The 144179-nt window shown below is 38.4% G+C and overlaps 1 protein-coding gene across 2 annotated transcripts; it reads left to right on the top strand.

Annotated features, from left to right (window-relative positions):
* Positions 1-47343: 47343 nt before the first annotated feature.
* Positions 47344-115516, top strand: MAP3K7 (mitogen-activated protein kinase kinase kinase 7). 2 transcript variants are annotated; one of them, XM_082668565.1, is made up of 17 exons: positions 47344-47636; positions 60429-60539; positions 63433-63498; positions 63988-64033; positions 65208-65346; positions 73596-73720; positions 76002-76130; positions 78365-78495; positions 80075-80156; positions 82836-82966; positions 83630-83759; positions 86350-86430; positions 97030-97094; positions 104651-104756; positions 108982-109043; positions 109744-109859; positions 112414-115516. In XM_082668565.1, the coding sequence occupies exons 1-17, from the start codon at positions 47517-47519 to the stop codon at positions 112592-112594; spliced, it is 1821 nt and encodes a 606-aa protein (XP_082524691.1). In that variant the 5' UTR covers positions 47344-47516; the 3' UTR covers positions 112595-115516. The 2 variants fall into 2 exon arrangements, with proteins under 2 accessions (XP_082524691.1, XP_082524692.1); XM_082668566.1 differs by lacking the exon at positions 86350-86430.
* The last annotated feature ends 28663 nt before the right edge of the window (positions 115517-144179 follow it).

The raw sequence follows: 144179 nt of genomic DNA, 5'->3' as shown, positions 1-144179 counted from the left end.
TACAAAACCAAAGAAAAAATATAAATAAGGATATAGAAGATAGAAACAATATAATTATTCGATGTCTCTTTAAAAAATATATATGAACTACAACACTAACCTTGAAAATAAAAAATATATTCTTTCAGAGTACACATGAAAAATTCACCAAAATTCTTAATGTTACGTGACAAAGAAAACATCATAAAGTTGCATAAAGTAGAAACACTGCAAACAATACACACTGACCAGAATACAATAAAATTAGAAATGAAAAGTGCAATTAAATATAAAAATCGCCTTCCAACCTAGAAAAAACTTTTAAACTTTATTAAACTCATTGAAAAAGTGAAGAAAATATAAACAGAAATTATCAAACTTCTGAATAATGTAAAAATGAAAAAACTCTATGTGACAGAGTCCGTTGGATATATTTAAGGCAGTGATCAAAAGAAAATTCATACCCTTGAATACCTACATTAATTAAAATAAAAGAATAAAAATAAATGAATTTACAATTTAAAAACGTACAGAAAGAGTGACTGATTAAACCAGAAGAAAGCACTAAAAAGGAAGATAAAGATAAAAGTAGAAATTAAAGATGCAGTGAATTGGAAAAAAAAAAGATCAAAATTTAAAAATCAAAGTTCTGGTTCTCTGGTAGAAATTGACAAATTAGACAAATCACTACTTAAATTAAAAAAGGAAAATCAAGGGTTTTTTTTTTGCTGTGGAGTTGCATAAGTTCTTTATAATGGTTCTTTATAATGATTTTTCATCATTAGTGTACAGGAATGCAAGAGATTTCTCTGCATTAATTTTGTTTCCAGCCACTTTACCAAACACAGTGGTTAGCTCTAGTAGTTTTCTGGTAGCATCTTTAGGATTCTCTATGTATAGTATCATGTCATCTACAAACAGTGACAGCTTTACTTCTTCGTTTCCGATTTGGATTCCTTTTATTTCTTTTTCTTCTCTGATTGCTGTGGCTAAAACTCCAAAACTATGTTGAGTAATAGTGGCGAGAGTGAGCAACCTTGTCTTGCTCCTGATCATAGTGGAATAGGTTTCATTTTTTCACCATTGAGAACGATGTTGGCTGTGGGTTTGTCATATATGACCTATATTATATTAAGGTAAGTTCCCTCTGTGCCTACTTTCTGGAGAGTTTTTATCATAAATGGGTGTTGAATTTTGTCGAAAGCTTTTTCTGCATCTATTGAGATAATCACATGGTTTTTCACCTTCAATTTGTTAATGTGGTGTACCACATTGATTGATTTGTGTACATTGAAAAATCCCTGCATTCCTGGGATAAACCCCACTTGATCATGGTGTATGATCCTTTTAATGTGCTTTTGGATTCTGTTCGCTAGTATTTTGTTGAGGATTTTTGCATCTATGTTCATCAGTGATATTGGCTTGTAGTTTTCTTTCTTTGTGACATTTTTGTCTGGTTTTGGTATCAGGGTGATGGTGGCCTCGGAGAATGAGTTTGGGAGTGTTCCTCCCTCTGCTATATTTTGGAAGAGTTTGAGAAGGGTAGGTGTTAGCTCTTCTCTAAATGATTGATAGAATTTGCCTGTGAAGCCATCTGGTTCTGGGCTTTTGTTTGTTAGACGATTTTTAATCACAGTCTCAAATTCAGTGCTTGTGATTGGTCTGTTTATATTTTCTGTTTCTTCCTGGTTCAGCCTTGGAAGGTTGTGCTTTTCTAAGAATTTGTCCATTTCTTCCAGGTTGTCCATTTTGTTGGCATATAGTTGCTTGTAGTAATCTCTCATGATCCTTTGTACCTCTGCAGTGTCAGTTGTTACTTCTCCTTTTTCATTTCTAATTCTGTTGATATGAGACTTCTCCCTTTGTTTCTTGATGAGTCTGGCTAATGATTTATCAATTTTGTTTATCTTCTCAAAGAACCGGCTTTTAGTTTTATCGATCTTTGCTATAATTTCCTTCATTTCATTTTCATTTATTTCTGATCTGATCTTTATGATTTCTTTCCTTCTGCTAACTTTGGGGGTTTTTTGTTCTTCTTTCTCCAATTGCTTTAGGTGTAAGGTTGGATTGTTTATTTGAGATGTTTCTTGTTTCTTGGGGTAGGATTACATTGCTATAAACTTCCCTCTTAGAACTACTTTTGCTGCATCCTATAGGTTCTGGGTCATCGTGTTTTCATTGTCATTTGTTTCTAGGTATTTTTTTATTTCCGCTTTGATTTCTTCAGTAATCTCTTGGCTATTTAGTAGTGTACTGTTTAGCCTCCATGTATTTGTATTTTTTACAGATTTTTTTTCCTGTAATTAATATCTAGTCTCAGCATTGTGGTAGGAAAAGATATTTGATACGATTTCAACTTTCTTAAATTTACCAAGCCTTGATTTGTGACCCAAGATATGATCTATCCTGGAGAATGTTCCATGAGCACTTGAGAAGAAACTGTATTCTGTTGTTTTTGGATGGAATGTCCTATAAATATCAATTAAGTCCATCTTGCTTAATGTGTCATTTAAAGCTTCTGTTTCCTTATTTATTTTCATTTTGTATGATCTGTCATTGGTGAAAGTGGGGTGTTAAAGCTCCCTACTCTTATTGTGTTACTGTTAATTTCACCTTTTATGGCTGTGAGCATATGCCTTATGTATTGAGGTGTTCCTAGGTTGGGTTCATAAATACTTACAATTGTTATATTCTCTTCTTGGACTGATCCCTTGATCATTATGTAGTGTCCTTCTTTGCCCCTTGTAATAGTCTTTATTTTAAAATCTATTTTGTCTGATATGAGAATTGCTACTCCAGCTTTCTTCTCATTTCCATTTGCATGGAATATCTTTTTCCATCCCCTCACTTTCAGTCTGTATGTGTCCCTAGGTCTAAACTAGGTCTCTTAGACAGCATATATATAGGTCTTCTTTTTGTATCCATTCAGCCAGTCTATGTCTTTTGGTTGCAGCATTTAATCCATTTACATTTAAGGTAGTTACCGATATGTATGTTCCTATTACAATTTTCGTAATTGTTTTGGGTTTGTAGGTGTTTTACTTTGGGTTTGGGTTTGTAGGTGTTTTACTTCTCCTGTGATTCCTGCCTAGAGAAGTTCCTTTAGCATTTGTTGTAAAGCTGGTTTGGTGGTGCTGAATTTTCTTAGCTTTTGCTTGTCTACAAAGATTTTCATTTCTCCGTCGAATCTGAATGAGATCCTTGCTGGGGAATCTTGGTTGTAGGTTTTTGCCTTTCATCACTTTGAATATGTCCTGCCACTCCCTTCTGGCTTGCAAAGTTTCTGATGAAAGATCAGCTGTTAACCTTATGGGGATTCCCTTGTATGTTATTTGTTGGTTTTCACTTGCTGCTTTTAATATTTTTTCTTTGTATTTAATTTTTGATAGTTTGATTAATATGTGTCTTGGCATGTTTCTCCTTGGATTTATCTTGTATGGGACTCTCTGCACTTCCTGGACTTGACTATTTCCTTTCCCGTATTAGGGAAGTTTTCACCTGTAATCTCTTCAAATATTTTCTCAGTCCCTTTCTTTTTCTCTTCTTTTTCTGGGACCCCTATAATTCGAAAGCATTTAATGTTGCCCCAGAGGTCTCTGAGACGGTCCTCAACTCTTTTCACTCGGTTTTCTTTATTTGCTCTGCATTAGTTATTTCCAGTATTTTATCTTCCAGGACACTTATCCATTCTTCTGCCTCAGTTATTGAGGTATTAATTCCTTCTATAGAATTTTTAATTTTATTTATTGTGTTGTTCATCATTATTTGTTGGCTCACTAGCTCTTCTAGGTCCTTGCTAAACATTTTGTGTATTTTCTCTATTTTATTTCCAAGATTTTGGATCATCTTTACTATCATTACTATGAATTCTTTTTCAGGTAGACTGCCTATTTCCTCTTAATTTGTTTGGTCTGGTGGGTTTTTAACTTGCTCCTTCATCTGTTGCGTATTTCTCTGTCTTCTCATTTTGCTTAACTTACTGTGTTTGGGGTCTCCTTTTCGCAGGCTGCAGGTTCGTAATTCCCATTGATTTTGGTGTCTGCCCTCAGTAGGTAAGGTTGGTTCAGTGGGTTGTGTAGGCTTCCTGGTGGAGGGGACTGGTGCCTGTGTTCTGGTGGATGAGGCTAGATCTTGTCTTTCTGGTGGGCAGGACCGCATTCAGTGGTATGTTTTGGGGTGTCTGTGACCTTATTATTATTTTAGGCAGTCTCTCTGCTAATGGTTCGGGTTGTGTTCCTGTCTTGCTAGTTGTTGGAAATGGGGTGTCCTGCACTGGAGCTTGCTGGTCCTTGAGTGGAGCTGGGTCTTAGCGCTGAAAGGGAGATCTCTGGGAGAGCGCTCGCCAATTGATGTTACATGGGGCCAGGAGGTCTCTGGTGGTCCAACGTCCTGAACTCGGCTCTCAGAGGCTCAGGCCTGACAGCCGGCCTGAGCACCAAGACCGTGTCAGCCACGTGGCTCAGTAGAAAAGGGAGGGGAAAAAAAGAAAGAAAGAAAACTAAATAAAATAAAGTTATTAAAATAAGAAATTTAAAAATATATTATTAAAATAAAAAAATTTTTTTAAGTAATACAAGAAAAAAAAAAGAGAGAGAGCAACCAAAGCAATAAACAAATCCACCAATGATAAGAAGCGCTAAAAACTAAACTAAGGAGCGGAGACCTTCAAAATGGCAGAGGAGTAAGATGTGGAGATCACCTTCCTCACCACAAGTACATCACAAATACATCTACATGTGGAACAACTCCTACAGAACACCTACTGAATGCTGGCAGAAGACCTCAGACTTCCCAAAACGCAAGAAACTCTCCACATACCAGGCCATGTAGCTGACAGGGTCTTCGTGCTCCGGGCGGGTTTCAGGCCTGAGCCTGTGAGGTGGGAGAGCCGAGTTCAGGACATTGGTCCACCAGAGACCTCCCGGCTCCACATAATATCGAACAGTGAAAAGGGAAGAGTGATGCAAGATAAAGGTGGAGATAGCACTGACATATACACACTACCAAATGTAAAATAGATAGCTAGTGGGAAGCAGCTGCATAGCACAGGGAGATCAGCTCGGTGCTTTGTGACCACCTACAGGGGTGGGATAGGGAGGGTGGGAGGGAGACGCAAGAAGGAGGGGATATGGGGATGTAAGTATACATACAGCTGATTCACTTTGTTATACAGCAGAATCTAACACAACAATGTAAAGCAATTATACTCCAATAAAGTTGTTAAAAAAAAAAAAGATAATATTGGGGGTAAGCTTGTAGACATCATTTTTTTGGCAATGGCTTTTTTGGATTTAGCACCAAAAGCAACAAAAGCAAAAATAAATAAGTGAGATTATATCAATTTAAAAATTTTCTTCACAGCATAGGAAACCATCAACAAAATGAAAAGGCAATCTCTGGAATGGGAATAAATATTTGCAAATCACATACCTGATAATAGATTAATACCTAACATATATAAAGAACTCATACAACTCAACAGCAAAAAAAAAAAAAAAAAAAACCCTTGATTTTCCTTTATTAATTTAACTAGTAGTTTGTCTAATTTGTCAATTTCTACCAAAGAACCAGAACTTTGATTTTTCAATTTTGATCTTTTTTTTCCCCAATTCACTGCATCTTTAATTTATACTTTTATCTTTATCTTCCTTTTTAGTGCTTACTTCTGGTTTATTCATCACTCTTTCTGTACCTTTTTAAATTGTAGATTCATTTATTTTTATTCTTTTATTTTAATCAATATAGGTATTCAAGGGTATGAATTTTCTTTTGATCACTGCCTTAAATATATCCAACAGACTGTCACATGTAGATTTTTCATTTTTACATTATTCAGAAGTTTGATAATTTCTGTTTATATTTTCTTTCACTTTTTCAATGAGTTGTTTAATAAAATTTAAAAATTGTTTCTAGGTTGGAAGGCCTTCATTTTTAGTTGCATTTTTCATTTCTAATTTTATTGCATTCTGGTCAGTGTGTGTTGTTTGCAATGTTTCTACTTTATGCAACTTTACGATGTCTTCTTTGTCACCTAACACAGCATTGTAAAGCAATTATACTCTAATAAATATGTTTAAAAATAAAAACTAAACTAAGATGAACATAAAAATCAGAAACTGGTCAGTTGCATACAGCAAACCCCAAGTCTATAATTGCTCCCAAAGTCCATCGCCTCAATTTTGGGATGATTCCTTGTCTATTCAGGTATTCCACAGATGCAGGGTACCTCAAATTGATTGTGGAGATTTAATCCGCTGCTCCTGACGCTACACGGAGAAATTTCCCTTTCTCTTCTTCGTTCGCTCGGCTCCTGCGTTTCAGCTTTGGCCCCGCCTCTGCATGGAGGTCGCCCTCTGGCATCTGTTCTTTGCCCAGACAGGAGGTGGTTAAAGGAGCAGCTGCTTCGGCGGTCTGGCTCACTCAGGCCGGGGTGAGGGAGGGGCACGGAGTGCAGGGCGAGCCTGCAGCGGCAGAGGCCGGCGTGACGTTGCACCAGCCTGAGGCATTCCGTGTATTCTCCAGGGGAAGTTGTCCCTGGATCACAGAACCCTGGCAGTGGCAGTCTGCAGAGGCTCCCGGGAGGGGAGGTGTGGATAGTGACCTGGGCTTGCACACAGGCTTCTTGGTGGCTGCAGCAGCAGCCTTAGCATCTCATGCCCGCACTAGTAGCCACGGCTCGCACCTGTTTCTGGAGCTCGTTTAGGTGGTGCTCTGAATCCCCTCTCCTAGCACACCCCAAAACAATGGTCTCTTGCCTCTTAGGCAGGTCCAGACCTTTTCCCGGACTCCCTCCTAGCTAGCTGTGGCACACTAGCCCCCTTCAGGCTGTGTTCACGCAGCCAACCCAGTCCTCTCCCTGGGATCTGACCTCCGAAGCCCGAGCCTCAGCTCCCAGACCCCGCCAGCCCCAGCAGGTGAGCAGACAAGCCTCTAGGGCTGGTAAGTACTGGTCGGCACCAATCCTCTGTGCGGGGATCTCTCTGCTTTGCCCTCCACACCCCTGTTGCTGTGCTCTCCTCCGTGGCTCTGAAGCTTCCCCCCCACCCCCACCGTCTCCGCCAGTGAAGGGCCTTCCTAGTGTGTGGAAACTTTTCCTCCTTCACAGGTATCTCCCCGAGGTACAGGTCCCATCCCTATTCTTTTGTCTCTGTTTTTTCTTTTTTCTTTTACCCTACCCAGGTACGTGGGGGGTTTCTTGCCTTTTGGGAAGTCTGAGGTCTTCTGCCAGCATTTAGTAGGTGTTCCGTAGGAGTTGTTCCACATGTAGATGTATTTTTGATGTATTTGTGGGGAGGAAGGTGATCTGCACGTCTTACTCCTCCACCATCTTGAAGGTCTGTCCTCCCTATGTCTTCTTCTAGGATTTTGTGGCTTCAGGTTTATGTTCAAGTCTTTAATCCATTTTTTGTTGATTTTTGTATATGGTGTAAGATAGGGATCCAGTTTCATTCTTTTACATGTGGCTGTCCAGTCTTCCAAGCACTATTAATTGAAAAGACTATCCTTTCTCTATTGTGTGTTCTTGGCACCATTGTCAAAAATTAGTTTACCATATATTCATGGGTTTATGTCTGAGCTCTATTCTGTTCCACTGATCTATGTGTCTGTTTTTATTCCAAAGCCATACTGATTTGATTATTATAGCTTTGTAATATAGTTTGAACCCCTTAATAAATTTTTCAGTTCAATTACTGTATTCAGCTCTGTAATTTCTGTTTGGTATTTTCTTACATTTTCTACCTCTGTTGAAATTCTCACTTTGTCTATGCATTCTTCTGCTCTCAGTGAGCATTTTTAAGACCATCATTTTGAATTCTGTATCAGGGAAATTACTTATCTTCTTTTCATTAAGGCCTGTCTCTGGAGTTTTATCTTATTTTTTTGTTTGGAACATATTCGACTGTTTCTTCCTTTTCCCTGACTCTCTGTGTTGGTTTCTGTTCATTCGATAAAATAGCCACCTCTCCATCTTGACGCAGTGGTCTTATGTAGGAGATGAAACTTATAACCCGGCCCTAGCTCTTGTTTGTCTCTCGAACCTTTGTGATTGTCCAAGTTGCCTCCTTTGTTCTTAGAACTCCCAGAAGTTGAAGCTGGGCCAAGACCTGTCAGTGTCCCAAAGGGGAGGATATCAGTCAGCACCTGATGGGAAGCCAGACATTTAGGCAGCAGCTGTTAAAGAAAGACTGGGGGCTGGGCATTTTTGTCTCTTCTCTCTGCACTGAGCCTTGGGGGGATAGCCAGTTAAGAACTTTTTCTTTGTTTGCTATAGTCCTGTGGGGTCCATGACCGCAAGCCATACTGGCTACCAGAGATGCACTATCAAGTGTTTCATGATCTGATCTGAAGCCATAAAAGCTAGGTCACCAGAGGTGTGCACAAGCTCCTTCCAGGGAGACACCAATGACCTGGAGCAGGCCAGAGGGAGAATGTGGAGACAGTGCTCACCAGCCTCCCAGGTCTCAGGGGAGGATCATAAGCATTTATAATAATTATTATTTATTTACTTGTCATTTACAATAATAATCCAGTGTGCTAATTAAAGCCTGACCCTCAGGCAGCAGCTTTTAAAGTGTGTAAATAGGCCTCTTTCAGGGGCAGACTGGAAGATAGGTGATTCTGTCTGCTCCTTCTGTGCTGAGCCCTGGGGGAATAGCCATACAGAGTCCTTGTGTTCCCATTAATAACTGTTTATTTCTTTGCTATAGTCTTGTGGGTCTCATGGAAGTAAGCCCTGTTGGGTTTCAGAGCTAGATGTTTGGGGGGCCTGTCCCTCAGGTAGAAGTCTTCAACATTGGGATGCTAGATGTTGGGTCCAAACCCTTCACTCCTCAGGGAGAAGCTGGGAGTTGTAAGTTCCCTCCTGATTGTTTGTTCCTGTGCCAGGTGTAGGGTTTGTGGCATAAGTTTGTCTTAGCCTTTCATATCCATCCTAATGTAAATATCTTCTTGTTTACCCCATATGTAGGAGTCACTCAACCAGTTTCTGGATTTCTTTCAGAGGAAATTGCTCCATATATAGCTGTAGACTTGGTGTGCCAGCAAAAAGGTGAGTTCAGGAGCCTCCTGTGTTGCCATCTTGAACTGGAACTCACAGAGGACTTTTTAATATACCTACACAGCTCTAAGGAATCAATGACAAAACTATCTCACAAAATTAAAGAATTAATCAAGGTAGGAATATATAGAATTAACATGCAAAAATCAGCAACCTCCTTATACACAATAATAAACAGAAGATATGATAGAAAAGAAAACCCCATTTACAACAGCAACAAAAAAGACAAAATACTTGAGAACAAACTTAGCAAGAAATGTTCAAAACCTATATGAATAAAACTACAAAGCACTCCTAAGTGGAAAGACATTCCTTGCTCTGGTTAGGACATTTCAACATCATCAAGATGTCAGTTCTCCCCTAATTTATGAATTTAATGCAATCCCAATAAAAATACCTACAAATTCTCTCCTAGAGCTAAACAAGGGACTCCTAAAGTTCATGTGGAAAAATAAACATGCAAGAATACTTGGAAAACACTGAAAAAGAAAAGCTGTGAGAGGGTACTAACCCTACGAGATATTAAAACATACTGTAGAAGAGTGTACTACTGATGTGTGGACAGACCAATTAAGTAGAATAAAAAGTGCAGCAACAAGCCCAACTACATATGGAAATTTAGTATATGATAAAGGTGGTATCTCAAATTACTGGGGTGATGAAAAGATAAAATTAAATCCATTCCCGAAGCATACATTAAAACAAAATGAAACAACACAAGCACTAGAAGAAAACACACAAATTCCCCTATAATCTTGCTATAGGGGAAAAATTAACTAATAATAACTCAAAACCCAGATGCAATAAAGAAAAATTGATATTTTTACTACATGAAAAGTTAAAAAAAACATTTGCTTGACTTGAATATCACAAACAAAATCAAAAGACAAATGACAAATTGGGAAGAAAATCGGGAACATATATCACAGGTAAAGGGCTGATATCTCTGATATAAAAAGAAATGAGGAAAATAATGAACAAAAATTCTACAGAAAAGTAGGCAAGAGACATGAACAGTCAATTCACCAAAAAAATAAAGATTGTAAAATGACTCTAAACATATGAAAAGATGTTCAACTTTACTCATTAAATAAATGAAAATTAAAATTACACTGAGCTACCATTTTACCATCAAATTGGCAAAAATTCAAAAGCTTGACAATATACTCTGTTCACGAAGTTATGGAAGAAAAGCACTCTCATACAACACCAGAGTAATGCAAAATGATACAACCCTTATGGAGAGGAATTTAACAGTATCTAACAAAAGTGCAAACACATTTACCTTTCAATCCAATGATCCCATTTCTACTATTTTTACCAAGAAGTTATACATCAACAATATGAGGTTATTCATTGCCACATTATTTGCAACTGAAAAATCCAAGAGCCCAAACATAAGAGATTGAATGAATTAACTATGGTACAAAAATGCATTGAAATATCATGCAGCAGTGAAAAGGAATAAGGAGAATATCTATGAACTGATATGCAGTGGTTTTCATATCAGTGCAAAAATGTGTATACAGTATACTTCCTTTGTCTAAGAAAGAAGGGAAAGCAGGAAACGTATAAGAATATGCTTGTTTTTGGAAAAACTATAGAAAAGATAATATAGAAAAGAATGAAATTAGTTACCTACAAAGAGGTTGGGGCAATAAAATGAAAGGAATAGAGGAGGGATTGAGTATACATGATTATACCTTTTTAGATACTTTTGGAAACATGTTAATGTTCTATATAGCCAAAAAAATAAAAGTTAATCAACACAGATGAGGAAAACCACAAAATTAAATGCAAACAGAAACAAGTGATCCAAAAAGTATTTTAAACAATATAAGCATACTGTGGGAGAATTAAAGAACTAACCAAAGTTACTTTTGAACACCAGTCATGGAGTAAAAGAACAGCAAACAAATCTGGACCTCATCTTAGTAGGTTTGTTTTTGTGGTGGCAAAGGTGTATGAATTCTTAAACTATTTTATGTGCGTTGAAGGGATAAGCAAATGAGAAAATGCGTTGATGTTGCCAGAAGCCAGAGTTCTCAGTGCAGAAGAGACAGGTAAATACGGAATGAAGAAAGGCAAGTAAAAAGCCTTGTGAATTTGGATTAAAAGCAGAGGTCTCAGCAAGAGCTCATGGTTTCTAATACGCAAATATACACAAGTTCTGCACGAGCTCCTTGAAGAAATACCGATTCCAGGTCTGGGGCAGGAAGAATTTAAGATCAGCCTTAAACATCTTTTTTATGCCAGAAAGTAAGAAAGCACTCAAAAAAATGATGGAAGCATGTCAAAAAAAACACAAGAGCCAGCTTGAAGGGCCTCCCACTGACCCAATCTGGGCCAATTTGAGATGGAAATAATTACAGTAAGAATTATAATCTATTGAATAAAATAGGAATCCATGAGTCCATACTGATACTAGATGACAGTGATAATGATGATGATGACACATACATACCTAAATACATAAACTTTTGTAACGTATCTTGTTTCAATATTAATTTCTTTGATTATTAATAACAATGGATTTTAGATCCCTCTGTTTCTTCTTTGAAATATAAGCCCATGTCCTTTCCCCATATTCTGATCATCATAGTACATCTATGATGGCAAAACTTTATATTTATTGCAGCTAAATTTGCAACTTGTCGTGTTCCTTTTAACAAAACTTTATCATATTTACTGTAACTATTTTTCCTAGTTTGTCATTTTTCTTTTAGTAAACAGGAATATTTCATTTTTAAAAACTCCTTCTGACAGTATACGTACATTAAGAAAAATACTTACTGTGTTACATTCCTTAACACTTCCTCAGGAAGAGAAAATAAAATGTCCCCCCAAATCCCTAGAAGGCACCACTGCTGCTGAAATGGAAGAGGAAAGAGACAGAAAAGAGGGAGCCAAACTGTGAGGGTTAATGAGAGAGGAGTCCTATTCCCTGTGTCGTGCCTTAAACCATTCAATTGCAGTAAAGAAGGACATCAGAAGAGAAAAATGTGATCCTTTTCCACAGAGAAATTAATTACTTTCTTAGATTTGAAACCTTTCCAGTGAAAAATTTCCTGTTGCCCAGAAGCACCTTTCTAATTAATGATATCCTTTAGTTTCTCAGGTAAGCTCACGCTGCACAAATCCCTTCTCAGCTTAGGAAGAGGCTTTTAAGGCGTGAACTGCAGGCTGAAAGAACAGGAAAGTTACACAGAGGAAATGAACTGACAGCTGAAGTCCCGGCCTCCCGCTCTTAACTCTTGGAGCCAAGGAGGGGCTACAAGAATCTTTGCCCCTGGGCTCAGTGGTGAGGAGTGTGTGCTGACTCAAGGCTCTAGCGCATTCTTGAAAACTCACTGCACAGTTAACTTCTAAATTACTGAGAACAATTGTAGAGATCAATAGAAAACACCAACCTCTAAAGAAATTTCCTACAGCATAATTTGAAGAAGTGGAATACAGGAAGCAGTGAGCCACAGAAAATCAGGTCTTAGCACTAATTAGAAAATTTTCTAAGCTTTCTCTCTCAAGAAAATCAGTTCGTCAGTTACAGGACCAATTTGAAACATGGTTTACAAATTTTCATTTGGGCTGAAAAAATTACAGCCAGATATTTGAACCAACATTCTAAATAAAATTGTGAGACTGATTAATTACTTACTGTTAATAAAATTGTGACAGAAAATTGATTATTCACTAGTAGTTAAAAGCTGTTTTCCACATGTCAGAATGAAGACTGGCTATGAAGCAGAAAAAATAAAACCCCACTAGAGTATCTCGTTTAATCAGAAAGGGAAGAAAGGAGCTTACTACTGTGTCTCCAGAAACATAACTTCTTCCCTTAAACTGTGATTTTATAACATTTACTTCCAACAACTTATTAAATGCTCACCTTGTGATTAGCTATTAATCCCAACTAGCAAAGCAATCTTTTTTCTGTTATAGCTTGATTTTGTTTGACCTAGAGTACAGATGCCCCAGAGCACTATGATATATATGTATATCTGGCAGCCTGTGTTTCTTCTCAACTAAATAATTTAGAGGCTAATTCTGCTCTTCCTATTGCTGGAAATTCCTGCTTAACCTCCACGCAAATCCACCCATCTCACTTGAGTTTTGTATGAGTGATCCGACTGTTCACACTAATGTGAACAGTGCCCCTGAAAATACACCTGCCAAAAGCTACTCTTCTTTTAAATAGAAATCAGAAAATAAATTCTCCTTGAGCAGAAAAATTGGACCATGTTTCCTCCTCACTCAAAGGGATACAGCCTTATAGAAATAGGCAGCCAGCATGTTAGCTGACCCATCATCTTTCTTTAAAGGAAAGTCACACTTTCTGTCCTGAGTGATTGGTTTGACCAACCACTACCTATAGGTCTATCATCCTCCTCATGTGCAGACTCAAAATGTGGTAAAATGTGGATCTATCTCCTTGCCTTTCATTCTTTCTGAATGTTAGTTAAAGTTTTAATACTTGTAAAATATGTAAATACAAGAACAGGATAAATGAATAAATAGGAATTGTAAATATATGTTAGGACCAACTAAATATCTGCAAGAGTACACAGTTGTATTCTAAAGTCATATGAAGGTTTTCCTGCTAAACATTAGGTAGACTGGAATAGTAACATATTCTAATGATATGCCTAACAAAAATGAAAATCTTCCATAACCCCAGTGCCTGAAATGACCACTGTTAACATTCGGCATATATCCTTTCTGATTTTTCCATTCTTATATATCTTGTTTTTTTTTTTTTTTTTACAGTAGTGGGTCTCATACTATATAGCCTGTTTTGTACTGTGTTTTCTATACCAGTAAACATACATCTAAAACATCATTCTTTATGGATGGTTTTTATGAATTTTATGAATGCCCTAATTTGGTTACCCAAACTTTAAAAGATTTTTAGATGTTATACCTGGATCTATTTTTTTCCATATAATTTTGACTTCGTGATTGCTTTATGATAATTAATGCATACCAGGCTCCACTTAAAGCCTAGTATTGTATCAAAACATTAGCAATAATGTTTAGCTTTTAGAGGAATCTATGCAACATAATGTGAAATCCAGCTAAATACTTTTTTTTATTGAACGACAACATTTAGTTCCTCAGGTTCATGTGCTATCAATTAGGGTGATAAGCAGTCACTCAAAAGCTAGTTTTTCAATTATGTTTTCTACCTTTCAAACGAAATGTTCCTGTCATTGCATATCGTGTAGTAATTTTGAAAAGGCTTCATCTTAGCAACCAAGAGATAACTTTCAAATCAAGAATCTAAACCAATTAATTCCTAACATTAATTATTTCTTTTAAAACAAAAGGCACTTTAAAGTAAGTGACTGCAAATATACTTTTTATCCCACTAACAGTCCTTATCTCTTTTTCCCCCAGCTCACAATTCTGTTGACAACTCATGCTCAGACTCAAATCATCATTCAAATCATAATTAAAGCATAATTCTGAGCTCTCTTTGTACATGCTAATTCCACAACCACCAGATGTAAAAGCCACACAGAAATTCCTATAGAATATTATTAGCTTGCAAGGAGCAGAATTAAGATGCATAGAAGTATCTTCTATAGAAAGTAAATATTTTGGTTTTAATTACATTATTACCTTGTTTTATGCTACTAATTACTACAATTTATTGTATAACTGACTCTCAGAAAAAAATATTATCAGAGAAGTTCTGCAGTCTTAAATTGAAGATAGTATATACTAGATTTTGCCTAACCCCTCTGTTTCCTTAAAAATACAATGTAAAATATTTTTATAATAGGTTTGATAAATCTTTCCTATTTCCCCACTAATATATAAAGTTATCATATGCTACAGTTATTTGTTGATTTATTTGTCATAAATCACAGGGCAATAAAAAAAAAAGTATATTTTCAAGTCCGGGACAATGTATTAAGCTGTCTTTATTCCCTAGAACACAGGCCAGGACATGAAAGTTAGTAGGTGCTCAATTAATTTTACTAACTAAATTAATGAATTAATCATGTAAAGCATTCATTTCACTTAACATAATATAAGCATTATTGTTAAATACTAGCTAGTATCTATTTCAGCCTCTATAGATTAAAAACCTGCAGCCTTAGAGCAAAAGACTGAACATTAGAAATAATAACAGTTTGCTGTAGACTGAAAACAAATGAACTCATTCTGAGACTCCGAAGTCATTCATAAGCCACTTGAGGGGCCTGCCCTCTTGCAGTTTATGACCCCAGTCAAGGCTTTCTAGTGAAATAAAGCCCTGTGTTCACTCTGGGGCCATCTATTGTTCTCTCTGTAATTTGTACCAAATTGTAAAGGTTATAAATACTTGCCGGTTAAGTTGCATTCATTCACACTTAGGTGTCTTTCTTTTTTTAATAACTACGAGACCAGGGAGTAGCATTTACTTACTTCATAATAACCTAATCGTACATACCTTTGAACTCAGGATGTTCTTCAAATGTCATGATTTATTATGTCCTTCTTGGTCACATAACAGTCAACCTCGTCAAATTCAACTAGGCCAACGTCATTCTTCTAGAAGTAGTAGCTAGCAATAAAAAGTGAAGAGTTATTATGTGAAACTGTATGCATTTAAATTCTTTTCAGATTTAAAAAACTAATAAATTATGTTGCAAATGACAATAAAATGAGTGAAAATAAGCATAGTTAAACACATAAATTTTCTCTGCCTACTACTTCTAAGCCTATTTTCTTCTTGTTGCTGTGCTTTTTGTTTAATTTTTCTTGAACTAATGTGCCCTCTAATGGTTGAAATAAAAATATAATCAGAACCATAAAAGAAGTGTCAACTTACTAACTGCCAGGAATATTTATTTCTATTCAATAAATACTTCTTTGACTTGAACCTATGCCTTCAAGATTAAAATGGATATGTCTTTAATAAATAACAAGAAAAATACGCATTTTGTTTATTCTGTACGATAGATAATGCAAACGAGGTACAGCAAACAGACCTTGTCAAATAGATTTAAGTGTCAGTTCCTATGAAAAAAAAAATCAAATATTTTAAATGATATCTATAATTAAGTCTTGCATCTGCTGAAGTTGAAATACAGATTGGGGTTATACCTATTCTAATACTATAATTTAAGCATTTAATTTAAAAACTCTGTTAGTTCAAAATAGATTATTTTGGTTCTTCATTTTTACTTCTCTAACCTTAAATGAAAGTCTGCCCCTAACCTCTAAAAAATATAAATGTATGTACACAGAAAAAGTTAAATACAGTGCTATTTTTTCACAGTTTACCCTCAGTGTACATGCTCTCTTACTTTTGGTTCAGCTGTCATAACAGAAAGTAATGGAAATGTAGTAATTACCCAGTTAATGTGACCAATGGCAATAGTCCACTGAGCTAAGGAGATTCAGGGAGAAACTGCTTGAATAATTTAGCTTCGCCTACTAAATTCAGGAAAGTTTATTGTAGTTTTACAACACAATTTATTTCTAACAAGAATTTGGTCAAGACAGAAAAACATATATACAGAAAATTTATTTAATTCTGTCTATCCAGAAGAACAGAATTGAAATCAAAGGCATAAACAGAGACTACAATGTTTAAAAATTTTCTGCCTTGTTTAACCATTATTGTTAGTACTTTAGATAATTTGCTTCTTATCAAAACGTGGTAGCATGCTCATAACATGGAATTTGCAAGTCCCTTCCAACTGTTAATGCATTAAAAAAAAAAAAAAAAAAAGGGCAGCCTTTTCCCTGCCTCAGAAAGTAAAGACATTATTTTTCCTATTATAACCATGGGGTAACTGTCATTGAGGTGAACTGACCTACCAAATACTGCACAAAGACAGTGACAGAAGCAAGATTAGAATTTAGAATTATTTATGCAGTTTGCTGATTTTGGCTGGTACTTTGTGTGCATAACAGGAATGTGTTATTTTGTTAGAGAAAAAAATACATCTTCCTGAATTATATTTCTGCTTTTATCTTTCAGCGCTAGTTTTATAGGGAACATTCTGTATTCGATATATGTTATTTAGTTTTTCTTATTTTAAGTGAATACAAAACTATTAAAAGGGCTGCAGTTTGAGGGACAGGAAACCTGGGTTCCAGTTCTGTTTGTGTTCCCAAGGAACTTACACAAGACATGAAAGAGGCTGATCCTTGATTGCTCACCCTATAAAGAAGGGGATTGAATTAGATAACCTCTGATCTCCCTTCTAATTTAAAACTGGAGGGTTCTTTTTTATTTTAATAGCAAGATGGAAAAATTATATTTTTGCAAAATGGTCAAGTACAGTGATAAAATCTAAAAGAAAAAAAAGTTTATTATCTTAAAAAAGCTAAATAACATCTTGCAATTTTAGATTATATTTACAAAATGCTTGTTCAAGACCTGCCTCCACAACCATGGATGCTGGATGTATGAGAGGCAGAATAAGGTGATGACTGAGACGTGGACTCCGGAGCTAAAATACTTGGGTTTGAATCCCAGCTCTCTTGGTTACTAGTTTTTTGACTTTGGACAAGTAATACTCCAGATCTTAGTTTCCTCTTCTATAAAATAGGGAAGAGAGTAGCAACCTCATGGAGTTACTGTGAGGATTCATCATATTTTTATAAATAAAATGCTCAGAATAATTCTAAATACATAATAAATGATCAAAAAATGTTAGCTATTTTTAGAATGGCCTATTTAACTTTTTCCCTCAGTCATAATGGCAGAACACTAAAAAGGCAGTTAAAACTAATTTTAATGAGTCAACCACCTGGCAATCTTAGTCTCTATTTTTTATAATCAAGGTGCTCATAAATCCTAGTTTCCCAGTTTATACCTGTCGCCCTGGGGGATTATGAATAGCAACCTCTTTTACTCTCAGTGTCCAGATTTAGACAATAAAGTACGTAATCACTCTAATTATAATATGGATTATTCAGCAGTTCTCCTGTACAATTAGGAAAATAAATTAGATGGCTTTTGAGGTCACATAAAACATGAGGAGTTTTGTTAAAATATATTGGTTATAAATGGAAAGAAATATTTGAATGTTCTGTAAATAAAGTCTAAAATATTATAAAGAGCTACTAGTTTTGGTCAAGATGACACAATTTGATGGCTTTTTTATTTTTAAATGAACAGTTTGAACTTACATGTGGAGAGCTACTTTTATTTCACTTGTTCAAACGCATGACAATCTCTCTGGAACTGGGCCCTCATTCTCTTTCGGTTCTTCCTCTCTTCTTCCCTACATGCTTTCACTCCCTCTTCTCTCCACTAGATGTGAGGCAGTGTGGGGAGTGGGCAAGAATAAAGAGCTTCTCCCCTTTCCTTAAACTCAACCATTAAATTAAGGTTCCCCAAAAAGCTGACCAGTCTCCAAACCTAGCCTCGTGAGCAATCACTCCTAAACAAATATTAACTGAACTTCTTAAATATGGGGAAGAAAAATAGATTTGGAAGAGTCCTATGTCATTGCATGATAACTACAGAATAACAATACCAAACCCGAGAAGTAATAACATCTTCATTTAGCACATTACTAACATTTTAAAGTATTTATCCAACAGCATGCCCACGCTGCACCTCTACCTTATTATAATTATATTTAACATTAAAAGGAACACCACCTTAAACCACAAGTAGAATTTATTTACTAAGTCCTCAAAATAAAGCTAGCCTTTGGTGCCAGCCCATTTATCAGAAATAGTATAAAGAAGGATGCATTCCCTGTTTAAAAGATTTGTCTAAAAGAACCCTTGTGTTAAACAGGCCTTTGGTCCTGGTTAAGGCTGATGTTCTCAAAGATATCTGCCCCAAAAGAAATGCCAGTTAAAGAGGATGGCAGCTTGAGAAATGAGAGTTTCATGTCCCTGGTTTAACCAACCAAAAAAGGGGGGAGCTTAATAATATAATACTGTAAAGAGGGAAGAAAGGAGGGTGAAAATGTACCTCTCACGATTAAAAGGGGAGATCAAGAATTATATGACCTAAAACTCTTGGAAGATTAAATTTGAGGAAGGGAAACATTCATCTCAGGCTAATTTCAATGATCCGTTCCACTTGATTTTCCTGTAAAGAAGTCTCAGATATAATATGAAAACATCCTCTTTAATGCATGCCATAGAAAAGAAGGTTTATTTGACATCCGTGAAGTGCCATTTGATCAGTAACACCAACACAGAAAGTGTAGAATGTATTATTAGAGACAACAATATCTAAAAAGCAACATACTTATTCACAAAATGAACTTCCCAATCATGATATTACCTCAAGTAACCTGGTGGTTTTTTGTTTTGTTTTGTTTTGTTTTGTTTTTGCAGTACGCGGGCCTCTCACTGTTGTGGCCTCTCCCATTGCGGAGCACAGGCTCCGGACGCGCAGGCCCAGCGGCCACGGCTCACGGGCCCAGCCGCTCCGCAGCATGTGGGATCTTCCCGGACCGGGGCACGAACCCGTGTCCCCCGCATGGGCAGGCGGACTGTCAACCACTGCGCCACCAGGGAAGCCCTAACCTGGTGTTTTGACTGGTTTCACTAAGACTATTTCTGCTTTTCCTGGATGATCTGTGCTTATATAAAACCATTTGGAAGGAAGCAAATGCAGTTCTGGGCAGTGAGGTCCCAGTCCTGGTTCCCACTTATGAAGTCCCTGCAGGGAAGGAGTCCTTCTGTCCCTAAGACAGTTCCTCCTGCAGCTGGCCCCGAACAAAGGTATGTTACAATTTTAGAGACATTGAAAGGCTCCAAAAATACCTCCCATGAAATCCAATACTAATAAATTCTCAGTTTTATGGCTTTTCCTGTACCTCAAATGATTGATTTCAGAACGCCCTTATTAAAATACAAATATTTACTGGAAGAACTAACATTTTATCATCGACTATGATAGCAACACCAACTTTGTAATTTCATAAGCTCTTTGTTGGAAAAGGCATTGAATAAATGAGGTTAGTTTTCATTCATTCAAACATATATTGTCAGTCTACCAGAGTGAGACTAATTGTTGGAAATCTCAAAATAAATAAAACAGTGTCTGGTGGAGAAGATGGACATATGCACAATCATTTTATCTAGTACATGATGACTCTTAATGGGGTGTCATTTGATAACAAGGAACAGAAACTCAGTTGCTCAAGTTAAATAAAGAAGGTATTAGCATAAAGAGTTAAAAGTGTCTAAAAAGCAATTGCAGCCTCAAGAGGGACTCCAATAGGAATTGACAAGCCAACGAGAACCAAGACAGCTCACCACTCATTCCCTATTTTTTGCACATCACTTATACATGCTTTTCCCTGCAATTTGCCCATTTTACTACCTTTCCTTACAGATCAGCTCTCTTGGCTTACACGTATGACCACATCAACTCTTGAGCCCATAAGACCTTACTCATCCAACACCCACAGCCAACTAATTCACTCTCTCTTTCCAACCCCATATCAATTCCTTAGACAGAAAATCTGACCTAATCCTACCCTAATCCTAGAATAGATTCTCTTTTTCTAAAAATGTATGGATGATGAGGAAATAATCGCCATCTCTAATACAATAAGGTAATTTCAAGGTGAGTCTTGAAGGAAAGGTAGGCATCTTCCAAAGAAACAAAGGGAAAAATGCAATCCAAGCAGACAGACTGTCATGTTCAAAGGTATAGATAAAGTAAAGCAGCCCATATAAAGATGCATGTATAAGGATCCATGGGCGGGAAGTTTTGATGATGCTGGGAAGATAACCAGGAACTAGATGACAAAGTACTTTTTATGCTTTGCCGAGGAATATGATTTTTATCCAATAGCTGAAGGAGGTGTGGTGTCAAAATTTTTAACTGGAGGAGAAACTAAAGCAGACCTGTGTTTTAGGATGAAGACAAAAACAAAACAAAAAACCCTCTAACAGCAGGGCAAACGATGGACTACAGGAAGACCAGGCTGAATGCACCACTCCAGAAGCTATTTCAGTAATTCAAACAAGAGATGGTGTAGTTTCAAAATTGGACCATGGCAAAGAGAATATAGAGGAGAGGAACGATTCAAGAATATTACGAAAGCAGAATATAAAATGAAGTAGAGTCAATTCAGAAAAGCAAAGAATCACAAGCTTTGATACGGGGAGAAGGAAAGTCTAAACCAAACCCGAGGCTGGTGCTAAGCAATGCACCAGACATAGAAAAGAACACACTGGAAGAAGGGATGGTAGGCATGGAAGACACACTTTGCATTCTTTCTGAGCTATCCTTAGGGTAGCCTTTCCTATGGTCTCTAAGTATCTTAACCCACATAAATAAAGGCAGACTCCAAATCTTCAGGATGTGAGCACAAAGGGCATCAAAATCATCGGTAATTCAAGCGTTAATCAAAGGCATACTCGAGTTATCCTGTCATTTTATTAAAATGTCTGTCGATTCAGCCTATCACATAAAAGGACAAGAATTCATTCCTGGTGAAGTCAACTTGCCAGTGCCGGGCCTCGTTTCATTATGTATTTAACTAGAAGTTTTCATGGTGCTGTTTTCCTTTCAATTCCAAGAATAAGAAGTGAAAAATGAGAAACGCAAACTTCTCAGATGATCCTATGACTTTGAAGCCACATATCTGAGTATAGGATCGCTTGCTTCTGCATTTAGAAGCCCTGGGAAGCAACATTATCAGACTGATTATGAATGCGTATATTTTCATAAGAATATGCAATCTTGGCCAGCTCAGGGCAGGACACTGAAGTGACTAAGTATCAAATTAAAGATTATTCTTTTTTGTGTGGAATTCACTCCAGCAAGAAATTAAACAAGGGGATTTAAAATCCAAAAACATTGGGACCACCTCCTGAGACATTATTAATTATTAGTGGGCCCCAGTTTTCCAGTTTCTTATCTCCCTATACACCCAATGCTCCCATTGCTTTAAATTATTATCATTATTTGTTAAATGCTTTCAATGTGCTTGGTACCCTGGCAGGCACAGAAAAAAGTTACCATACCTGCCCAGGGGCTTTCTACCTAAATTGCACAGTTATAAATTAAGTTTGAAAATGGGTTGTAGTTGTCAGTTGCAGTCTTTTCTAAAGGCTTAGAAGCAATAGAACAAAACTAAAAGTATATAAGTTCAAACACCTCCTTTCTCTCCCGCCTTGGGTCTTCTTTATATTCCACAGCCTGGTCTACTAACCCAGAAAACGATAGCACAGAAATATGCCAAACGTCGGTAATGAGAGGCCATCAAGAGCTCAGAGAAAATGATCAACACTTAGAAACAATCTTGCGTGTCTGACTTCTCACCCTGCTCCCTGCTGTCCCGGGAAGGGAGCCTGTGGTTCAAAAGAAATAGCAAGTGAGGAGAGTTGAGTGGAGGGAAAAGCCCCGGAGCTGGCTTCCCCTTCCCTGTCGCTACCTCACGCAGTCTAAGCTGTGACATCGCCGGCAGTGCCCTCACCCCGTCCAAATTCTCACTATCCTCTCAGAAGCCCGTTCTTCCCAGACACCTACTCCAACTCCCGTGACAAATGTCTAGAGAAGTGGAGTCTGAAACTTAGCCTCTGACTCAGGTCCTTCTATATTTATATATCTTTGTTTCCCTAAAAATCTACGTGTATAAAAGAAAAGAAAAATGGGGGTATCCTTTCACCTCTATTTGTGCCCTCCACTCCCATTATTACTAATAGAAACAATCCTTTTTAAAAACCAAAAATGCTTTGCTTGCCTCGAGGTCAGATGGGAGATGGGGCAAAAGCAGTGAATAAGGGCTCTATTCCACCATCAGATGAAGAAAACCCAGACAAAAAGCACTTGAGACAGACATGGAACAGGAAAACAGGCAGACCAACCCTTAGGCCAGTGAAGAAAGTAACTGTAGAGGGTTGGTGGAGGGGAGAGGGTATTAGGAAATGTCCTGAGACTACAGAGAATGACATGGGGTTTGCTCTACCACAAAGTTCCCCACACTGTAACCCCACTGCCATTGCAGCCACCAACAAACCAACAACACCCCCCAGATCCCAGCCAAGCCTCTACCAGTGGCCTTGGGATCCACCACCAACAGTTCATCATAGGGCATTCCTTGCTTGCCCCATCCAGCAGAGAAGAGAGGGAGGAGCTCTTCTAGACCACACAGAGGGGAACCATGAGGTACACTCAGAAGTTCCATCACTGAAAGTCATTTCCTGACACAACATCATTCATTCCACATAGTGAGTTATCTAACTTTGCACACATACATTTTTCCTTTGACATACATATTCCTTGAAGGCAAAGCTTTTATCTGAGCATGAATACAGTGAACAGTGCATATGAATACATTTCCAAGGGATAAGTACTCATATATCCACTTCATTATTGTCTCCTGGCTTTACCCTCTGCCTTGATCCCCACAGAGCCAGCTCCTCGGTCATTGCAACCCAGCAAAGTACCACCAACTATGCCCACTTCTACAACTAACAAAGTCCAACTCTGCCATCTCCGGCCTTCTCTTCTGTTTCCTATCTGTATTCATCCAGTCCTGCATTCCCTCCCCCATGCAGGTGTTGCGTACACATTCATTACTGATGTAAAGATTATTTACTGAGTGCCTACTGTGTACAAGACATTGTGCTGAGTACAAGGCATTGTTAAGTTTGGAGTCCCTGGAGTTTCAGCATTCCATTCAGGTCTGCCCTAACCCACCAATTTCTAAAATGTCAACTAGGTCTTAATCCACTAATGCAATATGAACCTAAGTTCTTATTCCTCACACTCCTGGCATTTGTCTGGAGATTCTTGAATGCATGCATAGTTCTTTTCTTACTGATCCTTTGCAGTCTTATTGTTTGGACCACCAAAACCCTGGCCTATTTTCTCTGAATGAACCTCAGTTGTTCAATCATTCAAATAAATGAAATTGCCTTCAATAAAAAACTCAGTGAAACTGTGTTTTACAGGAATTGTATGAAAGTAACTTTAAAATCTTTATGTCCAGAGATAACTCTGAGGAGGTTAAGGGAGCAAAAGGAAATGAAAACTGTAATAAAAGTAGAATAAAAATAACTAAAATCCTGAGAGTAAGAGGTACAACTGTGCCACACTTACTTGAAAACACAGATTTTCAGGAAAAAAAATATTGAAGCAGAGGTGAGTTTTCACTTGACAAAAAGATTTACAGTATCACTTTGCAGTATGAAAAAAAGTATGGTTCAATTAGTTAAAAACAGGATATTCGTAATTCTTTTCTGGTATATATGGATATAGCAAATCTGTAGTATTTGTACACTAATCACTTAATATAAGTTTGTTAAATGATGGACGCCCATTTCTCAATTTTTAGCTCCCATTTCATCTTAAAAACCCTGCCAAATCTCTATGAAAATAAGAATAACCAGGTGGGAAGCATACTTTAAGAACAGGTTAAATGATTTAAGATTGGATCAGTCCTCTGCTTTCTCTTAGTCGCCCAGACAAAGGCTAATATACGATTGTCAGATCTGGAATCCATAAATGTCATAAGCACAAAGCTGGATAATCTATATCAATGTGCAGGAGGCGGGGGGCGAGTACAGAAGACAGGGGAGCGACAGGCAGAGAGATTACATTGAAAGAAAACACTTTATAATCATAGTTTCTAAATGTTGGTTAAAAGAATGTTTTAATCTTACTGTAATGTATTTTTTCCTAGTTTTTGTACTGCCTATATTCTTCCTATCCAAATTACTGCTTAGATGTTATTCTTCTTTACCAGTAAATTCCCTTTTTTTCTTCCATTTCTTCTACAGATCTTTTACTCTATTAAGGTTTTCTCATCCTTGCCTCTTCTCCCCTTTTATTAGTCTATGTAATCTACTCTTCAACCATTTTATTTTTTTCTAATTTTTTCTTATCTTAAATCGCATTTGTATACAATCAGGTCCATAGACAACTGTAGAAGCTAATATAGGATGCTAAAAACAAGTATAAGAACAATCATCATCCTACTTTTAAATTTTTTTTCTTAAATCAGCTTTTTGTTTTACTCAGGGAGGAGTCTACCTTTCTTTCTTATTGTTATAACCATCTTTACTCAGTTTAAGGTAAAAATGTGAATCAACACTTCCAACAAGAGCCCAAACCCTAAGCTAGAAAGCCCAGAGAATTCAGGGTCTGAGAAAACTCGCGGGTGACTCCACTTTTGATGAGAATAGATTTGGGTCTGGATGAAGTCACCGATGTGCCTCTGAAGAAACAAATGTCAGCGCGACCTATTAAAGTCAACCCTGAGCTAGGTAGCAACAATGAGCTGGGGATTAGCATTGACAGCTCCCTTAATGTGATTCTTTTGGACAGGGATTAATTTAATGTGTTGCTGTCAAATGAAACAAAAAACGAGATGGATTTACTAATGACTCTATACCACACACTTTTCCACCCCTGATCTATGTCAGAATGAATCTGACAGCAAAAGAAAATAATTTTTAAAATTTAAAGAAGACATTGCCTTCTCCAGACACTCGAGAAGGAAGTTTTTACTGGGCTCCCAGGAAGGGGGATGAGCGTAGGGTGCGGGGCCAAGTGAAGCGATGCCACGGGAGCCGTCAGGCCACCACTCCGACTGAAAAGGGGAGCTCCAGGGCGGGGCGTGGGGTCCGGCCCCCAGCTATGGCACAAACTTACAAGATGGCCTTAATTTCTTCAGGCCTCGCCTACCTTCCGTGTGAAAGTAAAAGGCTGTATTATGAGGCTTCTAAATGTCCTCTTAACTTTAAATTGCGAATCTCTAAAGGGGGGCGGGCGCAAACCTGCCGGAGCATTAGCCTTGTTCCAGAGACAGCTCTGCTGTGAGGCTGTGACAGAGAGGGGGCGAGTCAAAGAGCGAAGGTTGATCTCTAGCAAAACGGTTTGCCAAGTCAAATGTTAAGCCTCCTTAAAATAATTTGGATTCTTCTTTGTTCTCTCTAACAAAGAAACTTTAATTCGCAGTTCTCTGCGAAGGAAGACAATGCAGACAAGCCATTTTCAGGTGAAAGGTGTCTCGTCAATTAATAATCATTGAATAATCACTAAGGATTGGCAGGAGCTTTTCATCGAAAAGGGTGCTCAGAACATGAAACTGCATCCATTTACAGTGCAGACCGTTTGGGTATTATTCTTCCTTGTGACTGTTTTGTTTCTACCCCCTATGAGGTACATACGTCCCTAGTCTTATGTATCTGTGTATATGCCCGTAAATTGCCGTTAGGTTGGTAAATACCCGCGACCTCCTCGGGTCTGAGTCAAGCCTCATTGACAGGGCCGCCCCACCGCGGAGCTTGAGCCCCGGCGCTGGGAACCGTCGTCCGCGCCGGGTTCCTGAGCCCTGAGGCGTGTGGTTAACTCAGCACTCACCCCGTGCACCCCAGCCCGCAGCCCTCGTTGCTGCAGGCCGCGAGAGGGGGTCACCCCGCGATGGCGTGGCTAGGGGACCTTGAGTGCGATGCACGAAGAGCCTTTGCGCAACGGGGAGCCAAGGGATGGGACGCCTCTCACCTCGCCGGGGTCTGGGGCCGCTCTCTTCTCACGCCTCTGCCCAGACTCGGGCTAGGAGAGGCCCCGGACCGCGCACGTGAGAAGCGCTCTTGCTTGGGGAGGTAATGACCGCTCTCCGCCCGGCCACCTCCGCGGCGCGCTCCTGGCGCGGCGGCTCAAGCCCGGCCCGGGGCCGCGCGTCACCAGCCTTGCTAGTCCTTTTTCCCGGGCGGCCGGCGCGATCCGGCCAAAGCCCAGATCCCGGTCGAGGAGCGGTGAGAATCCTGGTTCTGCCACTTAGCGCGGTGACCTTGAGCGGTTACCCAACCTTTTAAGGTCGATGTTTTCCCACCCATTAAGCGGGACCGAAGATGCTGTTTCCGCGGGCTCCCTGTGGGATGAAATGAAAGGATGGATGCCCAGCCTCGAGCTCCTAGTGCCCTGCCCCGTCTTCGTCTGATTCCGCTTCTTCTTTTCTGTGTTCTGCCTTATTTTTTCTCTGGCTTTTACTATCATTTTTCATCGTGTGTTTTCCCTTGGTTTTGTCTCCCCAATTTCTCGAAGAATCCTCTTTCTTTTCTCCCTTTCCTCGCAGACTCATTATTGTAGTCAACAAATTCATCAAAGATTTGTTTCCACTTCCTACACCCTGGGCTCCCCAAGACAAATGCCCATAATCTCCATCGGCCCCCTCCCGGGGCCACCCCAAATAATCGGGCAGTCAAGGAAGGACTCGGCTTACTGTGTAAACACGGTCTCAAGAAACAAGTCCCCTCGCCCTACTTCCCACCATTAAATTTCTCCTCTGCGGGACTCCTGAGACCACCGCTGCCCAGAGGGCAGGGGCCGCGGTGGCTTCTTTGTCACTGTGTCCTCGACGACGGGCCCAGAAATCTATTCAAGGGCTCAGCAACCGTCCCCAAACGACCCGCGAACGGAACCTGGAAGCTGAAACGGGAACCCAGTCTTGAATTACTCGTCTTGAATTTTTACTAAAAGACAAGCAAATTCATACATGATGTTCCATACTTACATGTAAACATATTTTTTAATCTTCAAATACGCTGAAAGATACAGCGTAAAAAGAGCACAAGATACACTCAAGTGTTTTTTTTAAAGCATGTTCTCTAATTTTTACCTATAAAACCACGATTTAAATCAAGTTCTTACTTATTGAGTGGTTAGAAGAGAGAGGAAACTGAATTGCCTAAAACTTGAATTGCCTAAAAATGAGCTGCATTTATGCTCATTTATTGAAACATTTTAAAGATGCCTGAAAATACATTATTTCTTTATAACAAAAAACCACTCTAGACTATCATAGTATATATAGTATAAAGAGTATAAATAAAATACCATAAACTATAACCAAAATTTGTATAAGAATTTTTTAAAAAGAAGAAAAAAGCTAAAGCTAAATAGAGAATTTTTGATTACTTGCCAGTTACCTCAAACCGAAAAGTATCAAGTTTCCTTTGAAATTATTTCTCATTTTTATTAAAATCTAATTGAAGATCACTCGTAAAATGTTGGGGGAAGGAAAACAAGTAGAGAAATATCAATTCTATGCTTAGATTTTTGAAAGAGTAAAAGAACCACAGTACCACCTTGTGGGGACGTGAGATTTTTTTTTTTTTTCATCTTCTCTATTATGGTTTTTATTTCCCTCTACTATATAGACACTCACACAGATTTTAAATAAAAATAAATAAAGCCATTAACAAAAACTTGGGTCTATGTGAATAAAATGTGATAATATGCTTTCTCTATTATTTTAAACACACTAGCATGTTTATATGAAAATAACTTTTAAGTTTTATTAACAAGTTATACATAATATATGTATGATATTAAGAAATTGTGCTTCTAGTACTACAAATAACTCCAGAAATCAAATGTTCGGCAGAAAATAGTAAATATAAAATTATGTGCACATCCTAAAAGAAGAATAATTCTTTAAAAAATTGGTTTAAATGTCACTATTAAATACTATTCATGGGTTTTTAAAATGTAGTTCTTTGTTCACTTGCTTGGACCCGGAAAAGCCACATTCTTAGATAAATACAAAGTAATGTTTTATTATTTTAAGTTATTTGTCTCATTACATTGAAGATTGGCAGAGCAGCCAGACATTTATAGAACCCATATTTGTTGGTTTAACAAAACTGTTCTAGTCACCTTCAGAATATACAAAGGGCATAGATCATAGGGCCTGGAATTTAAGTAAGATTATAAGACTCCAAAGCCAAGAAATGCAAAATAAAAAATGTTTCTCTTCTATTGTACATCTGGAAATATCTTACATGACACAAATGTTTCCTGCTCAAAACGTGTTTTCTGTAAAGCAAGAGAGAATTCCGGGGTTACCTGTAGGCATTCTTTATTCTCTGTGCTTTAGAATCACAGAGCTGGTATATCCCTCTGACCTTCAGGAAGGACTAAATCAAAAGCATCCCGGGAAGAGACCAGTGTATTTTAAACTGTGTTCAGCAGAGCCCTAGGGGCTGTCAAAAGATTATAAGGGGAGGGGAACACCAAGAGAAGCCCCTCACTCCCAGCTTCTACCAACTGACTCTGCTTTCATCGTTTTCACATACAGGAATTCTGCCTATGATTGAGCTTAAACAACAGACTCCATGTCTCTAGAAATATTGGAAAACCACTAATCTAATCTTACCTATTTTGTATAAGTCTAGTAAAGAATTGCCATAAGAAATGTTCCGATGCTTCCTGCACGTTTGTTAACAAATGCACTTTAAGAGCAGCCCACCATGCTTCCACATACCGCATTCTCTTTTTTCTTTAGAAAATAGTTCATTACAAAATGTATACAGGTTGTTAAAAAAAAATAATAATAAAACTGAGGTATCGATATATTAAATTAAAAATCTCTATATCTCAACCCCAAACCACTCACTTCCCAGGAATAACACAGTTAACATTTTGGTTTGTACCCTCCCAGACACTTTTTCTCTGTGGACACACATACAAGCTTGTGTGGGCAAACACACACCCACACTGAGTGTTTGTTTCAAGAAAACAGGATCATATCACCTGTGTTTTGTCCCTCAATAATATAATATCTTTCTATGTCAGTACCTACAGCACTCATTATCCAAAGTATGGATGTATACAAGTTATCTAATCTCATCTCTATTGTTGAATATTTGGATTTTTGCTTTTATATTGTATATTTGCAGTTGCTCTTCCTTCTATCTAAAATACATTTCCTACTCTCCACCTGGCCAACATCTCTGTTATCCCAGAGTAACAACACTACCAACCTATAAGAAGCCACAATTTCAAAATTTTAAAACACAATTTCTCAATACAATATAATTCTCTACCCCAACATTTTAAACACAATAGAATGGGGCTTTCTTTTTTTTTTTTTTTTAGCCAATTAATTTCTTCACAAGAAAACAAACCTATATCCTTTTCAGATTTTCCCAATGCCTCAAGAATGGAATCTATGCTTTTTGGAGAGCAATTTGATTGTGTCTATCAATATTTAAAATGTGCCTATCTTTCAGTCCAAAACCAGAGTAGTTTTCTATAGGCATATTTACACAAATTCACTAATTCATTCAACACAATTATTGAACCCATCTAAGTGTTAGTCATTTTGCTAGGTTCTTATGGAAATGTGGTTAAAAGAAAGAAAAAAATAAAAAAACCTCAGGGAGATTATAGTGTACTGGGATAAATCTACACTGGATAAATAATCACATAGTATGTTTATCATTTATAAATTGTGATAAATAGTAGCAGGAAAATTACAATATAATAAACTACTTTAACAGAGTTTTCTTCTCAAAGAGCTACAAAATGTTATAAAATCTCTCATTATATTTACCTTTTTGACCTAATCTTTGATGGTATCTTTCTAAAGCATCCCAATATGTCCTTTCTTTTTTAAAAAATATACCTCAACATATAGACTAGCCACTTAGGTCTAATGAACCTCTGAGATTGACAAATCACTGCTTTCAGCTCATTTAATAATTTTAATCTTTGTCCCAAATGTGTTATTAAGATACTTAGGCCTTTGTTTCTTACCAGCCCTTTCATTTTTCTATTGTGAATTCATTTTTCAAATAAGGATAAAATATAATAGGATATTCAAATATTAAATAAATACTGCTGCTTGGATTAGGCCAAGAAAATAGGTGAAGCTAAATTTTTGGCTGACAGTTAGTGCCAACCCTGCATTATTCAAAATCATTGCTGATAAGATGGTTTAGAAGAGTCCAAATTCAGTGTACAGAAGGTAGTGTGGGTGTGTCAATGTTTAAGGTATGGAAGTCTGTACTTTAATACATGAAAAGGAATGTATAAAATCTAAAGGCCAACATAAAAAATAAAGTGTTTCCCATTGTATTGGAGGAGTAAAGGCTAGAAAAAAGGTATGGCCCTTACCAATGGTTTAGTTTTGAAGGATGTCATTTGTGGTAGTAGCAACAGATACCAAGATGAAGCTGAGCCATGAATCCACAGAAAATTTAGACATGTCTAAGTATATCTACAGGACAAGTGAGATTTGGCCACCAATGTTCTCTTTATGAAAGAGCCCAAGGGTGCTCCTGGAAAATAATTTATCTTTAGGTTAGCAGAGACTTTAGGAGTACCAGTTTGACACAAGTAAGTGTAACAAGCTAGTGTCAACACAGAGGGATGATTGGGTCGTGTTAGGAAACCTATGTGAGGCATGTTTGGAGACTTCCTGAAAGCACTGGTAAGAATTTAAAAGGCCAGAATGACCTCAGAATGGACCGGGGAGAATGGAGGGGAGGTGATAACCAGAGAAATACTGTATTGTTTCTGTTAGTGTGACCTTGTGACCTCTGACCCTATTTTTATTCTGTGCCTCCTGCACCCTGAGGAAACATGGATTAGATGGCATAACACTAGGCCTAACTAAAGTCATTACAAAGCTGGCGCTGTGCCAGATTCTTTTTTTTTTTTTTTTCCAGTTTTGGTTGATTTCAAATTTTGGAAGCAGAGTTCTTTCCTATTTGAATCATGAGAAGAACAGGTAACAACTGAAGAAAGATTATTTGAGGCTCATTAATGATACTAACTGGTACAAATCAACATCTTGAAACTATGATTTTAAAAAACAAAACAGAACAGCCCTGGCCTCTAGGGGTTGGGGCAGGAATTGACTGGGAAAGGGCATGAGGGAACTTACTGGGATGATGGTAATGTTTTGTATCTCAATAGGGTTTAGATTATATAGATGTATTCATTTGTCAAAACTCAACAAATGTACACTAAAGATCTGTGCATTTGTCATATGTAAAATTTACCTCAAGAGGAAAAAAATGTAAAAAATACTGAACTCTTGTTAATGAGTGCTGAAGTATTTATGAGAAACTGTACCAATGTCTGCAATATACTTTCATCAATAAATACATCAAAAATTGAGATGTACTAATGGGTGGATAAAAGACTAAATGCATGGACAGAGATGTGATAAAACAATAAAAAAATGTTGATACAATCTAGGTGGTAAATACATAGGTGTTCACAATAAAATTATTTCAAGTGTGCTGTATGTTTGAGATTTTTCACAATAAAATGGTGGGGAGAAAAATTAATTCCTTGCATCTAAGAAGGTTTGAAGTCTAAAAGGGACCAGAGAAGGCTAAGACAGTAAGCGTCTATGCCACATTTAAAACCAACAAAGAACCAGAACGGGATAGGAATAGGCGAGATCAGTATGTCAGCTCATATTTTCCCTGCCTCTGACTCCCCAAGCATCCCGCAGCACCCCAGGTTACAGTGATTCTCTAACCTCTTCCTGCTTATCCAGATATTCCATATGTTAGGCAGTCAGTATGAAAACAGATACAGTTGTCCAGTATACAACCTCCCACCACCGCTGCCAACTCATACACACATCATACTACAAAACATAAGCTTAGAAGCTGACACACTTGCCCATATTCCCAGTCTCATCACTGGCTTCCAGGTTGCTGCCTGAGCCTCTTCTGCCCACAGTCAGGCTTGGGATTGGTGCCCCTGTGATGACCAATGGGCTTCTGGGATTACCCAGCCCCTTTCAATTTCAACTCTGGGAAGTTCTAATTATAAGGGTGGAGTTTCTGCTTTGGCTTCTGTGATCACTCTCCCAGTTTGGTGCCTGAGGCCCAGGCTATCACATAAATAGATGATGACTGCTATACCAGAATGACCCCTAGAATAGATAGCTAAAGGAGAGGGCACAAAGGGTCCCTGACTTGGAAGGCATGAGGCTCAAAAAAGGGTTAAGACAGTAGAAGCTACATCTCAAGAGCCTGGGTCAAGCCACATAGTTATGCAACAAATATATTTAAGTCCCTACGATGCGCTAGACACTATGCCAGGTACTGAGTAATCCAGTGGTGAACAAAACAAATATAGTCTCTGACCTCACAGAGCTTACAGTGGTGGGAGAGTTAGTAAATAAACACTAAAAAACAAATACCTATACATATATCTATTAGAATTTATTACAAATACTATGAAAAATAGGGTTCTTTGATAGAATATTAAGGAGATCTACTTTAAACTAAGTGGGGAGAAAATGTCTGTCTGAGGAAATGTCATTTAAGTTGTGACCACATGAAGTATCAGGGAGCAGAGATAGTCAAGACAGAGAGGAGAAGATGTGAAAGTTTCTGAGACAGAGTAATCTTAGAGGAAAGGGAAGAAAGCCTGTTTAAACTGGAGCAGCATAAGTAAGGAGGTATAAGCTCTTAGATAAGGTTTCAGACAAGTGAGCATGAACCAGATCCGTGCACTCCTGATAAATGTGTCAAGGCCTTTGGATTTTATTGAAGTACAACGGGAAACCCTGGGTTCAAGGCAGAGATTCAAATGAAGTCTTCCTGAGTGCCACGTGCCCCAGATATGGCTCCAACTCTGGGTACCAAGTCTTCTGGGATAAGACAAGAATGTCAGCTCCAAGAAGTCAGGGATTTTTATCTGTATTGCTCACTGCTCTATTCCTATGCCTAAAATAGCAGAAACTTGGTAAACATTTGTTGAATCAACAGTGTGTCTCTAAGAACAACAGGACTTCTATATGATTGCAGATTTTATTTCAATGGCTCTGCTCTCCTTTAAGCAACCATAGTTTCATCATCACAGGCACTTCTTACTGCTTCATAGCAAAGAAAAGCTTAACTTTCTAGCACATACCCCAAGAGTCAAAAGGTTTTTAAAATAGAAGTCAATTTATTTGGTGTTTTGATTACAAAAGTCTTGTTGAGGGAGGGAGAAAAATGGTTTCATATAGTCTATATAGCAAGTATTAGGAAACTTACAGTTGCAAGTGAGAAAAAAAAGCAAACTGTGAAGGAGTGGCAGGAGAGTGGAACAGTTGGAACACAATGGTTCATGTAAGTAACAGTTCAAGGGTAGATCTCCAGGCATCACTGAACCCAGATGCTCTGGATTGTCCTTAGGATTCTGTCTCTCTCCATCCACACTCCAATTCCCTTTACAGGCTTTGTTCTCAAACAAGCTCTTCCTAAGTGGTCACAAAGATAGCTACTAGTAGCTTCAGGTATACAGACTATGAGTCTAGCAATCCAGCAGAAGGAGAATGCCTCTTTCCCATGGTTCTAGCCAAAGTCTATTGGCTCTGATTGACCTGACTTGGTTTACACATCCATTCCTGAACCAATCACTGTGGCCAAAGGGATATACAACTCTTCATGGCCATGCCTAGATGATGTGCCTACCACTGAATGGAGGAGTAGTCAACCTCACCTGAAACCCAAGTACAGAGAGTGGTCACTCTTCAAAGGAAAACCAAGATGCTAACGCCAGAAGAATGTTAGGGAGACAATTAAAAGGCAATGCAACTACAGAGCGTTAAGAATCACTTCTACATGCAGAGAAAATTAAAGGCAGAGAATGACTAGAATTTGGTGTTTTTTTAAAGGAACGCACATATTTATATGAGTACAAACCTTCAAATAACAGACAACGCACATAAGCTTTCTGTAATGTTTCCTCAAGTTTTGGCTGAGTGCAAGTTTCAGATGAACACTCCAAGCAATGCATGCACATGAAAAAAACATATCTTTTAATTTATATATGTTTACCCTGACATGTAACAGGAAGGCAGTAACCATTTAGAAGAATTTTATGCATGTCTAAGAAAGTTTTAACTTAATATATTTTTAAATTACGTTGAAAACTGCCACAATGTGGAAAGCTTATTTCAAACTGATAATATACTATTCAGTATAGTATTAAGAATTATTTGTTTTGGACCACTTATTGACTTAATCAAAAATGTATTCAGTTTTGAGCATTTTTATACTTAATAAAAGACTTTAAAAATCTTAAGTAAAATATGGCTGAACCAAATATGAGAATACTGAAAAATGTTAACCTTAATGAGATTAGTGTAATAATAAAATATACCTTGAAACAAACAAAATTCTACATTAATGAAAAGTCATTCTTGAAAGAGAATTCTTGAAAGAGAATGAATGAAACTGAAGAGGGAAAAAAAGAACTAATTAAGTAGACCAATGAGATATGCAAAATCAGTAAGCAGCAATCAATATAGAAAAGTATGACAGAAGAAACGTATTACAACTCTGAGTCTTGCAATGCAAGAACTAGGAGAAAAAGTTAAACACACTGTGTAAAACCAATAACCTTCTATTAACAACTATTAAGATTTGCAAGAACAGGGACCTCCCTGGTGGTCCAGTGGTTAAGAATCCGCCTTCCAATGCCCGGGACGCAGGTTCAGTACTTGGTCGGGGAACTAAGATCCCACATGCCGCGGGGCAACTAAGCCCGTGCACTGCAACTATTGAGCCCGCGCACTACAACTACTGAGCTCGCACACAACTACAGAGCCCACGCACTCTGGAGCCCATGTGCCACAACTAGAGAGAAGCCTGCGTGCCGCAACAAAAGATCCTGAGTGCCGCAACTAAGACCCAACGCAGCCAAAACTAAAAAAAAAAAAAAAAAAAAAAGATTTGCAAGAACAGCACACATTTGCAGAACAGCATCTAAATATAGCTGGAAACAATAAAATAAGCTCAACTTCAAGCTTTCATGAGGGCAGACAGGTAAGACTAAGTAATCATTAGTCTTATTCACTGCTATATCTCTAAAGCCTGGAATAGTGCCTGGCACATAGTAGATATTCAATAAATTTTGTTCAGTTGAAGAACGACATACATAATCACTCTATCCAGTTATTTCCATTATTTAAAGTGAACAGTTTGGTGGATCATTTTGTGATCTCAAAATGAAACCAGTTAATCCAATATGTATTTATGTGAATGTGAATCTACAATCATATATACCCAGAAAGATTCTGCCAGTCATATGTTGGGGTATACAGTTTTCAGGCCTGAAAAAGATACAAAAATCCTACTCATTATTTGTATTTTGTAGACTTGCACTGCCACAACCAAGATTCTACCTGGATTGTTAGAATAACAAGTTCTTCGTTGGGTTTCCCCTAGAAGCAAATCCTGAAACAGGGATTGAATGCAACATAGCTTATTTAGAACAGTGACCCTAACAGGGAAATGGGAAGATGACATAGAAAATGAAAGGAAGTCAATACACAGTGTATTATTAAGCCAACTACCCCAGTGGATACTACAGAGAAGCTCTAGAATTATTCCAGCAAAGGGGTGAAGAGCCTGGGAATTTATACGTTTACACCACAGGTCCACTGGGTTAAGGGCCTTCAGCTGAGGGACATTAATTCCCATTCACTTTCAGCCTACCCAAGCATGTGGACAAAATGGATTTTGGCAACCCAAGGCTAGCCCCCCAACAGAGATGTAGTTGCTGGCCCCTGGAAGTCAAGCTGGCTTGTATGGAAGTAGTAATAGAATCTGAGGGGATAAGTTGGAGCACTCACAGCGTCTGCTACACCAGGCAAGTAACAGCAATTGGTATGTAAGCAGAAGAGGCCCTAGAATACAGAGAGGATATGAAAGTAAAATATAACTGTAACTTCTTAGCACTAGGCTAAATAGCCTTTAAAGGCACTATAGTATAGCGGTCACTATATAGCGGCCACTACTGTCTACGCTCAATAAATCACTGTTGTTGATGAGGGAGTGAATAAACGATTTAGGACTCAACTATTCAGAAACAGATACACCAGAATACCACACACAGCCATAAGAGCCCAGTTACACTGAGCTTTGAATATTAATTTATTTTCTAAATTTCATTTTTGACAACCTAGCTAAGAGGGGAGAGCTTTTATGCAGAACTTTTTCTTCCATAAGAGATAGTCACATACTCTGTTTTAGCCATAAAGTATCAAGAATAAAAGAACAGATTAAACCTTACCGATTTTGCCTAATATGAACACAATTATACAGTCAATAAAAAATCTAAAGTAAAAAAGCATCTTGAAAGAAATAAAGTCATTTAACTTCTTGTTCTCCACATATCCTAAATCACCCACATTCATTCTCAAGATCTAATGGCATTTAAAGGCTAAATTTTTAATCCAGATTTCACATCTTATTATGGTCCTACAGCTAAATTTTGTTGCTTTCAGAAATCATTTGCATGCCAGTTCAACATGCTTCAACTGGAGGTGAATTATCAATTCTGATGATATCTTTTTTAAATAAATTAAGCTAGAGACACAGGAAATAACACATTCTTTGTTTTCCCAAGGGGATCAATCTGACATTTATTAAAGTTGATATGAGTCCTTTAGAAAAAGGTAGAAATCAATTCTGAGCAGGAAAGTTAAGGTAAGCAATATTATATGAAATTGAAACCAAAGATGACTCTATTTTTGTTAGTTTAATAACCACCATATGTCAATTCAAATATGCTATTGTTTGTCTTTTAATGAAGATGGTTTATATTGATTAATAAATTTTTGAATTGTATGCATATATGAGGAGGTGTAAAACTTACTCTCACTTATTGATCAAGAATTGCTTAATTTGATCTCGGAATAAAATTGCCCTTCAGGCAGTGAATTGCATCCAGTTTGGATCAGGATAATGACATACTAACCTTAAGCAATTGCCATTTATCGAGGTAACTGGTAGTATTCACTAGAAAAGTTAAAGAAATTTAGAGATTTAAAACTCTAACATAAACTGAATGACAATATTTGCTGTTTTTCATCCTCCCAAAATTACCAATTTCTATTTAATGGCGTACAGTATAACAATATTACATTCGATGCATTCATTATAGTATGACCACATTCCTAAACATCCTTGAGGATTCATTCCTGAGGATTAACTAACCTTTCACTCTTTAAAATATTTCACTCTCCTTAAATTTCAACTTCAATTTCTTCTCTCTGAAACCAAAGAATCTCACCACACCAGCCCCAAATTTAAGCATAATTGGCCTTAAATCAGTAGTAAATGATCAGATAAGAAAAGAAAAGAATACTATTAGGAAAATCATTGTGATGCAATCCTAAAGTATAATTATCTCATTAAATAAATGAATAGAAAAGACTTCTTCTTCCAGGGAAAGCCCATATTCTTCAGACAAATAAGATTACAATTAATCATTTGTCTTAAGGGGCCCCATTATGCCCCAAAGAAATCTAATTATCTGATAGCTCAACAAAAGCCTAGAACTGCATTGTCCAGCAGCTACAATGAGTAATATAGAATCTAGCTCAAGAGCACAATAGAAGCCTAGAATTAGTAATCTAACTCTATGCTTTCAGGCAAATAGGCTTTGGTGATTCTACAAAGACCCTCGAGGACCCATTAAAATAAGATGCCTTGGGCTTCTCTGGTGGCGCAGTGGTTGGGAGTCCGCCTGCCGATGCAGGGGGCGCGGGTTCATGCCCCGGGCCGGGAGGGTCCCGCGTGCCGCGGAGCGGCTGGGCCCGTGAGCCATGGCCGCTGAGCCTGCGCGTCCGGAGCCTGTGCTCCGCCACGGGAGAGGCCACAACAGTGAGAGGCCCGCGTACCGCAAAAAAAAAAAAAAAAAAAAAAAAAGATGCCTTCCTATCGTTACAAAGCTAGTTGTTGTCTTTTTAAATAGTGCTCAGGTTGATAAAATGATATTATAGGACACTAGTGAGTTCATCACAACAAGACCAGTTTCTTTAAATACATCACCCCTCTCAAGCCTCCTTTTGTTAATCTACTGTAATTGTCCCCCGCTTGACTAGACTCCCTTTCTCCAGCCCCTTCCTCGGAAGGACTAGCATACATTACTGGCTTTTTAGTTCATATGGTCACTAGTGGTTTTGGCTAGGAGGAATCAAAAGCCTAATCATCCCTTGAGTGAATCACTAAAACCGAGTCACTGAATTTGCAAAACCAGAGATTACGTAATAGTCAAGATCAAGGTATCCTCACCAAGGTGAATTTTTGTCCCATGGACCCTAACTGGAAACAGTCTTCAACTTTAGTTAAAAGAAATGTACTAGAAATCAGAACAGAATCACTACCATTAACTTTCTTCTTTTAAACAACAGGGAAATAGGCCCAAGATTAAAATGTTATCAATAATTTTTAGTTCAAAATGAATTATTAAAATTATTTATTAAAATATATGCTGCTGCCTGTAAGTGACCTTAACGGCTCTCAACTCCTACTGGGCTGTGAAATAGAAACTCGGGCTGCCTCAGCCACATCTTAGACCTACTGGATCAGAATCTCCAGAAGTAAACTCATTGACTGATCTGGAGGCTGTGACTAACTTTTATTGTCACAACATGTCATCTTTTTCTATGCCTTTATACAATATTTCATTCATATTAACATTTTTGAACACCACATATTTTCTAGGCACTGTACTATATAGTTTCACACACCATTTAGAATACATTAAGATTTAGAGATGGAATGACATTTTATATTTAACAACATCGATATGATTCACATCCCTATTAACAACAGAAACAAAGTATTTTAATATTGATAGGAATACAGCATAACTCATTTAACTCAATACTGACAGTACGGCTAGTCAGACTTCAAATATTAAAGACTTACCAGATTACTTCTTTATTTAACAATTCAAGCTAACACTACCAGCATGGGTTTAATAATCCATGCAAAAATTTCTGCACTTCAGGTAGATTCCATTAAAGAACAGTTGTCAAAATTCCACTTCCTGAATGTCTTCTAATACTTCTAATATTTCTTCAAATATCTGAGCACTAAATACTGAAGATCAAACTAAAACACCTTTGGGGTATGATATTCTGTTTAGACTACTTCCCTTACCTTTCTGAATGCCTCTGGGCATAACTGAAATACCCTGTTACTTTTCCTGTACCATGTGTTAAAGTTTAAGTGCATTACATAATTGAATTAACAATTTTTAGAAGATTAATTAGCATCCAGAACAGATGGCAAACAGAACTTTTCATTAATACTTTAATCTTGATAGTACCAGTTTCCCCCTCAGAACACTCTGAATTCCCAGAAATGGCTTCTAAATACGGAGGCTCTATTTACTTAATGGAGCTTTGCACCCCTGAAAGGAGCTCTGTAGGGTGCTGGGGAACTCAGGAAAATGTGAAACGGGCTGCTTATGAATAAGAATGCAAACTAGGCCCTCTCAGCCTTGCAGGTTTCAAGCGCTATATATTCCTTACCCTGATAGCAACTTCAGCAGAGTGGAGTGGTTTGTTTGTTGAAATAATGAATAGTAGATGGCATCCACTTTAGTGGAAAGTTTTAATTTGTGATTCCCTGAGGCTGTGTGAAATGAAACACCCTTATTTATTCCCATAAATGAAGCCAAATTGCTTCTGGAATTTCTTCTGAAAAAGACCATCTAGGAACACTGATTTGACATATTAGCCTGTGAAATAAAACATTTAATGAATGTACTTTTGTAGTGAAGAGCACTATTTCTATGAAGATTATTGAAGTATGTTCTTATCTGATTAAGTTTCTACTTTAAAAAACTGATGCTGAGGGGCTTCCCTGGTAGTGCAGTGGTTGAGAATCTGCCTGCCAATGCAGGGGACACGGGTTCGAGCTCTGGTCTGGGAGGATCCCACGTGCCGCAGAGCAACTGGGCCCGTGAGCCACAATTACTGAGCCTGCGCGTCTGGAGCCTGTGCTCCACAACAAGAGAGGCCACGGCAGTGAGAGGCCCATGCGCCGCGATGAAGAGTGGCTCCCGCTCTCCGCAATTGGAGAGAGCCCTCGCACAGAAACGAAGACCCAACACAGCCAAAAATAATAAATAAATAAATAAATAAATTTTTAAAAAGCTGATGCTGAGGTACATCAGGATGTTTAAGCTTGCCTCAGAAATTCAGAAAACAAAAAATGTCTATCTTGATTTTACATCTGTTTTAGTTGAAATATCAGTTACTACTGAAAGCAATCATTAGTGCCCCAATAACACCTTATTATTAAATTTTAATAAACAAACAATTCAAATGGATTAAACAGTAGTGAGTGTTGGGAAAGAAGAACTAAAGTTTACCCTTGCAAAATACAGAAAGAGAATTACCTTAAACATTAGTAATTTTAAGATTGAAGAGAGATTTAAATTGACCAAGAGAACAAAAGCACCTTCAAAATTCTTAAATACTTAAGAATTCTCCATGATGAATAATTTGGTGTGCTGCTTTTATATCAATTTAGCTATTTATTAAATCTTCCCTCAGTGGTATTACAGGAAATATTAGGTTAACCTATTCCTTTCCTGAAACGACTAAACAGCATTTACTTAGGAATGCAGATACTCATTTAGGTTTTAGAAGATTATTAAGTGTCTACGTTTCAGGTGCTGTTCTAAAGCCTGAGGAGACAGTGGTGAACACAATGCTTACTATCGATCCCTGTCTCAGTGGAACTAACATCCAATGGGTAGGAGTGGGGAGGGGGTGGGAGGACAGAAAATAAACAAGGCAACAAATAAGTAAATAAGATAATGTCAGGTAGGTAAAGGAATAGAAATAAAATAAAACTGAGTAATGGATAAAAAGTAAAGGGGTGGGGAGCTGAGTGCAGGTGATTGAGCTGAGACCTAAGTGATAAGAGACATCTATGGGAAATCTGAGAAATTGCAAATGCAAGTTGGAAACATCTACATGTAGACCACTAGCACACAGGAATAGAAACGTAACATATATAAAAACAGGCCTTCTTCTAACATTTGTGGAGTCCAGGGCAAGAATACAAATAGAGGCTCATATACCATATGTCAAAATATTTATAACTTCTAACTCAAGATAACTGGTAAAGGCAACAAATTCCATCCTCCTACGTACCTTCACAAGAATGTGGTGGTATGAGCTCCTAACCTACCCCGACCCCTCCTATTCTGGACTCAATTGTATACTGCAAGGAACCTTACACCCTCACATGTGGACAACCCAACCTACCCATCTGAGCCCATTCACAGATCCTTCCCACAAAGAGATACGCTTTGGCTAACCTTCAGGAGGCAAGACCCAAATCCAATAGACATTCCTGAGTTTTTCTCATGTTTAGCTTGACAGTATGCAATGCTGAAACACCCTTTTATCTTGATTTCCACAACATCATAATTTTTAGTTTTCCACAAATTTTTTTGGCAGTTCCTCTGCCTCCACCCATGCCTTAAACATTTTATCCCTTCAGGCTCTGTTTTAATTCCTATTCTTTCTCACTTTACACATCTTCCCTAGGTGATCTCATTCATTTCCATGACCTAAATTATCATCAGCAGGCCAGTATCTATTTCTCTAGCACTGTCTTTTTCCCTAAGACTAGCTGCCTACTTGATAATTACACTTGGAACTCTCACAGGCACCTCGAGCTCAGTGTCTTAAACTGCTCTTTACTCTCTTCTCCCCCAACCTTGTTCCCGTCTTCCCTGCTTCTGAAAATAGCACCCTTCCCATCTGAGTTGCACGAGTAAGAAATCTGGAAATCATCCCTTACACTGCCCTTTCCTTTGTCTCTTTCCCCCACATACCACCAATTCTGTTTGCTCAGTATCTCTCATATCCATTTATCCATAACCCCTATGGCCGCTGTCTACATTGTTCAAACCACTATTACTTCTGTTACTACCACAAGAGCCTCCTCAAACTTTTTCATGTAATGGCACAGGTTGAAAATGATAATATTGTAAGATACTCTGGAATAAACTGGAAAAGATTTTGAAGAATCTATTTGGGCTTAACTTAAAAAAAAAACATTGCTTTTCTCACACTGTAATTTTGAAAAATAAATATAAAGCATTATAATGTTAAACATTGGAATTTTATAAATATCAAATATATTTTTCAAAATTTTAAGAGAATTTTTATAAGTTTTCCTTCATAAATATAACTTTTTAATATAAGCTTTTATAATTGAAATGCCTACTATCAATCCTTATCAAGACTTTTTAAAGATGAACTCTTCAAATTCCTGATAGGCATTATCTAAGAGAACTTATGTTCATAAAAGGAAATGAAAAAAGTGTTTAAATATTTTTACAACATTTTAAAATTTACAAGTTGAAATCATATTTTAAAACTCTAACAGCTCTTCCTGTTATTTAAATAGCAAATATAGTGTTCAAATTCCTTCCAATAACATGAATGGATTTTGAAACCAGCTGAACTTTTTCATATCAAGTATTTCAAAAACAATGATGGAAATTTTATCTGCAGGACACACGGGCACCATCAAATCAGTTGCCTTGCAGCTAGCACAGTTGGACAGGAACAAAAAAGAACATCAGCTGCAAACAGAAATGTCAGCTATGTGTCATGTCAGATAATGCCTTGGAGCTGCACCTCTACCCCACCTTTCCAAGCCCTCTCTGACCAGCCACACTGCAGGCACCTGGAACAAAAACCCTCCCAGCAGCCCCATGGACTGTGAAAGACCTAGAATGAAGATGTGCGGAGTAGAAAATACAGAATAAACCCACATATCAAAGAAATGCAGGAATTTGGGGAGCCACTCTCCATTCAGCCACTCACCGAATTGCTAAGGGGTTGGCTATCTTCTGCGTACTGCAGTTTTGAATATAATGAAGCAGAAAACTATTTCTGAACTTCCTGGAAAGAATAATATTTGACTGGGGTGGGCTAGCTTGGTTCTGGAACAGGCAGTAAAGACACACTTTCTAAGAATAGAGCTCAACCTGAATAGACATGAATAATGAACATTTGTTGGTTGCATTCCCAGCAACCATTCCCTGCTTTGCCCCTCTTAAAAGTCTCTAGATTTTTCTTCTGGTTAGCAGCTCCTCCTTCTCAAAGCTCACGACTCTTTGAGTCCTGGATCTAGGATAAACAAGACATTCACAATCTTAAACGCCTGTCCCCATTCTTCACTCAAGGGTACAGTTGCCAAGGGCTTAAAGTTCCTTGCTCTTCTGAAACGGCTACCAAAAGAGATGCTCTCTGTCACTGTACTGGACAACGTGACCTCATATGAAAAATGAAACTGCTAGAGCATGCATTCTTAATGGGGGTGATATCATTTCCCAGGGGGTGAAAACTGGGGAGAGAAAAAAAACTTACTCTCTTTAGGTATAAAGCATAAATATGCATACCGTACATAAACATATACACAATATATATGTGGTATTAAAATGCTGGGGGGCCATGAAAAAAAGTCTTAAAAGGCTCCTTAGGGGATCAATAATGGGAAAAAAAAAGTTGACAAACTCTGTTCTAGAGCAATGGCAAATACCACAAAAAGCAGAAGACAATAATGGAAACTAAATTATTGATGTTATCATTGTTTATGAAACAAATGACACCTGAAGCCTGTTCTAGCTCTTAGCTTCCCACTTAACTAAGCCAATAAATCCTCTTTATTGTTTAAGCAATGTTACCTTGAGTTTCCTGTTACTCATCACAAAAGTCCTATTAACAGATAAAATATGGAACCCTTTCTCTGAGGTATTATATTGACACATGGCAGTGCAACAGAATATTAAAGTGAAACTATTTTAGTCTGCTTCTGCTAAGCCTCCATGAAATTAGGTGTCAGATACCTTCATATCCCAAATGAGCAAAGTAAGATGAGAATCCCACTTACAACACACAAAGAGATGGTGAGAAATGGATTTCAAAACTCTTTGCCCTCATCCCCTGGGTACTATAAAAGGGTTAAAACTGAAGACAGAGTTGAAGGTTAGAGAGTAGTTATTAGGACACTGACATGAGGATGGGTGGTGGAGAGTCCTCAAACTGGGAGGGAATTCAAGGAGACCAGTTAAATAGCTTGATGTGTATCTCTGGAAATTTGTGGAGATGCAATTGACTAGTGACTGAAGTTGACATGAAATTGTGAGGTTCAAGCTTCCATCTGTAACTCATGAAAGTTAAAGAAGTTAAAAGGAATACAAAGTCAAAATTGAGGTAAACTGAGACAAATTCTCCTCCCTCATTTCTCTGGATTCAAACTACACTGCTTAGGATTCTTTGATTGCAAGTGACAAAAATATAGGTTGAATCAGCTTAAATGAAAAACGGTAATTTATCGGCTCATGAAGTCAAAGCACAGAATGGGAGGGGAAGATTGGACCTTGGGGATGACTAGAGCCAGAGACATAAGCAGGGCTGAGAGCTGGGACTTTATTATCAGAAGCTAGTGAAGAGGTGCCAGATAGGGAGGGAGGGAGGGAGGGAGGAAGAAAATCTGCAAGCAAATAGGACAAGAATTGATTTTCGATTACTATCAATATCAGAAGTCCAAATCGGTGCATAAAACACAGAAGGAGAAGTACAGTATTGGGGTAGATGTTCAAGATCATGTAGGAAATTCACTTTGAAATGCATCCAACAAAATAAGACAGATGTATGAGTGGATAGATAGACAGATACATGATAAAACAGGTATAATAAAATGTTAATGATAGCATCTTGGTGGTAAGTATATAGGTGTTTACTTCAAAATTCTTTCAACTTTTCTGTATGTTTGATGTTTTTCTTAACAAAATTTGGGGGGAAAAAATCAAGCATAACAGCATCATGGCTGTAGTGATTAGTCCCTTATCAGCAGGATTCTAGTCCTAAACTGAAGGTATAGAAAACAGATCTTGCACTCCAGGGAAAGTGAGGACTGGCAAAACCTATTCATTCAGCTAGAACATATAACAAATATTTCTTGAATTCCAAATATTTCTTGAATTCCCACTTGGTAGCATCCATTGTATTAAGCTCAACGTGTTAAAAAGAGAAATTAGATATGACCTGCAGAGTGAAAGGACAAGGTTAAGAGGTGACCATCCTAGTTTGGGAATTTGAGTAAAAAAATGACAGGTAAAAATGGTTATCCCACTGATTTAATATGCTTCTATTTGGTTACTAGTGCACTAAGCATCACTTCACATGTAGAAATAAAGCTCTGATTTCTCACTTGGACAACTGAGTAGATGATAGGATCCTTCTTGGAGACACAAAATGCACACGGAAGAATGTATCTGTGGTGGATAATAACTTCTGAATTCGCTTTTGGAATCTTGAAGTTTGGGTGCTTACGTTACATCTAAATAGAGATGTCCAATAGGTCCGGAATTCAGGAAAAATTTTAACAGTGGGAGAAATTGGGAGTTATCATCATAAAAGTGGTCAAGACCCTGGGTAAGATCATCCAGGGATTGTGCTGTGAGAAGAAATTATTCTTTCTTTCATTCTCTTACCCGTTCACCAAACTACCATTGAGTGTTACTAAAACTACAAAAAATGACAGAATGTTTTCCAGGAGTTCATACTTCTTAATTGCCAAATTCAATGACCTATTTGCAATCCCAAATGAGTTAAACTTACTTCTGTACAGCATTTATTTGGCTGGCTATTCCTTAACTGAAAAGCTCTCCTACAGTGATATTCCGATCACCATTCCCCCACTTTTTTGCCTGTTCCTTTTTGGTCTCAAACTGAGACTTAGAATTTGACATTCCCAGGGTTTCATCCTTGGTCCTTAAACCTTCATCTCTTAACTCCAATTTTCCCAGTTAGGCTTCAGGTCAAACTGACTAAAGTTTAACAGCTAGTTTAAAACTAAAAATTGTGTTGATAGTATTGATACAACACCGGCATTACTTTCCGCCTTATAGATATTCGGACTTAGGTTCTACTAGCCTGTGAGAATCGTAATTGTTTTACTCTGAGCCTATTTTCTCACGTCCTGAAAATGGCAACAAAAATATTTAACTTGCAAGGCTACTGTTAATGATTAAACTATAAATGTAAAGCATCCAGCACAGTGCTCTGCACTCCAACACGTACCATAACACACCCCATAAATTCAGATGAACGACAAATTATGCCAAATTATAAGTATCTACCTTACCTAATATTAACTTCTGTTCGTGAGGCTACATAGTGTTAATCAGGTTACACGCGCTGGCTCGCTGTGTATTATTTTCTTTAGAATTTCTCATAGCATCAGGGACTGGCTCAAAGTAACAGTAGCAACCGCTTCCTTCCAAACACATTGAGGGAAACACATTTTCCAAGGCTTTTTAAGAAATAGTTCAGTTTAGCTTAGGGGTGAAACTGAAAAGTAAGCTTCGTAACAAAAACTCAAGCCAACACTACCGTCCGTCTGCAGGTCTCTGAGGGAAAAGGGAGCGGGGTCACAACATAGTTCACGAAGCAGAGTACAAACCGAAGGTTTTATCTTTCCCGCCGGTTCGTAGAGGACCAACCATACTGATAGTCCATCATGCTCTGCGCCACTTCCGTTCGCGCGTTTTAATTACGTCACGCGCCAGTTCTCGCGGTATCTTCCGGTTGCTGAGGCCCTTTAACAAAGATCTCGCGAAATTTGTCCAACGGGTCCAATCTAGCCTCTCACCCTCCCCCACTCCACCCCCAACCCGTCCTTCCTTTCTCTGTCTCTGTCACCAAACTCTCTCCTCCCCTCCCTTGAGCTCACCGCCCACCTCTGGTTTCCGATTTTAGACCGGAACCGGAAGTTTTGTGGGCGGGGCCCGGCGGAAGAAAACGCAGCGGAGCCTGAGCCGGGACTCGGCTGTGGCCGCAGCCCCTGTCCCCGCCACGGACCGCCGTGGCTCCAGGTTGAAGGTCGGTCCGGAGGCCGGTGGGCGCGGGTCTCCCCCGGACTGTCCGGGCCGCAACCATCCCTGGCCCCCCGGGTTCCGCAAGGGATCATGTCTACAGCCTCCGCCGCTTCTTCGTCCTCCTCGTCTTCCGCCGGTGAGATGATCGAAGCCCCCTCCCAAGTCCTCAATTTTGAAGAGATCGACTACAAGGAGATCGAGGTGGAAGAGGTGAGCGAGGCCCGGCACGGAGGCGCTGGCCCCGGCCGGTCCAGGTCTCTTCCTGGTCCCGACTCTTAAGGCGCCTCCTCGACCCCTCTGTTTCGTGGGGTCCACCGGGTGTCCCCACACTCCATGGAGACCGGGTGTAAAGGGGACTCTCCGCGTTCACCTGCTCCGGTGTAGCTCTCTTTTTTCCTCACTTCGGCACTCTTGAGTTTGAATTTGATATTCCGGTGCCTGGATTTGGGTCATCTCAAACAGAGAAGGATGAACTGGTGCGGTCGTGTGGTCCACCAGTTCTCGAATCTGTTGAGTAGTAAAATTCATCAAAGACCATGGCCGTTTTGGAGTTTTGGTTCTCTAAAGCATAGTGTTGTTAAGGGCTAAGGATTTTATCATGTTCGACTTCCAGCTCAGCGTCTGGCGCCCAGTGAGTGTTCTATGGATGCTTGATAAATTAATACATCCCCAGGTCTAACACAGTTTTTCCCCGAGTACGGAATGGTTCTCAGCTTAGCCGATTCCATAGAGCAGTAGTCGTAATAGTAAGTGTTCTGCCTTCAATTAGACTACTTTAGATTGATTTCACCTTTAGTACTGTAGACTGCTATACGATGAAAAGATGTTTCAAGTAGCATATTCTGAAAAGATAACTAATGATTTCGGTGACAACCAGAATATATCAGACCAAAAATCGCTGTTAGAAAACCCGAATCCATTCTTTATACTGCAATAAATTATTTTAGAGCAAGGTAATAATGTGCCTTTAATAACTGCTTCTTTCCAAATTCACAGAGATTGGTTGTAAAGTCCACAAAATTTAGAAAAGTAAAATCTGTATATATGTAAAGATACACTTTAGAAAGTGTTAAAACTTTGGTTGAAAATTGTATCTGTTATTTACCATTTATCATTTTTAAAATGTACTAAGCACCTTACATTACATACACCAAAAAGAACCCTGTATGTCCTATATTACAGACTGTCAATTACCTCTACTTTAAAAATTCAAAATTATTTTTAGGTGGTGGCAAGCTAAAAGTAGTGAGATAATTATCCTTCAACAAATAATTTTTTTCTATGCATGTTTTGGAAGAATAATGGACTATTTAATCATATTTTTACTTGAATAAAATAACCTTAAAGGTCACTGAAAACAACCTCATTTTACAAGATAGTGTAAGTGGGAAGAGCAAAGCCTTTGGAAGGAGTTAGATGAAGGTTCAGTATATCAGCTATGCCACTTATTAGCTGTATGATTTGGAGCAAGTCTCCTGACTAACTTTGTTAAGCTTTCATTTCCTTAACTGTAAAATAGGGATAATAATTTCTATTTCATTTTATTTGTATAACAGATTTTATTAGGTAATACATGCAAAACACCCAACACTGCCTGACACACATTACTAGGAAACTGAGTTACAGAGAGGAACAGTGACCTGCTTTAAGGTCACATGGCTAAAAGAAGGACCCATAGTTTGGAAAGAGGGGGGAATTTGTGTGTGTGTGTGTGTGTGTGTGTGTGTGTGTGTGTGTTCTGTTGAGGCTATGATAAATTCCTTTTTAAGAATTGGATAGTTGATCCAGCTTTCATGGCTAACATTCTTTCTTTTTTAAGAATGAAAATTTGGTGAGTCAGTATAAAAGAATTACAGTTTTTAAATAAGCATTTACGTCTGCTCTGTGGTGAACTGTTATGCTTGTAGACTACAGATTGTCATATAATAATAACTTATACTTCATGGTCTTCCAAATGCTTTCACAGACTTACATCATTTGGTTTTTACCACCTTAGTTTTCCCACACTACTTTCTAAAGCATTTTACATTCTTGGTTACTAAGGTGTCATTTATCATTTTACTGCTCTTCCTCCGAAGCCACTTAACTTCTGATTGAGGTTCTGTTTCCAAAGACCCTTCCTTCAGTTTAGATAATGTTTCAACTTTTCTTTGGTATTTTTAGGACATTCCTGAGGAGTAAATTTTTGTTTGTAGCTGAAGTTTTCTAATGTCAGGCAGTCATCTAATTTTATTCTTCTCACTTTTTTATTACGCAGTTTAATTTCATGTTAAAGATTGAATTTAGACTCTTCTAATGTTAAAACTGTTACATAATTTTCATTATATTCTTTATTTTCACATTAAAACAGTGTTACATAATCTAGCGTGCACAGCACTCGGTAACTATTTCTTAACTTAGATTCTACTTCTGGCTTAAAATCTTGAATAAGAGAACAGAGAAAGGTGACTAAAAACAAAAAGTATTTTATGTTGCTTTCAGTATTTTATGTGGTACCGGTATATTGCATATAAATAAAGAAAATCATATTCTGTTTCTCAAATAAGTGTAATTGAATCAGCATTATATCGGTTCAGTTGGAAACTATGTAAGAAAAATACTCCAACCATGAGCCAAATATGCATTCATTTCGTAGGTGCATATTTTTAAGGCATCAGCTGATTTTACGCCTTACATTTCTAATATCTCTAATATCATGACTCAGTAATATCAGCGTGGAACTTCCTAAATTCAGTTCTGATATCAAATGATGTCAGGTCTCAGCATCAGAAACCTATGTAGGTACTTTTTTTAAAGTCATTTAGCTTTTGTCGTTGTGGATCTGAGTGTAGAGACTGTTGGAATAAACTGTGAGGTATGCACATTGTGGACTAGCTTGCAAGAAGTGGTGAAGGCAGTGTGTTGTGGTAAAAAAGTGTACCCAGTAGGCTGGGTATTTAGAAAATGTCAATGCCATACGGATTTTGCCATAATGTGTTTCAGTAACTTTGAGCAAGTCACCTTATTTTTCTGGGCCTCTGATTTCTCATGTAAAATAAGAGATTGAACAAGATCATGTAAGGTCTCTTCCAGTTCTAAAATGAAAACACATTATTGTTTGCAGTATTTATGCTGTGTTTCCACAGTAAGCTTTAAGAACAGTGATCATGACCTCTTGTGGACTGTAGTTTGTGACTAACTAATCCTGGTTAAATAGGGCAAATGATACCCCCATTTTACAGATACTGACAAATGGTCATAGAATTTGATTTGCCAGAAGCCTCATGTCTAATTAAATGGTAGAGCCAGGAAATGAATTTGCGATTTCTCACTCCTGAGTCATTTGCTCTTTCCATTTGGATTTACAGGGTCACTTTGGTTCTTTCTGAAGTACTCTGTAACCAAACCTTATTGTAAGAATGGGGAAACAAAATACTGATTTCCTTTATAATAGTTGGTCTTGAGCATTTAATGAACAGTGTCTTCTGTGGATAATACTGCTAAGATTATGGAAGATGAATAGAAGGATCCTAGGATTCTCTCCTTAAAAACTTTCACTTACTGTGAGGCTAGATTTTTAGGACCACAAATTTAAAACTATGAATGTAATGTAAATTGAGCATTTAACCCATAATTTGAAAGTAGAGTTTATCACAGAAGGCTCCATTGAGTGGGAAAGATTTTGAAACTACGTTTTGAATAAAGTAAGCATCAGAGATTGGGAAAGATACTAAGATGAATTTTCTTTGCAGTTGTTCCTCTGCCTCTAATGCTCTTCCCCCCAGAACTTCAAATGGCAGACTCCTTCTCATCATTCAAGTCCGACTTCAAACGTTACTTCCTTAGAGAAGCCTTCCCTGAGCAACCTAGATCTTTGTCATTTTTGTTATCCTTCATGGCACTTACCAGTAACCAAAATTATGTATCCCTCCAGCAAAGTTTAACCTGTCTTATTCCCACTTGTAACTCCAATGCCTAGCATCTAAAGGTTTTCTATAAATAGTTGCTGAGTGAGTAAATGAAGTTACCACAGCATAATCATGAGAATTTTAGTGTCCATCTGGTTCTCTTATATGGTCTGGTTCTTTTATGTGATATAACCAGAGGTTAAGATAAGTTAGTGATTCGGCTAAAGTAGCATTTACACTAAAAATGAAATCTGATTCTCTTTGCAAATGTTGATTCCATTACAATCCATTATACCTAGCAAATACTTTGGTTTAGCCGGGGGTAAAAGATGCTGCAAAGGGTGAGGTGCTGAGAGTAAGCCATGTATTGGTGGGCCTTTACTAAAATGCTAAAAAGACCATATTTAGTATGGTTGCTTTTTAAAGGGGAGACCCACAGTGTTGATGTCAAGAATAGCATATGTGCAAGACACATATAATCATTGCAGCATTTATATCTTCTTAAGTTTCATCATGGAGACATGCAAAGATTTTGTTTTAAAGGGAAATACAGGAAGAACTTTGGTAGTGATGTACATTTTGTAATTTTACGTTATAAGTATATGGGCAACTGATAACAGAGAAAAACCTAACTTACAGTGGCCTGAATAAACTGATTCTATAGATTTGTTAGTCAGTATTAATATTATGAACATCCAAAATTATTAATAAGCTCTTCCACGAGCTCTTCTACTGAATACGATAATTACTAAAGCTTAGTAATTATCGTATTCAGTAGAAATCTGTAATTGTTATCTCAGTGAAGAGGTAACCACAGCGATAACTTTTATATTGTGCATGTGTAGCTTAAAAGATGACATGGGCATATTATTTGAAAGAAGGGCCTATTAAACAGGTCGGATGTCTTATGGCTGCTTTTAAAAGACTGCATGAAAAAGTCAAAAGAAAGTTTGAATAATCAAAGTTTTACTTTTATGTTATCAAGTCTGTCTGTCGGATGTCTTATGGCTGCTTTTAAAAGACTGCATGAAAAAGTCAAAAGAAAGTTTGAATAATCAAAGTTTTACTTTTATGTTATCAAGTCTGTCTTGTCAGCAGATGGCAGTTTACTCTGCCACAGTTTATTAATAGATTTTGAAGTTCTGAAATAGTTGGAGGCTCCAGGTTCTAACTGATAAATGTTAAGATCTATGCTTGTTCTGTCATGTTCCAAATTTCTAGCCAGAGTAGTGGCAGCACAGCCAGGGTCCATTCACATAGACCACAGAACAGAGCCAAAGCAAACTGACAGCTACAGTCACTGAACTAAAAATAACATGAATTGGGCACAATTAAGAATTATTTCATAGTAAATTAAGAGCACAGTGGCATACATGCTTTTCCATGTAGTTTTAGTTTAGGTGGTTTTTTGTTTTTAAAAACCTAACTTGAATAAAGGAATGCAGTAGTCTTCCATCTTAGAGAAATTAGTTTTTAAAGGAGTTGCTTTCTTTAAACACATACACCAACTTCTGATTTTGGTTTTTGTGCCTTTTAATACTAATTGCATGGAAATATTCTATAATCATCTCTCTTATTCTTCTGTACTTTTTATTAAGAAATTAAATTTAAATCTGCTTTATTACATGAGACTAAAGTTGTGGACCCAAAACCATGAGGGCTAAACCATAGGGGGAGAGCTACATATAATAAGAGAATTAATCTGAGAACATTTTAATTTAGAAAACATTCATAAATTCAGAAGGAAATATTTCTAAATTGATTTCCCTTTTAAAACCAAAGTTCTCTTTGCGTTCCTCTGTTCTTCTATTTTTACATCTGAGGGATTGTGAAAAATATCTGAAATATTTATTTCTAGGTTCACCATTTTGGATGGATGTGTGTGTTGGAGGGGATACTTGTAATTTGGATGTGCACCATTTTTTACACTCTTGGTGAAAACTGATCTTTGGGGAAAGCTGTCAGTTCAAACTAATTGTTAATGATAATATGTCAAAGAACCTTACTAAGATATGAATGCAATCCAAAAAGCATATTTGATTGTGAACTTGAATTAGAAATTTGGTAGTAAGTAAAAAGTGACTTCCTTTCAGTGTTTTGTAGTTTGAATATTAGTTTTTTCATTGTTTACCTCAGTTGCCATTGTGTCGCAGTTTGCCATCTGTGCCACTCTTTTCTCCTGATCTACCATGTGTCAGGAAAAACATTAGGTTGCTCACAAGAATTCTCCTTTTCCTTTCTTCCTGCCCAAGATGTCATGTCCATATTATTTATGGAAAACTTCAGCAAGGGAGGGCTCTCTGGTCTATGTCATGGTTTCCAGTGAAGTGTCCTGTCTCACAATTATGGTTTTAATATAACCTAATACAGTAATTCTCAAATATCACAATCACCTGAAGGATTTGTTCAAACACAGATTGCTGGGCCGGACCCTCAGACTCAGTAATTCTGGGTGGGAACCTGAGAATAACATCTTCTCAAATTTCCAGGCAATGAAGATGCTTCCGGCCCAGAGACCACACTTAGAGAGCCATTGGCTTAATGCTTTTGCTGTTTTTATGTCTGCTTTCTTCTTGAAACTCTTCTTTTTTGGCTTCTTGTGGCACTTTCCGGGTTTGCCTGCTACCTTATTGACTGCTGCATCTCAGTGTTTGCTGGTTCCTTCTCCTCTGTGTTCTAAATGTTGAAGTGCTTCAAAGCTCAGTTCTGGGACCCCAGTATTTACATGTTATTTTTTGGTCACAGCATCCAGTTGATTGACTAGAAGTACCAACTAAATGCTGATGACTCTCCCAAGTTTTCATCTCCTGCCTGACTTCTCCCTGACTCATGTTTCCACTTTCTTTCTTGATATCTCCGCTCGGATCTAATAGGCATCTTAAGCTTTATATGACTAAATCAGAACTCTGTGCCATTAAAAAAAAAAGAGAAAATCTGCTTGCTCCAGTCTTTCTTATCCTTCATTAAACTGGTGCTGAGTCTAGACGTTATCCTTGATTCATCTCTTTTCCTGTCCACCTGTCCTGCCTGCATGGAGATCATCATTGACTTTACCTCTAAAACCTATCCCAGATCTGCCCATTTTTCGGCACTACCATCAACCTTGTCCTCAAAGCTCTTCTCTCTTGCTTGGGCTGCTTTTACAGCCTCTACCTGGTCTCTCTTTGTATATATACTAGCTTCCCTACAATCCATTCTTCACACTAGAGCCAGAATGATTTTTTTTTAATGCAAAATCATGTCACATTCCTCCTTAAATTCCTCTAATTGCTTCCCATTACTTAGACTGAAATCCACACTCCTTTTCATGGTGCCAAGAGCCGTTCAGGATCCAGAGTCTGCCTCTATCTCCAGCTTTATCTTTTTTTATTTTTTTAACATCTTTATTGGAGTATAATTGCTTTACAATGGTGTGTTAGTTTCTGCTGTATAACAAAGTGAATCAGCTATATGTATACATATGTCCCCATATCCCCTCCTTCTTGCGTCTCCCTCCCACCCTCCCTATCCCACCCCTCTAGGTGGTCACAAAGCACCGAGCTGATCTCCCTGTGCTATGTGGCTGCTTCCCACTAGCTATCTGTTTTACATTTGGTAGTGTGTATATGTCAATGCTATCTCCACCTTTATCCTGCATCACTCTTCCCTTTTCCCAGTATGCTCCGCTCACACCAAACACTCCAAGTATTCCTCTAGGTCACCACTAAAGTATCACCTTTCTCAGTGAGGCCTTGCAGGACTATCCTGTTTAAAACTGGGGTGGGGGTAGTGCACACACGTGTACACACACACACACACACATAATTATGCTGCTTTTCTTCTTAGTGCACTTATTAGTTTCTAAAATATATCTTTTTTTAAAAAAATAAATCTTGCTTCCTCTTTATGTGTCTCCCTCCACGAGAATATAAGTAGTTAGAGCGAGGATTTTGGTTTGGTTTGTTCCCTTCTTTGTCTGGAATGCGTAGGATAACGCCTAGTCTCTAGATGGGGTTCAAATATTGTTGAATAGGAAATGAGGGTTTTTTTTCCCCCTTTAGGGCCTTTACATTAGTTGTTTCTTCTTGTTTGCTCGGTTCCATGTGTCATTCAAATATCAAGTTAGTAACCTCCTCAGATGGCATTTCATACTATCCAGCCATAAGTTTCACCAGTCTCTTTGTCACATTATTCAATTTTTGGTTTTCTACACAGCATTTATTTTACAAGCTGATATTTTTCTTATTCATTTTTTTGTCTATTGACTGTCTTTTCTTTCCTCTCCTGGCCCCCCTTAAATTGAAAGTACATTCCTTGTAGATCAGGGCCTTTGTCTTATTTACAGCTGTATCTCTTGTATCCCAGATGGATATAGTAGACATTCAAGAAATATTGGTTTAAGAAGTAAAGAAGTGAAGTTCATCATTCTCTTGGCATTAGCCTCACTTCACCCCTCGAAAGCAGGAGATCTTACCCATTTTTCCCTGCTTGCTGACTAAGCCTTCCCCTTTGGCTTTCATTGATCCTCTGAAATTCAGCTGAGCTCTACATTTAGCTCCTTGTATTTGAGCTGTCTACCATCCAACAGCCTCCTTCCTGCAGTCAGAAAACTCTTCAGTTACCTTGTTTTTCTCTTGGCAAGAGTTTTTCTGTATCATTTCCCTGTACTGTCGGGGCTGAGGGAACCTGGGTAGGGCCTCCCTCTGACTGTCTCCCTTGCCACACTTACTCATTTGCAGCTTCCCATGTTGGCAAAGCATATCCTGTGAGACTGCTTCCTCCTGGGGATCTCAGTGAGAAGTTGGGAGGGAGGGGGCGTGGGAATAAGTCTTTCCTGCCCTTGAAACCCTAAGTCTGTCCTGAAAGCCGCCATCATGGACTCTCACTTTTGGCTCTCTTCAGCTGGGAAGTGTTTTTTTTAAAAATTTCAATGCTGTTGTTTTGTCTTGAATTTCTTCTCTACCTCGTTTTCATCCCACAAAGGCAGGAATCAATTCTTTATATATTTTTTTTCTTTCACTCCTAATATTTATGCCATTTGAAAAACTGAGAAGTCACATTTTGATTCTGTGATATGGTGATTTATAAGAAATAGGTACTTGGTCGTTCAAATGATCAAAATATATTTCTCATATATATATTTGGTCTTTGTCTACAGTTCCTGGCTCACAGCTCCCCAGACTCTGATTTTCGTAAGTGAAGAGAGAGATAAAGATGTCTCAAGGTTAATTTTGGACCACATCTAAGGATGGGGCTGGTTGCCAGGAGAACCAACAATGTGATTAGAGGGTTGGGATTTTCAGTCCCACCGCTCTGACCTCTGGGGAGAGGAGAAGGGCTGGAGGTTGAATCATTCATGGCCCTGTGATAAAGCTCCATATAAACCCAGAAGGACAGGGTTCAGAGAGCTTCCAGGTTGGTGAACACGTGAGGATTGGGGGAAAGTGGGGCACAGAGAGAGGGTATGGAAGCTCCGTGCCCTTTCCGCTTACCTTGCCCGGCTGTTCCTGAGTTATATCCTTGTGTAGTAAACTGGTAATCTAGTAAGTAAAGTGTTCGAGTTCTGTGAGCCACTTGAGCAAATTAATCAAACCCAAGGGAGGGGGTCACTGGTACCTCCAGTCTATAGCTGGTTGATGAGAAGCACAGGTGATAGATAACCTGCCTTGTGACTGGCCTCTCAAGGGGGAGGGGTTGCACTCTGGTAGAACTGAGCCCTTAACCTGTGGGATCTGATGCTCTCTCCAGGTGGATAATGTCAGAATTGAGCTGAATGGTAGGATGTCCAGCTGGTATCTGAGAATTGCTTGGGAGTGTGGGGAAACCCCCCTCCACACATTGGAACTGGTGATCAGAATCATTAGATACACAGAAATATAATTTGTGAAGCAATGACTCTGTGCCTCTAACCTTTGAATTCACAGCAGTTATTTTTTCTATCATGTGTTTCAGTTTATGTGTACAACCTTGGGCATCTTGGACTTACTTTATTATCATTTTAGATCTGTTGTTTCACCATACATGTGAAATATAATATGGCCCTAATGTGAGTGGAGGCTTCTTAAGTACATGGGCTCTCATCTTACATGAATATGCCTGTTTGTATTTCAGACAGTTCAAAACATTGCTTTCTTAAACAAAAGGGAGGAAGCTTATCATGTCCTTGCTTGCCCACATTTTGTTACCATAGTTTTACGTTGCAAACTCAGAGTCAGCCATCATCTCAGCACTAGGTGGCATTTGTGCATCACAATTAGTCATGCACACCTTACACAGTTTTTACAACAGATGTATGATCCACAAATGCAATGTTTGGAATCCCTGCAGGGACATTTCTGAGAATAGGAAAATGAAACAAGAGGAGACCTACCGAGTACCAGTTGCTTTGATGTATTTGTAAATATATAATTGAAGAATATATTAAATTACTCCACAATCATTATTTCATAGTAATATCAATAAGTTGGCTGGTCTCCATCCATGCTTTCTTAGCCGACATTGTCATAAAGTTGAAATTCATTTTAGGACCTGTTTGCTATTCATAGTGGTTAATTGTGAGAGAAATGAGGAATATAGCTCCTGAAACTGATTCATACCCTACTCCAAGCACTTATTATTCTTTTGTAATATTGAAGAAAATGCCTGGTTTTGACTTATGAACACTATAGATATTCGCTGAGGAAAATGTAAGCATCTCCCTTTTACTGTTGAGAAAGCAGAAACTCAAAGACATTAACTTGCCCAGTATTGGTAGCTAATAGGCAGACAGAACCTACACTTAAACTCAAGTCTGTTAGGTTCCAGATCCTAGGTGTACTTTTTCTGTTATTCTGATGGTACCAGGTTTAACCAATAACCATTCACGTTAAAGTAACTGAATGACAAGTCCAAATAACTGACATTGGTTCCTTTCCCTTATGAGAGGTGTGGAGGAGGGCTAGAGCCTAAGCAGGAGGTCCCTGAGCACCCAGGGCTAGGAATGGAAAAAGGGAAAGTCACTAAAGGAAAGACAGCCCAGTTTCCTTTAAGTTAATGACATCCAGAGGCTGAATATAGAGTGAATTGGTCATTACATACTCTAGGCTTCAAATCCTGGCTTCTCTGACCCTGTGATCTTGGGCAACTTGCAACCGTCTGACTCAGTTTACTACTTACCTTAATGGAGGAGGATTAAATGTGTTAATGCATGAAAGCACATAGACTAGTAGTACCTGGCACATGATAGGCATTCAATAAATGTTAACCATTTGGGTGGTTTTATACATTAAGCAACATGAGAAATGTCCATACTGCTTTGTGTAATGTTTGAATTGGAATTTGAGGTATGGCTAGAATGGCCATCCATCTCAGTTTACAACTACTGTCCTGGTAGTTATAAGCACCCCTTTCTTACTCTACAAGGAGTCCCTGTACATGTAAGTTTGCCTAAAGTGAAGACTCCTCCTCCAAGAGAAGATATAACTGCTCCTTTCCGAAATATAATACAGATATATGTGTACAAATCAGGATCTCTAACATTCTGGTGTTAGACTTCCTGGCATCAGACTGCACTTGCTCTTTACTAGCTACATAGCCCTGGGCAAGTTAGTTGATTTCTTTAAACCTAGATGCTTCATCTGTAAAATGAAGATACCTCTAGTACCTGTCACCTAAGGTTGTGTAAATGATGTAATGTATGTAAAGCACTTAGCTTAGTGCCTGCTATATAGAAAGTACATCATAAATGAGAGCTGTACAGGGAATTAGATTTTTTGCTTAAGGAAGTACTTAGGTCTGTTGGAAGTTGAAATGGAGTAGATGGCACCTAACTAAGGTCATTTACAGTGATAATGTAGAATGATTTTGTTCTAACAAGTATCTAAAGCTATTCTTTTGTTGTTGTTTTAATATTTTGGCAAATTTCAAACGTTAATAGAAGTCGAATAGCCTGAGAGAGGAATGAGTTCATGAGCTACCCATCAGCTTCAACAATAATACAACATATTGTCAATTTTTATTTTTAACTTTAATGAGATATATTTTACATATCATAAAATTTACCCATTTGAAGTGTACAATAATTTGTACAAATTTGCTAAGTTGTACAAACATCACCAGAAATCAGTTTTCAAACATTTTCATCACCTTGGTGTAGGATTCCTCCTACCCATTTACAGTTAATCCCAGTTTCCACTCTTAGCCCCAAACAACCACTGATCTACTTTCTACCTCTAAAGATTTGCCTTTTCTGGACATTTTGTATAACTGAAATCATACAATATGTGATCTCTTGTGTCTGGTACTCAAGCGTAGTGTTTTTAAGGCTCATCCATGTTGTAGCATGTATCAGTAGTTCATTCCATTTTCTTGACAAATAATATTCCATTGTATAATATGACACTAGCATGTATCAGTAGTTCATTCCATTTTCTTGACAAATAATATTCCATTGTATAATATGATACTATGTTTTTACTGTCCTTCACAGTGGCCAGTTTTTTATCATCTCTATTTTTAATCTTTCCCATCTACTGCCTTCCCCCACTGAATTATTTAAAAGCTACTTTTTAATTTCATAAATATGAGAGCTTAAAACATTGATTATACGTTTCTGCTTTTTATTTATTTTTTTCCAAGCCATCTTCTCTCTATCCTCTCATTCATCTTGCCTGTTTTAATTTGTTTTCTGTCACTAAGAGTCTTTTTTTTTTTTTTTTTGCGGTACGCGGGCCTTTCACTGTTGTGGCCTCTCCCACTGCGGAGCACGGGCTCCGGACGCGCAGGCTCAGCGGCCATGGCTCACGGGGCCCAGCTGCTCCGCGGCATGTGGAGTCTTCCCAGACCGGGGCACGAACCCGTGTCCCCTGCATCGGCAGGTGGACTCTAAACGACTGCGCCACCAGGGAAGCCCTCTAAGAGTCTTTTTTGTTTGTTTTCAGTTTTGAGAATGAAGAGATGTCTAGACCATAAACTTGCAAAGATAGAGACAGTACATTTCATTATCTCCTCACTCTAATGAAAATTCATACCTACTCAGTGGCAAATCCAGATCGTGATGATTTCTAAAAATCTTCTTTAATAAATCTTTCAGATTGGCTTCATTGTTATGCATTAGGCTGTTATTTGTTTCTGATTCTCGTGAGTTTTTTTTTTAAAGGTCGTTGGAAGAGGAGCTTTTGGAGTAGTATGCAAAGCTAAGTGGAGAGCAAAAGATGTTGCTATTAAACAAATAGAAAGTGAATCTGAGAGGAAAGCTTTTATTGTAGAGGTAAGTTGAAGTGTCATTTCTGTTGTGTAGTTCTTCACCTAAGATACTCTGTGAATTTAATATTATGAAAAAAAATGTTTCTCAGTTGTCATTTCTCTGTACACTTGAACATCAGCAGTTTGGTTGAACCAAAGGGAATGCCATAGGAATATTTTTTCATTCACACTCTTAATTCTGATTAAAAATTAGGGGAAAAGAGAATTAGCTACATAAATGAATTCGTCCCTGAATTAAAATACAATCTCTTCCATGTAATTCAGGTCTATTTCAAGGCATATAATTTAAATTTTAAAATAGAAAAGAAATGGTAATCTCTCCCATTATCTAAAATTAAGAAGGGAAATTTTATGCATTCATTTTTGACTGAACATTTTTAGAAATTCAAATGAGATTATTTTAAGGAAAAACAATTTCAAATTGGTTTCTCTCATTTAACACGAAAATTTACAACTCTCTTCTCTTACATATTTGATGATGGAGGAGAATTTGATAATCATGAGATTATTGTATTACCAGCTTCATTCTTTTATGCTGTTTTATATATTAGATCACAGTATTTCAATAAATCAATGGTTTTATCACTTTTTAACTTCATTGGCCAATAGATGAGTGGTCTTTACCTTATAAACCTTCTGAATTTATATCTGTGATTTTATTTAATTATAATTTCAAAATATACTTCATGATACTTTTTAATGTATAACATGAAGAAATGAGAACTTAGTTGTGAGATGATGAAGTGGATTTTTGTAATTAGTTGAATGAGTTGAGAAATGCTGATGAATGGTTTGATGTCATCATGAAGAAAGATGATCTATAGTAGTATGTTCCAGGAGTCTGGCTTTATCTTGCCTTATTCACAATTTTTGTTTATGGTTTATATGAGGTCATTGATCGTATACTCTTGTATTGGTAGTTTCCTAAAACTAGGTAAAAATGTGTTAAAGGCTAGCAATCCAGAGTCAAAAAGATCATAATAGCTTGCAGAAAAAAAGTTTCTCATCAAAGTTATGTATACATGTAATTTGTTGATAAATTGTCAAATGGTTCTCCATGTATTCTTACTAAAAAAAAACGTTAATCCCCGTACCTCCTCGCATCAAGTTTTCTGCTTCTCAGAGGCAACTACTTTGAGCTCATCCCTTAGTTTTATATGGTATCCCCCAATCCAGAGACTCACACCTTCTTTAAAGAAGGTATTATCATATTTCTATCTCTGTATTTATCTCTATATTAAATATATATCTCTATATTTAGGAAGGTATTACACCTTCTGTAAAGAATCAACCTCTAATCTTTGAGACAGTAAAGAGGCAGTCACTAAGCTGTTTGAAGTCAGGGCTGGAGGGAATCTTTGGTCTAACTTTTAAGCAATCTCTCTGCTCTTTTATTAGCTTGTATGAATAGATACCTGGTACTACCACCACTCCTCCACCTTTTGGAAGGTTTGTGAGATAAATCTGGTTGCTTCTCACTTTTTCTCATTTCTTTTAGGTCTGCTGTGTTAGTTATTGCTAGTCATTTGCTGTCCAACTTCCAAAAATATGTACTGTTTTCTCATTTCACATTCTCTTCATCCTTCTGAGTTTATGCCTTGAAAAAAGTACCTTTACCTTCTTAGTGGTATTTGAGGAGGGAACAGGAATAAATGCTTGAATAATCTGCTATCTGAAGCTCAGTAGTGAATCTTAATGAGATGAAATATAATAAATAGTGATATTAAGTCTGTTAGGACTGAAAATCTACAAATGTTGGCTGTAGAAAAATACAGCTTTCTAAGTAGCATGTAGTAAAAAGGTTTACCTTAGTGGACTTCATATGAGCCAGCAGTATAATGTAGGTAGTAGAGAAGGAAAGGAAGAAGAAAGGGGGAGAAGCAGAAAAGGGAGAGAAGAGAGAGCAAGGCGCAGTTTGGGGGGATATGTTAATAGAAATTTGAGATGTAGAGAAAGGGAGATGAGTACAGCCAAACCCCTCACTGACCTCCATATGAATCATTGGATTGGATTGGATAAAACTGGAAGTAAGGAGACCAGTTAGGAGAAGGCTGTAGTAATTACTACAGTGGTTCAGGTTGGAATTGCTAAGGCAGTGGTAGTGGGAATGGAGAAGAGGGAGTTAACTCAAGAGATGGAAGATGGAAGGAAGAGAATGCAGATTTTAAGTCAGACCAAAGTTCAAACCCTGGCTGTACTGTTTCCTAACTCTAGGGTATTTAGCAGCTCATTTAACCTTCTCTGAGCCTTATCTTAAAGGTACCTCATCTTTAAAATGAAAATGATAATACCTACCTTGCAAAGTTGTGAGGATTATACAATATCTATAAAGTGCCCACCAGTGCCCAGCGTAGAGTAGGTCGGCTATTCATTCAACCATCACCTTTGAAGATGATGATGATGATGATATGGCTTCTTCTGGTTTGGATAACTCAGCTCAGTGCCATCTCGGGGATGGCATCCTTGGCAAAGTTAATTTCTTCTTCTAATTTGTACTTATGCCTTGTACATAACTCCTGTTATAGCACTTGGCACATTGCTTTAATTATTTGTGTACATGTCTCTCCCCCAACTAAACTGTGAGAGCTCTGGGCAGGGATTCTGTGCCATTCTGGGCAGGCACTTAGGACCACAGTGCCTGCTACGTAGGAAACAGTAATTGCTGATTGATTATGCTAATGTTTTGTACAATGGTAAAATTTGAATGATACTGTGAGATCACTTCGTTAAAAGTTAGCACTTTTTAAAAGAAACCTTAATTTGTTACAGCTTCGGCAGAAACAGTGATTGCTGATTGATTACGCTAATGTTTTGTACAATGTTAAGATTTGAATGATACTGTGAGATCACTTCGTTAAAAGTTAGCACTTTTTAAAAGAAACCTTAATTTGTTACAGCTTCGGCAGTTATCCCGTGTGAACCATCCTAACATTGTAAAGCTATATGGAGCCTGCTTGAATCCAGTAAGTTTGTCATTTTTTCATTATACTCTGTCTATAAGAAATGATGTGGCAGATACGTGCAGCTGTGTAGTTTATGAAGCTATTTTGATCTGTCATATTATTTCAAAAAAAAATTATATGTGTTTCTAATCTGTTAGCAACACAATATAAGGGAATAGTTGTCTTAGGTGGTCTTATCCAGTAACCTCATCTTCTTAGGAGGCTTACAATATCCTATGACAGCACCTGTTCATTTGCACTGGAAAAAGTCACCACAGATCTCGTGATTATGTTTTTATATACATCTCCACTCTTAGACAGTGGTCCCCTAGAAAACAAGGTCTTAGATCATAGATACCTTTTATTTCCTCTAGCACTATTCACATAGTAGGGGACAAAAGAATGATTTTTAATGCATTTTTAAAATCAAAGGTTGAACTAAGTTATCTCTCAAGTTCCGCAAGATGGTATAGCTCCGTGGTTAATTATTCTGGCATATGTTTCCTGTAGGTGTGTCTTGTGATGGAATATGCTGAAGGGGGCTCCTTGTATAATGGTGAGTGTCATTAGACCTGTCTTTATCTAGTAGAGTGAAATAATTGAAAAGCTTTTAATATAAATTGTAAGTTACTTAATGTTCTTCACAGTTTATCCTCAGAGTCCCCAAAGGAGGTAATTAAAAAAAGAAATCTGCTAAAGATTAAAAATGAAAAGACAAGATGCTACAACATTAGTATGTGAAATTTAGAGGTCTAAGGATATCAATCTTTTAAATTGATGGTACTCTGCATAATGTTAAAAGCATTTAAGTAAAGTCAAACTTGCTTTTTAAATAGATTTTAAAATATCTTCATACTTTTAATTTTTTCTTTTTGCCCTCTCTTAGCTTTCAGTCTCTTCTAGAACTCTTTAACCGCACATCCTTATTCTGCTTTATTTTGCTTTTTTCCCCAAAAATAAAATTGTGAAAATTCACTTCACAGAACATTTTTTTTAAATACAGCAGGTTTTTATTAGTTATCTATTTTATACATGTTAGTGTATATATGTCATTTTGATAACAATGAAAGGAAACTGTATCGTTTAGTTACCTTTATAGAACAGAGCTAACCCTTTCACTGTAAGAAACACCAAACATATATATAAATAGTCTCTTGTCACACCATTTATATAAAATAAATTGTAGCATTTTATTTTTTTTAATTAACATTATTTTATATAAACTTTTACTTACATTTACTGCTCATGTGATCATCATTGTTAATGGCTATCTGATACTCCCATGTTTTATTTGGTTGAACTATTTCTAGTTTTTAGCCATTATAGAAAGGATAATTGTAAACATCTTGATGCACATTTTGTTTCCTTCCATAGTATATCTCTGTATCTCTCTTATAGTAGTATGTCATCACATTGCTTATAATTTATAGTATTGTGTGAAAGACTGCATCTGTCAATATGAAAAAACCTGGTAATGTATATTAATTTTACTTGAATGTATGTATAACAGCTAATGGAATCTTATTAAATGTTAGGTACTTATGTGGTAGTTATCCATTTTAAATCATTAACTATTTCCATCTTTTTATTCGGAAAAGAATGAAAAGCAGGACCAATGGCAGCATGTGTAGGAAAATACCCAGTCGTGTGTTCTGATAGTGCTTGCATTCACCTTGTGTCTTTTGTTATATGCAATAAAGTTCTTTTTAGTTTGTGCCTTTCTTTTGCAGTGCTGCATGGTGCTGAACCATTGCCATATTACACTGCTGCCCACGCAATGAGTTGGTGTTTACAGTGTTCCCAAGGAGTGGCTTATCTTCATAGCATGCAACCCAAAGCTCTAATTCACAGGGACCTGAAACCACCAAAGTAAGTTCTAATAATGTGGTGTCTCTCTCTCTTGCCATCCCCTACCCACTCCCTAATTTAAACTGGTCGTTGCACATCAGTTTTTCTTCTCTCATCCCCTTTGGCTTGCTCAAGAATGTTTGTTTTTTATTTTTTTAAGATTGTTTACTTTTAACTCACCTTCATCATTTAGCCATTTATCTAAGCTTGCATTTTAGAATGTTGTCTTTAGTGGCATTTTTATTTTAGTTGAATTTTTATTTTTAATAACTTCTACCTTAGATTAGCATAATTCTAGAATCTATTAGTCTGTAAGTCCTATTTTGTGTCCACGGTATGTATTGTTTTCCCTAAATAGTTAGTTCCATGTGAGCAGAGACAAGTCTGTCTTGTTCCCCACTCTATCCCTAATAAGCGCAATGTCGACATTACACAAAAATATACAGAGTGGTTATTATTTGCCTTTTCAGAGGAAGGCAAAGGGCATTGCTGGCACATCTGAGTAGAAATTGAAAATATTCTGGATTTCTCCTTATTGAGGATTCTGGGACTTTGAAAGAACTTCAAAATTCCCTACATAAATATTTTTAAAGGCTAAAATTTTGTGGATTTTTTGTTTCTGTGGGTACACAATTAAAGAAAACATACATATTTTTGTCCCCATTTCTCTCTAATTTTTTTCTTCTCTGTCCACCTGTGAGAAAGTAAAAAGTCCCCGTATGCTCTTTCCCCTCTACCCCTGGCCACCACATCAGTCCTCAGATAAGAGGTATCCCCTAGGAAATCAGTCTCAAGTATTCCATTCTCTTGATGCTGGTTTAAAGCATTAAAGCATCCCTTCTGGGTATAACTTCTCACTCTCCTGTCTAATCTGATACACTCTACATAGGTTTCAACTCTTGGAATCACTGTTCTCGCTAGTGTACCTTATTTCCACCTCCAAGCTTAAACTGATTTCCCTTTCCCCAGGTCCCTGGTCAAATAATGTTTAAGCCCTAGATTTATGATACTTTTATTTTTTTGACTTGACTCCTAAGGTTGTTGTTGCAGCTACCTGTCTTGTGTAGTAAAGAAGAAAGCACTTTTTTTTCCCTAGTTTTAGAGACTGTGTCCTCCATACCCACCTCCCCACCCCATTTAAAAGAGTTGAATTATCAAAGCAAACTCATGAAAATCATAGCTCTTATCCAGCAACAAATTGGCTGATTTAAAGGATACAAGCAAGTAATCAGGCACAGACAAAGCATTCTTTTCCTGGACGAGCCAGAAACCATTAGATGCAACTCCCAAAAGTCACCCGTCTGCATTAGGGCTTTTTTGGCTTTGGAATAACTGAAGAATTATTAAACAATATACTTTAAAATATCTCACAAGAAAGTTATTTTTGTTTTTTAACATCTTTTATATTCCATAATTACACAGCTTAAACAGCTACCTCCATTCTCCATCCAACCATACCCCATAAATCCGTAAATGTTAGGTTTATTTAACCGACGTATTTAGACAGACCAGATACGTCCTACCAAAATCATCTACAGATGGGGACTCTCCTTTTGCTAATAAATACCATTAACATATTTAGAAGAGGTCTGGTATGTCTAGGTCATTAATTTCTCTTGGGCATCCTCATGGTTGGACTCATCCTGTAGTGTTGCACATTTCCTGTGGGGCACCCAGCATACAAATTGGGCTTTAGAATTAGAATTGATTTTTCAGAATGTACTGGGGAAAAGAAAATTATTTGGAATGACTGCTTTCATATATAATTGTATATACAAATACATGTACTGTATCTTATTGTCACTGGAAAACCTTTTGATTCTGTGGTCAGGAAGAGTTCCTCAGAATGGCATATAAAGAAGGGACCTGATGATGTGGTTAGGTGTTTTATACAGTATCAACTTGCACTAGTGCCCCTGTTTTATTTATCTTTTGCAAGTTCATCCAAAGTCTTATGAGTAAAGGAGTACTAATTGTAGCAATAATAATATAAAAGTCATTCAGAAAAATTATTATGATATTTTGAATGTACCAGGATGAAACAAGGAAGTCAGTTACAGAATTCTTATCTTGGGTTAAAAGTAGTAAGAACTTAACAACAATGAAACAAGGAAAAATTGTTTGTTTGTTGAAGTGCATGTAATTTGCATTTAACATTCTTTCCACTTAAATTGTCATAGAAGTATTTGTAGCATTATGGAGATGTGAATAGTAGTTTATCTGGCTTATCTTAGTCATGTTGGACTAAAAGAAAACTAACTTTCTAAGTAATCTCTCCAGTTAGAATTTTGTAACAAAATTATATACAAAGAATTTATTAACTGTAATTATAATGAATCCCCAACCCGATGTTGAATATTGCTACAATGTGATGATGCAAATTATATTACCCATCTTTATTTCTATTTGTCATCAAAAGGAAAACCTGAATAAGAGTATGCTACTTGGTGATTATATTTGCATAATATAGCACCTAGAAGAGTTGGAATCTTAAGTTCAGAAAATTTTCTGGAAATCTTTTATTGGGTCATTTTAATCAAGATAGGGTTATACTCTTACCACACACACATACTCTAAACATAAAAATGGTTTTGGGATTGAACATTTTTAGAAACATCTTCAAAATAAGGACATTAAAAATAAGGATAGGGCTTCCCTGGTGGCGCAGTGGTTGGGAGTCCGCCTGCTGATGCAGGGGACACGAGTTCGTGCCCCAGTCCGGGAGGATCCCACATGCCGCGGAGAGGCTGGGCCCGTGAGCCATGGCCGCTGGGCCTGCGTGTCCAGAGCCTGTGCTCCGCAACGGGAGAGGCTACAGCAGTGAGAGGCCCGTGTACCACAAAAAAAAAAAAAGATAGTTGTTTTCTTTCTTCTATATTGTTCATTTTTACTTTACTTTCTTTAATTATGTATATGTTATTTTTAAAAATGTAAAGTAAGTCTTTTCTGCCTCCCATTTCCAATCCTCAGAGATAAGCACTGTTTTGTTTTTTAAGCATGCATAGATTACACTATACATAATGTTGCTGTTTTCACTTACTGGGACTTTTTTTTCATATTACTATATACAGATATTTACCTCTTTATTTTTAATGGATAAATAATATTACTTACTACCTCTTAAGTAAAGTGAGTTATTAAAATAGAAACTCTTCTTGGCCTGATGGGCAGTCTTAGACTGGGAAGATTTAATTTATAGAGCTGTTTTTAGAAAATACCATGCTGCCGAATCAGTTGACATTTTTGTCAGGCCCTGTAAGGCCCTAAATTCCTAAATTGGTGCTTCTCAGCTTTTCTCCATACCCCCCCACCCCCAGAACAAAGTTATGATGTATATAACCTGAGTAAGTCTGAGAGTAGGGACAAAGCTTAAAAAGCCTTCTTAAGGAAAGTTACGTAAGAATTTTGCATTTGACTTCCTGTGTTAATGCAATTTGTTTTGAAGTCACTGTTAGGATGTTAAAGATACTTACAGTTGAGTAAAAATGTTGGTCCAGGGAGATGTGCTGGCTTTAACCCGGGGCTCTGTTGGCTCCCTGCCACTTATCCCAGCATACACTAATATATTGGCAAAATTACATACCTTATTTTGAGAAGCACATGAAATTTAAGCCATGATATGTATGCATTTAAAATCTAACATCCTGTGTGTGCTCACAGGGATAGCTTGGACTCTTATACTCACATGATAAGAATTTTGACACTCCAGCAATATGGCAAACCAGATAAACTGAAAAAACATCCTACAGCAAGCACCCAGAGATGCTACATATTACAACAAACATCCTTTTACATGCGTAGGTGATCTTAGAAGAAAATAAGGGAATCATTAAGCCAAAAGATGGAGAGAACTGAACCCTGAGTGGGAAGCCAAGGGCTCTCCTGTGAGCCTCTGCCAGTATCAAGAATGTAGAGGCCCAAATTTTAACGGCTTCTGTTTAACGAGATGCAGACCCTTTGTTGTGCACCAGGTGAGGGAGCAGAACTGAGACCTCTGCCTAAGTTCAGTATCTTGGACGGAAGAACTAAAAGAAAATTGACTAGAAAAAAAAAAATCCGTTTTCTGACTAGACAAGCTTTTATTTTTTTAACTGAGAGTCTCCCCTCATGCTGTTGTGAGTTTGAATCTACTCTACTTGCCCAATCAAAAAAATCCCAACAGGACAGGTTAAAAGTGCTTTGGAATTGGTGGTTTCTCAGGGCATTCAGGGTGACTGAAACTATTTTAAAGTCATATACTTTCAATTCAGGTCTTTAGGATTTTTCCAGATTAAGATCAATCAAATATGAAGCCACAGTAGAAATTACCACACCCATAAGGATGCAAGTTACCATGAGTAAAAGTCAGCATAAAAAACACAAAATGGAGGGCTTCCCTGGTGGCGCAGTGGTTGAGAGTCCGCCTGCCGATGCAGGGGACATGGGTTCGTGCCCCGGTCCGGGAAGATCCCACATGCCGCGGAGCGACTGGGCCCGTGAGCCATGGCCGCTGAGCCTGCGCGTCCGGAGCCTGTGCTCCACAACGGGAGAGGCCACAACAGTGAGAGAGGCCTGCTTACCGCAAAAAAAAAAAAAAAAACACAAAATGGAATAAAGCCGTCAAATAGTAAGACTCCAGATATTTGGAATTATCAAATATGGAGGATAAAATATATATGCTCAAATTATTTACAGAAATGAAGGAATTAAAATGTGCAAGGAATGAAAACTATCAACATGACCAAAAGAACTAAATAAAACATTTAGAAATAATTAAAATTTTTAAATGGCAGATATGAAATAGGTGACAAGAGATTCAGTGAGCTGTAAGATATATCTGCAGTTACCCAGAATGCAACACAGACAAATAAATGAAAAAAATGATAGGTTAAGGAACATGGAGAGAAGGAAAGGGAGGACTAACAGCATAGAATTAGAATTCCAATAAAAGAAAATAGGATGGGGAGAGACTAATTCAAGAGGGGTTAGCCAGGAATTTTCCAAATAAAAGATATGAATTCTAAGCAGAAATCTCCCCTACGACACACCATAATGAGGCTACAGAACAGCAAAAACAGAGGGGAGATTTTTCAATCAGCGAAGCGATTACCTGCAAAAGGCTGACAGTTAGACTGAAGTATACTTTTCAACACCAACAATGGAAGCTAGAGGACTGGAATCATAACTTCACAGAGCTGAGAAAAAATAGCTCTCTACTCAGAATTGTGTACCTGCCCTAAATTACATTTAGGATATTGTGAAACAAAACCTGAGTGAATTTATTGTAAGTAGACCTTCATTAAAGGTGTTTGGGGAAGAAAGAAAATGATTACATAAGGTGAGCATAAGATTCAAGAAGGAATAGTGAAATAAAATCAGTAAACATACATTAAAATAAACGTTGGCTATATAAAACAGTAGTACCTCTTTTGCATTTAAGAGAAGATGGTTGGAAGGGATTCAAAATAAAGAATTGTTTCTTCTGGTTTGCAGAATAACCCACATGCCTATAAGCCTTTTAGGTAATGATGTACACATTTTTGTATACAAAATGTATACATTTTTAAATGTATAATTAATTTTTAATAATAATAAGCTAATAAAAATTATCTTTTATGTTCATGGTTCTTTTTACACTTTCAGATTGCTTTATATATTTCAGTTCTTAAAGGAGTACCAAATTGCATTGGGATATGGAAAACCTAAGACTATGAGTACCAGTTCCCTAAGAGACTCTGATAGCTGAGTATAGTAGTTGTTTTAACACTAGCTGCTATAGCCAACATGAGGCTTATCACAGCAGAAATTTATTTCTGACTAAGGTGAAATCCAAAACATATTCCTGTTTGACAGATGACCTTCCATATGGTCATTCAAGGGCCTAGTTAGGCTCCCTCCATCTTGTACTTCTGCCATCCTCCAGGACTTTGGGGACCTCTGCATTCAGCCAGCAGGTAAAGAGAATGAAGCTGATGTATGAGAGCTTTGTGGAGCCAGACCCATGGAGTGACCCCTGTCCCTTCTACCCACATACCAGTGGCCACAACTCAATCTTAGCCACACCTACCTGCAAGAGAGGTTGGGAAATGTCTTCTGTTCTCCAGAGGAAGAAGGGATGGATTTGGTGAGCAGCTGGTCAGTCCCAGCCACATCTGCATGTGGTTTCTACTACTCTTACCACACAAGTAGAACCACTTACTGCCCTTTGCCAGTTAAACATCTTGCAGTCACCACCTGGCTCACAGTCCAGAATCTCAGGATGCTGTGTAGTCCTCTCCAGCAGGTCTGGATGCAGCTGCTCACGGTCTGGAAACAAATGAATTAGAAAGAAAAGTTATCTGTCACCCCCCACCTCACCCCTCCCAGCACACGTACACACACACAAAACAGTAGAAGAGAGGCCCATCAGTAAAAGGCTCCATTGGGAAAAGGAAACAACAGAAACATACAGCAGCTACTGGTCTGTAGCAATGAAGTCCTGCATTTTCTGGTCCCTCTGCCCTGGAGTTGTGAGAGGTTTGTCTTTTGATCAGACTCTGATCCTGCCCTAGGAGAGGAACTCCTTTTTCCATTGCTTGTGACTCCTAGCTTCACCCTTTAGTAAGCTTCTCCTTGTCCATTCTCTGTAGCAGTGTCAGGAGTAGGTGTTGGGCCATATACTCTCCTCAGAAGCTGTCCAGCTTTCATAGCCTGCTTCCTGCTTCTGCACATCTGGGGTCTGAGGGCATTGTACGACAGTCAGAAGCATCTTTATTCCAGGCCTGTGGTTCCGTTGGCAGTATAATTTCCTCAGACGCGGGCTTTTGATCCCTCAGGTTCCAGTCAGTTCCATGTTCCTGTGACTAATACTACCACAGTTCTTTCTTAGACAAAATCTTGAGCCTGGTTTATTGAATTCCCGGCCTCAGTGCCTTTTCTCAACTAAATGGAGGCAACTTGAAGTCATGAAGCTGAGATGGGAAGTACTTTTCTCTTAATTTGTTCTTTGCTGCAATGCTGTCTTAATGGGCCTTTGTGAATCTTATTTCCTGCTGTTTGGAGTCGAAGAAGTCAGCTTTTCCAGTCCTTTAAAGCCACAAATTATCACAGGAGACAAATTTTACCAAATGTTTTGCCACGTCATTACATGGATCTCTCTCTTTCCAGCTTCCACTTTCAGTGTTCTTGCTGCCTACTGCTAAACCAACACCAAATATATTAGATTTTTACTATAGCAACACCCATTTCAATACCATTTCTCATATTGGTTACAGTGATGCTGTTATATAAGCCCTGAAGTCTCATGGCTTAAAGTACAAAGTTTGTGGGTTTTGCTCGTAAAGTCCAAAGTAAATGTTCCTGATGCACATGGTGGGTCAGGATCCCAGATTCCTCCTGTCTTGTAGTTCAGAATCCTGTGCCTTCAGTGACATATGGGGAAAGGAAAAGGAGTTTATATATGTGAGAGTTCATATGGGCCGGGCTTGGAGGTGAAGTACATCACATTCTATTGACTAGAATTGTCATATAGCCATACGTAATTGCGCAGATGGCTAAGAAATGTACCCAGAGAAGAAAGGAAATAGGGTCAGTGAACAGCTAACCAGTCTTGCTATGTTAGGCTAAAGACTCTTTTCTGCTCACTGCAAAGCAGGTGAGCAAAGCAGGTTTGCAAACTTCAGGACCATCATCCACAGTAAGAAATACTTGACAATCTATCGTGTGTACATATTAATGTATATAGAACTGAAACTGAACTTCCCTGAAACAATGTTTAATCTTAGTAGTTGTGATGCACTTTGATATTTTCTATTTTATTTTTTAAATGCTGTCATAGTCTACTGAATTGGTTTTGTGATGTAGGTTTCCAGATCTGTGATCTAGAATTTTGTGACTAGGTTTCTGCCTGTAGCTTGAAAAACACTGGTTAAGGTTAAGTATAGGGGGTGAACAATTTATGAAAGTATTGATATACATCCACTCCCATTTCAGGACACCATAATGTTCACTTGCTAGATGCTTTTTAAACCCCATGTTTTATTTTGGCCCACAGAGAAGCATAGTCACGAAAAATTATGGAGATGGAAATGGAGACATCAAAATTTGGGTCTAGCAGTCTCCCTAAGAGAACTAGGTTAAGGTCAATTTTTGCTGACATTCCTCTGTATTATTAAGCTGTTATAGGTGAGTGGGTAACATTTCACGGAAGTTGAATGGTGACATTTTGCTTAACCTTTTCTGTTTCCACAAATGTCTCTTCTTTTATTGTAGAATGAAATATTGGTCTTATAACCTTTTATTTTTTAAAACAGCTTGCTGCTGGTTGCAGGGGGGACAGTTTTAAAAATCTGTGATTTTGGTACAGCCTGTGACATTCAGACACACATGACCAATAATAAGGGGAGTGCTGCTTGGATGGCACCTGAAGTTTTTGAAGGTAAAATGGCAAAAGCATGATGTGACTGATAATCTGCCTTATTACTCCATGTAAATCCAGTGTGTTTATGGCTTTGCCCTGTTTCCATGCTTTTATTTCTGCATAGTATATAATTATAAGATATATACTAAAGTCTAAGGAGGTATTAAATAAATATAGCCTTAGATCTTGAGTCTCACAGCAAGATTTAAGTTGTCTAGCACCCTCTATGAAGTTCAAGCATATGTACGGTTGATCCTCATTCTCAGGTTCCATAACTCTAAAATTGCCTACTTGTATCCTAAAATCAGTACTCATAATTCTTTCATAGTTATTCACAGACATGAACAAAGCAGGGAAAATTTAGTCACCCAACACACACCTTCCCAGCTGAGGTCAAACAAGGCAATGCTCTGCCCTGTTGTATCAGTTCTTATATTTTATCACTTCTGTGATGTATTTAGTGCCTCATTTTTTTCCTTTTTTTGTGTTGATGATTTCACCATTTAAAATGGCCTCTACAAGTAATATTGAAGTGCTTTCTAGTGTTCCTAAGTATCAGAAGGCTGTGATGTGTCTTACAGAGAAAATACATGTGCTAGCTAATCTTCATTCAGGCATGAATTACTGTGCTGTTGGCCATGAGTTCAATATTAATGAATCAACAATTTATATTAAATGAGGTGTTTTGAACAGAAACACACATAAAACAAGGTTATGTATTGATCAGTTGACAAAAATGTCAACTGATCAGTATAGGAGCCCAACCCTGTAATTCCCTCGAGGAGCAGATGATTCAGTGTTCACTAATTCAAGGTTCACAGCAACTTTGTAGAACAATACTGGGAATAATGAGGATCTACTGTGCTTTGTGTTGGTTTCCTAGCGATTAAGAATTAGCAGTTTAAAGTTTAAATGAGCATGCCTTAGAAAGAATGCAAGGACCACAAGTAAAGATACTAAGGACCTTAAGTAAAGGATAAGCTTATGCCTACTTTGTTTTACGTCTCTGTGTCTTACTGAAGTTCTAAAAGAGTGGTCCATAAATTGCATATGAGGTGTCTATATAAAAACATCAACTTATCTTTTAAATGAGAAAAGTTGAACTGAAGATGTGTGATTCATATGTTAGGAACTATGAAAGCCCATAAAATTCAGAAACATTTAGTAATCAGATTCTGATTTTGACTTATTTTTGATGAATTTAAAATTTTTTGTTCTTTGTTTTTAGCCACCAAGAGAAAAAAATTTGCTATGCAGCTGGTCACTTGAGTGGAGCTATTTTGCCACAAAATTCAGTTAAAAAGTTAGTGGACAAGCAAGTGTTAAATTATATAAAATTAAATAATGCCGCCTGTTTTCAAGTTTGTATACAGAATGCATATAATTGGCATTGTTTTAAAATTATTTGTTTATTTCATGTGCCTTTCTTTGAGTTAAAATAACACAGTTATTACTGTAGTATGGAGAGCCGAAAGATTTGTTTATACAAAAGAACCTAGAAATAAAAGTTGCTGTTAATTGTTTAGAGCAACAAAGCTCAGACTGTTAGCCTATGTAGATTTCTTCATTTCTGAAACATGTCAGCACCTGTAGCCCAAATCAGATTGTAAAGTCATTGTAACTCTTACAGTGCACTGCCTAGTGCCTTTGTAAAGTACATGCATAGCTATTGCTGTAATAATTGGTCACTGTTATAGTGGGTTGTTCGTGGGTTTGGGGGGTTTGTTTGGCTATTTAATTGTGCTGATTCACCAGCCAACTTAGTAATCATATATATTTTGCTGCATAATCTGCTTACTGTAAATTTGTATTCATAGTTTTTCCTGCTTACAACTTTTTAAGTTTGTAAATTAATAATTTTATCTCACCAGATATTTTGAAAAGAAAATCTTAACACTAGATTAGAAATTTTTTCTGCTTTGATAGTAGCATCAAGAGAATGGGAGAAGAACATTTAAGATTAAGAAATTATAGAAAGGAGTGTACAAATGTTTTATACTTTGCCCCAGAGAAAATATAAGTCTAAATAAATAAAAGATAAGGTCTGTTTCTTGATGAGAGGGTAAAAAATGACCAGCTTTCTAAAGTGGATTTTTTAGTGCATTATTAATACTTAACTCATTTTAAAAATGTATTTATTGCAAAGACTTGAGGTCTTCAGAAAGAGTAATTTCTCAGCTCTACATGGGGCATTCTCTTGTTTTTGTACATGATGCTCATTCTTAAAGTTTATGAAAGCAGTTGCTTCTGTTAGTCATGTGGGAAAAAGTCTTGAAACGTTACTACCTTTTTTTTCTAGGTAGCAATTACAGTGAAAAATGTGATGTCTTCAGCTGGGGTATTATCCTCTGGGAAGTGATAACACGTCGGAAACCCTTTGATGAAATTGGTGGCCCAGCTTTCCGTATCATGTGGGCTGTTCATAATGGTTTGTGAAATTTTTTTCTTCAATATATTTTATATATTTTATTCCTATTTGGAAATTGTTTCTCCCCCAAAGAAGACCATTTATCCCTAATATTAAAATATACAATTTCTTATTACCAGTCTCCAGCCCTCCCCCCTACTCTAAAAACGGGCAAGGGCTGGGAGCAGTCCTGGCTTTGCACAAAGCTGAGAAGGTTTGCTGGCTGTGCTCATTAGGGAAAGGCCATCAGTAGACAGCCAGAGCCAACTACCTCGGTTGGCTCTGTAGAGGGGACAGAGAAGCACTGGACTGGACTCTCTTGGAAAAAATAAAATTTAAAGATTAAATTAAAATCTCTCACATGGTTCAGATAATTAGGGAGCTATTGCCTTTTTCTCCTTAGGAAGCAAGTGTCTCATTGAGGAGAGAAAGCAAAGCATAATACAGTAAGTCCCCTACATACGAACGAGTTACATTCTGAGAGCACGTTCTTAAGTCCAGTTTGTTCATAAGTCCAACAAAGTTATCCTAGGTACCCAACTAACACAGTCAGCTATGTAGTACTGTACTATAATAGGTTTATAACACTTTTCACACAAATAATACATAAAAAACACAAAAAGTAGAGAAAACATTCTAAACCTTATAGTACAGTATCTTGAAAAGTACAGTAGTACAGTACAACAGCTGGCATACGGAGGCTGGCATCAAGTGAACAGGCAAGAAGAGTTACTGACTGGAGGAAGGAGAGGAGGTGGGAGATGGCAGAGCTGAGGGATCATCAGCAATAGGAGACAGAGGGCAAGCTGCAATTTCACTCACGCCTGACGTTGATGGAACGCATGTTCATATGTTTGAAACTTCGCAAGTTGAAGGTTCATATGTAGAGGACTTACTGTAATAAGTGTTGTTACTTAAGCTATTTATAAAGGCAAAACACAAAGTGCTTCACAGAGTCTTTCTTTTTATCTTCTCGTTCATTCTTATGAGGCGAGTACTATTATTGCCTCACTTTGCAATTTTACACATTAGGGAACTGAGACCTAGAGCAGTTAAATAACTTGACTGAGGTCACAAGATTAGTAAGTGGTGTTGTTGGGATTTAAATCTGGATCTTTCCGGCTCAAATGCCCATATTTTTAAGTTATATTGATTTATGGACACAGTGTCCTTTCATCCCTCCTATTCCTTTTATGCCTGTAGTTACAATGTTTCTGACCGCTCATGATATTAGAATATATCCTTATTAATCAAGTTACTTCCCAGCTGCTTTGGGAAAATAAACTTTTCATGAAGGGAAATTGCTTAACCTTCTAACTTTTAACATCACTCTCTGTTGTTTAATTTCTATCACTTGATTATAATTATTCTGATTAATGTCATTTTTAAAACACTGTTCCACATGTGATAGAAATAAATATATGCCTCACTATTTTGATCATTCATAGACATGTCAGGCAGTAATCTGAGTAATCTCAAATGTGTTTACCAGTTTCCTATGCTACCTTTCATTGTACTACCTTTCTTGTCATTGTAGAGAATGCTAGAGCATTGAACAGGACAGTTTGTTTTCTTTTTCTGTCAGTTGTCAGTAACTAATTGAATGTCCATGAAGTAAGGAATAAAAGAACTAACTTATTAATTGATAAATTTACGAAGATTTCATTATACTTGAGACCTTCTTTAAGTTAGGGACCTTACTAATGATATTACAGTCTTGTTAATTACACAAAAGTTGGCAGTTTTCAGCTTGTGAAATGATTGATTCACAGCAACCCTAAGACCCGTCTCCCACAAAAGAGCCATTTGGAGGTCAGTGAGTATAACACCGTAGTTGATGACTTTTGACATATGGAAGATGATTTGTCAAACACATTTGAAATTGTTACGATAAATCTGAAAATATAGTTCAAATAAGATTACCTCAAGCCACCATTTTATTCTTAATAAAATACACATTAAGCCATTATTATTTGTTAAAAGAGTGTTTATAGCAAATGAAATATTATTAACTTTCAGTCATAATGTATATAAAATTTTAATTTGGCTTCTCAAAAGGTGTAGCTTCTGTTTTATGAAAATATAATGTTAATCCAAAGAACAAAAAAAAAGGTACTTTTAGTCCTCCTAAAAAAATCTTAAATTACAAGATCTGTAAAATAAATAACACTTCAGAAATGCATATTTAAAAAAAACTTACACCATTCTTTGAGTAAATACATTCTTTTCTCCCCTCCTCTAATTTTCAATTGTAGGTACTCGACCACCACTGATCAAAAATTTACCTAAGCCCATTGAGAGCCTGATGACTCGTTGTTGGTCTAAAGATCCTTCTCAGCGCCCTTCAATGGAGGAAATTGTGAAAATAATGACTCACTTGATGCGGGTATAATCCTTCTTTTGAGGGGCTTTGGGTTTAAGGGAATTTTATATATACTGACTTCTAATGGGGTTTTAAAGTAAAGGGACAGTATTGTTCTTTTTTTGCTTCATACTTATTGTATTTTCCATGTTAGAATGGGTGTTCTTTACTCATATAATCAGAGGAGGAAACATTCTTTTGAAAAAAAAAAGAAAAAGAACTAGTTCTTTATAATTAAAAGATGGCAAGACTAGGTTTCTGGACGTGCTTTTTCCTTCTGCTCAACTTAGTGGACAGATGTGTTTGTTTCTGGGCCTGTTGCCTTATCTGTAATGTGAGAGAAGTTGAATTAGGTGATCTCTGAAGCCTTTACAGGACTTAGGTATTTTATGGCTCTAATACTTGCTAAGTTTTAAATTTTCTTTAGTAGAGATCTTTATCAAGCAGTCATTTATGTAGTGCAGTAGAGAGGTTTCATTCCCAGACACGTTTATCTAAGTAATTTTTACCTTTTGGTTTTTCATTGCATATTTTCAGCTTTTCATTTGCCGTTAAAAAGTTAAACTTTCTTCTAGGCTCTGTAGAATTTTGGAATTTAGAAGGATCGTTTTAAATGATAATTAGAATTTCCTAATCTATAAATCAAACACTTAGAATTATTTGAATAATTTTAGGCCTCTGGTTTTTGGTGCACTAACAAATCTATCGAGTGGTACCTTGACTTTAAAAAGTTTATGTACTTACGAAAGTGCCTAATTTCAGAACAATTTGCTAAGTAGAAGAATCTTTCAATCTCTTTAAATATAGATTAAGTAATTTCCTAAATGGCCAAAAATTTAGTTTTTTCATTCTAATGAAAATAACTTAGGCAAACCAGCTTGAACTAATCTGATTAAAGCTTAACTGCATATTTGGATACTAGCTATATATAGAATCCTAGGACCTGAAGATACGTTCATAAGAAGAGAGCTCAGATACCTTAAAACTTCGGGTTACATAAATTGTTCACGTTTTAACTGTGCTTTTATGTACTTTGTCTAATTTGAGGAGAAAACCTTCCTTTTTTTCCCGAAATTCTAATTTTCACTCGACAAATATATCCAGTATTTTATCTCTAGTTCATAGAGGGACATTCATAATCCTTGATATTTAAAATATAGGTTCTAACAAATTATGGCATACCGTTTCAGTTGTCAGACTAAGTCATTTCAACAATTTGGAGGTTTACATCACTGCTGTGAGAACATAAATATGTTTCATTTAATTATGAGGAATAATACTACTGTATTTCATATGTTCCTCTAGAGGAATATTGGCAGTTTTCTTTAAGACTATCTAGACTATCTATCTGATAGATATGTAGGTAGATACATGGCATTGATAATAGTTGAAATTCAGAAGAGTAGCACATTATTGTCTTTGTAAAATCAAAACCTTAGGTATTTACAAATTCAGTGTATCCCTTAGTGAAAATAAAGCAGCAATTTTTGCTACATTCATCTCAAAAAGGAAGTAATTAAAATGTACCTTTTAAGTTAGTTTTCACAAGATTTAATTTGTATTAAAGAAAGTTTAAATTGTTGTTTACTTTTTATATATATAGTACTTTCCAGGAGCAGATGAGCCGTTACAATACCCGTGCCAGTATTCAGATGAAGGACAGAGCAACTCTGCCACCAGTACAGGTAAATGGATAGAGTATAACAGTAATAACCTAAATTTTTGTGTCTCTATTCCCATGAAGTTATAATCAAGAAGCAATGAATGATGTCCTCACTTGCATTTTAATTGCAGATTGACTTCAATTTGAATTTCCAGGTGCACCATTCTTCATGCAGGTACCCAGATTAAAGAGTTGCTGAAGACCTGTTTCCAAGTCTTGAAATTCTTACGCAGTTATATATAAAAAGATTGGATATTATATTGCTGTGAATGTCATTCTTTATTTGAAAAATAGTTCTTAGATACTGCTAGATCAAATAGTATCAGAAATTATTGTAAATATATATATATTATAAATATATATCATATATATAAACAGATATATGTCATATGTATATATATACACACATACATACATATATATATAAAACAATGTATTTCCTTTATCGTGAACATCCTACTTTTTGGTCTTTGTAGAACAATCTACAGAGACTCTTATTTAAGAAGCTGTGTTTTAGTTCAGGAGTTCCTCAGCTCCATAGTTTGTGGTCATCAAAAAAGATAGTAGAGGGACTTCCCTGGTGGTCCAGTGGTTAAGAATCCACCTTCCAATGCAGGGGATGCGGGTTCTTTCGGGGAACTAAGATCCCACATGCTGTGGGGCAACTAAGCCTGCACGCTCCAGAGCCCAAGAGCCACACCTAGAGAGCCCACGTGCCGCAGCTACTGAGCCTGCGTGCCACAACTAGAGATAAGCCCAAGCGCAGCAACAAAAGATCCCACATGCCACAACTAAGACCCGACACAGCCAAATAAATAAATAAATGTTTTTTAAAAAAAGCTCCCCCAGCCCACTCTCCCCACTGCCTGTATCTGCCCCTCTACTCTGCACTCTCTTCTGTTCTGTGGCTGAACTATCCATGCTCCTAGCCAAAGGCAAGCCTGTCTCCTTTGTGCAGCAGATCCCATCTGCTCTTCCTAGCAATTCTTCCCTGTCTCTTGCATCATCAGTTTTAGCCTTTCTGCTGGGATCATTCCCAGAGCATATATACAGTAGTCCCCTCTTGTCCACGGTTTCACTTTCTGTGATTTCAGTTACCCCTGGTCAACTGTGGTCCAGAAATGGAAAATTCCAGAACTAAATAATTCATAAGTTTTAAGTTGCAGCCATCTTGAGTAGCATGATGAAATTTCGCTCCATCCCGCCTGGGACGTGAATCATCCCTTTGTTCAGTGTATCCTGCTCTCTTAGTTGTCAGATCAACTGTCGAGGTATCACAGTGCTTGTGTTCAAGGGACCCTTATTTTATTTAATAATGGCCCCAAAGCACAAGAGTAGTGATGCTGGCAATTCGGATATGTCAAAGAGAAGCCATAAAGTGCCTCCTCTAAGTGAAAAGGTGAAAGTTCTCAACTTTAATAAGGAAAGAAAAAAAAAAAATCATATGCTGAGGTTGCCAAGATCAGCAGTAAGAACTTCTATCTGTGAAATTGTGACAAAGGAAAAAGAAATTTGTGCTAGTTTTGCTGTTACACCTCAAACTGCAGAAGTTACAGCCACGGTGCAGGATAGTGCTTAGTTAGATGGAAAAGGTATTAAATTTGTACAATAAGGTAGTACAATTTGAGAGACCACATTCGTGTAACTTTTATTATGGTATATTATAATTGTTCTATTTTATTGTTAGCTACTGTTGTTAATCTCTTACTGTGCCTAATTTATAAATTAAACTTTATCATAGTTATATATGTATAAGAGAAAACACAGTATATGAGGGTTCAGTACTATCCAAGTTTGCAGGCGTCAACTGGGGATCTTGGAATGTATTCCCCCAGGATAAGGGGGGGACTGCTGTAGTCTGTATTTGTATTTCTCTAGCTTCTCTCTTTCCATTCTCTCTTGTGCCCACTCCATTCAGTCTTTTATTATACCACTACTCCAGAATTGCTCTTGTCCAGATCACCAATTATTTTCACATTACTAAAATCTAAATGAATGATTTTTCAGTTCTCATCTTTTTTGATTCTCAGCAGCCTTTGACACAGTTCACTACTCTCTACTTCTTTCAGCACTTTGAGTTGATCTCTAGGATACCATACCAGCCTGGGTTTCATCTTACATCTCTGGTCACTTGTTCTCATGTTTTCCTATACTGTTTACTCCTCAACTTCCCAACCTATAAACGTGAGAGTGCTCAGGGCTCAGTTATTCGGCTCTTTGCTTATCTATCTAAATTCATTCCTTGGTAATCTCATCCAGTGTCATGGCTTTGTATACCATGTATTTGCCAATGTTTTGCTCCATCCCAGACCTGAACTCCACACTCATATATCCAACTACTTGCTTGATATCTACTAGGAACTCAAAATTACCATTTCCTAACTGAGCTCACTTCAAAGTCATTCCTCCCGTGGTCTTCCCCATCTTGATTTATAGCCACTCCATTCTACTAGCTCAGGCTAAGAATCTTAAAAGTCATCCTTGACTATTTGAAGACTAGGCGTTTTGGTTCCCTTTTTGTGCTATCCTTAAATTTCATTTAAAATGGGTTTGTTTGGGTATCTTCATTAGCTTGAAAAGTCTTCAATTTTATTTCTATTTATGTCTTGCTAGTTTAGAAAAGAATTTAAGTTGCATCTTATTGAATGAAGCATTTTGTATTATTCCCAACCCGTAGTCATAAATGTTTCTGCTTTCCTAGGCTCATTCATGGACATCACTTCTACAAATACCAGTAATAAAAGCGACACTAATATGGAGCAAGTTCCGGCCACAAATGATACTATTAAACGCTTAGAATCAAAATTGTTGAAAAACCAGGCAAAACAACAGGTTTGTTTTGTTACTAAAGTAACAAAAAGTAAAATCTTTTGGTAACCTAACCAATAGTCATGAGCATTATACTAACAAGTTAATTGTTTGTCCTCTTCCTCTATATAAGTCCTGAGTCTTGTTCCTGAAACAGACAGGCAAGCTTAAGAGTAGAGATGTGTAATGATTTTCTCCTAGAATTCACTACCAGTCAAATCATTTCCTCTTCTGATGATTGCTGCCTTTGCCACCTGTGCAACTCCTGCCTTACAGTGATCCCTAACTTGAACGGTTGATGGTTACAAATGTAAAATGCGTATTCCTTCCCCAGTTAAAGGAATTGTTGTAGATCTCTCATTTCATATTATCCAGATTTATTATATTTTTGCTATTACTGGTTTTAAAACATTTTAAGTAGTGATTTTATTCATCTTGTCTGATGCATTTAGGTTAACCAATATTTGGGGCATGTAACTCCCAGCTCTAGTGACCAGCGTATCCTAAAGGCCAGTATCTGCAGCTTGTTCTCCCTCAGCCTTACAGCTCCCTCTCCCTGAAAACTTTCTATTTCTTTCAGAACAGACCCCCTAAGAATCCCAGTTGGTATATTCCTCCTTCTAGGCTGTCCAGGATTTTTAAATATAAAGAGCTTTAGTGATTCAAATTGACCGGTATTTTTAACAGAGCGAATCTGGACGTTTGAGCTTGGGAGCTTCTCGTGGGAGCAGTGTGGAGAGCTTGCCTCCAACCTCTGAAGGCAAGAGGATGAGTGCTGACATGTCTGAAATAGAAGCCAGAATTGCTGCAACCACAGGTAAAATGAAAATAAAGTCTAAAGAGGAGTGAAAATGGTAGTTTCAATTGCTTCAGTAGTGGGAATGTCAGTGGTTTTTTTTGTGCATGTCCTAAATTTTTTTTAAAGTAGGAAGTTAGTTTACAATATACTTCCTATGCTTCTAGCAAAAAGTGTCTCAAATTCCAAATAAGGAAAGCATGATTTGTAAAATTATCTGGATTATAAAATATACCTTCCTAATTACAGATTTTATCAAATGTAATTCAGCTCAAACACGAGCTGAAAATCTAAGTGAGAAATTGAAATTTTGCCAAAACCAGGATGTTTTGGAGGATTTTGAGTGATTCTACTAGAATTTTGCGCTGAACTCAAGTAATAGCAAATGCTTTGTTTTGAAATTAGCAGGAAAATGTACTCCAGATCCAAATATAATTTGGCCTTACTATCTGCTGCTGCTCCTACTTTCAGTGGCAAAAGTAGCTAAGTTTAGGATTAATTCTTTTAATTGTAAAATAAAAGATCACGGTAATTTTATTTGATCTTGAAAAAGCTAGCATTTGTATTCCATTTTGTCAGAAAGACTGGTCAGCACAAAAATAATTACATGTTTTGTTACCTGAGTGAACTTCTAACCTTTTCTAGCCAGGTTCATTTAGTAATGCTGGGTTAAATTGTTTTCTTTCTGATTCCCCCAGGGGTGGAGAGGAACTGATTACAAATACATTTCTATTGTGGAAAATGTGGAAATATAAACAAATAAAAATACCAGTCTTCCATAATTGTCCCACTCAGAGATAAACAATTTGTGTATTTACCTCTAGTCTTTTAACTACGTATGTGTATACAAGTATATTTCCAAGTGTATTAGCCTACTTTTTTTTTAACTTAGCTAACCAGGTTTTTGGGTTTTATTTGTTTGGTTTTTTGTTTTTGTCCTCTTTTTTTTAGGTCTTTATGGTTTTTTTCTAAACAGAATATTTTCATTTTGTGTGAAGCTCTTTTCAGAAAGAAGTTGTCCAGAGGACCATCCTAACTATACTTGTCTTCAACTAATCACTTATTTTATTAGTTAGCATTAGAATCAGTTAGATATTACAGAATATCCAAAATAACAGTGTCTTTAACATATAAGCTTTATTTTTCACACACAAACAAGTCTGGAGGTAGGCTCCATGATCATTAGGTAACTGGGTTTCTTCTGTCTCTCTGTGTCATAATCCCTATTGTGTGGCTTTCATCCTGAAGGTTACTTTGTACTCCATAATGGCTATTACAGTTCCAGTCATCACATCCACAGTCCTGGCATCAAGAAGCAAGAATTAGGGGAAGGGCTTATGCCCAGGCTTTTTTAAGGAGCATTCCCAGAAGTCCCTCCTAACAACTCCCACATAGATGTCATTGGCCATAGTGATAGGGTCAGATGGGAAGGAAGAGCCCTGTGCCTCCATGGGAAGGAAGGATCTGCAATCTTTTATCTAGGAGCATTGCTGTCCTGAGTAAAGTTGGGGTTCTGTTGCGCTGGTGACCAGGAGTGTCTGCCACATAGATGGGTCTTTAGAAATGATCAAGTTGAATGGAGGTCACCAGCCACTGTCAAGCTTTCCTGGCCTCCATGAGTCACAAGCGTTTCTGTGTGGAGTCGGGGTGTCGCAGCGTAGTGTCCAATGAACAGTGTACACAGGAACACATGCTTACACTTCGGCAGCCTTTTTCATTTCAGGAATATCATTCAAGTTAGACCTGCCAAATAGTGGTTGCTACCCTAAAACAGGAAATGCTCTGTAATGTAATAACAGTAATTTTATATCTGCTCGTGTCAATTTTTTAGTCAGGTACTGGTTTATAAGTATTCTTTACAGAAGTGTTATTTCACTAGATTAAAGATAACCACACATTTGAATTACCCTGTCCTTTCTCTGCCTAAATGTAAAACAGATGGTTGAACATCCGTTGGTGAACTGTCTTACTTTGAAAGGTTCATATTTTCCAGCCTTTCAATACTTTTCAAGTTTAGCAGGAATACACCCTAAACTTTGGAAACTACAATAAATATTCAGTTTACCAGAAGTATGTTTAAATATTTACAGTTATAAAAGCATAAACATTTCATACTTTGATTCAGTAATTATCATTTAATCACTGAATTTTACTTTATAGCACACTTCAAGAAACACCTAATTGGACATATATTCCTGTGTTTGTTCATTTAAAACAAATATGGCAGCTTATCTCTTTTTAACTCCTCTTTTCCTTCCCAGTTTCATCCTAGACCCCCCCATTGTACTTCAGTGGTTTCACTTAGGTAGATTATTTCTATGAACATGTTTGAAATCTAGCTTTCTCATTACCCTGCAGCTTTGTTTGTCTTGGCCCTATTTTTTTTTTTCCTGCTAATTAAAGCCAATATGTGAAACATCTTGTATTAGTAGTTGTTTGCTCCTTAATCACGCCTTTTCTAAGCATGGATGAAAAGTTAGATAGTTCTGCATGCCATTCTGCATGAAGTGTTATTAACATAACTATTTGAAAAGTATTCTGTTTTTGTTCATCGTTTTCTATTACTATTTGTAGTTGTTTGCATGTATACTGTATATATGTGTTTTTGCAGCCTTTTCCAAGCCTAAACGGGGCCACCGTAAAACTGCTTCATTTGGCAACATTCTGGATGTCCCTGAGATCGTCATATCAGGTATCATAGACCACCTGAGTCGGTCTAATAGCTGTGGAACTGGAATAATGATCCCTGGTACTTAAAAAATGCTTCTTGCTCCAATTTGATAGAACGTGAAAATAGATACCTTGCATGCAGTCATTAGGGAGACAGATTAAAAACTGTATACGTTTATCTACACTGAAGTGGGCTTGGCAGGAAACCTCACATCTCCAAAACTGAGGATAAAATCGAAGGTAAAGTGAACGTTTTCACGGAAGGGAGAATACCAGTCCAGAATTCTGCCAAGTTCCTCTCATCTTTTAAGTGAGCAGAAGAGCTGAACCCAGACCTTTTTGGCACCCAGGAGAAAGAGGAAAAAATCCTTTAAAAATATTTGTTGTCCTTCGCTCCTTTCCTTCCTTCATTACTACTTTGGGGCTCCCTCTAGGCATTCTATCCCAGCCTCTTTCTGTTGGGAACAAGTGAAATATGAAGTTGAGAAAAGAGTTGCTAAATACCGTTTTGCCTTAACCTAGAAAACAGAAATGAAGTAAAACTAAATGAGATTTGCTGTTTTGTTTGGTATCCTGCCAAAGAATTACGGTCAGTTCTGATTCCTGTGTATTGAATCTTCTTGCAAATTACGTGTCTTTATACCCAACTCACACACGGTACCTCCATGTCTCATATTGGCAGATTGCTTTTATTTCTTATGGTGATCATTTCACAGACGCATCTAAGTCACCATTTTCAATAGAAACTTAAATGGCATATGTGATCTTCAGTATTGGTTAATATATGTTATCAAAATCATCATTTATTTACCCTTCTGCTTTAAGTTTTCCTCCACCTCTTCCCCTGAAATTTTGACAGGGAAATATAGTTTTCCCCACACAATCATGGGCGTAATTAGGTGAATGCTCCAGCACACTGTCCTTTGCCTGGGATTGTGCTTTTAGCATAGTATTGGATTATATCTGAATGCCTAGTAGTTCTTTTCTCCTCCAGTAAACTGAAACATGAGGATAGAGACCATGCCTTTGTGATTAATTATTGATGGCACCAGCAGTATCTGGCTCAGTGCCTCACACATAGTGTTTAGTAAATATGTGCCTATTATATAAATGAACAAACCATTATTGAGCTCCAGCAGCTAGGAACTATGATACATGTAAAATTTGTATATAACAGATATGTGTAAAATATAAGTTATACAATTCTTAGGGGCCATTTTGTCTATACCTAACCATTTTATTTCTAGAGTAATTAACTTTTATTCTAGTTATCAAAGTGGTTTACTTTACAACATTTTCACTGTTGCCATTCAGAGAATACCGTTAACCCTTTCTTCACATAGTAATTTTATTTATTGAGTCATGAGCTGCTTTCAAAATTAGCAAAGTATTTAGGATCATTTTACCTCTACACTGAAAGGTCCCAAGTTTAAGGGAATAATATTCTGACTGAAGAAGTGGCAACATTTAAACATACATACTGCTGAGCTGTGATTATCTTAAACGTTTGAGGGAATCAGGAAAATTGAGGCAGATGGCACAATAATCTTAATCCGGTCTTATGGGTAAGCATTAAGAACAGATACACCCACACATAGTGGGTGAAATAGCCAATGGCGTACAAGATAACAAGGGAGAGAGAAGAGGAGAAAGAATAGTAGTCTCAGTGGGTCTCCTCCAGGGTGCATTTGCTCCCCAGGGGACATTTGACAACGTCTGGAAACATTTTTGATTGTCAGAACTAATAGATGCTACTGGCATATGGTGGACAGAAGCCAGGGATGCTGCTACACGCTCTGCAATGTCCCAGGTAGCTTCCCACAGCCAAGAATTATCCAGCCGGAGGTGTCAGCAGTGCCAAGGTTGAGAAACCCTGGTTAGATGTGCTGTGTGGCCTATAAAGTAGTTTAAAGCACATCATCTTGATTACCTTCGTAAGTCTTATAACTAGGTTATCAGATAAAATTACAGCCATTTTACAGATGAAAATCTTAGATCTGATGATGTTGAATGGTTTTCCCAGAGTCACACAGCCAGGATCCCATCCTAGATCTTCTGATGCCAAATTACATCCATGTTCTCTTGTTTTGTTTGAGTCAGAGAAGTTAGAATAATTCTGCCTTGCACTTCATTAGGGTTTGTATTAAATTTAAGTGAGCTCTTCAGCCAGGAGACGCTTTTTTATGACATTGGATACTTACGGAGTCAGAAAAACTTAATTCTGCTCTTAATTGCCAGAGTAACAATGCTGTTCAAATGGAAATATCATTCGGTAATACATTTTATTAAATATTCTTGTTGGGTTTTTTCCCAGATATTCAAACATTAACCTAATCAGTTTCACTTCCTTTAATAAAAGGATGCAAGCACTGGAATTGAAACAATTGGACATAAAAGCTAAACATTAATTTGTTCTTAGGTTATATTTTTAAATTAAACATAAAGATATAACCCATGCTTTGGGAATATCTCAGATGTCTTACATGGCGATTTTAATTGTAAAGGAGGATGAAATTTAATTCCCCCAATTTTTTAATACCTTCTAGAATTTTTTTCCTCAAGGTTGGTTTCCCTACAAGCCCTGTGATTATATTACCAGATACTTCTTGATATATCCAAACTGGCATTAATTAGCATTGGATCCCATTTGTAAGCATTTTTTTAAATATAGCTGTACTTTTTATCTTATCTGTTTTGGATAAGTAGTTTCAATAATATTTTCCTTTGGCCAAGTGCAGTATACTGTCTAATGTACCTCTTGGAATAAACGGCGTCTTTTTAATAGGAGTGCTCATTTAAGCATCACATAAATTTTTATGTGTATTTATTGGCAGTGTACAAATGTATCTTTTCTGAAGTGTTTGTTGTTTCTTGCATTTTTTAAAACCTTACCAAGTCTTAAAAGTTTTTAAATACACACTATTACTCTGAAGATTTTTTTAATATATCTTTATAATGACTAAAATGCCTAACCTAGTCATAGGGTCAGCAAATTTAAATCTTGTGTTTTGCTTGCTTTTCAACACTATTATATACTCTGTCACCAACAAATGAGGAAGAACAAGCAACTTACAGCTAACACCAATATTCATCAATTTAACAGTCTCTCAGGTCGTGCAGAAATGGACCTTTAATACCTCAGGACTTCCTATGGATCAGACTACACAATATTTTGTACCCCTTCTACCTTGACCGTGGCTCTAAAGAGGTATTGGCAAACTTTGGTATGGATAACCCTTCTTTCCACTTTCCCCTGCCCACAGAGAGTGGCTATAGATCGATCTGGCTTCTTTTTACCAAGCAAGACACATAATTAAGAGCAAATTATCAATAGAGTATGACATTTTGCTAACTCTTCATTTGTGAAGAAGGTCCTGCCCAATAATGGTGTGCTACCTAAGCAAAGTTAATGTAAATGTAGAAGTCTCTTGCCCAGAATTTAAACCATTTGATCTATAGTTTTCTAATGCATTTGTTTATTGAACATTATAAGACTTCCAGGAAAGGAAATAGGCTTTCTTAAATGTTTTCCATTAAAACTTGGAGTTTTAAAAGCATAATCCTTTCTCCTTTTCAACCAGTACATTTTAATTGGTATTACTTTTATTTGAAGAAAAGAGAATGGGTGGCATATTATTGGATTGCTTTAAATGTTTCTATTTTTTTGTCCTTTAAGACTTTAATAAGATCATGGATTTTTGTTTATTCAGCTCTTTTTACTTGGATTTTAGAATGCTTTGACCAAAGAGCATTACGTACTCTCTTATGTACTGTTCTTAAGGATTTCATAAAGAAGATTGAATATGCAAATGTTTTGAGTCAATCTTGTTAATATATGTAAAATATTTTTGCCCAGGTCCCTGAATTTAATTGATATTTCTTGTTTATAATACTCTTGAAGCTGAAAAGAAACTTTACGAATCCTTATGATTTCAGCTGCATTTAGATCTCTTAACTGAGAAAATTTTAATGACCATTCACTTTTAATTTCAGTCAGGTACATTTAGCTCTATTGTATATTGGGTATTTTCCAAAAGTAAGTGTTAATATATAGTTAAGTAGAATAAGTAGAATATGGAAAAGGCCAAACATAATATTTAACAGAAAGTAAATGGGTAGTTAGCTTTCTAATACCTATGTGTTGTTTTCCTCCTTCAGAAGTTTCAAATATCTTAGGTAATTTAAGTGGGGGGGCCAGGGGTGGAGGGGAGTGGTGAGGACCTTGCAGAATGCTGGGCAGCTGGAGGCCGAGATGCTGTGCAGAGACACCTGGGCACCGCTTTGCTTTTTCCATCAGGACGGAAATATAACCTTCTAATACTATATTTGGTTCAAGAGCCAGTAGGTACTGTTTGTAAACATTCCTATAACTGTATGTACGTAAATTATTAGTGCAATTCTTCCCCTTTTTAAATAGTGCAGCGCCAATATGAAGAAACCATGAGATAGAAAGAACTGAGCTTTTCTAGATCTTCAAGTTCCTACCTTGCACACAGTGTCATTAACAGCTGTAAACCTTTATTTAGGGACACTGAGGCCCAAGGAGAGCTCTACTGAGATATACTATACCTGCTTCTGCCAAGGGTAGCCACCGCACCTTCAGCAGAATTCTATATTTGTGACTAATTAAATAGGGAAGTGCATCTAACCTAACAGTGAATATTTAGGTAGTCTCTTTGCACCATATTGTGGTCTACCAAGATCACTTTTTTTTATTTAAATAATTGAACTCTAACCTAATAAAGTAGGTTTATTAGAAAGCAAAACTCATCAATAATAATTGCTTTCCTTTAGTGGGGGGAAATAACCCCCACCCTAAAGGAGGCTTTATTCTAAAAAACCGCCAGGTACTTCCCTGGCAGTCCAGTGGTTAAGACTTGGCCTTCCAATGCAGGGGGTGCAGGTTCGATCTCTGGTCAGGGAGCTAAGATCCCACATGCCTCGCAGCCAAAAAACCAAAACATAAAAAACAACAGAAGCAGTATTGTAACAAATTCAATAAAGACTTTAAAAATGGTCCACATCAAAAAAATGTTTTTTAAAAAAAAGAAAACAGCCAGAATTGTTAAAACTAGTAAAGGAATATGAAACTTGTGCCAACTTTAATATATATGTATATTTTTTTAACATCTTTATTGGAGTATAATTGCTTTACAATGTTGTGTTAGTTTCTGGTTTATAACAAAGTGAATCAGCTATATGTATACTTATACCCTCATATCCCCTCCCTCTTGTGACTCACTTTGTCCCAGCTTACCCTTCCCCCTCCCCGTGTCCTCAAGTCCATTCTCTATGTCCGCGTCTTTATTCCTGTCCTGCCCCTAGGTTCCTCAGAGTCTTTTTTTTATTTTCAAATTTCATATATATGTGTTAGCATACAGTATTTGTTTTTCTCTTTCTGACTTACTTCACTCTTTATGACAGACTCTAGGTCCATCCACCTCACTACAAATAACTCAATTTCGTTTCTTTTTATGGCTGAGTAATATTCCATTGTATATATGTGCCACATCTTCTTTATCCATTCATCTGTCAATGGACACTTAGGGTGCTTCCATGTCCTGGATATGTAAATAGAGCTGCAACGAACACTGTGATACATGACTCTTTTTGAATTATGGTTTTCTCAGGGTGTTCGCCAGTAGTGGGATTTTTGGGTCATATGTAGTTCTATTTTTAGTTTTTTAAGGAACCTCTATACTGTTCTCCATGGTGGCTGTATCAATTTACATTCCCACCAACAGTGCAAGAGGGTTCCCTTTTCTCCACACCCTCTCCAGCATTTATTGTTTGTAGATTTTTTGATGATGGCCGTTTTGACCAGTGTGAGATGACACCTAATTGTAGTTTTGATTTGCATTTCTCTAATGATTAGTGATGTTGAGCATCCTTTCATGTGTTCATTGGCAGTCTGTATGCCTTCTTTGGAGAAATGTCTGTTTAGGTCTTCTGCCCATTTTTGGATTGGGTTGTTTGTTTTTTTGATATTGAGCTGCATGAGCTGCTTATACATTTTGGAGATTAATCCTTTGTCACTTGCTTCGTTTGCAAGTATTTTCTCCCATTCTGAGGGTTGTCTTTCTGTCTTATTTATGGTCTCCTTTGCTGCGCAAAAGCTTTTAAGTTTCATTAGGTCCCATTTGTTTATTTCTGTTTTTATTTCCATTTCTCTAGGAGCTGGGTCAAAAAGGATCTTGCTGTGATTTATGTCAAAGAGTGTACCTCCTATGTTTTCCTCTAAGAGTTTTATAGTGTCTGGCTTACATTTAGGTCTTTAATCCATTTTGAGTTTATTTTTGTGTATGGTGTTAGGGAGTGTTCTAATTTCATTCTTTTACATGTAGCTGTCCAGCTTTCCCAGCACCACGTATTGAAGAGACTGTCTTTTCTCCATTGTGTATTCTTGCCTCCTTTATCAAAGGTAGGGTGACCATATGTGTGTGGGTTTATCTCTGGGCTTTCTATCCTGTTCCATTGATCTGTATTTCTGTTTTTGTGCCAGTACCATACTGTATTGATTACTGTGGCTTTGTAGTATAGTCTGAAGTCCGGGAGCCTGATTCCTCCAGCTCCATTTTTCTTTCTCAACATTGCTTTGGCTGTTCGGGGTCTTTTGTGTTTCCATACAAATTGTGAAATTTTTTGTTCTAGTTCTGTGAAAAATGCCATTGGTAGTTTGATAGGGATTGCATTGAATCTGTAGATTGCTTTGGATAGTATAGTCATTTTCACAATGTTGATTCTTCCAATTCAAGGACATGGTATATCTCTCCATCTGTTTGTATCATCTTTAATTTCTTTCATCAGTGTCTTATAGTTTTCTCCATACAGGTCTTTTGTCTCCTTAGGTAGGTTTATTCCTAGGTATTTTATTCTTTTTGTTGCAGTGGTAAATGGGAGTGTTTCCTTAATTTCTTTTTCAGATTTCTCATCATTAGTGTTTAGGAATGCAGGAGATTTCTGTGCATTACTTTTGTATCCTGCTACTTTACCAAATTCATTGATTAGCTCTGGTAGTTTTCTGGTAGCATCTTTAAGATTCTCTATGTATAGTATCATGTCATCTGCAGACAGTGACAGTTTTACTTCTTTTATTTCTTTTTGTTCTCTGATTGCTGTGGCTAAAACTTCCAAAACTATATTGAATAATAGTGGTGAGAGTGAGCAACCTTGTCTTGTTCCTGATCTTAGTGGAAACAGTTTCAGTTTTTCACCATTGAGAACGATGTTGGCTGTGGGTTTGTCATATATGACCTTTATCATGTTGAGGTAGTTTCCCTCTGTGCTTATTTTCTGGAGAGATTTTATCATAAATGGGTATTGAATTTTGTCAAAAGGTTTTTCTGCATCTATTGAGACTGTTATGTGGTTTTTATCCTTCAATTTGTTAATATGGTGTGTCACACTGATTTGCGTATATTGAAGAATCCTTGCATTCCTGGGATAAATCCCACTTGATCGTGGCGTATGATCATTTTAATGTGCTGTTGGATTCTGTTTGCTAGTATTTTGTTGAGGGTTTTTGCATCTATGTTCATCGGCGATATTGGCCTGTAGTTTTTTTTGTGACATCTTTGTCTGGTTTTGGTATCAGGGTGATGGTGGCCTCACAATGAATTTGGGAGTGTTCCTCTCTCTGCTATATTTTGGAAGAGTTTGAGAAGGATAGGTGTTAGCTCTTCTCTAAATGTTTGATAGAATTCGCCTGTGAAGCCATCTGGTCTTGGGCTTTTGTTTGTTGGAAGATTTTTACTCACAGTTTCAATTTCAGTGCTTGTGATTGGTCTGTTTATATTTTCTATTTCTTCCCGTTTCAGTCTCGGAAGGTTGTGCTTTTCTGAGAATTTGTCCATTTCTTCCAGGTTGTCCATTTTATTGGCATAGAGTTGCTTGTAATAATCGCTCATGATCCTTTGTATTTCTGCAGTGCCAGTTAACATATATTTTTAAATTACATATTCAGTTTACCATGAAGCAGTAGTATAATCCTTCAGTGTACAGTGCTGTGTGAATTTTTTAAATCTTGTGTATTTTACACATAAGGATAGTGTCCCATAATTTTTAATATTCAAAACTTATGAATATCAGAATTTCCAATATTTTATTTAAGAGATGTCTCCAGAAAAATGTGTTGATTTTTACATGAAGAGAGTCTTCAGGAAGTTGGAACATAGAAAAATGTAAGTAGTTAAGGTAAGGAAACCGATAAGAAAAACCTCAAGAATTACTCTCTGGGACCCAATCCAGCAGTCTCTGGAGGGACTCTATAATGATGACTTTCCAATACCAGCTCAGGAAATCAGTTTTACTTAAAAAGAGCAGCTTTTTGAAGAGATGGATTTTGTTTTAGTGTGGTAGAAATGATCGACCTATCAGCTGCCATTCCAGCCACCCTGTTGGGTGGGGGAGGGGCTTAGGGATATAGTATATTCCTTTTGTTGCTCTTACTTAGTAAAGTTATTCTTAAAAAGATCATTTGTTCCCTACCCGAAGTCGTGAAAGTTCCAGAATTCGTTACAGAATAAAATACTTAGGACATCATTTACAGGTTTCATATTCCTTGATTAAGCATCTGTTAACATCATATTGTCCCTCATTTCTACTTTTTTTCCTTTATACTGCCATGTGTAATATAGTTATGCACATATCAAAGAACCCTGAAAAAGTATAAAGTTAGTGAGTTTCTGAATTAGTGTTTAGTTACCAAAAAATTCAAAATCAGTCTAAATTTACTGAGCACACACCCAGTAATTTTCATTTGCGATAATAGGAGCTTGATGTTTTTTACATTCATATTTCTAAATTATGACTTAAAACTTAATATTGGAGCAACAAGTATTTGTTGATTGCAGTCCTTTTTTGCTTTGTCTGAACTGTTTGCCAGATGGTTTCTGCCATGGTTATGCTAATGAAAGTGCATTACCTAGTATTGCTTGCTTTGACTCATAATGTAGCTTGAAGATTTCTCATTCTAAGGCATTTGTTAACTATCAGCTCTCCTTTACCCTACTTAAAAGCTTCTATTCCCCTTTCTGCCTTCCCTCACCTAGATTGGAGCTTGTTTTTGTTGTTATTGCAATGGTGATGTACTGATTTTTAGACACTGTGCTGGGTGGTTCCCCAGATTCACAAATGTTGCTAATCTGAAAAGAGAATTCCAGACACTTTTACAAGCCTGTCTCATCTAAGCTAATTTTAGAATGATTGTGTAGAATGAAATGTGCCTGAAATTGCTTATTAGTCATGGTGGTAGGGATCCATTTTGTCCTCTGGAAACAGGGATAATTAAAAGTTTTCACAGAAATATCTTAATGTGCCTGATTCAGTAAATGTGCAATTTGTTGTTATGTCAAATTTAATCAAAAGTTGGAGCTTGGAATAAAATGAAACTCGAAATAAATTTGAGTTAAGATTATGCAAAGAATTCTAAAACATAGCTTTAAATAGAAAAGAGTTATACTTTCAAGGTGGCTGTAAATTTGAGTTATTCTGTTCACTACATGCATTATTGCATTAAACATTATTCTTCTGTTGTAAGGTCCTTTTAGTTTATGTAAAAAATAATAGGGTCATCTTGATTAAGATGCTAAATATATTGCTGATTGGTTTAAATAAGGTACTGAAGGTTATGGAAATACAAAATTTTAAGAATGAATTCTGTCTTCTAATCAGGCCACAATTATTAGAGTACAAGATCTGAGTGCTGCCCACTAGTTGAGAAATTACATAATACAGCTTTCAGAGTCAAAAGAATTTTGACTTTTTTGTCAGCTGTTACTTACAATATTTTGGTGTTTCCTTTTAGATAGCTGATCTCTCATCTTAGAAGATACTGTATAAACAGCCCTATTCCCAAGTAAACGTGCTGAGTGAAGCTGTTGTTTAATTCATTCCATTTTACTGAAGACTTACATGTGTAGAGTTCTTTCATAAACTGATTTTTAATTAAATTATTTTTAGCATAGAAGTTCCTGAAGCAGGATTAACACACTAGCCCATTTCAACAAGCTGTGTATTTGGGAATGGAATGAGAGTCATTCATCTCCACTAGGAAATTAAGAGTTGTTGTTCACAAATAATAAATTACTAGATTCTGACAAAGACTAATGGGATTAGGTAAGTGTGACTCAGGGTAATAAATGCAAGCCTAAGCATCCTTTCAGGCCCTGAATTAAACCAGGTACTGCTATTGGTTAAAGTCATTCATGGCTTACAACCTGCTAGCTGTCTTGCTGTAGAAACTGTAACGTAAGGCCCTTGAAATAGATGCCGTCATCAGCCCCAGCCCCCAAGCATTCATCTGTTTAAACACATGACAGAAGATGGTAGAAGAGAATTCAGCAGCTCTTCGTGTAGTAGGAGTGGTTATTGTATCAGGACATACTTTGTTGTAGGCCAGCAACTTTTGAGTTAAAATACTATAGCTGTTTCTCTTCCTCTCCTTACATCTTTCTTTCACTCTTTTTTTTTTTTTTTTTAGGCAATAAACTCACTTATTTTTCTCACAAATATTTTGTGTAGATCCAAGGAGCAACAGATTCCAACTTTCTCCTGTAGCAGTTAAACCCTTATTGTCTCTTCAAGTAGATTTCAGTATTTTACTTCTTTTATTTTTTAAAAGGGAACGGGCAGCCAAGACGTAGATCCATCCAAGACTTGACTGTTACTGGAACAGAACCTGGTCAGGTAAGATTTAATATTTGAATTCTCTGTCTTTGAAGAATAGTAATGGGCAGAAATCAAGAATTAACTATTATATATATATATATATATATACTCTGCAAAATTAGTTTTATGAGTTGACCTAAAATTATGATAGAGAAATTCATTATCACCAGAACTTAAATACTTAAGGGAAAAACAGTATAGATGCCATTATTGATTTAACTTGAAGGAAAATTTGTGAAAATATGTTGATTAATTCAATAGTGCTCTATGTATGTTATATGGTTTTTATATATGCTTTAATAAGGAAGTATTCAATTTTGTAATTTAACAATTTGTCATTAACATTGTCCTCTAAAATGAATCATTAGTATTATCTCCTTTTTACTAATGAGGGGAATAAATATTTCCCCAAAAGATGTCACTCCTCTGGGATCACAGGCACTGACATACTTGGCGGACTTTTAACATCTTTTAATTTGTCATATCCCCTAGATTTATATTTTTGTGAAACATCCTTAGGACAGTATTTACTAAGCAGATGGATAAACTCTAGAAAGTCCTCTATCCCAGTTGTTCAGGTTTTTATTCTTCATCTTTATATTTCTGGATATTCTTCTAAATGCCCCTTACCTCTTTGTAGATGACCCAGACAGTGCTATAATTTAAGCCATTTCTGACAAGTGCAGAGTTTTAACCTACCAAGTATATAAAAGTAGCAGTCATTGCTTTTTCTGTTACTCAGGTCAACAGACTTAACATATATAATTTATATCACATTCTTAAAATGAATTGAAAACTATGAGGTTTTGTTGTTGCTTTCAGTTTTGCTGAAATAAATTTTAAGACTGTAGCATGCATCTGAAGTAATAAAAATACCACATTATGGTCCATATTCATGAAAAATTATAGGATTATATGTTATAAATAATGTGATTTAATTTCTGGTAAAATGTATTAGTACTTTTCATCTAAAAGGTGTTTCATTATTTCATTTTTATAACATACTTGAAATTTTAGAGATTCTTTGTAGTCATTAATAAATATTTAAAAACCTTTTCTAGCCATCAGCTAACTTAACTAACAAAACCACTTGAGATATTTAAATGATAGATAGCCTTGATCTTCATTTATATCTGGAAATATTTTTATTTCTCGCAATACCCATACACATACTCAAATACATATATACACACATACGTACATATACTATATATACATAATACATATTAATTTATTATATATTTTATGATATTAAGTGACCTTAAATCTTGGTTTTATTTATTTAATAGCAGCTTTTTCAGTATATCTGCTTTCATGAGATCCCAGAACTTTTGAATGAAGTTTCCCACTTTCTCCCCCTCAAATACTTAAAGTATTAACCAGGGCATTCAGTAACAGATAGCTTGACATCTGGTATTTGCTGTGATTCCTTAGAGGCTTGATGAGCTCAGTCTTTTTAATGCTATTTACTATTGCCATTGACATTCCAGTTATGAGAAACTCTAGCCAAGTATTCTCCCTTTGACTAGGAATGGGAGGCTTGCTCTAAGACAGTTCAGGAGCATCTGCCAGTGCCAGTGCTCTTCTCTGTATTCTATATTAAAGGCATTGCTGTATTTCAGGACTGACCTCACCATACCAAGCCTTAACTTATTTCCTCACAAACTCCATATTACTTGAGACGTCTATCATTACCATTTTCATCTATAAAACACTGGAACTGAGGCCGACTTTGATTGTGGGACAGTCACCTGCATGAGTTGTCATGGACTACTCCAAGAGATTCAGAGTGAGGGGGAGTTTGATATGGTGGTAAAACCTGTTCTAAAACAGGTGCTATGTAGCCATTGTCTAGCCAGTTTTTAAAATTGATCCGCTCTTTCAGAATTACTTAAGTATTACAAACTTAAAATGCCTAATATCCAGTTTGGGGTGAGAATGACAAATGGTAATCCTCATATACTATGAAAACATTTTCCCCTGAAAATGTTATGATAAATGAGCATTAAATCTTTTTAATTACTACTGAAAATAACATTCATTATTTGATGAAGAAGAGTATGCGTAATCTGGATGTTCAAAATTGAAGGTATAGTTCTTTTTAAAATCTGGCTAAGCAGTGATTAAACAGATGCATAGCAGGGTTTTTTGTTTGTTTTGGCCATGGAAATTGATAAAGAACATAAAAGCATTTGCCCAGTCAGTACAACCGTCAGAGGAAAAGAGAGAGCTTACTAATGAAGTTTACTGTCACATCTCATAGGGGAAAGTGATCTGGTGAGAGTTTCTACTATGACTCTTGATTCGAGACTGATCTTAATAAAATCACTTAAACTTTTCATCTGTCAACTAAAATTAAATTGGTTGTTTTTATACTGCCATTTCTATTGAGAGGAGGAATAGTGAACGTAGCAAGCTTCTTAATTAAAAGTGGTTGTGTAAGTATTCATGTAAAAGATTGCATCCACACAACATACAACTCACTTTTAAATTAATTGATTAATGTTTTTAATTAATTCAGGAAGCTCATTAAGCACATGTAATGGATTTGGCCTCCATTTGAGAAGATGCTGAGAAAAAAGCTGCCCTTGCTGTCCAGGAACTGATCTGATACTAAAGCCTTGGTGTTGTTAGAAGCTGGACATAAAGAATTTCTCAGAACACCAATAGACAAAGTGACTCTGAGACCATGATAAAATGAGACAAAACAAGACCATTTTGTCTAAGCACAGACAAAAACAAGGTCACTGTGCCACCCACAAAATACAAACATTGCCCTCTCCCAGTGGATATGAGTGACTGATGCTTCTTTACCAGATGCAGCTTTACCCTGACCCTAGACTGCCCTCCCTGTAGAATTGCCATTGCTTGCTGACAGTAGCCAATCTAGAGTGAACGCCTCTTTCTTTGGAGCCTCGTCAGAATCATTCAACAAAAGCCCAGATCCTCTAGTAAGCTCTTTCTAAAACCCTCTTACACCCCAGAGTGCCCCAGGGGGAGCACTTTGCTTTACTTCAGCAAATACTAAACCCAACTAACTCCACGACCGGTGTGTTTGTGGTAGTCTTTGGCCAGGGTGCATTGACAGTACCAAAAAGGCCCAGTCTCCCAGGAGCTTATTTGGGCAGATCAGACTTATGCCCAGATCATCTAGAGAACTTTAACAGTAACAGCTGCCTTTTATTTATTGTGCACCCATTTCGTGCCTTTAATGTATATTATTTAAATCTTAACCCTATAAGTTTGGTACTTTTTATTTGCCCCATTTTGCAGATGGATAAACTGAGGGTTAGAGAAACTTACCTAAGTCTTTACTTCCCTTACACTGGCCAGTAATTGCTATAACCAAGTTTTGAATCCAGATCTGATTCCAAAAACACACAAACTCTATACTCTCTCACTCTGTCTTGCATATAAAACTGAATGCAGTGCAGGGTAAAGTAATCCTAGACCTCTTCAGTTTCAAGTGTTTTGGCTTCAGGTGGTCTACATCATCATTAATCATTTAAATATTGTTTATTGATGATCATTTTTTGTTGTATTATATTGTTGAGCAAGGCTAACCCACCTTGATAATAAATTTCTTTTTTTTTTTTAATTTACTTATTTATTTATTTTTGGCTGCATTGGGTCTTCGTTGCTGCGCGCGGGCTTTCTCAAAGTTGCGGTGAGTGGGCACTACTCTTCGTTGAGGTGCACGGGCTTCTCATTGTGGTGGCTTCTCTTGTTGCAGAGCACCGGCTCTAGGCGCGCGGGCTCAGTAGTTCTGGCTCGTGGACTCTATAGTGCAGGCTTGGTAGTTGTGGCGCGCAGGCTTCAGTAGTTGTGGCGCGCAGGCTCTAGAGTACAGGCTCAGTAGTTGTGGTGCACGGGCTTAGTTGCTCTGCGGCACGTGGGATCTTCCCAGACCAGGGATCGACTCCATGTCCCCTGCATTGGCAGGAGGATTCTTAACCACCGCGCCACCAGGGAAGTCCGATAATAAATTTCTACAGATGACTGCACATATTTATTTTTTATAATACATCTGGGTGAACCTTTCTGTGTTTCCCTAAAATTATACATTCTCATGTATGCCTGCATGCCCGTTCTGGAATTGTATCCGATGTGGATCTGTTTTCAAGATTTCTCTTGGAGAGTGCTGCAGTCAAGGAAAATTTCAGCTGCAAGATGATGTGATGATGATTCTTTAAAGAACCAGACGTACTGATTTCTATATGGACTTTAGAATCTACATTTACTGGTCAGATGTGTGGCTTTGGGCAAGTCCTTAATTTCCCTGAGCTTTAGCAACCTTATCTGCCAGTGGGGACCATAACATCCACCCCCCAGGGTTCTTATAACATGTGAAAGTACCAGACACACAATAGATGCTTAGTACATGCTTATATGCCTGTCCCCCTTAGTGTGCCTCCCAGGGGTCTTACAGCTTATTCTCACTATAATGTATTACTATAGAGAAATAAAACAAAACTAGCGCTTGGAAAGAAGTAAAATCCATTAGTGTTCTATTCCTGCTGTATCATAAGAGAAGCTTCTGTCAGGGATCATGGAAAGTATTTGCTTTAAAGGCCTTATATCACATATCAAAAGCTGTATTATCATACATTGTTGTTATTTATTTAAGGAATATAATTTATCATACTACTTCTTTTGTCCATCCTCATTCTGTACCTCCTTTAGTGTAAATAATTTTCTGTTAAAGCTCTAAATCAGAAGCTTACATAATAGTCTTAAATAATTCCTGGCTCATAGGATACCTTCCTATTGGAGAGTTTAAAGACCATATAAGAAAAATAAAATTCTAAAATTTCCCTTATAATGAACTATGGTGAAGCCAGAATTAGATTGAGCCCGTAATTTTGGATTAGGAAGGATGTTTTTAATATACCCTGTCATGTATAGATTTAATTAATCTGATTATCATAATGAGGAAGTACCCTTGTAAATCCACATTAACTGCTGATACCCATTTCTTTTTAATATTTATGTTGTTCAGATGTACTTCACAGAAATATCATATAAATCTCTGTGTTTTGTGGTTCTATAATTTTAGCAACTAAGATGATTTCTGAGGGTTTTAAATAGCTTTCAAATGTCAGTCTAAATAGTAAGTAACCCTGGCCATAGATTCTTGACTTATGAAAATATTTTCCCAGTCTTTCAAGTGAGACATAAAAAGCAAAGCTTTATCTTTGTAAATAACTTCCAATTCCTCTTTATAAATATAGATCAAAGTCCAATTCTGGTTCATGTCTACTGATGGTAATTTGCCCTGCAGTTTAAATTTGGCTTAGTATTCTTTTGCTGTCTTAAATTGCTGTGTGGCATTTCTGCACTCTCAGAACCACTTTCATAGCCAACCCTTGTGGTAAGTCAAGTATTTCTATATCTCTTAAACTTTTCAGTTTCTTTGAGAATAGAAAAAGTAATTGTAAATGTCTGGAAGGAAAGAGCAACCTAAATGAGTTTTAATAGTTTCAGAGCATTTGTGGCCATCAGAATTTTATCAGTAACTTTTTTTTAAATAGCTAATATAAAAATAAGACTTCTTTCCTACTAGGTTGCCAGCAGTTTCATATTTTTAAAAAATTATCAAATATTATCTGTTCTTATCTATGCTTTGTATTTTTTAGGTATTCAAAAAATAAAGTTATGGTTTATTTTTATTTATTTATTTATTTTTGCGGTACGTGGGCCTCTCACTGTTGTGGCCTCTCCCGTTGCGGAGCACAGGCTCCGGACACGCAGGCTCAGCGGCCATGGCTCACGGGCCCAGCCGCTCCGCGGCATGTGGGATCCTCCCGGACCAGGGCATGAACCCGTGTCCCCTGCATCAGCAGGCAGACTCTCAACCACTGCGCCACCAGGGAAGGCCATGGCTTATTTTTAAATATTCTTTATTTTTTTTAAATACAAACATGTTAGCGTATTATATTATTCATTGAGATACTCATTCCTTAAAATATAAAGACTTATTTAGTTAATTTATGGTTTTAAATTTAACTCGTAGCCTTTCTTATAGCTTTAAAGAAAGACCAGTTTTGAGACTTGACCTAAAAATATGAGCATTATTTCTTAGTTTTATAGCTTATGGGAAATATGAAGTAGAACAAATGAGTGTGCACATGAGGCACTAAGAGTTTCTTAGAACGAAAGAAATAAAGTAGCAAAGAATTCTCCTAGGAAAGGTTTAAGTTGGAGGAATATGATAATTCATACTAGGTCCAAGTAGGATAATTTGTTTTAATATCACAAATGGGGCTTCCCTGGTGGCACAGTGGTTAAGAATCCGCCTGCCAATGCAGGGGACATGGGTTTGAGCCCTGGTCTGGGAAGATTACACACGCCATGGAGCAACTAAGCCTGTGCACCACAATTACTGAGCCTGCACTCTAGAGCCCACAAGCCACAACTACTGAGCCCGTGTGCCTAGAGCCCGTGCTCAACGACAAGAGAAGCCACAGCAATGAGAAGCCCACGCACCGCAACAAAGCGTAGCCCCCGCTCGCTGCAACTGGAGAAAGCCCATGTGCAGCAACAAAGACCCAATGCAGCCATAAATAAATAAATAAATAACTTTAACAAAACAAAAGCAGTAGCAAGTAAATTTGTCTGTCTTGGGTAGTAGCTCTGGGTAGAGGGGAGAAAATGTATCCACTGTGAATCAATAAAAACTTTCCCAGCTTGATGGAAGATATAACAAATCCCAACCACAACAAATCCCAAGCAGAAAAAAAAAGAGAAAACCTATATTACTGGGTTAAAACACAGGGCGTACTATAGTCAAATTCTAGAAAACAAAGACAAAGAGAATAGAGTAAAAAAGCAGCCAGAGAGAAAAGATTGTCCACAAAAGAATACCAGTTAGATCCTCCAAAGCAACAAGGAAGACAGAAGAAAGTAGAGTATCTTCAAACTGCTGGAAGAAAACAACTGTCACCCTAGAATTGTTAAGTCAACAAAAATGTGAAGAATGAGGTCAAAGTAACATTCTCAGGTGAACAAAAACTGAGTTTACCATCCATAGACTCTAATGCTAAGAATTTCTAAAGCGCATATGTTAGGGAGAAGGGGAGTCCTGCTATTGCTTTTGTAGGGTAGGGTTTTTTCCCTAGTTTACTGAGAGTGAAGCCTTTCTTGGGTTTTGGCTTTAAGCAGGGGGTTCGCCAGTCCTACTCACATCCAACAAAGACGTAAGACTTTATGCCTGTTTCTCTGAGTGCAGCAGGCAGTCAGAACAAAAGCTACAGGCCATTGGGGTTCAATTGAAATTCCCAGGGCTAGCAGCTTAAGCACTTGCTAGACTTTATTTCTGGTCTCAGAGCTTTTCCCTTACTTCCTTGCAAGCTTATCAGTTTTTTAAGAGATATTTTATGTGAGTGCATATAAATTTTTTTAACATATGTATATTTATCTAATATTCTTAGAGGATTTATTTGTTTTTTGCAAGTGTTTTGGGACCTCTTCTGATAGAAATGAAAGTCTCTCCTGTGTCTTAGAATGGAAATTATCTCTTGTTATTTTGTTTTCATATCAAAATCACACTTTGTTCCTCCTGTCACTTCTTGCAGGTGAGCAGTAGGTCATCCAGTCCTAGCGTCAGAATGATCACTACCTCAGGACCAACCTCAGAAAAGCCAGCCCGCAGTCATCCATGGACCCCTGATGATTCCACAGGTGACCAGTTTATCCTCATTATAATTATGAAGTTGAATTTATCATGTTTATATTCATTTAATCATGTCATTTCTCTAATGCTTACAAAGGCAGGCATTATACAGTAGTTTAGATTTCCCTGTTAATAAGATCAGATATTTAGCAATAAGTTTTAAAATGCCTTTTTGAGTGCTAAGACAGAGACTACTACCTTGCCCCATGTGTTTTTTTCCCCCAGATACTAAACATGTATTTTGAAGATGGTTTGTTTGGGGACTTTTTTCAAATAGGAAGATATTCTATTCTTGATATTTCAGTCTGATTGTCCTATTACAATCCATCCTTTTCAGTAATAGTAGTAAATTCTCATCTTTTGATAACTAAAATTAGAATGGTAAAATAATCATCTTCATCTCAGTCTTGTTTTAAAAATACAAGATATTATGTACCTTGGTAAGAAAAACATTTCTGACCGTTGACCTTTTGAATCATTTTTAACTGAGAGGGAGACCTCATTTCAGTTACGTAAATATTCTGTTAAATAGACTTTTAAAAGCCTGGTAAGAGTTATTAAAACTCCCCAACATGAAAAACTAACTGGTCAAAATCAAAATATTAGTATTAAAACCTGCCTGTCTGAAGGTCGTAAGGGAATAGTTTCATTATGGGTAAGCAGGAAATTATGTGCCATAATAGAAATTTTCTTTAGCATTAAGGGGATACCTTGATAAATACACAGCAATATACTTCTATAAAAATTATTTATATGTTACTATGTCAGAGAAGGAAGATGATCTCTTAGATCTTGGAAAATTAAGCAATTTGGGGTTTTATATAAGATCAATTATGTTACTAATTGTGGCAATTAAAAAGTCAGCTTTCTGTCTTTACAAACTAAAATTCTGCTTACAGGTATTTGCAGATACTTGTCATGGTTTAGTCAAGTTCATAATTTAATTTAAAAAATTAACTGGGTGGCTTTTCTCCGTGTCATGTAAGATAGAACTATGTTTAGCCTTGGGTGTACTCACTAGTTTTAGTAAGTTTAAATTCATTGGCGGCAAAAACTCCTAAGTTTCACCCTCAGCACAGCGCAACCTAGGATTATCCAGAACATTCACCACTACTCAGCACGTGTGCAGAATTTACCATGACGTACTTCTCCTCAGAGGTGGGCAGGGAAATGCTCTCGACAGATTTGACCATTAACATTCAGGTAGTGTCAGCTCTTTTTGGTTCCTACATCCTTCGGTGAGGGCATGCTCGCCCAGACATTACAGCATTTGGCAGGTCTCCTCACTTCAGCCTGGACTAATCTAGACACGCCAGTCAATGTGTGGCAGATAGTGAATTCATGAGGGAAAAATCAAAATTCTCCTAAGTCCCTCTCACTTAACTGCTGCATTTTGTTTCTTTTCTGGGACCTAAAATACCACAAAATAGCAATAGCTAGATATCATACATAGGTCCAGGTTGCAGTATCAACTGAATTTTGACTTTGCCTTGAAATATACTGCAAATGTGTGGTTATCATTTTTAAATATTTTGAATACAATTTTAGAAGTTGAGAATCTGGTTTAAGTTTATAATTAACGAAGTTCAGCTTTGCACTGTTTCTAAGAAAAATACTGATAATCAAGCTAACAGAATAAATTGTAGGAAAGAGATAGGTAAAACCTTTTTCTTTGAAGGCCCACTGACCCAGAAAAAAATTAGAAGTGCATACATACGTTAAAACAACATAATTAATTCGATTTTTTAACTTAAAAGGGCAGAGGTTTTTGTGCTTTTTCAGAGAAAAAGAGCACAATGATTTAATAATCATAACACATAAGTACTCTTGGGTTTCTACTTAGAATGTATTGGCGATAGAGAAAGATATACATACGCAAGAGCAGCTAGTGAAAGAGATGCCTAGACCCAGTAGAGGGTCCCACCGTGGGCGGGGAACGGTGCACAGGGGGAACATTCACTCAAGAGTTTGTCCTGTGCTTAGTACTTTGCAAAGATAGAAATATAAGACATGCCCCATTGCTTGCATTCTGATTACAGTTACAATACTGACACATTAAAAATAAATTCATCATGCTGTATAACAAACTACTACACCGAATGTTTTAATAGTTATAAATAAGCATAATCCTGGCATAGTCTGTGACTTTTCTGTAAAATAGTGAGATTAGTCACTATTGTTCTTTAGTCATAAAGCAGAAAGGAGAAGACAGCATTCCACATGAAGGGAGCACATAGAGAATATGAGATAGTTATAAGTATTGTGTTTAAGGGGCTAGAAAAGAGATTCCACCTAACTTAACCAAATCAGTGTGAATCTGGACATTTAAGAAAAGAGGTTAGATTTGATCAACAACTAAAAAACAAACTTTTGTGGCATAGCCTTGCTATCTTGTAACCAGAAACTGAAAGCTAAATTTCAGTTTAAGTGAGAAAGTAAAATCTCACGTCTTGGTTTCAGAGAACAGATGAAATTCAATAAAGGACCTTAAGTTTCCCACTCTCAAAGGGCTTTAAAATTGTTTGAGTAGCACAATCCTTGGACTTTTTTTTTCACCCCCAGAATACTGTGAAACACTGATATATTTAATTCTGAAATACATATTGGATATAGGGGACTGATTTAATAGGATATATCAAGTATCAAAGATTTAAGAAAGAGCGATAGGAGTGGAAATATTAAGTTGAAAAACTCTTTCAAGACACTTAATTTTTCCAATAAGGTCAGGGGGAAGTCACTTTTAATCAGTTTAATTTTGTGGAAAGCAGTGTTTGGTGGGAGCATTATTTGAAACTATTGTAAGGGGGTGGGGAGAGGTTTCGTCAGAGAAACAAATGTATTTCTTATTTAGCCATTTCAGAAAAACCTTTATGTTATATAATTTTAGGGTAAAGGCTCTCTTAGGCAATCCTCTGTTATTCCTTCTTTAGTGCACTCCAATATTTGATTAACAGTAATTTTTTAATCTGAAATATAAACTTGAGTATTTAAAATTGCCCTCATTTTCCAATTCTTCGTTTAGTATCAATAACAATAATTTTAAAACAATAATAATAACCACCACCAGCACCATGTGTTGAGTGCTCACCATAGGCTAGCTAGCACTGCATGGTATTCCTTACATGCATTATCTCATTTGGTCTGATTTAGCTTTGCTTTTGGAGTTATTTGCAAGCACATTCTTAATGGCCTTTTAAAAAAAAACTGAAGCTAGAATATCAGTCAGCAGTAAATTAGGAGGCTACTGAACCGTCAAACTGTCTTAGTTTCCTATTGCATTTGAGGCAGTGCCTTGCTGTCGTCCTGACCTTGCCTGCCTTCATCCGCACCACTCTTTCAAGGAGTCGCTTATAGAAAAAGGGCTGAACAGCTCACTTGTTTAGCTCACTTATTCTCTATTATAAACGATGGGAAAGCAGCTACTTCTGAAATAAAAAGTCCATATTACTTCACAGTGATTCTTCCTGCTTCTGGAACTGTTGTACATAAATGTTAATATTGGGAAGCGACCATCCCATGCTTCTCTTGCAAGTTGTTATGGCAGTTTTACCTCTTTTGAAATACAAACAAAACCTGTCTGTTCAAATAGTCTGATAAAATTGACTGGTTGTTTGAATTAACCCTTTTAACTATTTTTGGCATGATATTGAGTCACAGTTTCCATACTGTCAATGTGTGTAATATACTCCCATCAATAACATCTCTCATTTTCTGCAGTGATTCTCATTGGGAGGAGTGGGATGAGCAGCTCATGTTAGAATCTATACTAATTGAAGATGATCCACTGGGAGAGAAAGTGCCTCTTGCTTTCCCCCTTTCCCTGTGAAGGAACACTGATGTTGCCGGAGTTGACACAGCCTTAGAGTAAACTTAGCATGATCAAGGAAAGAATGTGGAATTTGATTAGGTAGAGTCAGTTACGACTGAATTTAAAATATAAAGGTCCCATATCACTGTTTTTGTTTTTAATTAAACAAGGCCTTACATGCTTTAATATATTGTGTTCTATTCAACTTATAGCCAACTTAAATTGTAGGTGTGAGAGTATGGTTGTATTCCAATTATCTGTAATTGGATATCCTCTGTTTACTTTTAGAATTCAAAAATTACCAGTAGCAATAACTTTTATTTTACTCTAAGAAAAACAATACCATTATCTCATGCATACTTTCTTGCTTTTTGTTTCTAATTATTTGTAACAGAAAATAAATAAAATACATACTCTAATTCCAGATACCAATGGATCAGATAATTCCATCCCAATGGCTTATCTTACACTGGATCACCAACTACAGGTAAAGGATTACTTTCTCAGCAAAGTTTACTTTTTCCTTTTAGAGAAGTTTATCTTTAAAGCTGATGGTTGTGTTCCTATCTGTTATTGTATATTCATTTATTTATGCTTTTAGTTGACCTCCTTAAACTTTTAAAAATCAAGCTGAAATAACTGATTCTCAGTTAAGTCAATCAAAATTAAAATTGCCAAAATCACTGTTCCTGTTCTAACAATCATCTTAAAATACTCGTACCTTTGTTCAAGACTGCCAAGAATAGCATTTTGCTCTTTATTTTTAGTGCATTAAAATGTAAAAGCCATATAAGCTCATTTCTGCTTAATAGATTTTGTGGTACTTTGGCATGTTCATGGTGACTGAAAATACAAGTAATGTACTTCATTGTCTTCTCATGCGTGTGAGAGCTATAAACATCTTTCAATATAATAAAGTCTGGCAACCTGAAATGTAAAACCAGAGGCCAAGAGTACTCGACTCATGGTTCTCTGTAACAACGAGAAAGTGTTAAAGCGGCAAGTGTAAATTTAAGATCTGAGTTAACGTTGACAAAAGGGCACTGAGATTTTCTAGGCCTGGTTTAACACTTATTTTTAAAAGATCATTGCTTTAGTGCTATAAAAATATATCACAGTCTCTGTCTTAACTCTCAGCTAGATATTGAGTTTGATTTAATTATGTTTTAACATTCCTGATTTTTCAGCCTCTAGCACCATGCCCAAACTCCAAAGAATCTATGGCAGTGTTTGAACAGCATTGTAAAATGGCACAAGAATATATGAAAGTCCAAACAGAAATTGCATTGTTATTACAGAGAAAGTAAGTTGTCCTTAATGAATAAGAATAAATCATTAGTATTTTGAATTTAAAACGTGTTAAGGTGCAATATTGTTTAAAGACATGAAAACTTAATAATTTTTAGAATTAATCACTAAGCATATTTCTAATGTGGAGATTTTCTCTATGTTTAAGTTTTAAGCACCCTTCGGCTAATTTTCCCTGCAAAACTCATCTCTTTTGACTATTTCTTATTATATTAGGAAAAATATAACTAAGGGAAATAAACTAGTGTTCATAACCATGTGTTTTATGTTCTCAGAATTTTAAAGTTAAAAGCTGTTTAGATTTACTTTTATAAAGATTTATTTTTCTTTGGACAAAGGTAAAATAATTTGATTTACTAATGTTCAGTTGTGCTTTATCTTAGAAACATATATGTAGATATATTCTTGCCAGGTGTGTGTTTAGGAGAGTAGAATTACTTATTAGAGGGCTTTATTTCATATCTATGAGTGTTTTTCTAGGGAGTTTTGTACTTATATTTTTCTGGGAGGTACAGAGACTGCTTTACTCCCCTTTTAAAGAAATACAGTCCCATTTCCATACTTCTCTATTTGAGATTCTTTAAACAACAGTATTTCAGTTTTCTTAAACATGACCTTCATGAAATAACCTATGGAGCTGATTTATGGTGGTAGGTAGTTTTTTTACAGTTTACTAATACAGTGATGTAGATGAATTCAACTTAATATTTTAAAGGCTAAATACGAGATTAAATATTACAGTCTGCAAACTGTAGAACTAATTATGGAACTCTGTGGCACTTTATGATAAGAAAAAAAACGATTTCTTATGTCTGAATATGTATTTCTTGTACCTAACCTATAATTTTTTCATACTTTAATCATTTGAAAGAGGAGTTCTATGCTAGAGAAAAACAAATGGTGAATTGTGGGCACTGTAAAAAATATGATAGTTTTAATTGATTTTTAAATACTTTAAATAAGAAATGTTACTAGTAACATTTTGTTTGAGGACTTTTCATTAATTCAGTTATTTCTAGCAGCCTCACTTTAGGAGCTAATACATACTATCCCCCAAATAAAAGGCGCTTAAAGAAGTGTATCAGGCTGGGGGCTTCCCTGGTGGCGCAGTGGTTAAGAATCCGCATGCCAGGCTTCCCTGGTGGTACAGTGGTTGAGAGTCTGCCTGCCAGTGCAGGGGACGTGGGTTCGAGCCCTGGTCTGGCAAGATCCCACGTGCCGCAGAGCAGCTAAGCCCGTGCGCCACAGCTACGGAGCCTGCGCGTCTGGAGCCTGTGCTTCGCAACAAGAGAAGGCCGCGGCAGTGAGAGGCCCGCGCACCGCGATGAAGAGTGGCCCCCCGTTCGCCGCAACGAAGACCCAACGCAGCCAAAAATAAATAAATAAATAAATTTTAAAAAAAGAATCCGCATGCCAATGCAGGGGACACGGGTTTGAGCCCTGGTCCGGGAAGATCCCATATGCCACAGAACAACTAAGCCCATGTGCCATAACTACTGAGCCTGCGCTCTAGAGCCCACGAGCCATAACTGCTGAGCCCCCATGCCACAACTACTGAAGCCCGCACGCCTAGAGCCCGTGCTCCACGACAAGAGAAGCCACTGCAATGAGAAGCCCGCACACAACAAAGAGCAGCCCCACTAGCCACAACTAGAGAAGGCCTGCACGCAGCAACAAAGACCCAAGGCAGCCATAAATAAATAAATAATTTATTTTAAAAAAACAAAAAAATTTATCAGCCTATAAAAGACTCTGGTTTTTCCCGAAAACGTTTGCAAGAGTAAGTGGTTCAAAAGTGGTATTTTGTATTCTTCTCATTATTTTAAAATAGGAAGGAGATTTAGGTTGGATAGCAGCTATTTTAATTAGCTTGCAGATGTTTTGTTAGCTCCCACTTTGCACTGTAGTTAAATAGGATTGTGGTTTCAGAATATGAATATGACTACGTGAGTATAAAAGTAGAATGTGAGGCTTCCCTGGTGGCGCAGTGGTTGAGAGTCCGCCTGCCGATGCAGGGGACACGGGTTCGTGCCCCGGTCCGAGAAGATCCCACATGCCACGGAGCAGCTGGGCCCGTGAGCCACGGCCGCTGAGCCTGTGCGTCCGGAGCCTGTGCTCCGCAACGGGAGAGGCCACAACAGTGAGAGGCCCGCGTACCGCAAAAAAAAAAAAAAGTAGAATGTGAATGATTAAAACTTCAAGTGTTATTTTCAAGGATAGCTAGATAAAGCCCTTCCCAGCCTTTTTCTCTTCCTTCCTACACAAAAGGGATACCAAATGAAATTTTCTGCCGCTTTTATTATGCCATGTTATCTGTTTTCACTACTTATCTAAGTACAGTTGCTTATTAAAAGGATTATGGTATTTGTATGGTTACGCCAGAAGAACGGTTGATAGTTTCCATTCCAGCCCATAATTATATTTGAATAATGTACCTAAGGTGCATAATGATAGACCCAGAATAAAAGTTCTAATTAATTGAGCTTCCATCATTAGCTGTTAAGGTATGAATATTTCCATCCTGTGTAATATGTGGTATTTGTTTTTAGGCAAGAACTAGTTGCAGAACTGGACCAGGATGAAAAGGACCAGCAAAATACATCTCGTCTGGTACAGGAACATAAAAAGCTTTTAGATGAAAACAAAAGCCTTTCTACTTACTATCAGCAGTGCAAAAAACAACTAGAGGTCATCAGGAGTCAGCAGCAAAAACGACAAGGCACTTCATGATTCTCTGGGACCGTTAAATTTTAAAATATGCAAAGAAAGACTTTTTTTTAAAGGAAAGAAAAACCCTTATAATGACAATTCATGAGTGTTAGCTTTTTGGCGTGTTCTGAATGCCAGCTGCCTATATTTGCTGCATTTGTTTCATCGTTTATTTTCCTTTTCTCATGGTGGACATGCAATTCACCTGTCTCCTCATATAACATGGGGGCATCTGTACTTGAATAAGCAGCAGTTCTCAACTTCAAAACAGATGCAGTAAACCGTGGCTGTATATGCATGCTCGTTGTGTGAAGGCTAGCCTAACAAAAGGGGTATCAAACTAGCTGCTATGAGCAATCATTGTCTTTTTTTCGAGGTGGAACCTCAAGAATGATTTTGTTCTTGTATCTCATCTCAAAAAACCAATAATTTTTTTCCAAAAGATGGTATATACCAAGATAAAGACAGGGTATTATAAATCTAGAATAATTGGTTTTACATTATAGAAATACAGAACCTTTAGGGATAGTTGAGAGTGAGGGCTTTGATGCCAGCATCCTTGGATCAGTACTGAACTTTATCCATGAAATATTTAAAGGTAAGTGGCGGCTGCTGTATTTAATAAAAGCATATTTCATTAGACTAAACTTTGTCTATGATACATTTAACAAAATGGAACCCTTTTTTTTAAAAGGTATAAAGATTTTTAATTCTGTGATTGCGTGTATGTGTGCTGAAACTGTAAAGCTTTTATGACTCTAATATTAATATCCCTCAAATGAAATTAAAAGGTAAATGAACATGATCCAGCTTAAATGATCATTCCTTCCTGCAATGATTATTGGATTGTTCTACTGTATATTTGAAAAACTGAAGAGAAATCATGGAAAATGGAAATAATTGCTCCAGCCAAAAGGCTTGGGCCTAGATTTCTTTTACAATACCAAATGAGCAAAAAACCTGGCAAATCAGGACAAGTTAATGAGGAAGTTAAAGGAGTAAATCTAAATTCATCAAGTATCCTATTATCGATACTAGAATGATTGATTTTCCTTGCAAGCCCACCCTAGGATGCCTGCTGCCTTTCAACACTTTTAAAGGAATTTCACTTATAAATAGAAAATTTATATTGTTAACAGTAACTTTGCTACCAACTTTGAAAATAAAAGTAATAATAAAACTTCATTGAAATAATAAACTATATAAGCTCTATTTTTTCAGTTGGTATTAAAATTAATTACATTTTGATACCAGTACAAGGTGTCTTTTAAGTAGGGATGTCATCGACCTCATTTTTATAGCATTAATGTTTTATGAAGAGAAAATTTAAAATGAAAGCATAATTGCTGTGATTATTAGACTTATATCGTGATTGTATTGTAGTTTTGCTCTATTTCAGATAAGCAAGCTGATCTAAGAATTTATCAAAACTATTCTTAAAAATACTAAAGCAGGTAACTTTTTCTTCCATTATTTTTTCTTCTTCCCACTGAGTTTTATAATGTATTCCTTATGTATACAAGCAATAAAGGTAAAGGACAGTTTGTACTAAACTGTGTCATTTTTAGCTTCTTCAGAATCTATTATTAAAAAGTTTTTGGTAAATAAATATCGACCATCACTTCATTTAAATAAAAGGAGATTTTCATTCCCAAGTAATTTAATTACCTAGCTGAAAGTGATATTAGGCTTAATGTATTAATAGTAAAATAAAATTGGCACAGAAAATAACTCTAAGGAAAAGCTTCACTCTTCCATAGTATTGCTGCTTGTCTGTACATCTATTACTCCACCAAAAGGGACCTAGTCGGTGTTTAGAGACTTTTCTAATTATCCCAGAGCATGAGGTAGCCAAGCGTGGATGCTAAGGCTGAACTTTTCCATTAGGATTTAGCATTTTAGATTTCAGATTTTATTTCTAGTCACGAATGTGTTTTTGCTATACACTACACACTTAAAGGGAAAGTTTATTATTGTTGTTACTACATGCAATCACTTCATTAAAATATCCCAAATAAGTAAATGGAAGAAAATAGTAGTTTTAAGTCATGATGCCAAATGCAAAAAAGGCTGTTGAACGCTTGCTCGTTTGTTTACAGTATGTTCCTGGGGATTTTCAGTACTGTAGCGGTCCTGTACACTGAGTGCAATTCAGCCTTACTTGGTTTTTAAGTACTTGCCAAGCTCATATTTTTCAAGTCCTTATTATCCTTGATGATGGGAGAAAAGCGTAGCAGGGATGATTAAAATCCACAGCCAGTTTCATCAGTGTTCTCACCCATCAGCCCTTCAAACAGAGGTGTTAACAAGCAGCCAAATTTGTTATTAATTCCGGTCTTACCGTTTATTCTAACCCTCGTTTTTTGGGGTGGAAATAGCAAACAGATAAACAAGTATCTAAGAGGCCCCAGTCTGAAAAATTCACAAACAATCCTTGAATAAGCCCTAATTACATTTTATTTTTACCTCCAGGGAAGGAAAACAAAGCTTTTATCTAACTTACAGGGAAATACTCCTCAGCAGTAAAAATAGCTTTTTTGAGTCAAATAAAAATCAGTTAAGAATATTTACCTTATAGCAACATAGCATATTGAAGAGGTCTGTTTAAAAGCTGTTTACAAATGTTTGACTATTTTTGGTGAAGTATTTTAGAGCATCAAATGTCTTTTTTTTTTCTGCAAGTTTCTTTTATGTTCCTAGTTTCAGCTCCTGCCTGTAGCCAGATCACAGGCCTTCCCTGTGAAACTTTTGTTTCTTTATGTAAGTGTGTGTGGTTTTCAGTGGTCAGCTCCTTTCTTCAAACGGTAGGAAGTTCTACTTCTGTCATTCAGAACATTTTATGTAAAATGATGTGATGCAGAAATCCTTGTGCATACTGTATAATTGAAGGAAGCTTTTTAGATTTATTTTTGTTTGTAATAAAATTCAGATTGTTACTCTAAACTTGGTCATAAAAATGGTGAATGATTTATAGCAGCAAATGAGCTGTGAGGTGTTCTACTCGAGCAGCATGTTTACGTTATACAAAACCGAATAAAAACTGAAAAGTCAGTAATCCTAATACTCAATGCTGTTGTAACATAATCATGATTTTTGAGAGGCTGGGTGATTGGCCAGTTAATACATCATTTCCCCCAATTCTAATTTTTGGTTAAATGGATTCTCTTCACAGTTTCAATGAATCCTGATTTGTATGAAGTATAACACGGTGTACATCACTACACTTCTGCTCATTAGAAACCTGATTTCTTGTAGTCTATCTAAATTACATTAAGTATTTCATTTCTTTATCAACCTACTAGCCCTCTAACCTACACATCTGTGCACACACACATTCTTATAAACTCTGCCTTCACTTTAGTAAATATACCTGCTTATTCACTCATTCCTCAACAAATATTTATTGGGCACCTGTGATAAGCCAAGCTGCTGTGGCTAATGCCAAGTGACATGTCCATTTCAGTCACATGGTAGTTAAATGGTGTTCCCATTTCACAGGTGGGAAAATAGGCTTCTGAAGGTTAAGACTTGTGCCTGAGTCTGCTTTTCTATCATCATCTGGTTTCAGCAGAATTACATGCCTGGAGACTCAGCAGCCACTATCAGCCCACATGAAGGAAAATGGAATGGCAAACAAAGGAAGGGGAACGTGAGGTAACTTTAAACTTGCAGGCACAGGGACTTTGTGACCACTTTTAAACCCAACATTGAGACCCATATTTGTCTTTTAAAGCCAAGTCTGTGTTTTAAGCCACTTGGCTGTGCTGTAACTTAAAATGCTCACTAAGTCCCAAGGTGCTTCAGCTCTTTCACTCACTTATTGGATGGGTGGGATTATCTCCAGTCTTCCGCCCCACCCTGCACCCACACACCCACACATTTGCGCTGCAAATGGAAATACAGGTCGTGGGGCTGTGAGGCTTGGTCTTTAGACTCGTTCTCCACTCTATAGGAAAGTGAGACTTAGCCCAGGTTTTTTTGTTTTTGGTTTGTTTTTGGTTTGTTTTTTGCCCCTTTTGTGGGTGTGGGGGTCTTATTAAAGAATAATTGGGGTGTAATTTTTATACGGTAAACTGCATTCATCTAAAGCGTGCAATTTATTGAGTTAGACATATTGTATATACACTTGTAAAAAAAACCACCCAGCAGCCAACATCCTGATCATCTCCATCACCTCCAGAAGTTCTCTCATCTCTTGCTGTCTATCCCTCCCTTCACTCCAAGCGCCAGACACTGGTCTGTTCCCTAACCGTATAAAATAGTTCTCATTTTCTAGAATTTTACATAAATGATACAATATGTACTTTTTTTAAGCTTTTTTCTCCTCTCGAAGAGTTAACTCCTTTGGGAGGATTTTTTTTTTAAGAATTTTTTGATGTGGACCATTTTTAAAGTCTTCATTGAATTTGTTATAATATTGATTCTGTTTTATGTTCTTGGTTTCTTGGCCACGAGGCATGAAGGATCTTAGCTCCCTGAGCGGGGATCGAACCCGCACCCCCTGCATTGGAAGGTGAAGTTTTAACCACGGGACCGCTAGGGAAGTCCCAGGAATTTTTAATTAGACCATTTTTAGTGATGCTTGAAAACCTTTCAGTATCAGTTTTTGAGGGCAAATGTAGGTTTTAGAGGGCTGTAGGTATGTCCAGTATGACCTGCTTGATTGTGCAGTGTTACCATCTTCTGAAACATTTAAGATCACTTTATTTTTATGTTCTTACAGAACCTTAATACTTCACTCACAAAATCCCTTGCATTTGTTTTTTAAAGTAAGTATATTTGTATATGTATTGCTTCGGGTGTTAGAAATGTGAATGGACATGGCAACATTAATAAATACTTGGTGGTTTTCAGCAAATATGCTTCATAAATGTAATTTTTTTAAAGTTTTCTCCTTTTTTTTTTTTTAGGTTGTAGCTGCTTTTTGCTTGCTAAAAAAAGGAAAGATTAGGTTGATTATACCACAAAACAATACGCAGAAAAATATTTTAAATACCAATGAAAACAATCTTCTTTAAAAAGTATTTGACATGGTATCTCATTCAGTTTTCTACCAGTGGTCCTACCTGGTATAGTGGTGCCCATAGTAGTAAGTAAGAGTGCATTGGCAGAGTGTGTACTGCTTACCACCAGGACCTGTACTCCTTTTCCATCAGTGACTAATCACTGCTCTCAGTGTATCTTGGGCCCCTGTCACAAGGTCCCACTAAAACTTAAAACTACTGTTTAAATGACCTGCCCGTCATGTCAGTTGTTTCAGTGAAACTGTTCTGAGAAACAAATGGTTATTTAACTTTATCTGAGTTTCATGGTACTTTTACATTTCCAGGTAGTGAAATGCATTCTTTATTCTGTAATTTAATGGTTAGTGATATCTTACAAATGCCATATGGCAGCAGGATAATTGCTTTGAAAGCACCAGAAATTATTGAGCAAATGCTGAATATTTATCTTCTGAAAAGCAAAAGTAATTCACAAAATGAAATTACCTTTCAGCCTTATTGCTTGTGTCTCTTTGTGGATACCTGCCTCTTCTTTAGTTATTACAGGAATGACGATATTAGTCACTGATTGATACATTTACTAAATTCAAATTAGAGACTAAAGAAACCTGAAAATGTGTGCAACTTTTTCTGTGGTTGAAGGAAAAATGGTGATACTTCTTCCTCAGACACTCTAGAACCCTTCTGACTTTTAATCAGTTTCCTACAAAGATACTTAACTAAATATACATCTAATGTCATGTAAATATACATGACAAAAGAACAGAGAAAACTAGAGAGATACCTCAGTTTTGAAGCTACTTCAGCGTATTCTCACATTTACAAGGCATCAGATGAGTCTGTTTTTTTCCAGTATTAGCCATGCCAACTATCACAGTTAAAACTACATGATACTAACTTAAGTGACTTTCTTAAAATCAACAGAAATCATGTGCAACAGTCCCCCCTTATCCGCAGGGGATGCGTTCCAAGACGCCCAGTGGATGCCTGAAACTGCAGATACTACTGAACCCTTTTTTTCTTATACATACATACCTGTCACAAAATTTAACTTATAAATTATGTACAGTAGGATATTAACAACAATAACTAATAATAATATAGAACAATTATAACAACATACTGTAATAAAAGTTAAGTGAACATGGTCTCTCTCTCAAAATACCTTATTTTACAAATTTGATGCTTTTCCATCTTAACTATGCACTTATCATGCTAGCACAAATTTCTTTTTCTTTCTTTATAATTTCACAGATAGAAGATTTGTTCCTACCATAGATCTTAGCAACCTTAGCGTATGATTTTTTTTTTCCTTATTAAGTCAGAAACTTTCACCCTTATCACTTAGAGGAAGCAATTTATGGCTTCTCTTTGGCATATCCGAATTGCCAGCATCGCTACTCTTGCACTTTGGGGCCATCGTTAAGTAAAATAAGGGTCACTTGGGCACAAGTACTGAGACACTGCAGCAGTCAGTCCTACAAAGGAAATGGCTATTAAGTGACTAACGTCACAGAGGGTACACTGGAAGGATAGGTGACTCAAGTCCCCGGCAGGACAGCACAAAATTTCATCACACTACTCAGAATGGCTCGAAGTTTAAAACTTAGGAATTGTTCGTTTCTGAAATTTCCTATTTAATATTTGGGACTGTGGTTGACTTCTGGTAACTAAAACCACAGAAAGCAAAACCGTGCGCAAGCGGGGAATGCTGGTCGTCTTTGGTCAGGTCTGTAAATCAAAAAGTACAGGAAATCTGCATTTAATTTCCTTCCTTGCCCAAACAAGGGAGTACCCAAGCCAGTTTTTTTGCTGCCTGAAATGTTTAAGCATTGTTCCTTGCAACTTCGTTTAGGATCCGAACAACCTGCCATTCCCCTTAAATAAGAGCCTGTCACAGTGACACATGTGGAGGTGGTTGGTCGACGATGTGATCAGGTCTCAGCAGACGGTTCCATGCAAGAGCATGAGGCACATCCACTAACAAGGGACAGACACGTGTGCCCCAGACACAGTGCTTTGGCTCTGTGGGGAAAAAAGATCTTATTTTACACTTAAAAATAGCCAAATGGGACTTAAATATTTGTTACTTAAAGATTTCCTGTACCACCTTTGTCCCAAGAGCTCTTATTCTGCTGGCTGTTAGGAATGAGACATTTTATTATCCATTAAAACATGATATTTCATCCCACAGGACTGTCCTCTACAAACTGACTTCAAGAACACATGGATATGCTGCTTTAACTTTTCCTTGGTGAATAGCCATCTATATTTTAAGTGGGTTTTTTTTTGTTTTTTTTTTTTTAGTGTAAAGAAAAGGAGGAAAAAGAAAAGAGCTGAAGTAATTGGGACAAGGTCAAACTATTTACTGACATAACCGTCTCCAGTTTATATTATTCGTAATTCCAAGGTAGGCATGCCAGCTATAGATGTAGTGGTAATAGGTACATTTCTGCTTTGTCTTACATCAGCATTCATCAAATCGCTCCTCGATGCAGGGAAGACGCCGCAGTCATCAAATGAGCTTTGCCTTGGAGCCTGAAAACGGGAGGGTTGTAGCTGGCTGTGTGAGAGCTGGCAAAGACCTGGGAGGCAGACTGGCTCTGGTCCTGGCTGGACGCCACCTTGCTGTTGGGAGAACTGGGAGGCTGGGCCCCAAGTTTCATCACTGGTAAACACGGGAATGGCCTAAATCCAATTCTAAATGCCTGTAATCTCAGTATTTAATATTACCTTCCCCATTCTCTGCTAGGGCTGATTCATATCTTCTGTCACATTATACCCCAGGTGTTGATGAGAGAAGAATGATTCAGAATGTTGGGGAAAATAGAATTGAATGTTTATTTGCGGATTCCTTCTTTCAGAAAAGATTCTAAATCCTCTGGTTTACAATAACACCAGTGTTACCATAAATTCTTCATAGTCCTTTAGAAAATGTTACCTGGATTTAGGAATCAGTGAACGTTCTGGGAACAAAAGTAAAAGTCAAGCTCCCCATGGAAGACCCCTAGGACTGTAGGGAGAGCCCTGGATTGGGGGCAAATTGCCGCTGCTCTGCTCCAGAGACGCGTTTGCAAGCTCAGCACAATGCGAAGAGTCTCTCTCAGTAAAATGGCACGGTAGCATTCCCAGATACAACATGTGACCCATTTTAAGTCTTGCTGTATTAAACCTGAGGGACGCTGACAGAAAAAGCTGCCTCCAAACATAAGTGGAAATTGAACTTAATACTTTAATCACCATAAATTGTAGTGATTATTTGTGTAAAACCATAAATGTACACTATGACTAAATGAGTCATTTACGGAATATCCTTTCAGTTATTAACTTGGCATAAATACTAATCCCTAAAGATTAAGTTGAACACTAATCACTTGGAGTATTCAAGGACCTTTTGTAATCCAAGTATCGTATTTACATATGGTAATTTCCCCCGTGGTAGCTGAGTGGAGCGTCTCACTGCTATGTAAGCAGTAATGTATGACAAGGATGCTGTAACCAGGAACAGGGTTTTCATCTCTTCTCCCAACCTTTCCCCCTTCACTCCCAATTTGAGCTTAATTAACACTCTTAAAAAAAAAAACTCCTCAGAACTTAGCTCTGCTTAACAAGAGGGCAAAACCAACCCTGAAATGCTGACACCTCCTCTACTTCTGCCTGCTGGGTGGGCTCATTAAGGGTCATGATTGGAGAGCACCTCCACAGCGGCCTGGCCATAGGTCAGAGGCAGGAATTCTCAGAGCAAAGAAGCAGAACACACCTCAGCAAGTAAATCAACAATTTGCCTGACTTTTAAAATGCATTTTTAAAGATGAGTTTTAATTTTTTAAGGTAAAACGTGCACATAGCCCCAAATCAAATTTATCTTCTACAAAATGAACAGCTGGTGCCCCACCCCCTGCTCTCAACCCATCCTAAATATTTGTCCCATATTTGTAAATAATGTTATAATAACTGCTATTTCTTGATTTATCAAATTTGCATACCAAAATTCTGACTTTGTATTATGGTTGCAGAAGATTTAGCTGCGTTACACACACAGCTCTCGGTTTCCCCTACTCTTTTATCCCAACACAGCAGATCACAATTTTGGATTAAATCAGCCAAAATTACATTATCATGACCAGGTAACTAGTGTTCACTGCTGAGCCAAGTAAAGTATGACTGTACTTACATTGCCTGTCTCTAAAAAACATGTTTCTCTTAGTACTTTTTTCATTTGCCTATAGATTTATCACCTTTTCAAATAAATGCTTCAAACAGATGTATCACCCACACCCATCAATAATTTTTCATATTCTCTAACAGTTACAGATCCGGTTCCCCTGTGGAGCCAGCATTCTCCCTGCGCAGTTCAGCTCCTCCAGCTGCTGCAGAGGCTTGGTGCTTTCCAGGCCGGTGCTGAGCTGTCATCCTGTGAGCACCCCCTTCGCTGCTTTCTTGGGCTGGATCCCTGTTTCCTGGACTTCATGTCTGTCTGTTTCATGATTTACTCCCTCATTTTGCTGAAGTATATCATCCAACACCTTCAGAAAGAAAGAACACAGCGAGGTAAACTTTTTGATCCATTATGTGTTTGAAAGCGCCCAATGACCCATATATTTCTCCCCAGGGTGCACCCTGTTCTATAATCTCTGCATCCCCAGAAGACCGGGTACCTCCAGATCAAAGGACCCTAAAATGTCCCTCTTGCTCAACTGTTTTCTGGACCATTTTAAGCTAGAAGAACTAATCTTTTCAGCATTCAAGGGTCCCCACTCTTAGCGTGTAAGGAAATTCTTCCTGCCTTATGTTACGTACTTTTTTCATTATATCCTTGGGCTTTTTCTAAGGACGTGGATTGGGATAAAGGGAGGGAGGAGGCCTAAGAACTCAACTGCCTGAAATTGACTCTCCTTTGCCTAGGAAGGCTTGGCAGTTTTCAAAGACAGAGAGCGTAAGGTAGTATTCTCGGGCTGCCCCTTGTCCAGACGTTGGTGCCCCACCTCACCGTGGGCCACGCATTCTGGGGGCTCATACACAAAATATCTGACCCTGAAGAGTCAGGATTGGCCAGTCTCAGAGAGAGGAGTGAGCTGTAAACCTATGAGACCATCCATACCATTTTTTCCTAAAGGAGCCAAAGCAATTAAGGTACTCTGACAAGGAAGAGGGAAAGGTTTTCTAGGGTGCTGCTCAAATTAAGGGGAAAGGGGGGGAAAAGATTTATGTAAAAAAAATTATGTAAAAAAGATTTCCAGCAACCACTGTCTCCACCATGCTTCTCCCTTGCCTGCTTCCTTCTATAGAAGCGGGAAACATAAGATTTGCATTTCAAGCTCTTGTTACTGCTTGGAGTGGCTGAGTGACCTATATAAGGCCAATGGGCAGTTGAAGGAGAAGACTGCTAAGAGGCTTTTGAAAAGGCCTTCTCTTTCCAGACAGCAGAGGCTTGGAAGAAAGAAGCCTTTTGCTCCCATGTCTCCTTCCCGCATAGGACCCAGTGTGAGGACCTAATACATAGACACTGTCATATGACAGTGGTGACAGAGAGCCCACATGTCAGGATGATGGAGCTGAGGATGGGAATGACCTTGATGGGTTGCCCCACCAACCCTGAGATCACACTCTCCAGACAGAAGCAATAAATGTCCCTATGCAATAAGCCACAGCAGCTCAAATTTTCAGCCACTTGCAGTTGAAAGCTTGCCTAAACGATGCCTTTTCGTACCACCTTTTTCGTACCACCACGTTCAGCCATGCTCCTCCATGTGGCTCGGCTCAGTCCTGTCCACAGACGGGGAGTGTGGGCCATTCAGGGACTCAACATCAGGGCCCCCTTACTGCTTATAGGGCTCTGAGCTTGTGCCCTAGTAGGAGGACAGCTTCCCCTTAGCACTGGATTCCTGCCTTGATCTTGGCCATTGCAGACGCTAATCCCACAAACCCACGCCGTGGAATCTGGACCCTGTTAGCAGCTGACCCAAGCTTCTTGGGCTGACCGGTTCCTGCTTATCTGACATCCCAATGTGGTCTGTTCCCAGATGCCCTGTTCTGGAGCTCATGACACCCTGTCATCTCTTGCTGGAACTTTCCAAGATCAGCTACTTGCCTTACCTTCTATTGGGCACCCTGCTCTCTGTACACCAGGCTCCACCTGCCTGCCTGAACTGCCTTCCTGACCTTCAGCTGAATTTGCTGACCTTTCCTCTCCCAAACCCCAACAAGATGTCTAGCCCCATGTCCTGCCCCCTGAGTAGAATCACAGGTGTCGAGTAGATGGTGTCTGAGCCATCTGCATCCCTGATATGGTTGCTAGTCTACATTTAGTCCCTCATCCTATTACCCACTACAGTGAGATTATGGACTGCTTCTACATTTTGAGGCAAGCAGGGCATAAATGCGCTTTATAATATATTATACCAATGTATATAAAGTATATAAAAATACCAATATAAATACCAATAAAGGTTAATTAGAAAGTTAATAGAGGCAAAAAGTAGCAATGGCTCAATCATGTCAGTTTTTCTTAGCTGAAGAAAAAATCATCCACAAGAAGTATTTTCCATTTCTAAGTATTCCTGATACTGTCCCAGACTGTCCCAAATTTTAGCTTTTTCATAGCAATTGTTTTTAATTAACTTTTAAGTTAAGTTTTTAACTGCTATGAAAATTAAGTTAAAGCTATAATGTCAGGGAATGTTCTTTTTTTTTTTTTTCTTTTATTCAGTGGGTGATGATATTTTCAAAACAGCCTAGGCCTTCAAGAAACTATTTTTATCTGTTCAATCAATGGGAAAGCACCAGGACAATCAGATCAGAGTTCCTGAAGCTACTGTGGCTCAGAAAGATAGGTTCCGCTCTCAGGTGTGTTGCCAGAGCCCACTCCCCATGTGGAGCACCGTTTTCCCGTGTCGGACGTCGGCTGGCCTGTCCTTATTCTGCCCGTGGCCCTGTGCGGAGGGGAGGTCCCGGCTGCCCCAGCACACACAGCTCCTCCTGTTCTCTTTCCCCTTCTTCGGAAGGTATTTGTTGCCACTGCAAATGCCAGCCACCGTCCTGACTGTGTTACAAGTAGTAACCTGCTCAGTGTTCACGAACTTTCTGAGGTAGGCACTGTTATCCCCAGTTCACACCCGAGGAGGACAGAAGGCCCGGAGAGGTGGAATCTTTTGCCTGAGGTGACCCAGCTAGGGCGTGGCCAAGGTGGGGTTCAGTGGCAGGCAGCTTGGGCTCTTAACATAATGCTGAAGTCTGAACATCACTCAGGGAGACAAAGGCCAATGTTTTGAAAAAAGATATAAGGTCCCGAGTAACAATGAAATGAATATATTTTAAAAATCAGATCCTCAAGAGAGTAAAAACTAGACAAGCACTTGCAATGGGAGCATTAGATGCCCATTAGAACTATGATGTTGTTATTAAAATCAGTTCTAAACTGATAATTTCTGATTAAAGAACTAGAAATGTCATTTAAAAAGGAAGGAGGGCTTCCCTGGTGGCGCAGTGGTTGAGAGTCTGCCTGCCGATGCAGGGGACACGGGTTCGTGCCCCGGTCCGGGAAGATCCCACATGCCGCGGAGCGGCTGGGCCCGTGAGCCATGGCCGCTGAGCCTGCACGTCCGGAGCCTGTGCTCCGCAATGGGAGAGGCCACAGCAGTGAGAGGCCCGCGTACCGCAAAAAAAAAAAAAAGAAGGAAACTATCCTAGAAAAGTATGTCAACATTTTCCATTTTGTGCTCTTTCTGAACAAAAGCAATGGTGAGAGGCTTGTTCACCATCGAGAAGTCTGGAGCACTGAAATGTGATTAGTATTTGATAAGGATGGAGATTCTGAAAAGTGAAGACAAGGGACAGTATCTGTGGGCGGGTGGGAATGAACATCTTCAGGAAAAAGAGAAATGTTAACTGAGAACTCTAGGGAAAGCTCGAGGAGAGCCACCTAGAGTCCTGACTCATGGCTCTTGAGAGCATTCCTGCATCCACCCCCAGGCATGGCACTGGGGACACCAGGACAAAGGCGTGCCTGCCTCAAGGGGATGGCAAGTTAATGGAAAAAAAAGTGGTACAACGAGCAAGGACCACCTATTGTGATGTGAGCCATCATGGTATGAGGTCAGGGTGCTAGAGGGAGCTCCAAAGGGGGGCCCTGTGGGTAACCTGGGAACTGGACAGCATTTGGGAAGAAGTGATGTCTTAGCTGAATGCTGATGGTTGCCAGGCAAATATAACAGAGAAATGGTCCAGAAGCAGGAGTAAGATGTTCAAAGGCCTGAAGCGGAAGAGATTGTGGTACCTTTTGGACTCAGAAGTACTGAGGGCCCTTCCTTATGGCTGGAGCAGAGGCAGGGTGAGAGGCGGGCCCCAGGAACCAGGAAGTGACCAGGTCATGATGCGCCCGTGTGTCCCTGGAGGGATGTGGACCAAATTGACAGCCCCAGGGAGCCTTAGTCCAAGTCACTGTCATCCCTCACTTGAGCTGCTGTGGTTGCATCCTTCCTGCATCCCTCCTCCGCTCCTGTTCCCCTGCAGTCCATTCCCAGGAAGCAGCAAGAGTAAGATTGTGTTGTGACTGCCCCTGGCTTAACTCACTTCATTAAGATCTGAGACACTTTACATGCCTACAAATCCTCACCTCCTCTAGGCTGCCGATGGCAATCACTCACTAAATGATGACGTGCACTCTTTAGGACTCTGCAGACGTAATCAGAACAAATGGGTCCAAGGTAAGGGGACAAGATTTCAGCCTAAAACACAGAACAATGCTCTAATATAAGCTCTGTGAGAGCAGGACCACATCCATGTTGTTCCCTTTGGTATCCCCAGTGCCCGCCACAGGGTGAGGACACACTGTTGACTGAATGTGTAGTGAGACTGACAAGGGTGGAATGGGCAGCCTGTGAGGTCGAGAGTCACTCATCACTGGAAGTAATCAAGCCAACATTGAATGTCCACCTGCCCAAGACACAGGAGTGGGAAGCCTGCCCTGGTAGGACCACAGACGCATTGACCTCAGAGATCCCTTACAACTCTGGGGTGGTTTGTGTTCTTTGATGACCCTTGTGAGACAGCAAATTCCTCCAGGGCAAGAATTGGGAACGAAGAAAACAGTGTTTCTAGAGATAAGGGCTACCAAACATAGTACTTTTATTATCTCTTCTGGGAAAAGAAAAACATTCAAAATGACTCAAAACAATATGATGAAAGAGAGTGAAATTTGGGATTTTCTCAGGAATCTAAGTTTAAAGATAAAGGAAAGCTTCGCAGAAAGCTAGCAGCCTGAATCTCAAAAAGGTATTTACACACCCATGTTCATGGCAGCATTATTCACAGTACTCAAAACATGGAATCACCCTAAGTGTCCACCCATAGATGAATGGATAAATGTGTGTGTGTGTGTGTGTGTGTGTGAGAGAGAGAGAGAGAGATGGAATATTATTCAGCCTTGAATAAAGAAGGAAATTCTGCCAATTGCAACAACATGGATGAACCCGAAGGACATTATGCTAAGCAAAATAAGCCAGACACAGACAAATACTACAATACAAATATTTTCTTATATATGGGATCTAAAATAGTCAAACTCATAGGAGCAGAGAGTAGGATGGTGGTTGCCAGGGCCTTGGGGTGGGCTGGGAGGGGAATGGGGAGATGTTGGTCAAAGGATACAAACTTTCAGGTATAAGATGTTTAAGTTATGGGGACGTAATGTATAGCATGGTGACTAAAAATAATATTGTATTGCATACTTGAAATTCACTAAGAGGGTAGATCTTAAGGGTTCTCACCACAAAAAAAAAAAATAGTAAAGGGGAGAAAGAAAATAGTAACTGTGCAAGGAGATGAATATGTTAACTGGCTTTATTGTAATGATCTTTTCACAATATATACATATAGCAGAACATCAAGTTGTATACCTTACAACTTTTATATGATTTTAATTTTTTTTTTTTTCCGGTACGTGGGCCTCTCACTGTTGTGGCCTCTCCCATTACGGAGCACAGGCTCCAGACACGCAGGCTCAGCGGCCATGGCTCACGGGCCCAGCCGCTCCGCAGCATGTGGGATCTTCCCAGACCGGGGCACAAACCCGTGTGCCCTGCATCGGCAGGCGGACTCTCAACCACTGCACCACCAGGGAAGCCCCTAATTTTTAAATTATACTTTAAAAAAGTGTGTGTGGGGAAGCTAGGAACCTGAGACTCCCATATAATTATGTTTTGCTTAATGGGCTTTCCTTTAGCAACTGCAGAAACTTTCATATTTTCCAATTGGAAAATTTTAAATATTATTTTCATTGTGGTAAAACATACATAAAGTTTACCACTGTAACCATTTTTAAGTGTACAGTTCAGTAGCATTAAGTCCATTCACAGTATTATACAACCTCACCACTATCCATCTCCAAAACTTTTTCATCATCCCAATCTAAATATTTTTAAATATTAATATTTTATCTAGCAAATGTGTTCAAAAGTTGGAGGTAAGCTATTAATCAGCAATTAGCTTTAAAAAAAACACAAAAAACAGGAAAACCAATAGAATGTTATTTTTTGCTCTAATCAAATGAAGTTGCTTTCAAAAGGAATAAAATAGCTGAATTTCCTGAGTAGGAAAAGATCTTTCAAGGTATTTTCTATGTTTATAAACTGATTTAAATGTCACTTATTTGAGTATCCAGAGATTAAAAACCATATAGATTTCATGCCTGTCAATCACACTGGTCAATAAAACCCCCAACACCTTCTATTCCCAGTCAATACATGAAGCTTTACAAGCATAAGTTCTGGAAAATCTTAAATCATCAGCCTCGGGTAATTTGGTTACTTGCTTTATTCGCACCTGTTTGAACTACAGTTGCTTTCACAGCAGGGGTATAATGAACTCCACGTGCACATAGCAGAATCTCAGAGGTAAGACTTGAAATCCATTAACAATCAAAGTCATTTTTGACAACAGAGCTAGTTTCTCTCTCTTCTCCAGCTGACCTCACCGGCCTCTCCACGCAGATCTGCTTGCATGCTGGTCTCCGCTGCCAGAGACCAGTGCAGAGGTGGGCCTGGGCCACAAAAATCACAGACTCCCAGGGTGCTCCATAAGACAGCCCATGACAGTACCTGACGAGTGTGCACAGCGGGGCCAGTCAGACCGATTATAATCAGCTTCATATTGTTTCATTTTACTTCCTCCATTTGCTAGAATCACCAAATTCAAAAGATTACTGGGCAGCAAAGGTGAATGAAGCAAACAGCTAATATCAGACACCATTTCAAAAGCAACTGCCTGGATAAAGCCTTTAATAGAATTTCCCAGTTTACACCTCTGAAGATGAAGAAGGCAAGTTACCATGGAAACAAACAGTCTCTTTAAAGAGAGACAGGCTCCTCTCCTGGTCTGAGCTTGTTCCAGAAGGGAGGAGGGTGGAGGGAGGTGGGAAAACGCAGGCCAAGCATCTGCGACTAGAACAATGAAGGGAAGTTTTCTTCTCATTAAAATCTTACCAATGAAATAAGCTTGGAGGGTCAGCACAAGACAATTTTTTTTTCTTGGCTGTGCTATTGAAAAAACCTCATCAGATATTTTGAGACACTTAAGCAAAATGACATTTTATTGGTAGTTTCTTTAATTTTTTTTCTTTATTCAATTAGTGGCACATGCTGGTGACAAGTGAAACCTTCCAGTACCTGACATAAAAGGCAAAGAGGACTCGCTTTTCCTGGTCTTCTATCACCAATACATACCGTCTGAGGTAACACGCCATTGGCTGCTTTTCTCTGCCTCCTCCATGTTTATGTATATATATGTGTGTGTGTGTGTGTGTGTGTGTGTATACATACATTTAAAAGAATATATACAAAAAACCTAATTTAAAAATTAGACAAAGGACTTAAATAGCTATTTCTCCAAAAAAGATATACAAATGACCAATAAGCACATTAAACGATGCTTAACATCACTAACCATTAGGGAAATGCAAATCAAAGATATCACAATGAGATGCCACTTCACACCCACTAGGAGAGCTATTTTTAAAAAAAGAAAAAGAAAAAAAATAGAAAAGAAGTATTGTTGAAGATGTAGAGAAACTGGAAACTTTATACACTGATGGTTTAGCCACTATGGAAAATAGTGTGATACTTCCTCAAAAAATTAAACAGAATTACCACATGATCCAACAATTCCATTTCTGAGTATATACCCCAAAGAATTGGAAACAGAGACTTGAACAGCTGTTTGCATACCCATGTTCATAGCAACACTATTTACTATAGCTAAAGAGAGGAAGCAACCCAAATGTCCATTGATGGGTGAATGGATAAACAAAATGTGGTATATACGTACAATGGAATATTATTCAGCCTTGAAAAGGAAGAAAATTCTGACCCATGCTACAGTATGGTTGAACCTATAAGACATTATGCTAAGTGATCTAAGGCAGCCATAATACTGTATGATTCCACTTATATGAGGTACCTAGGGTAGTCAAAGTCACAGAGAAAGAGGGTAGAAGGGTGGTTGCCTGGGGCTGAGGGGAGGTGAGAGTGGGAAGCTAGTGTTAACTGGGTACAGAGTTTCAATCTGGGAAGAGGAAGAAGATCAAGAGATGGATAGTGGTGATGGTTGTACAGCAATGTGAATATACTTAATGCCATAAAACTGTACATGTTAAAGAGGTAAATTTTATGTGTCTTTTAACACAATAAAAACTTTCAGATAAATATATATTTATATATATATATATGTACAGGAGTTCTTTTGTATACACAGATGTTTTGTATATGTAGATGTACAGGGATTTTGTTTTTGCTCTTGATCGCTTACTTTTGCTAAAAGAATTATGCTACACACATATTCCTTATGTAACAAACCCCAAACCTTAATGGTATAAAGCGACCGTTTAATTATGCTTCAAATTAAGCATTCTATGGATCAGGGATTTGACTTGGGCAGAGAAGGGACAGCTGTCTCTTCTCCATGGTGTCTGAGGCCTCCTCCGGGAAGACTCAAAGGCTGGAGCAAGAATCATCTGGAGGCTTCTTCACTTGACTGTCCTGCAGTTGCCGTTGGATCCTCACTTGGGCTGTTGACCAGAACGTCCACATGTGGGCTCTCCACCTGGGCTGCTCCGTTGAGCTTCCTCATAGCATGGCAGCTGAATTCCAAGGGCAGCATTCCAAGAGAGCAGAGCAGAGTACGTGGCTTTTTACAGGGTAGCCCCAAAAGTCACATTGCATCGTTCGATGTACTCAGTTGGTTGATGGAAGGGAGATGCCATTGTGCCCTCTTTGGAAAATACAACCTGCCATAGCACACTGATTCGTCTTCTACCTGCTTTTACAATATCTCATTGACAATCCCTAAAAGTCAGGAAAGATGTAATTTTTCAATTTTCTCATTTCTTTATAATGACAAAATTACTTTGAATTCTAAAAGTAATATAAGTATAGGAACAAAACTTGGAAAACATAAAAATCTATTCACAATTCCCCCCCTTCAACCAATCATGGTAATCATTTTTAGACTTTTTATTCCATAATTTCCTCATAATGTTCATAGAGTTTATGTTTGTTTTTTAAAATTTCCCCTTAGCACATAAGCACCCAAATTCACATCTCAACATTAAGTTATCTTCTTTATTTTTCGTGTGTGGACAAAGCAAAAATAAGAGTAGGGTACACCACGGGATAAGGTCTTCAGGCAGGAACTTGCTTAGCCTAATCCTACTGACAACTACTAGGGAAAATCACATCAAGGCTTCAAGTCTTCCATCTTCTTTCTAAGGAGCATAAAGCAGAGACATAACACACTAACTCCGGAAAAGTCATGTCATGAGTGAGCTGTGCCTTCCGCCCCGCTTGTGTAAGGAGCAGGTGACTGACCTCGGTGTGGAATACCAGCTGGTGACCTTTCACTGTTTTCTGCTACAAAGGCTTGGCTTTGGGGTTTCAACAAAATACGTGGATCTAGCAAGTAAAGTTGGGCAGAGCCTGTGTCTCCCAAACTCAACTCCAAACTATCGCTGGTTTTCATTGGCCTGCTGTGAAATGAGAAAAATTCAGTGGGGTGAGTTTTTCATGAAGCTAAATGGATTCAATTTTTAAAAGCTGGACTTTATTCAGAGATCATTCCTCTTTTAAAAATGTCAATATTGGGAATTCCCTGGTGGTCCAGTGGTTAGGACTTGGCATTTTCACTGCCATGGCCCAGGTTCAATCCCTGGTCAGGGAACTAAGATCTCACAAGCCATACAGCCAAAATAAAGGAATAAATAAATAAAATAAAAATGTCAATATTTTATAACATAACTCTGAACATAGATTTTCTTAGCATTCCTAATTAGCAAAGTAAAAAGTTGGCAAATCTAAACTTAGTTTCAATCATCTGACTGATCTGTGACATCCCAAATTCTGAGAAACACTGATCCAGTCTCCTTATGAAGAGCCTTTGGGTTTGATGTACATTATTTGTCAAAAGGGATTATACTCTGAGGCTGGGGGAAAAAACTGCTTGGCATGGGAAGAGAATGCAAAACTCTGGGCTCTGCTTGTGATGGTCCAGTTGTGTGGCCTTGAGCATGTCATTTATGCTCAGAGCCTCTTCAGCCATCAAATCCAGTCCACAACGCTGGCCTTCTCCTCCACAGAGCAAGCGGGGGTGAAAGGCTTAATTGTGGAAAGTGTAGAGAGCTGTGTAAGTGCTGAGTGTCTTATTGCTGCATCCTCGGAGCTTTCCCTCACAGAGCTGCTCAGTGGGTCCTGTAATAGCTGGTGAAATACGTGAGGAGGGACATCCCAAGTATTTCCCTGGGAGTTCCTAATTTTAATGAGAAGAATGTTCTCTAATTAAAATGGCGCCGCAGAAAATTTTTTTTAAACAAATTGCCATCTAATTTCCCTTTGATCTGTTTGTTCCACTTGGGTTGCAAGGTTTTACAGAACTTTCCCCAAACGCTTGGAGTCCGCAGTAATTTTATTTCATTCTGATTAAACTTCAAAGGAGAAAACACCAAGCCACCAGAACAAGCTCAGCTTTTTTCCACTTCATTTATTCAATAAGCATTCTCGGGGCATCTGCAACGTGCCTGACATTGTGCTGAGTGTTGCAGATACAAAGATGAATAAATACAACTCAGCCCTTGCCCTCGCTGGGTTCAGTGTTTCCAGGACCTCATCAAGCCACAAACAAAACATTGTAATGCAATGGGATGACAGTAGAAACACCACCGCACAGCCATCTTCTGTAGGGTCTTGTGGGAGCAAAGTGGTGGCCCTGGCTGAGCTGACACTTTAAATGAAACTTAAAGTGACTAAAACTTAATCAAAAGAGGGCATGAAGGACATCCCAGGAAGAAGAGACCACAGGTCCAGGGGTGGGAAATGGCATGGCCTCTGGTGTATGCGCACGTACGTATCTGATGCATGTCCATGTATGTGTATATGTATGCATCCATGTATGTGTGCATCCCTGTGTTTGTGTGTGTGTGATTGTGTTTCCAGAATAGGAAAGGGCTGGAGTAGGTATCATCAGGAGACTCTACTGCATGGCGGGGGACAGGCAAGTTAACCTCAAACAAGCTGGCAACAGCCTATATTTGCTGTGGGTCTCCAGGAAAGAGATTCAAAAATTTGCTTTAGACAACCTAGAAAGAAGAATAAAACACTCCTACGTGGAATATTCAATTAAATTGGACTTTAATGCATGTTTTGAACACACACCTTTTGGAGGCTCTGCAGACACCAGCGCTGACCCTGGAAAGAAGGACCCAAGTTCTCCTGTAGAGGTGACGCGGAGGCACGATCCAGGGCTGCTCAAGCCCTGATGTCCACGTGAATCACCGGAGTTCTTGTCAACATGCAGTTTCTGACTCAGTGGCCTGGATTCTGCATTTCCATCCAGCTCCCAGGTGATGCAAGTGCTGCTGGCCCACGGAGCACACTTTGAGTAGCGAGATCAAATGCACTTGTTGCCCGATGGCCTACCAATCTAGACCTGCCACAGGGGATTCACTGCCCTCAGCTCGGTGCAGAGACCTCCAGAGGACCGTGTTCAGATCCTCCCTGCAACCGGGCACAGGGCCCCATCCAGCAGGAGTCCAGGCCTTCTGGTCTGAGAGACCACAGACCTAGAACTGAAGAGCGGAAGTGGGGAGGAAGGAGGCAGAAATGGTGGGATGGGGCTGGCACTTGCTCAGAAAATAGGCCCAGAGTGCGCCTGTGACAGGAATTAAGTGAGACACCAGGGCCACAAGAAAAGGAAGCAGGAACTCAGACGAGGGCCCAGGCAGAGCCTCAGTGTCAGGGCAATGAACACTGACCATGTGCCAGGGACTGTCTTCATGTTTTACACAGATGTCACATTCATCTTCACCCAAAGCCCTTGTAAAGCAGGCCATAAATCCCTGCTCACAGATGAAGCACTTGAAGTGCAGAGCAGTTCAGTGAATCACCCGACCCCCCAGCAGGCACACAGTGGAGCCACAGCTCACACCCAGCTCTGCAGGATCTGAAAGCCCAGGTCTTCCAGGGACCACACACTGCCTGCTTTAACAATGGACGAGATCCAGGTCCTGTGCCTGGGCCTAAGGGGCCCTAGGCTAGGGTCTTTCGATGTCTGAATCCAAAAGCAAGTGATGTCAGCCATGAGTGTCAGGCCAGGAGGAAGCAGGTCAGGAGAAGTCAGCATCTGAAGAAGACCTGGTATCTGGAGCTGGACCACCCTTGGACAAAGGCCCAGCCCTCCTTGTCCTGAAGCAGATCTGCCTCCAGCCAGGGGTCCAACACGGCCCTCATGGTCTTGGCATGTGCAGAGGTAGACAAACTGGTTAGTGGGCATCTTAAAGCCGTCTTGGATAGAAATCTTGGCAGAAATGGAATATGTACCTGAGAGGAAGGAAGACAGAGCACTATATGGGAAGGACTGTCATCCGACAAATTGTCCTAAGCATAGTGATCAGTAATGGGAGCTGCTGTTATTATTATTATTGCTGTTATGGGGCGCTGTTTCTGTGCATTGCTGCAGAGCCAGCCAGCGATATACTAGGAACATTCTCAGGCATAATTAGATATGAAATATTCCCAGCAAACCGAAGTCTAAAGGAGTCCAGCCAGGTAACTAAACAAACCAGCTGAAGCTTCATGCTGTATGAGGGAGGGCCATTCATCCCCCAACGTTTTGTAGTCACTAATATTCAGATATCAGGATGCAGGTTGCACGTGGTCACTGCTTATGCCCACTGCTTCCTCCTCGTTGGACTATCACAGTTCAAAAATTGTATTTCTAAATGCCAGGAGCCTTCCTATAGAAAGAGCCTCAGACTGGAGCTGAAGGACCCACTATCCTCCTCATTGACACTCTCTCTTTCTCTTTGCCCTCGAAATGGAGACGACTGCACCTGTGCTACCTGCCTCAGGACCAAAGGAGATGCAGTGAGTAGAAGGAGGTAAAGACTGCCGAGCCCTACACACAGAGAACCCGTGATGTTACCCTGACGATGTCTTGCCGTTCTATTCTAATTTGGGAATGAATTGTTTATTAATGTTATTATTGTTCTAATATCCTCTCTGTTTCTTCTAAACTGCCTCGATCCTTTGAGGAGCAAGATAGCATTTACTAACATACATATATCCATAAAAGTCTACATGGAACCTAAAAACAAACTTATAGATAGATCTTATGTATAGATCTAAATACACCTAATATGTATATAGACATATGTGTGTATGTATACAGACATATATTATGTGTATATATACAGCTATAAATACACACACACACATATAAATATATATATATATTTTTTCTTCTGTACTAAACTCAAAGGACTGCTTGTTAAAGCAGGTGAGACATCTGCACAATTAGTTTAAAAGATTATTATTTAAAAATGGAAATAGCTTGGAGCAGATGACTGGAAATCATTCCTCGCTGCAACTCAAATGGAGGAAGCTGTCTAATTCTTGGAAATTTAGACATTATTCTAGTAATTTAGTACAAAAATGGGCCTGACTCAATCTGTTCTTCACATTTTGGTAATTTAAAAGGACATAACGGAATTTTATTTTAATGGTAATTGCAAACTCATGCAGAAAATGTAAATGCACATTTCATGATTAGCTTACAGCATAAACTATGGCTTCTATTAATGTATTCCAATTTGTAATTCTTTTCACAGTATGAGATTTGAAAGCTGTGATTAAAATTAATTAGGTTAAGTAAAGTTTATCCCCCCTGAGCACTGCTATTGGGAAAAAGCAAGAGGAAAATGCGAACTACATCTGGCTCTGCAGGAAGCTGTGTCTTCACACGAAGTAGGCTGACTTCTCTTCTCCCCACAGAGGTTGCATGCTGCTTATTTGGCATATCTCAAGCACCGTGTAGCTCCTCAAGGAGCTGATTGAACCATTAAACTATTCTTTGCTGGCTCACAAAACCACATAGGCTGACTACCTCATCTTCAAATAAGGATATTAGGTAAATCCATCGATTGTTTAAACACAATACATCTTGGGGGAAAAACACATACATCTGGTAAACCTAAGGTAATGTGGCCACCTAGAATTGAGCGCCATAATTGCGTGAAAGAGGTGCCAAATGAGGGAACAATAATAAAGATAATAACTAATCCACAGTTGTACAGAGCCCTCTGCTTTGCACAGAATTGTCTTGAATATTACCTCACTAGATCTCCTCAACAATCCTGACAAGAAATCCTTACTGTTGTCCCATTTCACAGATGAGGGTACTGAGGTTAAGTGAGGTACCCAGGATCAAAGAGTGCTGGAGAACAGACCCAGGTCTTCTGAATTCCCATCCTGCACTCCTTCTATGGCTCAGCTCTACAGCTACTGAAAACAAAACTAAACTAAACTTTTAACCTATACCATGTCTATGTTTTCACAATGGGTTGAAATTCATTACCAAGTTTCCTAGGGTATGAACTAAGGCAAAGTTTAACAACTCCGGAATGGTGTTGTACATCCCAGCAAGCAGAGCATAAATCTGGAGGGCCAAGACAAGACAGAGTGAAAAGCTGGCACAGCGACACTCTCTTCTTATTGAAGATCTTGGTTAGAGTTCTCCAGTCTTCCCTAACTGTCCTTTTGCTTAATACCCAACCACTCATGCCACCCCTGGCTCCTCTTGTTTCCTTTGGCACAATGGAGTCCCAACTCTGGTCCAGGCGGGGAAATACAGATGTGATGACACACGCCCTGCCTCTGGCTTTGCCTGACCCATGCCCTGAGTCATGATGGACCCTCATCTCCTGTGATTCATTCTTCCTGGCTCTCTGCACTGCCTGACCTGGCTTCTTCCAGGGAGGACTAGATGGTCCTATCTGTTAACTTGCGATGATGTGTATTAACATGCCACTGAGAAACTCCTTCCCTGGGTAGTTTAAATGACACCTCCTCCAGTGTAGTAAGAGAAGAATAGCTTTCAAGTATGGAAAAATGGGTTTCATTCATAGTTCTGCCAAGGCCCTTCAGTGAAGCATTTAATCTCTCCTCTGTTTTTAAAATCAGTGCTTTTGTCTACCAGCACTATCTGATAGAAATTCTGTGATAATGGAAATGTTCTACTTCTGTGCTTTAAATATGGTAGCCACTAGCCACAAGTGGCCATTAAGCCCTTGAAATATGGCTAGTGCCAGTGAGAAACCATCTTTTAAAATTTCTTATTTAACTTTAATTAGTTTCAATTTAGATAGCCACATGTGGCTAGTGGCTGCAGTGTTGGACAAAGAAAGTCAATGACCTCTTCAGCCTCCTTCATCACTAGAGCTCTATATAAAACAAAATCTAAAGGTGAGAATCTCTAGCTCATATGATAGTAGATAGTGGGAAAGATGGGGGAGTGGAGGTAGACCGAGTAATGACCCTTATATCCAGCCGCATGGAAAACTACAAGCTCCCGGAGATTAGACACAAAATAAATCTTTGCTTTTTTTTTTTTTTTTTTTTTTTTTTTTTGCGGTATGCGGGCCTCTCACTGTTGTGGCCTCTCCCGTTGCAGAGTACAGGCTCCGGACGCGCAGGCTCAGCGGCCATGGCTCACGGGCCCAGCCGCTCTGCGGCATGTGGGATCTTCCCGGATCGGGGCATGAACCTGTGTCCCCTGCATTGGCAGGCGGACTCTCAACCACTGCGCCACCAGGGAAGCCCGCTTGATATTCTTAAGGAAGCTGATTCAAGGGAACAACCCCACATGCTGAAACCAAGGAGTCTCCAGAAACAAAGGATATTTCCCTGAAATTCAGGAATTAAACGATTGATGTTTTACATGATAGTTCAATTAAAAAAACAAACAGCCTGGCTTAGAAGTTGGAGAACACAGTTGGGGTGGGGGTGGGGGTGGGGGGAGGTGGGCGTCCTCCAGGCTGGAGGCCGGGTGGATCCCTGTTAAATGGAGGGAATATCTTTGTTCTCAAACCTTTCCCTTCCCCACACAAAAATGTCCATATTTGGGCTTCCCTGGTGGCGCAGTGGTTGAGAGTCCGCCTGCCGATGCAGGGGACACAGGTTCGTGCCCCGGTCCGGGAAGATCCCACATGCCGCAGAGCGGCTGGGCCCGTGAGCCATGGCCGCTGAGCCTGAGCGTCCGGAACCTGTGCTCTGCAGCGGGAGAGGCCATAACAGTGAGAGACCTGCGTACCGCAAAAAAAAAAAAAAAAAAAAAAAGTCCATATTCTATCATAGAAGCATAGAAGTCAGAGGTCAGGAGATCTTGGGGAGTGTTTTGTCCAGCCCCTCCATTTCACAGCAAGAAAACAGAGGTTCGCATAGGCTCTGAGCCCGGATTCCCAGCTCTGTCCGGCCTTCGGCCAACCTGACAAACTAATCCTGCTTGATGTAACCCCTCCAGGTCCAGGAAATCTTCAGCTGTGGGAGAAACCCTTCAGCGAACCCCGAATGCTGCTGTTTGGGTCCTGCTTTCCCACTTCCCAGTCAGCAGAGCCGCACTGACTTGGACAAGGAGATAGAGGTTACAGTTTCCAACTTTGAGGTCAAACATCACATTTCCACAAGTCTCTAGAACTGGTAACTCTGAGCAAATTACTTAAATCCACTAAGCTTTTGTTTCCTTTTTAAATAATACAATCAACTCACAATGCTTTTGTGAGGAACAAATGGCAGTAGTAAAGCCTTTATAAAGATTAAGCACTCCATAAATGTCAACTTATTTTATATTACTATCAAAAGTTAACTATTGTGAATTTGTACGATTAGTCTGGGGCTTTAGAAGCAGGCAGACTCTACCTCTGGGGCCTTGAGGGCATGACCGAATGTCTCCTAGCTCAGCTTCCCTCTGCAGTGCGGGGCGCGCACCTGTCTCTCAGGATGGCTTTGGGGAGTAAATGGCACAATGTATGTACATGAACCAGTAGCGCTTGTGTCTAGTAGCTGCTGGAGAGCTTTTCCTCTTTACTTCAGCAAATCATGACAAGAGTCCTCTCAGGAGAGTCAGAAGATGCTGTAACACAAAGCAAGAAAGCTACTGGCCTCTGTGTCCAAGGTTCTCACTGTGCATGGCCGCGGTCTTCTGAGATGCCTGATGAGGAAGGTGTAATTTGCGAAGAGAATCATGGCTCCTTCTCATGCCTGACTCCCCTCCTGGCAGAGGTCTCCTCCAGCTCTGCGTTCATGACGGGGCTTCAGGAGAGGGTCCACCTCATATGTCTTATTTCTATTTCAAAGTTTGGGATATGTATTTAAGTGATAGTTTCAAAATCTTTCCTGAGAGTTGAGTCTGTAAACATACTTGTAGCTAATTTTTAAAACTTTTCAAGTGTTTTGTGCTCATAGGGAATATTTTTAAAATATATTTAAAAAAACCTAAGCCTGTGGGGCTGCACCCACTCCAGGGCATAGGCGTGATGATATATACATTATATTTAAATTTCTCATCCTTTTAAAGTATCTGTCTTTGTGAAAGTCCTATAATATACATGATGTATTAATACAGTAGTGCATATCTATACTGAAATCAATATTCATAGTGAGGTGTGTGCTTACAATGACTTTACAGATAGGGGCGCCTCATCATCAAGTTTGGAGACCTCTGCCCTAGAGGTCAGCTGGGGATGCAGGACACACAGTGAGGCCCAGCCAGCCCCTCAGAAGATGAGGGGTAGGGGGCTGAGCTAGGGGAGCCCATTCAGGTGTGCAGAATCTCAGATCCCTGGAGAATTTCAGAGATCAGAGAAGGGCTGAGCAGGGCAGCAAGTGGTTCTGAGGAGGCCTCCACCCAGGTCAGGCAGGAAGGCCCAGGGCCAGGGCCAGGGCCAGGGCTGGGGCTGGGGAACAAGCAGAACCCTCTGCTTGTATCTGCTTGGGGAGCCATCACTCGGTGTAAACGCAGCATGACCTGTCGGGTGTCAACCCACCTCAGGGTGTGTGTTGTCCTCTGAATGAAGTTTTCTCCTGGTAAATGCAGGCTGTGAATGGCAGGGGTCTCCCTTGACTCTTTTCATTGTTAACTGTCCCATAAGCACATCCGGGGCTGGATCTTTCCCATTTTTTGTTTTTCTTTGGTTTTTCTGTGCTTTCTATTTTCAGCACTACTAAGGGAGAGGGGTCCTCCACTTCCTGCGGGAGAAGAGGGGTTGGCTGATCGGTTTTACTGAAATGGGGATGTGGGCATTGGAGTGCAGAGAGGCAGAATCCCAGGGAAGCAGAAGCAGGATGCTAGAAAGGGAAGAACACCATATGGTTTACAAAGGGGCTTCACACTCAGACCTCACAGCCGCCTAAACCCTGGGTATTGTTAGATTCCATTTTTCTAAGAGAAAATGGAAGATTTAAGCCATTTCCCCAATGCTGAACAGTGAGCTAGTGACTCAAATGAGCCTTTAGACTCCTAGGCTGGTGCTTTTGCCCCTACCTTGAATCTCACAGCGTTTCAGTGCTTTGGTCGGGGTGATCAAATTAAATCAAATTAAATTAGGAAATTGGGTTGTAAATCTGTGAATAAAAAGTTCAACTTATAAAATTTCTGTGAGGAGGATGTTGGTTCTCGGTGATCATTGCCCCGGTGGGTCTGTCTGTGGGTCCAGAATCCTTCCCAGACTGTCTTGCTTTTTGTAACCACTAGGTGGCAGTGCAAGCACAGCCTTCCAGGGTCCCCTTACCAATGACGATCCAGGGCGGTGACAAGCGGAGTTTCCTACACCAGGCCGGGATGAGTCATCCCACAACTCCTGTGTCTCCTGTGTCGTGGTATCAGTTTCAGTGTGTCTGATTATCTGGAGTTTTCTCTGTGCTCTCCAACCTCACCAGAGGCTGCTCTATCTGCATAGACATACCTGCTGTGGGACCTTCTACTGAATTAAGTAGAATTAGTGAATGACGGAGATGCTTAACGGGGCTGCCCACCATTTGAATACTAAGTAGTTGCCATCCTTCTGAGTAAGCAGGGCTGCCCGGGATCCTAGAAGGAAAATTCCAGGGCTCCTGCTCTGTGCCTCAAAACCAAATCCTCAGGCTATGTAACATCTCGGTCACTTTCAGTTGCGACCAGTTACAGAGTAAGTGCTGTTAATAGGAAATCAGAGACTCAGAGGTGGTGAGCTAATTTCTCCCAAAATGCAGTGTGTAACAGTCTCATTGCAAAGAAGGGCATCTTTGGGGTGTGACCCAGCCTGCCTAACTCTAGAAACGAGCACCCTGAACCCAAATTAATTATATTATTAATATTAATGCATATTGAGCACACAGAAAGCACTGTGTTATACACTTACTACAGATGACCTCCTTTACTCTGACAATGGCTAACAGAGATATATGTCATCATGATCTCGACCTTCAGATGAAGAGACTGAGGATTAGAGAGGGGAAGTGATTTACCCAAGCCATGGAATTTGCATGAGGGTCTCTCTGATTGAAAGCCTACCATTTGTGTCGCTCTGTAAGTGGTGAGCACATTCTTTAACCGTGTACAGTGTCTCACCCCAGCTCTGCCACAGAAGGGGACTCACAGGGCCCCCGGGTTCTAGTGCAAATTCTTTGGCGAGGTAGAACAAGATGCAAAGATGCCCACCCAGCTGGGACAGGCAGGAAGTCCCCAGAGGCCTGGCTCAGCCGACGTTCAGCTACACAGGGCCCATCCCGAAGGCGAGGCTGGCCTGACACAGGCAAAGACAGAGGTAGTCCAGACAATGAGGCAGGTGGTTCAACAGCAATGCAGCCAACATGGGGGCAGGTATCCCATGTAATTGTCTAGACACGTGCTTCCCTAGTGCCTTCTATCAAACCCAGCTTGACCGAATGGCAATCCCTGCTTCTCCTTTGTGCCTCCAGATGGAAACCCTACTTAAGTCTTAGGATCAGTTTGGAAGTAAGATAATGCAAGGATCTTGATTTCACTTTGGAATGGCACATTTTCCTCTAGGTTTATTTCCCAAAGGCTTGATCATGATGACTCTTCCACGGGTCTGCATGAAAATGAGAACACAAGGACAATGTGGTGAGTTTTTCATAAAACGACATTTATTACATTGAGAAGACAATCCCTAATTTTGAGATTCTGCCCTTCCTATTTCTCTATGGTTAAAATGTTTCTCTTAGGAAGCAGTGGAAGTTGATTTATATCTTAATAATGTTCCCCGGAAAAATAAAAACTTGACAAACCTACAGAGCGCTCCCCTTTTCTTATTCTTCATTAAAAAATTTTACAGATTAATATCTGGGAACCCCAGCTCTGGGTGGTCCTCAAACTTTGCTCCCCTGAGCGCCTTAGGAGTGTTTCATATACTGCCATCTAGTGGTCATCCCGGCTCACACTTGCTGATTCCTCCCTTTGAGAAAATAGTGTGTATGAACACAAGGGGTGTGTGTGTGTGTGTGTGTGTGTGTGTGTGTGTGTGTGTGAACTCAATTAGATGCCGACAAGCAGAGATATGTTAGCATGGAAAAATGCAGGTTTTGAAAGCTGTGTAGAAAGATTCGGAGTGAACAGCCCTCCTACTCCAAACCCACGTGGGCAGAATTGAAAGCAGTTGTGTGGGATTAGCACTCTATTTTTTTTCCAACATCCACCCTCAAAAGGGCAGCAGCACAGAGCCGTTCGTGCTCAGGAGTGCACTCGGCTAATAGGACGTGAGAAGTTGAAGAGGAGAAGCTTTCAAGACTAAACTTGAACCAAATGTGTTCCCAATTTAGCTCATACCTTTTGAACCACAGAGGCATCCCTTCCAACTCTGGGAGGACCCATCAACCTTTCAGAAACGGGTGAGTGTAGATTTCTGCAGGCGCCTGGTGTACTTGGGAGCGTGGCAGGAAATGTGGGTTTGCAAATATCAGACAGGCCTGACCTTTGGAGTGACCTATGTGTAGAGGTGGCTGCCACTAGCAGCTGGTATATCCCACCTCTGTCCTTCACGGCTGCCGCAGCCTCTGGAGTTCTCTATCTGCAGCCTCCTGCTGACCTCCTCCAAGCTGGCTGCTCATCCCCTAGCTCGTTTCAGACTGCTAGAGGGAGAGAAAGGGGAAAGGGGAGAGATGCAAAAGTCACGTCTAGGGCAGACAGGAGACGGGGTTGCTCCCTTGGAAGGCCTGCACAAACCCAAAGAAGACCTTGTGTAGAAGGGCCTTAAACCACATGGTGCTCTGTAACTCACCTGAGTTGTCCTGAATTGAGTCAGGGGATTCAGGTTCTGGATGCTGGTGCACGAGCTGACAGGCTATAACTTGCTAACGGGTTGCATTCTGAAAGGTTACCTGTATATTAGCTCTACTTGAAATTTGAAATACGTTTACACATAAAACCAACGAGCTACAGTGCTGAGGTTCTCAGGCTGGCTCGGAAAACCCATGTAACCTCTTCTGTGTTTCTGAGCTGCACGTTGGACCTCCTTTGAGCCACCTGAGCTTTCGCTGGGTGGGGCACATGGTGGGGATGGAGAGGTTCTGCAGAAACTTAATCACTGATTCTTTTAATAATTCTCAGTAGAAACTCCTTAACACATCAGAAGAGGACCCAGGGGGGAGAAACTAGAAATAAAGAAATAAATCTGAATATAATTAATCACATTTGCCAAGGGGATGTATTCAAAGAATGCTTAGATAAGACAGCAGCCAATAATTAAAGGAAGAAATTGCAAGGATACAAACGGACTTGCTACGGTGCCCTTGATCCCCGGGCTCTGGACACCCAGGGCTCACCTGTGCCCCTTTCAGTCTTCTCCTCAGCTGTCTGTGATCCCGGACAGCTCTGCAGCCCTTAGGTCTGGCTCATAGTAGGTGCTCAATAAGCATCTAATGAGTAGAACTGCCAAGAGCAGGCATAATCTCTTGCATTCATTCTACACGTAGTAATCAAGTGTCTGCTGCCATGTGGGTGTGTGCTAAGTACTGGATCAACAGAGGGCTGGGAGTTTGGGTCCCTGCTTTTGTACCTTGTGGCAGACTGAATCCTGGCCCACCAAAGTGCCAACATCCTAATCCCTGGAACCTTGAGTATGTTGTTACCTGACATGGCAAAAGGGACTTTTCAGACATCATGAAGTTAAGGATCTTAAATGGGGAGATCATCCTGCATCATCCAGGTGGGCCGAATGTACTCACCGAGGTTCTTATGAGAGGTCACAGTGATGCAGGCCCACAAGCCAAGGAATACAGGCGGCCATAAGA

Source organism: Grampus griseus, assembly GCF_964374135.1.
Source record: "Grampus griseus genome assembly, chromosome: 13".
Lineage (NCBI taxonomy): Eukaryota > Metazoa > Chordata > Mammalia > Artiodactyla > Delphinidae > Grampus > Grampus griseus.
The sequence above is the reverse complement of the archived record's forward strand: the minus strand, read 5'-3'. Positions and strand labels throughout refer to the sequence as shown.

Excerpts from the sequence above, each read along its gene's own strand:
- MAP3K7 (XM_082668565.1), top strand. The coding sequence starts at position 47,517 with ATGTCTACAGCCTCCGCCGCTTCTTCGTCCTCCTCGTCTTCCGCCGGT. Across the intron at positions 64,034-65,207 it reads AGGGGGCTCCTTGTATAATG|TGCTGCATGGTGCTGAACCA; the intron begins GTGAGTGTCATT and ends TTTCTTTTGCAG. Across the intron at positions 97,095-104,650 it reads CTGGAACAGAACCTGGTCAG|GTGAGCAGTAGGTCATCCAG; the intron begins GTAAGATTTAAT and ends CACTTCTTGCAG.